The sequence below is a fragment of the Mesoplodon bidens genome (assembly GCF_964165515.1).
Source record: "Mesoplodon bidens genome assembly, contig: HAP1_SCAFFOLD_179, whole genome shotgun sequence".
NCBI lineage: Eukaryota > Metazoa > Chordata > Mammalia > Artiodactyla > Ziphiidae > Mesoplodon > Mesoplodon bidens.
This window is the reverse complement of record NW_027671490.1, coordinates 894,099-1,025,000: the sequence shown is the minus strand read 5'-3', so window position 1 is coordinate 1,025,000 and position 130,902 is coordinate 894,099. Positions and strand designations below refer to the sequence as shown.

The window sequence follows — 130,902 nt, the reverse complement described above, 5'->3', positions numbered from 1 at the left end:
CTAATATCCCAAGGGTTTCCCATAAGGGGACTCCTTTATTATCCCTATGCTTCTACCTTCATTACATATAACCCACTCTCCTGGTTTCTCAGGTTGGAGATGTCACCAGACAGAAACAGAGGAGAAAACGCAGCTGATTTCTATTCTGAAAAGGTGACTCTTTCCCCTTCTTTCCTGATCCCCCCTTAGCATGTTCTATGCAATTCCAGGGATTCAGTGCAACCTGCTGTAGTCATGGCAGGGGGTAGCATAGGAATGAGTATGTGATGAAGGCCTTGAGGTGAGGGCTACTGAGCATGTTGTGAACTCATGGATGTGGAGCAATGTGAAGGGGCAGCAGGCTTCCAGTGACCCCACCCCTGCCAGGCCAGCAGGTCCCCCTTTCCTTGTTCTGGTCCTGGTTGCACCTTTGTACTTCCTGTCTTCTGCAGCACCCTGGGCCGGCACGATGACACCACCCGCTTGCGTCAACTCTTATGTCCAGACCCCTTCTGTGAGGTGTGTAATAATGCAACTGCTGAGGTCAGTCGGCTGCTACTCCCAGAGGCCCTGGAAGATTCTACTTCCTCTGTGTCCCCGTTGGCTTCCACAGCTTCTGTGACTGAGTCATCGTTTACTCTGTCCCCTGCCTTCTCAACAGTCCCTCCAAGGGACCTAACACCAGCCTCTCTGCTTGAGCCTACCACACTGCCCACCTCCGTTCTCTCCCCTAACCCAATGACCCCCTTAGCTGACTCTTTTTCACCCTCCGCATTGGGTCATTCTCTGGCACCAGAGCCTTTTCCTTCCTTGGATTCCAAATTCCCTGTGGACTACTCCCCACCCCAACCCCTTGCCTTTCCCCGTCTCCTACCACGTGACACTCAGACAGCAGGTCCTGTTCTCCCACGAGAGGCCACTTTGTCTCCGGATACAGTTTTTTCTCTTGACCCCACCCTTTCCCAAGATATCAACCCCTTATCAGATTTGTCCCAGGCAATGAATCACCCCGATTCTTTTGCTTGTCATCATGCACCACCAGCTCTGTCTGTTTCACCACAGCCAGACTGCACTTTATCTGTCACTCAATCTAAATCAATTGCCATCTTACTGAAGCCTGTTGCTGAGAACTCACTTCCAAAAAGCCCTGGTGTAATGTTCCAGCTAGAGGAAGATGTGGGGAAAGATCTGGGACACAGCCTAGAGAATGGCCCAAAAGATCACCTGTTGAATGACCCAAAGAGCTCTTTAGGTAAGGATCTGGTGTATGACTCTGAGAAAGACCTAAACAGTCAGATGGTGAGTCTCTCAGAGAAAAATTCAAGGGTGTCAGCAAAGAGTCTAAGTCGGAGACAACTTGAAAATGTCCTAAAAGTACATTTGAGCAAGAAGTTGGAGGACATACATGAGGGTCGGCTCCCTGAGACTGTGCGTAATTCATGGCATGCTATCAAGCAAAGATTGCTTCTTTCTGTGAAATCCCACACCCGAACAAAACAGAGAAGTTTGCCATCATCAGTGGGTGAGGCCTACCCCCTGAATACCTTCCAGGACCTGACTTTTGTTGATTCCAGTCCACAACAGATGCTGGAAGCCCATATTAAAAGGTTTCATATGAGGATGTTGTGGGCCCTTCCCCGCAAGGTCCTTGAATCCATACAGATCTTTAAATTGAAAGATGCCTCATGCCAGTCCTTGTCTCAAGCCAACTTGCCCTCCTCAACCAATGTGATTTCTGAGGCAGACTCCAAATCTGGGAGCTTCAAGTCCTTGAGAGGAAGCTCTGCATCTCTCCATGGAGACAAAGTGGGAACAACAAATTCAGCCCCTGACCTGGATCGTTCTCTCCCTGCCACCTCACCTGTGGGCAAAGGAGGACAGAGGGTCCTGAGACAACCACGCTCTGATGTCAACCGTGGGCTGGCAGAGGGTGTTCAGAGAATTAAGGATGCCAGACAGACTCGTCTCCCTGTCTCCCTCTGCATCACAGGGAAAGCAGGTCATAGACAGACTCAACTAGCCAACAGATATCCCCAAAAGCTGCTTGCAAAGCAAGCTGGGGCCAGATATGAGCGGAAGCATAAGAGTGTGCGTTCCAGTGATAAAGGAGAAATGCAACGGGGCAAAAAGGTGGAGAAGTCAGAACCTGTTTCAATGCCCAGATGGTCTAGCGAGGTATTCACGGCTGAGGAGCTTGATACTCTTCAATTAAAAACTAGTGACATGTTGGCAACTAGCAATCCAGGGAGCTCCCAAATGATAAATGTGAATGAGAATAAAGTAGAAACTACCGTGACCACTGGAAGCCCCCCACCCAAATTACCAGTTCCCCAAGATCCTAAATCATTAGACCTTAAAGAACAACTGTTCAGTGAGTTGAACTTTAAACTGGAGAACAGGGAGCATAGCCAGGCTCAAGGCCAACCCACTGACACATCCCTTGCTTCAGATAACTTGACTTACGAGGCCTCACTGACTCATGCCCAGGGCGTCTCAGGTGGGGACATGGGAGCTTCCCAGGTGCTGCATGTCCATTTGGAGGACAGAGGAATCAGGATGCAGCAGCAGCAGGAACCTTGGGTCCCTAAGCATGCCTTAAGGAGGTGCCAGGATAAGAATTTCCCACCAACTGCAAAGAGAGTGAGCCCTCTGGAGCCCAAGGCAGAAGAGCTTGATCGAAGGGATGAAGGGTTCGGGACATCCCAACTTAGGAGGAAGAGTTTCCCTACTCAGGAGATGGTACTAGAGAAGACACTTGCGAGCAAGTCTTCCCAGATCCTATCACAGAAGGGACAGCCTCTTCCTGAAGGCCATATCAGAAAAAGAATGAAGCACTTCTTGCAATGGCTTTTTTCTGGGATAAAATACAAAAGGCAAGAAGATGCCCAGGAAAAGGGCAGCCCCATATCAACTGTGCAGAACAGAGGCCTAGTTAAAAGTAGAGCTGCCTTGACTGGGACAACTGAAGCTCAGAAAATCGCGACAGGCATCAGGAAGTTCCTAGATGAGAAACCGGGGTGTCAGTATGCAATGGATGTCACCTACTCTCAAGAGCCCCTTCCTTCCCCAGTGCAGATTAGGAAAACTCAGCAAAAGGTGCAAGTGCAGGTCTGGACAGAGCCTGTCCAGGGGCATCCTTTCAACCACAGGGCTCCCTCCTGTAAACTGACAAATATCAAGTCCTGCCATCAAGAAGCTATCTTTGCTGGCCAGAGTTATCCTCCAAGTAGTACAAGACAGATCAGAGATAAGAAGAGACACCCCCAGAAAGTTGTGGCATTCAAGGACCAGCGACTGTGTCACAAACATCCCCCACCAGTGTCCCACAGGGAGCCTGTGCCCCATCCAAGCCCCACCCGCAGGCGTCAAGCTGGCCAGGCACCCACCACTGCGCTCAGCACTGCTGAAGGCCCTGTGTTCAGACATCTGTCTCTACTGTCTAGACAGAAAACACTGCCCCAGAATTTCCAGGGATGAAGACTTCCCATCCAGAAATAACTCCTTCCTTGTAGAGATGATTGATTCTCCCCAATAAATATTTATCTAATAATAGTGTATCTTTTCTGTGTACTGTGTACTGTGTTGGGGGCATGGGTTTTGGGTAACTCAGGGCTTATGTGTAAGGGAAAGGAAGGAGATAGTTCAGCTCTTACTGACTGCTTCCTTTGGCTTTGGCTAAAAGGTGACCAGTCCTCTGGAGTTCTTGCTAAGAAATAGATATTGTGCCCCTTCCACCCCGGCCACCACCCCCGCCCCACCCCAAAGCCCATTTCCTCCCTGATGCAATTTGAGGAGGTGGGCTTTGTCTTCTGCCGCTTAGCTTAGCCTTACTGAAAATGTATAGCAGCCCACATATCCCCCCTCACTGAATGTTTTATATCCTTTAGAGAAGTAGGGGAGATAGGTCTTTTATACCTGAGGAGCGTTAAGTACAGGTATACTTTCTGAAAATAATGCTGAAGAAGAAATAACAGCTTAATCATTATTTAGAACTCAGTGACCAGAGGCTCCTAGAGGGGGCTGAACCCTGAATGGCACTATTTGGGCGGAGGTGCTGCTCTACTGGACCCTGGGCTACTTGCCGTAGGGTCCAGGAACAGCACAGCAGCTGCTTAAGAATCTGTTATGTGGGTCATGTTAATGTATCTGGAGAGCATACTTTAAACTTGACATGGAGGTTTCCTTACTAGAAAGGCACCCTGGGGAAGTGGTTCCCCTCCCGGGATATTTTTTCAGGCTGCTCAGTTGATGACTGGTTTTTTTTTGCAGAGGAAAAACACCACTCAGCTGTCAGTGGTAGGAATGTTGACCAGGCAGCCACCTACCTCCCAGGGTAAAATACAGCTGAGAGTAAGCAAAAGATGTCTTAAAGTGAGTGGGAAAGAAAGAAAAAGTGAAGGGAAAGAATGTCCTTACTGGTGGAACAAAGTTCATGCCTCATCATTCCCATATTCTGACCCTGTCCTGCTCCCCCATTCCTCAATCTGATCCAAGCACCATGTCCTTGAGGCTGACCAGAGAACTGCACGGCACACTGATGCCTTATATCAAAAAGGCATGGGGGTGTCTTTGAGTACTAAAACAGTATCTCCAAGGATGTCATCAAGATGGCATCCCCCTCTTTGGGGAAGGTGATCATGGTGCTTTCCTTCCATCTATGCTTGATGGGAATATACAAGATATTGCCCTTAGTGTGTACAGTTCACCAATCAAGATGAAGGTGCCACCACTGATATTAGTAGCCTTGGTGGAGCCGTGGTACACCTCCCCAGGATACCTGCAGCTCAGGAACCAGAGGTGAGTCCTAGACTATGCACTGGGGTTATCAGACATTTGGGGGCTTACCATGGACCTCCTGTTTTTGGCCAAGGCTGCACACATACCCACCGTTACAGTGAGGTCTAGAGGGAAGGCAACTCTACTTGTACAGACTGGGACTCAAAAATAGGGTGAGTATCCTAGAGAGCACCTGAGGTAGTTTTTTCCAGAAAGACTTATGGATACTGGGTGTTAAAACAAAAAAAGAAAAATAGATGTCCACTACAGCCTTCTCTCACTACTTTTATTTTCTTATCCAGAGTTATGACATTGATCCTACAATATCTGAAGCTTATGGTCACACAGAGAAGGCAGATTCCGTGGAGCCCCCGGGAGAGGGACAAAAGGTGGGAGGGGGCCCAGGGTGGGGAACATGAAGAGGTGAGGAGTGGTGGAGGGCTCTAACCTCCATGTGGATAGACCTATCAGTAACCCAGCTTCCCTGTTCCTACATCATCTCATTTTTACTTCCATTCCAGTGCAGTCACTGCCACACTGTAGAGCTTATTACCAGGAACACTTCTGCCATCTGGAATAATACAGTCTGACATTCCACCCTTTGGCCTCATCCTCCATCCTCCCAGCTTATATACTACTTGTTAATTTTTCAACTTTAGGTCGTTTTTCCACTTACTCTTCCTCTATCCACCAAGCTCTTGTTTTCTTTTTCTCTCTCTCCAAGGTAGGCTTGGTGGTCTATCAGGTAAGCAACATTTAAAAAGCTCCACTACAAATAGGTCCCATCCAATCACCTTTAATCCTTCCCGTCTGGCAAAATCCCCTATCTCTGCCTTTTCCAGAAATACCTTCCCATAAGTAGCTGATGACTATTGGATTAAATCTCACAATCAAGTCTACTGATGCCATGATAAATTCAGCCCTCATGCTACCTGGAAATAATGCAGCCATTCCACAAATTCTTATTCCATGCTTACTAACATGTGAACAAAACAAATGGAACTTAGGTCACTGTTTCCTTAGTCCATTTTCTCTCCAGTGCTACTCAAATCTATTTCAAATCTCCTTCACTTTTCTCAAATTTAGGCCATCTCCACTTGCTCAGCAGATGTGCCAAACCACCATTCACAGAGGAACTAGAAGTCATGAGATGGGAAATTTTCATCAAAATCCTTAAAAAAAAATTTCCCATTCCTCCTTTCCTTCTTCCTTCCTGTTATATGGAAAGAAGTTTCTTTCCCAACGTCAAAGGAATTACACTTCCTGAAATTTCCTTATTGAGAGATAGCTAAACTCTAGTCTTGATGGACTGATCACCCTGGCCAGGTATCCTTTTGCTCCCTCCCTCTCCTTATGAGTCACTCTACATCTTTTATTATTTTTAAAGCTTTTTAGTAAAAAATGTTTAAACATGCACGAAAGCAGACAGAACAATGTAACCTCCCATACACCCCTCACCCAGCTTTCACAGGTATCATTTGGCATGTGTGATACATCCCATCTTTTACACTATGATTAAAGTGCAAAAGCCCATTTAAACACCTTGTCATCTATCTCTTAAGACATATGCTATGTGCCCATGTCAGAGCTCTCACATTTCTTTGATACTTATCACCTGTGGTACACAGTTATTCACAACAGATGTACACAGCATTGGTGACAAAAAAGCATTGTGCTTTAGAGGCTCTGGCAATCAGTTCTGCTCTGCCTTTTAGTCAACCCTAAGGAGTCATTTGAATGAATTCCTCCCTCAACCCCATATAAGAAGTAATCTTACAGGTCAAATTCAGTGCACAATATTGCTTTCCCTTAATCACACAGTAACTATAACATGCAGAGAGCATAGAAGTAGTAAACTGGGCATGTTGATAAAGACTTGACATTACTATATGTGTTTTCAAATATTTACAAGAAAATATTTTTCCTGTCACATAGTTAAAATGAGCTATTGTGTTCCGAGTTAAACACAGTAGATAAAACACACTTGTTTATCTTCTCTCTTTCCCCAAATGCCATTAAAAGCAAGAGTAGATGAAAAAAAAAAAAGTAAGAGTAGGTGAAAAGAGGTTCAACATCTCTAGCCATCAGGGAAATGAAAACCAAAGCCACTATGATATAACACTTCACACACACAAGAATGACGAGAAACACAAAGTCAGATTAAAACAAGTGTTGGTGAGAATGCGGAGAAACTGGAACCCTGATACACTGCTTGTGGGAATGAAAAATGGTGCAGCTGTTTTGGAAAACAGTCTGGCAGCGCTTCAAAATGTTCAACATAGAATTACTATGTGACCCAGCAACTCCACTTCTAGGTATGTACTCAAGAGAAATGAAAACATATGTCCACACAAAAACTTGTAAACAAATGTTCAAAGCAGTATTATTCATGAGTTAAAAGGCAGAAACAACCCAAATGTCCATCAACTGATGAATGGGTAAATAAAATATGGTATATCCATGCAGTGTAATACTTTTGGCGTTAAAAAGCACTGATACATGCTACAACATGGCTGAACCTTGAAAACATGCTAAGTGAAAGAAGCCAGTCACAAATAACCACGTATGATTCCATTCATGTGAAATATTCAGAATAGGGAAGCCAAGAGAGGACAGAAAGTAGATTAATGGTTGCTTAGAGCTGGGAGATGAAGGGTGGCGGGTAATAGCTAAAGGTTACGGGGTTCTTTCTGAAATCATGAAAATGTTTTTAAAATTGTGATGCACATATCTGTGAGTATACTAAAAATCCTGGAATTACAGACTTTAAATGAGTAAATTGCATGGTATGTGAACTATATCTCAATAAAACTATTCAAACAAAGGATTTAAAAAGAATAAGTGCTTAAGGATGACTAGAAGGAGAGAGGATACAACAAAAGATGTCAACACATTTTTGGAAGATGGAAATCTGGTGGAGGAATGGTAACTGGTGAGCAGAGCAGACGAAGTGCTGGCAAACCAATTCACACCACAAAACGCCAGAAGACGGATGACCTGGTGGCACCAGATCAGAAAAGCTAGGGGTTCCATGCTGTAAACACGTTGATTTTTTTCCTTCTTTTTTTTTTTTTGTATTGTGTTTAATTTAAAAACATTTGTTGGTGGGGAGGGTGTGGTGCTCTTCTTCAGCATTTTGTAAAATCCTGTTGAAATGTGCAGAGGGTCCCAGGTTTCTTGCCTGGGACAGAATGTGAGAAAACTTTTGAAGCTGGCATTACACATTTCTGGGGTTTGGGTATGGTGATGGTGGTAGCTGCAAGAATCAAAGGCAGAAATCCCAAAGTTTAGGTAAAATCCAGGACAGCAGGCAATGGTCCATTTTTTAAATGTATTTATTTGAAAATAACTAAACTTGTGGAAAAGATGCATGGATGGTAAAAACTATGTACCCTTTATCCAGACTTACCTACTAACATTTTGACCCATTTGAGATCTCTCTCCTCTCTCTGTCTCTGTTTCTGTCTCCTTCCCTTCCTGCCTCCACTCTCTCTATATATGAATACACACACACACACACACATATATGAAAAATATGCATACATTTCTGAATATTTGAAAATACATTTCATGCACCATGCACCTTCTCCTTGAATATTTCATTGTGTATTTAAGAAAAAGAAGATTCTCTTACATACAGTACAGTTAGTTTTCCCCTTCAGTAAATTTAACAATGACATAAAACTTTTAACTAATCTCCCATTCATATTCCATTTTTGTCAATTTATTGAGTAATGTCCTTTGTGGCTTTTTTTCAAAACCTCCATTACAGGATTCAGAATCACAGACTGCATTTAGTTGCCATGTGTTTTTAGTCTCCTTTAATCTGGATCAGTGTTTCTCAGTCTTTCCTTTTTTATGACAAGGCCACTTTTTGAAGAATATATTTGATGTGTCATTTTTATGACCCCTTCTATCCTGGAAATTCTTTTGGTGGAGCTTATATTGCTCAGACTTTAGAGGATGTTTTTACAGTTGTGAATCCTAGGGACCTCAGGGACAGTCAGGACCAAACTTTCTATAAAAAAAAACAATACCAGAGATACAAAGATATGTGGAGGGGTTTTTCTGAACAGATACACCTCCTGCAGTCAAGGGAGGAAGGTATGTGAGATGGAGTGGGCTTGAAATGGACCCTCCTTTTGGGTACAGACAACAGTGGAGCTGTGGATGCAGGAGAAGACAGGTAAAGAAAGGAGCTGTCATTACTAGTATCCTCCTCATAGGGGAGGGAGAGAATTAGGTATCTGGGGTCAAGACTGATTCATCAGACTCAACGAGGGAATACAGGCAAGCAAAGTAAGGAAATGACACAGCTTAATTTCAGCAGTTTATAATCTAAATAATGAAGGCACAAGGGCTACAACTATTAAATGACTAGCATGGGGAGATGAAATAAATACATATACACATCGACAAAAATGACATCATTGTTTAAAAAGGTATGGAGATGCCAACAGGAATTTTGGTGGCAAGTAAGAAAGTAGATGGGGAAAAAAATCATAAAACTTTTCATAGAAGAAGTAACCATGAGTGTGATTCCAAAAAGCTAAAACGTATTGCTAAATATTGTGCTCATTAGAAGTTATGTTAAAGAGAAGCCCACTCCTTAAATCAGGGTGTGTTTGGTCCTTCGGGTTGTGTTCTGTAAAAAAAAGAAAAAAATTTTAAATGTTTTGAGAGGGATTTTTCAGAAGAGGGAGCAAGCAGCAGGATGAGACACTGTATGGCTGGAGGAGGCTAGATTTGAGAACCTTAGGGGGCTAAATAGCCGAAGAGGGATTTTAGGAAAAAAAGAACTACTAAAGCTTTTTAAGTTGTTTGCCATAGGTTCATGGGTGTGCCATGCCCTTGTTTCCCTTTTTGTCATGCTTCCTGTTCACTGGTACAGGCTACTCTGCACTCTTACACTTTTTGGTGAATGTGAATTCTTTTGAGGAGATATGGGGGCGTATATTTCTTCTGACTATGTTTCTGGCTTCATACAGGTGAGAACACATTATGTATGAGGGGAAGCTGTAGTTGAAGGCTTGGAGGTAAAAATCCCTTGGCATAGAAGAGTTTTAAATATTATGTGGGGTCCAAAGGTAGATCACCAAGCAGTAAAAGAGTCTCAGGTAATATCTGGGTAACGTGTGGAATAAATAGAAATTTTCACTAAGGTAATATATGGTATGTAAATGTGTGGGTTGGAAGGTGGGTTAGAGGTATCTAAAGGGCCCTGGAGGGATGGATAGATCTGCTGGGTTGGATGGTGGGGGAAGGATTGTGGGTTTCTCTCTCTTGTGTTGTCCCCTCCCTCACCCTCAAGAACCTTTGGTGTTTACGCTTAACCTCTGTAATGTGGGCCTAGAACTCTAGTCTAGAATGTGCACTTTCAATGCCCAGATGCTTGAGGCAGCAACGCACTTCTGATGATCTGGACCATCTTCTTTGTCTGAGGAGCCTTACTGCACCATGGCTGAGCTCCAGCTCAACTTCCTAGGTTTTCCCATCCTTGCCTTTGTGTATTGGGTGGGGCTCCTTCTTCTGGCACTGTGCTACCTAAGGAGGAATTCATGTTTCCCAATATTTTGGAAACAGGGAGAAATCGATCAGGTCAGCAAACCAGAGTCCCTCAAAGATATTAAATCTTTTCAAATAGATGCATTCAATGGTATCAGTTTCCCTCTAAGTACTGCTTTTTCTGCAGCTCACAAATTTTGACAAGTTGTATTTTAATTTTCATTTAGTTTAAAATATTTTTCTCTTGATATTTCTTCCTTGACCCATGTTTTAGTAGCATGTTGTTTACTCTCCAAACATTTTGGCATTGCCAGCTATTTTTCTGTAATTGATTTCTAGTTTAAGTCCATTATGGTCTGAAAATATACTTTGTATGATTTCTATTTTATATTTGTTAAGGTGTGTTTTGTGGCCCAAGATGTGGTTTATTTTGGTCAGTGCTCCATGTGTGCTTGAGAAGAATGCATATTCTGTTGTTGGATGAAGTATTCTACAAATGTCAATTAGATCAAGTTGATTGATGGTGCTGTTTAGGTCAACTATATCCTTACTGATTTTCCACCTGCTGAACTTGTCCATTTCTCATAGAGGGGTGTTGAAGTCTCCAAAAATAACAGTGGATTCACCTAATTCTCCTTGCAGTTGGACCAGTTTTTGCCTCACATATTTTGACAGTCTGTTGTTAGACTGTACACGTTAAGGATTGTTGTGTCTTCTTGGAGAGTTGACCCCTTTGTTGTTATGTACTGCCCCGCTTTATCCCTCATAACTTTCCTTGTTCTGAAGCCTGCTTTGTCTGAAATTAATATAGTTCCTCCTGCTTTCTTTCATCTGTGTTACCATGGTACAGTTTTCTCTTTCCCTTTACTTTTAATCATCTGTGTCTTTATATTTAAAGTGGGTGTTTTGTAGACAACAAATAATTGGATCTTGGTTTATCCACTGACAGTCTGTCTTTTAATTGGTGAATTTAGAACACTTACATTTAGTGATTTTTTTTATATAGTTGGATTAATATCTGCCATATCTGTAACTGTTTAGTATTTATTATGTGTATTCTTTTTTTCTTCTTCTCTTTTTCTGCCTTTTCTGATTTTAAACAAGCACTTTATATGATTCCATTTCTCTCTTCTCTTAGCATGTCAAGTATTCTTCTTTAAAAATATTTTCATGGTTGCCCATGAATTTGTAATATACATTTACAACTAATCTAAGGCCACTTTTATATAGAACATTATACCACTTCATAGGTAGTGCAGGTTCCATTATAACAGAGTTCCCAATTCCTCCCTCCTGTCCCTTGTAACACTGATGTCATTTATTTCACTTATCCATATACTATAATCACCCCATACACTATCATTAGTATTATTAGGTCAACTGAGAATAAGAAAAATAAAAGTTTTGTTTTACCTTCATTTATTCCTTCTTTGCCCTTCCTTTATGTAGATCTGAGTTGTCCTTTTCCTTCTCCTTGAAGAACTTTTTAAACATTTATTCCAGGGCAAATCTGCTGCTGATGAGTAACTCAGTTTTTGTTTGAGAAAGTTTTTATTTCTCCTTCACTTTTGAAGGATAATTTCACTAGACACAAAGTTCTAGGGTGATTTTTTTTTCTTGCAACACTTTAAATATTTCACTCAATTCTCTTCTTGCTTGCATGGTTTGTGATAAGCCCATAATTCTTATCCTTGTTCCTTTAGAGGCAGGATATTACTTTCTTCTGTATTCTTTCAAGATTTTATCTTTCAGCTTCCTACAGTTTAAATAAAATATGTCCAGGTATAGACGTTCTTCGTATTTATATGCTTGGTGTTCTCTGAGCTCCCACAATCTATGGTTAATCCGTCATTAATTTTGGAAAATCCTGGGCTGTTATTTCTTCAAATATTTCTTATTCTCTCTTCTCTCTTTCTTCTCCTTTTGGTATTTCAAATACATGTATATTACACATTTTGAAACTGTCTCACAGTTCTTGGATATTCTGAGTTAAAGGTTTTTTTAAAAATTCTTTTTCTCTTTGCATTTCAGTTTGCAAAGTTTCTACTGACAGACATATTTTCAAACTCACTTACTCTTTCCCTGGCCATAGGCAATATACAGATGAGCCAATTAAAAGCATTCTTCATTTCTGTTATAGTGTTTTTGGTTTCCAACATTTCCTTTTGATTTTTTCTTAGAGTTTCCCTCTCTCTGCTTATTGCTCATCTGTTCTTGCATGTTTCTGCTTTTTCCATTAGAGCCCTTAACATGAAACGATGGTTATTTTGGATTCCATGTATGACAATTCAAAAATCTCTGTCATATCTAAATGTGGATCTGATGCTTGCTTTATCTATTCAGACTGTTTTTTCTTGCCTTTTTATCATACCTTGTAATTTTTTGTTGAAAAGCCAGACATAATGTATTGGGTAATAGGAACTGAAGTAAATAGACCTTAGTGTGAAGTTTTATGTTAATCCAGGTAGGTGTTGGTTGTGTTTAATATTTACTGTAGCTGTATATGTCAGAGACTTCAATTTCCTATAGTGTCCTTGTTTTCATCTCCCTTGGTGTCTTCAGATTCCCCTAAGTCTCCTCCTTATATAGAGCCTATGCCTTGCAGCTCTTTCGGCTATGATCCTCTGTTACCATACTGGAGCCCTGTTGATGTGGTACTAAGGTGCTGGGGGGGAGGGGATATGATTAAATCTGTCGTTTAGTGGTCCTGTGTCCCTGGGTTATTCACAGATGTTTCTAACTCTTTTCTCTCTTTCTTTCTTTTCACTTTTTAGAAGAGATAAGAAAGCTAGAGGGAACTGGAGTTGGATAACTTCCCTTCTCCCATGTGGGATAAGTCTCTGGTAGTCTTTTCCTCTGCGGAGTAAGCTTCTGTTATGGAGAACATTCAGGGGATATTTCAGAATGTTTTCAAAATTGTTACTTTTCTTCCCATTCCCACACTCCTCCACCAGAAACATCAGAATTTTTCATGGCTCTTCACCGTGAGAACCTGGTGGGGTTCCCATAGGCGAAACCCATGAATAGGTGGAGGCCCCCCTAACATAATGACCCTAGGAGTTTCTCGCTCTCATGTTAGCCCATGTGCATCCTCTAGCAATTTGTCAAAGTGTCCTTTTAAGTGTTCCTATCAATTTATGGCTCCAGTGGCCTCTGCTTGAGGTAAGCTGACCTCAACTATGATTCTCTGCATTCACCCTCTATGAAGATTTTGGAGTGATTTGCCCTGTGACCTTAATTCTCTAATGCTACAAGAAAAGTCACTGACTTTCAATTGGTTCAGATTTCGCTTCTTCTAAAGACTGGAGTAATGACCCTCAAGCTCTTTAAGTGTTGGAGCTGGAACCAAAAGTTGCCTCTCAAAGAATGATTCTTTATTTTCTTGTTCCCCTGCTCACATTTCTCAGTGAGATTGGTTGGGTCAGAGAGACACCTAAGATAGGAAGTTCAAGGAGAGGATAGAACATCATAGGCCAGGCAGGGCCACTCGTTCTGGGGGGACTAAGGCTTCCAGTTGAAGCCCATGGCCCATCTGAGTGTTTGGAGATTCCAGGATAAAATCCAAAGCATAACTTTGCGGCCCTGGGTTGGGTTATTTAGAGAGTTTGGGATCTCTGCAGGAGGACAGAGTTCTCCATTGCTTGATCATGCCTCACGTTCTCACGTCAGGCCTCACTCGACAGAGCCTTCCTTTATGCTGGGCTGATCAGAGCAGCAATGCTGAGCCTCTGAGAGCCTCTGAGCAGAGCCTGGAGCCTGAGCTCCAGGATACAGGGTCCTATCTGAGGGACATGGATGTGACTGTTGGCCTCAGATGCTAGGCCCTCCTTGGGCAGATGACTTCTGACTGAGAATATCAAGTGTGGACGTCATAGATAAAAGTCCTTCTTTGAGTTTGTCAAAGAAGAAAAAAATCGAAAGCATTTTAAACCTTTAAAATTGATAAAAGGAAGGAACATAAAGTTCTATTGGTTCCGGAAGATCCCACATACCGCGGAGCAACTAAGCCCGTGTGCCGCAACTACTGAGCCTACGCTCTAGAGCCTGTGTGCCACAACTACTGAAGGTCGCGCACCTAGAGCCCATGCTCCGCAATGAGAAGCCACCGCGATGAGAAGCCCGCACACTGCAACAAAGAGTAGCCCCCACTCTCCGCAACTAGATAAAGCTCGCGCGCAGCAACAAAGACCCAACACAGAGCCAAAAATAATAAATAAATAAAAATTTTTTAAAAAGTAAGCAGTTATTAGCTGCTATAAACCTACTGTTTCTTTACTTGATTTAAATGAATTTAATTCTTTAAATAACTGAGCAGGTAGAGAATTTAGACTCAGCCATTATTAGAGGTACCTTATACAACCAAAGTGGTATAAAAACCCTGTAACATGAAAGTGTTGTGGAGGTCCTTCTGGTCTTCTGAGACCAGGACACCTGTACCTTTATGTCCCATTTATAAATGTTCCTGTATAATGTCTGGGATGCTGAAATATTCGATGAGATAGATACACCATGCCTATTACATGCCTTCCCTATATCTCTCTCAACTACATCCCTCTAATGAGTTGGTGCAGCTCCAAGGCTCTATCCAGTAACAAGGTAGTGTCAGGCAGTGCTTGTTGTACTCACTGGCTTTTAATCCTCCAACTGCCTTGTAATCTCCTCCTTCACACCTTGATGCTTAGAAATGGCATATTTCCTGAGGAAGAGGTTTCTAGGGAGTCCTGGATACTTGCTTGAAATGGGGACAGGAGGATGGAGGAACAGAAGGGAAGATATAGGGAAGATGAACGGATTTTTTTTATATAAATTTTTCTGCCATAAAAACTATAGGTACCAAGCAAAGCAATCAGGGAAATTTATATTCATGCATTAATTGACCACTTACAACGATGAGTAGATAGAGAACATTAGATAGATTAAGGAAGTATCTATGAGGTAAAATGGATAAGATGGATAATGGATAGGATATAGTGGCTGATGTGAGAGGCTGAACTCAAGGATTATTGTTAGGTGCCTGGTTTATACAACTGGGTGAATGGTGTCACTACACACTAAGACAAATGGAAATGAAGGAGGAGAGATTCGGCAGTTTAGGGAGACCATGAGTATTTAGCTTTGTGTATATTTTAAATGAACAGATTTAGATGTTAAATAGGCAACTGGATTTACAGAATTCAGATTAGAGGGCTCAGGTACACAAATGTCCAAACTTTATGGAGTTGGTAACTGAAGCTGTGTGTTTCTGTGAAATCATATTATGAGTTCTAGAGTGAGAGGACATAATGGCCTAGAACTGAATTTTGAAGAATTTCAACATTTAATGTCTGAGGAGAAGGATACGTACCTGCAAAGAAGATAGAGAATGAACTGCCGCAGAGATTAAAGGAAAACCAGAGGAGTTTTTGGGTCAAGGAAAATCAAGTCTCAAAGACAGAAGCAAATCCTACTTAAAGGTCAAGTAAGTAGGAGATAAAATTTTCACATCGCATCCATGGATTTGGAAATAACTTATGAAGTACCTTTTTATTGGAGTAATAAAAGATGGATTCTATTGGGAGTGGGTTGAAGCATGAGAAGGAAGTAATAAAGTGAAGGTATCAAATATAGATAAACATTTTTAAACAGCTTTATGGAGGCACAACTGATGCACAAAAAATGGCACATGTTTAATGTATACTATTTGATGAGTTTGGACATATGCATAAACCCATGAGACAATTAACACAATCAAGGTAATAGACATATCTGTCCCCTCCAAAAGCTTGTGTCCCATTTTTTCTGTGTGTGGTAAGAACACTTAACATGAAACTGACCCTCTTAACTAATTTTAAGTGCTTAACACTATTGTTAACTACAGACACTATTTGTACAGCAGATTTCTCGAATTTATTCATCTTGTATAACTGAAAATTCATACCTGCTGCACAACAGCTCCCCATTTCTCCCTTTCCCCAGCCCCTGGCAACCAACATTCTATTCTCTGCTTCCATGAAGTCTGATTATTTTAGGTACCTCATATAAATGGAATTATGCAGTATGTGTCCTTCTGTGACTGGCTTGTTTACTTAGCTTATTGTCCTCCAGGTTCATCCCTGTTGCCACAATGGTAGAACCTCCTTCTTCTTTTAAAGTTGAAAATATTCCATTGTAAATATATACTACATGTTTTGAACCATTCATCTGTCGATGGACAGTTTGGGAAAAGCTTCTTGACATTGATCTTGGCAATGATTTATTGGCTATGACACCAAAAGCACAGACCACAGAAGCAAAAATAGACAAGTAGAACTACATCAAAATAAAAAGCTCCTGCACAACAAAGGAAACAACCAACAGAATGGAAAGGTAACCAATGGAATGGGAGAAAATATTTGAAAATCATATATCTGGTAAGAGGTAAATATCCAAAATTTATAAGGAATTCCCACAACTAAGTAGCAAATAAACCAAATAACTCGATTAAGAAATGGGCCAAGAACTTGAATATACATTTTCCAAAGAACACATATGAATGGCCAAAATGTATATGAAAAGGTACTCAGCATCGCTAATCATCAGGGCAATGCAAATCAAAATCACAAAGAGATATCACCTCACACCTGTTAGGATGCTTAGTTTCAAAAATACAAAGGTAACAAGCACCGGAGAGAATATGGAGAAATTGGATCTCTTGTACACTGTTGGTGGGAATACAAAATGGTATATAGTCACTATGGAAAACAGTATGGAGGCTTCTCGAAAAATTAAAAATAGAACTATCATATGATTTAGCAATCCCACTTCTGAATGGATATATGTATATATATATGTATATATATGTGTGTGTGTGTGTGTGTGTGTGTATATGTATAAGAGAACTGAAATCAGGATCTCAAAAAGATTGCACTCTCATGTTCATTGAAGCATTATTCACAATTGCCAAGATATAGAAAAACATTTTCAAGAATTATTTTAAAAACTGTGCCTTTGAAGAAGAGATAGTGTGGTAATTAGTAATAGAAGTCAGGTGGAGAAAGGTGACTTTGGTTTTGCTTTTCTTTTTTGCTTTACTCTTCTTTATTATTTTTCCCAATTTGGAAGATTTTAGAATGTTTAAAAAAGATAGTGGAAAAGATCCAGATTAGAGAAGGTAGTGAACAAAATAAGGATCCTTAGAGAGTGCAAGGTGATGCAATCCAAATCAGGAGTAAGGGAATTGGGTTTAGTAGGAATAGAGCTTCTGTTCTGTTAAATTACCAAAGGAGATAAAGATGGCAGCAGATGTAGTAACTCTATTATGTTAATGAACAGGAAAGTTCTCCTAATGTTTTTTCTTTTCTTTTCTGTGAATTAAAAGAGATTATTTCCTGATATTATAGCAAATGGTGGGGACATGCCATTTAAGAAGAGTGCAATAGCTGAATCACTTTGTTATACAGCAGAAACTAACACAACATTGTAAAGCAATTATACTCCAATAAAGATTTTTAAAAAAAAAAAAAGAATAGTGCAGAAAGAGAGAACAAACTGTAAAGAGTGGGAAATGATGGGTCCAGATTAATGTAGCAGAATTAAAGGGCAATATTAAAGGACCTTTTAGGTTACTGATCATGAATTTATAAAGGAAACCATCTAAACTATTATACACTTTACTTGGGAAGACTTTGAAAGCTGGAGATCAAGAAAAGAGAAAGCAATGGTTTGGGTTGATCCAGCATAACTAAAAGACACTGGAACAGGGCTAGGGACAAACACACTATTAGATAATGGACACTGGAATGTAAGAGAGTAAGGAGAGATACAAAGGCAGTATCAGGAGAAAGCAAGGGAGTAAACAGACTTTGCGTCAAAGTACTATCATAGTGGTGGGGTATTTGAACAAGTGAACTGGAATGTGAGAAGTTATTGTAAAGGGATGGCATATATGTGTGAATAATTTTTAAAGACTATTTCTCTTTTTCCAGCTCTGATTTTTATTTTAGAGGACGGACTCCTGAAAACTCGGTTTCCCAGGATTCACTGGCAACTAGCTTCCAATTAATTTTGAGTAAAGGAAGGACTGGTGAGAGTTTGGAAGAAGGGGATAGGGGAGAACCCAGAATGCCCTCTTTCTTTGAGTTGTACGTACAACTGAGGCTTCGTCTCCCTCATGCGTCCAATTCCTGCTCAAGGGCTTCTCCCTCCATGTTCCCAGCACCCACCAGCAGTCTCTACATTCATGACCGTTCTGCTTACGGGATTCAGTCTTTCCAAACTCTAGGTTGCCTTCCTATTTCATTTGACTCCAGCTTTTATAACTTTTGAAACAAGCTCCTTTTATTAAAATCTACTTTCTAAACTTCCTGAAGCAGATTTCCTGTCCTGCATGAGTAATCCCAGGAAAAAGATGCTCAAGATGGGACTCTGGAATAAGGTTTTGAGCTTGAATGTAGTAGTGACTCCACTGCCAATGCAAAGACAAGTGTTTCTTCCGAGTAGTGGAAGCAATAAATAAATTACCAGCAATATTTGCTTTGAACATACTGCCAGTTGAAGACAATACTTTTACATCTCAAGCGGCAGCTGATTTTGTCTATTACAGCAGTAGTAACTACAAGCTCCACGGGGACCATTAGCTGCTTCTTATAGCACCAGAGAGCTTACAAAATGAAAATGTTTACACTTAATGTTAAAAGGTGTTAGGTGTTTAAACTCTCAGATCGAGGCATGGGAAGACACAGAGAGCCACACTGAGGGCCTTAAAATTTTCTCATGTCTTATAGCCACACAGCAGACATGGCTGAGGATCAAGTTTCAAATCTAAAAGTGTGAGTTGCAGAATTAAAATCCAAGTTCAACGTACATCTGTGCTAAGTCTCACAGATTAATATCAGGACATTGATCAGGAAGAGCTGGGTATTAAGATAAGGATATATTGAGTATTTAGGATAAGTGCAGGTAGGCAGACTCAGATTAATATGAAAATTTTTAACCCAAATCTTCCTGTGGTTTCCTCGCCAATGGAAGCCACCCTTCTTCCTCCCCATTTGAGGAAACTAACCTTCCCTTACTTAACATATCTCTAAAGACCTCATCTAAATAGGTTAGTTTTCAAGGAAATTTCTACTTTTCTCAAGACCCATCCACATCAGCACTTACTGCATCCTAATAACTACAGTCAGATTCCACCAGGCCCCAGGAGGCAAGTATAATGTCCACCCTGGTAGGAGTTAGCATATACATCAAAAGAAATGCTATATCCTGCTAATGTGTATCAGCAGAAACCTGTAGAATGTGTGTGTGGCATATGGTTTTTTGGGTTTTTTTGTTTGTTGTTTTGCAGTACGCGGGGCTCTCACTGTTGTGGCCTCTCCCGTTGCGGAGCACAGGCTCTGGACGCGCAGGCTCAGTGGCCATGGCTCACGGGCCCAGCCACTCCGTGGCATGTGGGATCCTCCTGGACCGGGGCACGAACCCGTGTCCCCTGCATCGGCAGGTGGACTCTCAACCACTGTGCCACCAGGGAAGCCCTGGCTTATGTTTTATAAGTGCTAGACTGAGAAAGATGGAATATAAAGTTGGAAGGGGTTGAATTTATTATAAAGAACTTACCTGAGATTCAAAGTATTAGCTCTAGCTGATGGAATTGGCTCTAATCGTTGGCTTGTTTGGCTGACTGAAACATAGATTCAATAGTCAGCAACGTTCAAAGAGGGCAAGATGCCATAATTTATCTGACAGAATGTAGACAAAGGAATCCATGTACTTAAAATGAGAATGTTGGAGTGGATTAAGTATGTGAAACCCACTCAACTATCCCACAGTTATGCCCCCACAGAGGTCATCGATAACATTCTTCTTCAAGACATTAAGACATTCATTGATGAGAGAAATACAAGCATCCTTGAAAACCTCTGTGGCATCTGTCTTCTGGGGGCTAAAGATGACAATGCGGGATAGCACCAATGAAATGGCCCCCGTGCTTTTTTTTTTTTTTTTTTTTTTTTTTTTTTTTGCGGTACGCGGGCCTCTCCCTGCTGTGGCCTCTCCCGTTGTGGAGCACAGGCTCCGGACACGCAGGCCCAGCGGCCATGGCCCACGGGCTCAAGCCACTCCGCGGCATGTGGGATCCTCCCAGACCGGGGCACGAACCCGTGTCCCCTCCATCGGCAGGCGGACTCTCAAACACTGCGCCACCAGGGAAGCCCCGCCCCCGTGCTTTTAACAGGAATATGGGGTTACACAGTAGCAGAGGTTAAGTGGTAGCATTTAATATGAGAAACAAGGTGAGTGCAATTATCATAAAGGTCAGCAGGGCAGAGTGGCAGTATTTTGACCCAAAGTGACTTCCAGCAGTAACAGATTAATCACATTTACACTGGGAATTACATTGATGAGCAGGCTTGAACTGTATGAATGAAAATAAAATTCAAGCACAATGAGCAGAAACCTGCATTGATTTTCCAGGAATGAAAATTACAGCCTCGCCCAGACCTAAACCAGAGATCAGGTGGCTACAACAGCTTCAGAAACTTTGCTGCAACACTGTCAAAAGTATAGAGTGTGATTTTTTCTTTCTCCAGGTCTACCTCAAAGGGGTTTACAATTTTCCAGGGGGAATGTTTAGAAAGAAAAGTGGAAAACTCAGAATTTTTCAGAGATTATTAAGATAAATTTACACACCTGAGGTTCCAAAACATCACTGTGGTCTTCAGGTCATAATAGGGCTTATGGAAGCCATGTGATAATTGGAATTTTGACACAAGTTCACCTCACTAGAAATCCTGTGCAGTGACCTACACTATATTTCCCCATATCTGAATATATTTTTGGAGTACACATACTTGGAAAATGACAGAACTCTCAAACAACGTAAGTGCTATTAAGAACGGCTACTGCCTGACATCCATTAGGATAGCTATTATTAAAAACAATAATAAATAACAAGTATTGGCATGGATGTGTAGAAATCTGAACCCTTCTCCATTGCAGTTCCTCAAAAAATTAAACAGAATTACCATACGATCTAGCTATTCTACTTCAGAGTATATATCCAAAGGAATTAAAAGCAGGGACTTGAACAGATGTTTGTAATTTCATGTTCTTAGCAGCATTATTCACAATAGCCAAAAGATGGAAACAACCTAAATGTCCATCAACAGAGGAATGGATAAACAAAATGTAGTATATACATACAATGGAATATTAAATGACCTTTAAAAGGTAAAAATTCTGACACACACTACGATACGGATGAACTTTGAAGACATTATGCTAAATGAAATAAGCCAGAACCGAAAACACAAATACTGTGATTCCAGTCCTATGAGGTACTAGAGTAATCAAATTTATATAGACAGATAATAGAATGGTGATTGCCAGGGTCTGGGTGCAGTGATGAATGGAGAGGTGTTGTTTAATGGGTAGAGAGTTTCAGTTTGGGAAGATGAACAAAGTCCTGGAGATGAATGGTAATGATGGTTGCACAACAACGTGAATGTACTTGATGCCACTAAATGGTACACCTAAACATGGTTAAGATGGTAACTTTTATGTCATGCATATTTTGCCACAACTGGAAAAAAATACATAGGAAGGGCCAAGTGGAAGCTCCTGGAACTGTCCCTACATGCAAACAATACCAAAAAAATAGCAATAGCACATATCTGGGGAATTTGCAGAGACTAAAATAACCATGCAGATGGTAATCTCCATCACCTGCCCCATTTAAATAATCTGTTTGGCCTGGAAAAAAGGCAAATAAGTCATGGACAATGATTGTTGATTATCATAAGATAGTGAGGTACTAATTCTAATCAAAGCTGCTGGATTTTATGGGCCTTTTTTTCCTGGAACAAATCAAAACATCTCTAACTCCTGATATACAGCTATTGATCTGGCGAATAGTTGTCTCCACATCAAACAGCAAAGATAATGGAGCAGTTTACTTCTATCTGACAGAGACAGAAGTACACTCAAACTCTGTCTTACTTGAGTGCTATGCCAAGTCTCCCGATGTCTATAAGATTATAGCCCATAGGGAGATTAGTCATCTGGATATCACAAAAGCATTATGATAGTCCCTTGTATTGATGAGTTTATGGTGATTGGACATGAGAAAAAGTAGGAAGTACTCAAGTTGTGTCAGTAAGATACACAGATGTCAAAGAGTGGGAAATAAACTCCATGAAAATTTAGGATGTCAAATATATCACAGCCTAGGTATGATAATGCACACAAACGGAAACCAACCTCCAGAAAGCACTGAACATCGTGTTGATTTGTTTTAAAGATGGAGGCAGCACACAGCTAGGATTCCGAACGATTTATTACACACTCCCTTTCCTAAATCCCATTCCTGATAGTGACTGCTCTTTCCTTTTACCCCTTCTCTCCTGTCCTCACCCTTCCTTTATTGTTCCCTATCCTTCTTCCCCTCTGCCCTCTTTCATTCTTCCTCATAGAGAATAACCTGGGCTATTATTTGTATTCTTTACATTCTTTATATCTCTCTCCCGTCCACCCCCCACCTCAACAAAGGCCTTGTACCAACTAAGAAAGGAAACATTTCAAGTCCTCAGAGTATTGAGAGGAAAAAGTTATGGGGAAATAGCAAATCCTGACAATTTAAATATTCTCTATGTATCACAGAAGTATATTTATCGTAAATAAATTCATACATGCAATAATAGCACAAATAGAAAATATTCACAAGCTACCAGACTGCCAAATTCTGCGTGAGATACAAAATCACATACCCATACTATCTGCTTTCCAATTTATAATTAAAACCATGTTACTGCAGAATTTTAAAAATAGCATTTTGATCATTATAAAAGAAAAAATTATAACTACATCAAAATTGTAAATTTCTGCACTTTTAAAGACACCATTAGAAAATGAAAGGGAAAGCCAAAGATTGGAGAAAATATTCATGAGATATAGATATAGATATAGATATAGATATATACATAACATAGACTGGCATCCAGGATATGTAAGATGATCTTACAACTCAATAGTGAAGTAGTATTTGGGGGAAATACGACTTCAGAATTATAAGAAACAAATATTTGTGTTTAAGCCACCCAGCCTATAGTATTTTTTCTTGAGATATAGTTGAAATATAACATTATGTAAGTGCAAGGTGTACACTTGTTGGTTTGATACATTTGTATATTGCAGTATGATTACCACCAGTAGCATTAGCTAACACCTCTATCATGTCCCGCAATTATCATTTTTTTGTGGTGAGAATAATTATGATCTAGTCTCTTAGCAACTTTGAAGTTTATAGTACAGTACTGTTGACTGTAATCACCATGCTGTGCATTAAATCTCCAGGGCTTATTTACCTATCAATACCAGTTGCAAGTTTATATCATTTGACCAACATTTTTCCAATTTCCCCACCCCCAGTCCTGGAAACCACCATTCTACTCTTTGCTTTTATGATTTTGGCTTTTTTAGATTCCATATATAAGTGATATAAGACAGAAAAAGACAGTCTATGGTATTTTTGTCATAGCAGACCAAACAAAGGAGTATTTGGGAGATGCCATATCATGTAAGCTTTTTAGTCAATGGTGAGAAATCTTGATTTTATTCAATTACAATAGGATAGTGCAATGCAGAGCTGGGTTTGGAGGCTTAAACATGGGAGAAAAATGACCTAATTTATTTTTTAAAGATTATCTGCGGGGGGGGCTTCCCTGGTGGCACAGTGGTTGAGAGTCCGCCTGCCGATGCAGGGTTCACAGGTTCGTGCCCCGGTCCGGGAAGATCCCACATGCTGCGCAGCGGCTGGGCCCGCGAGCCATGGCTGCTGAGCCTGCGGGTCCAGAGCCTGTGCTCAGCAATGGGAGAGGCCACAGCAGTGAGAGGCCTGCATACCACAAAAAAAAAAAAAAAAAAAAAAAAAAAGATTATCTATGGGGAGTTTCCTATAGACAAATAAACAAGGATTCAAGAAGAAACTTTAGAAGGCCCTTTTTAAGAGTCCAGGTAAAGGATAGCAGATTAAGGTGGTAAAAAGAGAAAAACATTAACTAGCAATTAACTGAGAAATAGATTTTCAGGAACTAACCCCACACATTTAGATAATTCATCTGAAATACGCTATTTGAAAATATAGTTTCTTAGGATGCATCATATCTCTGAAGGAAATGCTAAAATACCAATGGATTGATAGTCCAAGCAATGAAGATTTACTGAGTGGTGTGTGTGTGTGTGTGTGTGTGTGTGTGTGTGTGTGTCGTCCTCAACTGTCCTAGGCTCAAGGAAAGGCAAATAGAAATAAAACCTTCATGTTGGAATACTGTCCCACAGTGAGTAAAGGTATCATGTACTTTTAAAATTATATTTATTTAAACAAAGCCTAATATAATGGGAAAAATAAACTAGACCTGGAATCAAAAGACCTGAGTTTGAATCGCAGCTTGTTTAATTACCAGAATATTAAGTTCGGGCAAGTTGTCCACATTTGATCAATTTCAGGTTCCTTATTTACAAAATGGTTGGCTGGATGGAGTGATCTCTAGGCTCCCTTCTTGCATGAGATTTTGTTATTCTACAACACCATATTGGTATTCTCATTAAAGTGAATTTCAAGTGTTTGGTCAAGAAGAGGCTCATTTATTTACTTCTTTTATTTCAAATTTAATAATAATGTAAGCCCTCATCCCATCAGGCAAAGAAGAAACTCTACCAGTTTTGTCATCATTCAAGAATCCATTTCTTTCATTAGGTCACATGAACATTCTAGAGGCTTAAAATAACCCTAGAAAGTGTGGTAGAGGCTCTGTATTTGGGCCTTAAACAAAAGATATATCTTGTTGAACTTTCATGGTGGCTTTAAATCTGCTGACTCTACTGCTTCCCTGATAAACTGGAATAACAGGAAAGTTGGTGCCTGAACCCATATTACTTGCATGAAGTGCATAACCACTGTTTCTGAAATCTTTCTCTATCTCTGGAGACATGCCCTATTTTCACACTGCCATAGTGAATGTTTAAGTCTTCTGCTACATGAAGATATGTCCCTCTCTCCAGCCTCAGGGACATCTATCCCTCTTCCTTTGGAGTCTCAATGGCTCTCCTCTTTTTCCTCTCTCTCTCTCTCTCACCTAACATTATTCTTTCAAAGTATTTGTGCTTTTCAAAGAACAAAGGAAATTCTGTCAATTCCAGGAATCACCAGCTTTTCACCCTAACACAAATCTCCCCTGAAGTAATTAACAGCAAATGTTGACTACCATCTTGAAGTGGTGGTAATAGAGTTGTTGGGGAAAACAAACACAAATTAAAGTTTCAATAAATTATACTGCCATAACTACAAATAATTAGCTCTTCAAGAAAGCAGATTTATATATCGACAAAATCCTTGCTTTGGAACCTCCTCACCTTAGTCCTTAGGGGAACAATCAATGATCTGAAATCTATCCCTTACCAAGCATACTTTGAAAAGTTCATTCTACTATACAGCTCATTAGATAGAACTTGCAATAAATCTTAACAGACTCAGAGAAGAAAATGTTTATTTAAAGTGGTAAATTTTTCAAAACTTCATATGGAGCCTGACCGTATTTCCTAAGATCTGATTCCTGCATTTCACTTCAGATTATCCCCAATCATTAGAGAGATCTCTATCCAAAAGCTATGTGAATCTTCTATGTTCATGTTGCCATATCTGACTACATATATATTCTTATTTAACACACACAAAAACTCATGCACACACTGTCTCTCGCTCTCTCTCTCACATACATACACAAACACACACACACCCATCCCTTCAGTTCATATATTTGTAAACCTACATACTCTTTTTGTAACTGCAATTTATTTTTTAAATCCACATTATGTTATTATGATCCACCCATGTTAATACAGACAAAAACATTTCATTCAATTTACCTACTGTATAATATTACTTTTGAGAACAAACCATAATTTATCAATTACCTTTAAGAAGGGAATTTAGGTAACATCCACCTTATTATAAACAGCACTACATTAAGATTCCAATGCACATAGCTTCTAATGTAGATAAATAAGAATTTCCTTAATGATAGAGAGGCTGACCTTTCTTTTCTAAGTTTCGTGGCCACCCAGATTTATTCTTTTGTGTTTTTATTTGTCCATTTGTCTATACTGCTGTGGAAATGTTTCAATATTAATGTCAAATAATCTGTTCAGCTTTTCTTCATACTTTGTGATTGTTTAAATGTTGTGTTTAAGACACCTTTCCCTAACCTGATTTCATAAAGCTATATCCATATTTTGCTTTTAAAGTATTAATGTTTTTTCTTTCATATTTAATGTTTGATTTGAACTGGAATTTATTTTCTCATTTCTTTAAGATAGGGGTCTAACCCTTTGTCCATATGAATTCCCAATAATCTCAACACCATTTATTAAAAGGTTCATCCTTTCTCCACAAATCTGTAATGTTACCACATTAGTCTTTTTTTTAATCTATCTATGTTCCTGGGCCCTATATTCTGTTCAATTTTGTTTGTCTTATACCTTTGCTGTGCCAGTACCACACTGTTTTAATTAATATGACTTTAAGTGTTTATATCAGGTAGCATAGGTTGCCCTTTCTTCATGTTTCTTAATGTTTTCATATCTTCTTCAAAAATTTTTGGCTACTTTCAACTCCCTACTTATACCTAATGGTCACCTTGGCTAAGACATGGTAACCAGACATTTGGTCGAACAGGATTCATGATATTTGTGTGAAGAATTTTTTTTAGATGAGATTAACATTTAACCCAATCAATTGAAAGTCTTAATAGAAAGAAGACTGACGTCCCCTCAAAAAGAGGGAATTCTGCCAGCAGACTGCCTTTGGACTCACACTGCAATATCAGCTCTTCTCTGGGTCTCCAGCCTGTTGCCCTGCCCTGCAGAGTTTTTGCACATACACATGTCCTATTGGCTCTGCTTCCGTTTCTCTGGAGAACTCTGCCTAATACACTTCTCTCCCATATAAACTTTAGATTTAGCTTGTCATGGCTTATGAAAATATCTATTGCAATTTTCATTGTAATAGCAATGCATACACAAGTTAGTGGCATGGTCAATTATAAGATATTGATTCATGTTTTCAAAGAATATTATAAAGTGTTCCATTTAATTTTTTACATCCTTTAAGAAAGCATCATTTTCTCCATGAATATTTGACTCACATTATTATATTTATTCTCAAATACCTGATATTTATTATTTTATTGTGAATGATATTTTTACTTAATAGTAAACGTATTAATGGAATAGTATTTAGTAATAGTAGTACATTTTCTTACTGGTTGTTGCTAATATTTTAAATTCTTATTGGTTTTTGTACATCAGTCTTGTATCCATCAAGTTCAGAGATTACAGATTTTCTTGTATTTTGTACGCAGACATTTTCCACTTCTTTTTTTGTTTTCAAATGTATTTTCCACTGGCTTTTGCTTCTGTACATATAAATTAATCTTGTGTTAATATTTTATTTGGAATAGTTTTATTGATCTCTATAAACGGATGTGTTGTATATTTAATTTATTTATTTTGGTTTGGCTATTGTATACTGAAAAAGTGAGTATACCCTCTTGTTTCACTCTCTGAAAAATTTTATAAAAGATAAAGGTTAATTTGACTCCTGAAGGATTTGCAAAGTCACTTTTAAAATGTCTGGTCCTGGTGTTTTTGTTTGCTGATTTGTAGACATTTGACCAGACTATCCTATTCATGTAAAAGTTGTTAGTATACTATGTTTCTCTATTTCCTCTTAAGACAATGGTGCTAATTTTACTTTTTAATTCAATTTTTTATAAATTTTCATATTAATGGCATAATACTCTTTACTTTATTCCTATAATTAGTAAAACTCCAAATATATGTAAATAAAACCCCTTTTCTTTCATAGTTTTGTTTGTGCCTTCCTCTTCTATGAACATAAAAAAATACCATTCTTTATATTTTCAAAGAAACAATTTGAAGTTTACTGATCCTCTCTACTGTCTATTTAGATCCCATTTTTTACTGACATATAATTCACATACCATAGAATTCACCTATTTATAGATTTCAGTGATTTTGAGTATATTCTCATATAAGTGCAACCATCATTACAGTCAATTTTGAACATTTTTATCACTTCAAAAAACAAATCTAATATTCTTTAGGCATCACCTCCCTATATTCCCACGCTACTTCTCACAAGCTCTAAGCAACCACTAATCTATTTTCTGTCTCTGTAGATTTCACTATTCTGGACATTGCATAGAAAGAGAATCATACAATATAAGGTCTTTTGTGACTGACTTTTTTACTTAGCATAATATTTTGAAGGTTCATCTAGGTGATAGCATGCATCAGTATTTCATTCCTTTTTATAGCCAAGTAATATTTCATTGTATGGATATACCAATTCTGTTCATCCATTCCTCAGTGGATGGACATTTTGACTGTTTCCACTTGTTTGCTACTATGAAAAATGTTGCTATAAACATTCTTGTTCAGTTGGTGTGAACATATGTTTTCATTTCTCTTGGGTATACATCTAGGAGTAGAATTGCTGGGTCATATGGTAAGTTCATGTTTAATTGTTGGAGGAACTGCTTAGATGGTTTTCAATTGAGTGATGCCATTTTGCTGTCCTACCACTATTTTTTTAAATAGTGTGAAGTGTGAGTCCTCCTACAAGTTGGTGATTATTGATACCCTCTATAGTTTGTTTTCTGTTTGTCCTACTTGTTTTATTAATTATCTCTTCTTCTATGGCACAATCTATTTAATTCTTATGTTGCAAACTTAGCTAATTAATTTCTAATAAGTTTCCTTTCAAATATGTGTGTGTGTGTGTGTGTGACACAGATTACAAGTATTGATTTACAGGTTCCCAGCAAGGGTTTTTTTTTTTCAGTTCTAAATATTTAGTAAATTCTGACAGAAATTGTCATTAAATAATAAAATAGAGCTTACAGTTTCAAACTTAATAGAGTAAAAGTAGACTGCTATAAATATTTCATGATTCCAGAAGAAAAAGAAAAATATGAACGAATTTAGACAAGTAGGAAAAAAAGGAAGATTTAAACCAAATTAGTAACTACATTTAATGCAAATGGATTGGCTGCTCCAAATGAAAAGAAAATAAGTGTCAGATTGTATAAAATTACATGTAACTATGTGCTATCTTCAAGAGACATACCCAAAGAAAGTGGAAGAAGTAAATAATAAATGCAAGAGCAGAAATTAATGACATAGAAAATAAACAATACAAATTCAAAAGCTAACATTTGGCTGTTGAAAATACTAATAAAAATGGCTATCTACTTGAGGGACTTCTCAAGACCAAAAAAGAAAAAAAAAAAAGATAGAAAGCACAAGAAACCAATATCAGAAAGGTAAAAGGGTCATATATCACATACATGTTACAGACTTTACAAAGGAAAAAGTGAACAAAGAGTTTTCAAATAAATTTTAAATTTTATAAAAATCACAGTCCTCTAGAAAAATATAACATCAAAATAGATTCAAACACAAATAGAAATTTATACATATGTTTATACATTACAGACATTGAATCAGCACTCACTACTCTCACCATGAAGAGAGCTGAAATCCAAGATTTTTCACTAGTGTGTTCTAAAGAAAGGAAGAATTCCAGTAGTACACAAACTCTTTGAGAATAGAAAGAGGGAACACTATTCAACTACTTTTTAATATTTTCTTCATTTCAAGACAGGAAAGGACAGGATAAGAAAGGATAATTAGAGGTGACCTTACCCAGGAAAACAGATGATAAATATAATATAAGCAAACTGAGTCCAACATAAAAGGCTAATTTCATGACAGACAACCAAAATTATTTTAGACAACAAAATTAATAATAAAATTAAACATACAAAAAAATTAAATCAAAAGTTTCTTATAATTTCAGCAGTCGTGTGTGATTTTACAAAAACCCGCAGCTAATCTTATCAAAGTAGAAACAGAAACTTTCTTAAATGAAAATTAGCTATCTACCATAGAGTAACATTATAGATACAGGTGAGATGATGAAAGATTTAAAGATCAGGAACAAGACAAGAATGCCCCCTGTCACCACTCTATTCAGTATTGTACTTGAGAGTTTAGCCAGTGGAGAAAGTCAAGAAAAAGAACTAAGATGTCTAAGGATTAGAAAAGAAAACACACAACTTGTTCTATTTATATATGATATTGTTGTGTACAGAGAAAACACAAAATAATGTACAGGAAATTGCTAGGATTTGTAAGAGAGTTTCATAAGATTTCTAGATAAAAATCAATAAAAATAAATTGTATTTTTATATAATAGCATCAAACAGAAAGTGATATTAAAAAATCCTTTTAGATAGCACCAAAAAGCTGAAGTAGCAATAAATCCAATAAGATATACAAAACCTTTACAGACAACATTATAATACTTTTTCAAAGACCTTGAAGAAATCAGAAATGAATAGAGATACATTTTGTGTTTATAAGTTGGATATCTTAATAGTGAAAAGATGTTAAGTCTCTAAAGATTAAGTTATAGAGTAAGCAAAATCTAAGTGAAAATGCCAAAGATTTTGTTTTGTACCTGAAAAACTTCTTTAAAAATTTATACGGATTACAAAAGCCCACCACACACTTGAAGAATAATATAAATGTGGGAAAACTTGTTCTACTGAATATTTAGTGTTCTTATAAAGCTATAGTAACAAAGAGAGTGCAGTTTTGATATAGAGACAAACAAATGAACCAAAAGAAGACTTAATAGAGACACAGAAAAACAAACCAAAACATGTATTATTAAAACAAAACCATATATATATGTATATGTACACACACACACACACACACACACACATGGCAACTCTGCATAACAGAGGTATCACAGCACCTCAACAAAGACATAACAAACTTTTCGATTAAAAAATGCTGAGCACTAGGGTATCCATGAAGAAAAAATAATTAAAATTGTTTCATATTGTAAACAAAATTATTTCCAGATGGATTAATGACCTAAATGTGAAACGGTACCAAATATATTTTAAAAGACAATATAGGAGGCTATCTTTAAGCCACAAAGTAGAAAGATGGAAAAAAGTATAAGCTTTAAAGGAAAAGATTGATGTATTTACCCACATTAAATTAAGAAATATTTTCCAACAAAAGAAAACACAAAGATAGTTAAAAGAAAGGTCATGCCACAGAGTTTGAAAAGATCACTGCAACATATAAAACCAATAGAGAGACTACTATTCCAAACGTGAAAAGAACTTAAAAAGAATAAAGCTGGAGGTATCTCACACCCTGACTTCAGACTATAGTACAAACCTACAGTAATCAAAACAGTATGGTACTGACACCAAAACAGACATATGGAACAGAATAGAGAGACCAGAAATAAACCTATACACTTATGGTCCATTAATCTAAGACAAAGGAGGCAAGAATGTTCAATAGGAAAAAGGTCTCTTCAATAAGTGGTGATGGGAAAACTGGACAGCTACTTGTGAAACAATTAAATTAGAACACTTTCTCACATCATATACAAAAATAAATTCAAAGTGGATTAAAGACCTAAATACAAGATCAGAAACCATAAAACTCCTTGAAGAAAACATAGGCAAAACACTCTGACATAAATAATAGCAATATTTTTTTGGATCTGTCTCCTAAGACAAAGGAAACCAAAACAAAAGTAAACAAATGGGACCTAAATAAACTTAAAAGCTTTCGCACTGAAAAGGAAACCATTGACAAAATGAAAAGACAACCTACTAAATGGCAGAAAATATTTGCAAATGATATGACCTATAAGGGGTTAATATCTAAAATATATAAACAGCTCATAAAACTCAATATTAAAAAAAAAACAATTAAAAATGGGCAGAAGACCTGAATAGACATGTTTCCAAAGAATACATACAGGTGGCCAATAGGCACATGAAAAGATGCACATCACTAATCAACAAAGAAATGCAAATCAAAACCACAATGAGACATCACTTCATACCTGTCAGAATGGCTATCATCAAAAAGACTACAAATAACAAATGTTGGCAAGGATGTGGAGAAGAGGGAACCCTAGTACACTGCTGGTAGGAATATGAATTGGTGCAGCCACTATGGAAAACAGTATGAAGGTTTCTCAAAAACTAAAATTAGAACTACCATAAGATCCAGCAATTCCACTCCTGGGTATATATACAAAGAAAACGAAAATACTAATCCAAAAAGATGAATGCACCCAATGTTCACAGCAGCATTATGTACATTACTTACAATAGCCAAGATATGGAAGAAACCTAAGTGCCTGCTACCAGCCAAATGAATAAATAACATGTGGTATGATACACACACACACACACACACACACACACAAATATTACTCAGCCATGAAAAAGAAAGAAATCCTGCCATTTGCAACAATGTGGGTGGACATGGAGGGTATTATGATTAGTGAAATAAGTCAGACACAGAAAGACAAATACTGTATGTTATCATTTCTATGTGGAATCTAAAAAATAAAATGAATGAATATAACAAAACTGAAATAGACTCACAGTTATAGAGAACAGACTCGTGCTTACCAGTGGGGAAAGAGAAGGAGGAAGGGGCAAGATAGGGGTAGGGGATAAAGAGGTATAAAATGTGTAAAATAAATTAGCTACAAAGATATATTTACAGTTCAGGAAATATGGCCAATATTTTATAATAACTTTAAATAGAGTATAATCTATAAAAATATTGAATCACTATGTTCTACACCTGAACATAATATAATATTGTAAATCAACTATACTTCAATTACAAAAATGAAATAAACTCTTAAAAGCAAGAATACAAAAGCAAATAACCCAATAGAAAAATAGGCCAAAAATTCAATAGACCCTTCAAAAAACAGCAAATCCCAAAAGCCAATAACTATATTTAAAATTGTAAAATATTTATATTTTCACTAGTAATCATGAAAACTAAAATTCACACCATAATGAGGTACCACTACACACAGATTAGATAGGAAATATTAAAATGAATGATAACAACTAATGTCAAGGAATTTAAATATGAATCACCACCACTGTTGGAAGTGTAAGTTGATTTGACCACTTGTCATTATCTTGTGGTTTAAGGACATATTTTCTCTGTGACTCAGCATCTCATTCCTGAAACTTCCCTGTAACCCAGTATTTCACTCCCTAGAGAAATGTGTTCTCCTGTGTACTAGGATACATATATAAACATGTATCTTGTTCAGCACTGCTCATGACAGCCATAAATAGAAAACAACACAAATATCTATCAACAGTATTATAGGAATGTGCACATAAGTAATAAATCTACAAAGAAAAACAATGAATGGGTTAACATAAAAGTTAGGTAAGTGGTTATTGTTTGTGCTATGGGAGGAGGGTTTTGTGATGATGCAAGGCATGGAGGGGATTCTTGGTTGTTGCCAATGTTCCATTTCTTGACCTGTGTGATTGTAACAATTGTTATTGCTTCATAATTGTCATTAAATGTACATAGAGTCTATACATTTTCCATCTAAACTCACAAAGAAAAGCAGCTATTGTGCTTACCACCTACGGAGTTAAGTACACAGGAATGATGCTACAGATGAATACTTATGTCTCCATAGAGATGCTTGCTGGCCACAAAAGTTAAAGCACCAGGATAACTGCCTTTCCTTATTTTCAAATTCCAAGTCTCACATAAATGCACTGAGTTTGTGGAATTTCTTTTACATAAAGATCCCAAGCTGAAAGAGGGTCTCGGATATTTTTTTCTTAACTTCTAACCTCTGCCTTAGGAAGGTACACTAGAAAATGCAGTAGCCCCCTTATCCTCAGGGTATACGTTCCAAGACCCCAGTGGTTGCATGAAACAGCAGAAAGCATCGAATCCTATATGTACTGTGTTTTTTTCCTATACTTACATACCTATGATAAAATTTATAAGATAGGCACAGTAAGAGGTTAACAACAACTAATAATAAAATGTAAAAATTATAGCAATATACTATAATAAAAGTTATGTGAATGTGGTCCCTTCCTCTCTCAAAATAGCTTATTGTACAAATTTAATGCCTCTTCCATCTTAACTAAGCACTTATCATGCACTGTGGCCATAACTTTTGCAATTTGAGGTGTGACCGCAAACCTAGCATGAATTTATTTTTCCTTCTTCACAATTTCACATACAGAAGATTCATTCTTACCATAGATCTTAGCAACCTCAGCATGTGATTTTTTCTTTCCTTATTAAACCAAGAACTTTCACCTTTTCACCTAAAGAAAGTACTTTACAGCTTCTCTTTGGCATATCCAAATTGCCAGCATCACTCCTCTTTTCTTTGGGGCCATTATTAAATAAAATAAGGGTGACTTGGACACAAGCACTGTGATACGGAGACAGTCAGTTCTATAATCAAGATGGCTACTAGGTGACTAAGGAGTGAGATACACCAGAGAAAGGGATGGTCCATACCCCGGTGGGTGGATGGATGATACAAGATTTCATCACACTACTCAGAAATTTATGAATTGTTTATTTCTGGGAGTTTCCATTTAATATTTTTGGACTTCGGTTGACCGTGGGTAACTGAAACAGCAGAAAATGAAACCTCGAATAAAGGGAAATGACTATAGATCAAATAGATACTGAATGCCAATCCACTTATTTCACTCTAGGAGTAACCTTGGATGAACCAATTATAATACCATCTGAACTCTCCAAATATCTTTAGTTCTTTAAGATTGGTAAGAAGTGGTCTTGTTAATGACATAAGTAATTCTTTTTCCCCTTGTCAATAAACAACATGGTGCACATATTCACTGAAGTGTCTCAAAACTCACACCTGTTAAATGACATTTTCAAATTAACTTCCTTAAGGTGATCTTGCCCTTAGAGAAGTAACTTTTCTTGCTTTTTCAGAGTCCTTAACTCCAAGAATCAAGTTTATTATTTAACTATACCTACACTTCCAAATACTCTCACCAGTAGCCACTGTCCCCAAAGAGTTTAGACTCTAGTGTTGCCCTGAAGCATTTTTTCAAAGGAAAAAAAAATCTCACTAGAAAAAAGTATTTATATTCTCTTTAGGTTTAGTCTTCCTATGGGTATCAAATAATATTCACTCCTTCCTTAAATCTAACACAGACAAAAAAATTCCTGAATCTATACCATGCCAACTTCTGAATTCTGAATTTGGGATAGAGTAAATTAATGATTAATAGTTTCTTCTTCAACTTCCTTTAGTACAAACACACACACATCCTAACTTTCTTAGTCTTTTACAGTACCATCACAATTGAATAAGATTACTAACTTCGATACTAAGATATCATAATATAGGATTTCCTACTATGGTACCATAAAACATTGATCTCTGATGGCTCAATCACACTGAAAAGCTCTACAAACTCTAGGGTTCTACAGCTGTAGTTCTCCTTTTGCACTGCTTATTGAGAGGAAAAATTTGTATTCATACCTTATAACTTCTCTTTAAACTTGCCTTCCATTCTTAGGTTACTTAACATTTTGTATATTCAAATCTGTCCATAAATTGGAGTCAAATATTACTCTGATATTTGATTAGGTGCTAAAATCAGTGGAAAATATTGTTTAAGGGAGTAAAGTCAAAATTACCCTTGAAAATCTCTTAAATCCATCATAATATACACTGACCACTAAATAATTTATATCAGTTCCTCTAAAGCTTATTTAATCAATTTCCCTTACCCATCCTCTCAATTAACTATTCAATGAATTATTTGATTATGGCAGAGAATCATGAATTCCTAAATAATGCATTCTTCTTCTCACGTACCTACTGGCTGTCTTTTCACTAGTTTCAAGCCCTGTTTCAAATGTAGCTGGAGCCAAATACTGTATCAACTGCATTGCCCCCATCAATATTGCCATATCATTCAGGGACTTTTCCTCTGTCTTCAGAAACGATCTAATTTCCCTTCTATCATCCATTTTGGATGATGCAGATACACAAATGACCTTCCCCAGACTTCTTCCCTCTCTTCAGAGCCTGATAACAGCTTGTGAATTTTTCCTATGGGAAACTAATAAACTCACTAGAAAGTATTAACCTAGGCATTCATGTTAAACCATGCATTCTCAAACTTGACACTCAGCCAGTGCTTCCAGGCCAAGATTACTACTTTTCTCAAGTTACTCCCCTGCTGAAAGAGCATTCATTACATCAATATACAAAAGCTGTGAGCACTCCCCTTCCTCAGCAACAATCTGGTAGTTTAGATAAACGGTGGAGTATTTCTTGGCTAATTTCTATGGTAGTCTTAGATGGAGGCACAGCCATATGTTATGTCACAGTACAGTAATCTCAGACAAGACCACAAGTATATAAATCCTTATTTATGTAGACTTGAATATCTGGAAGAGCATGAAAGTGGGTCTGTTACTAGAAGAAAAGCCTACTTTACAATACAAAACACATAGAGAACAGTGGAGAGCATGGATAGTGTTTTCCTCTTCCATTTAAAGTCTATACAGGTTTCAGCTTAAAGCTGCATCTCTGTAGGTTCTCCCTAACTTTTCTCCTCTTCACCATGACCTTGGTTTTTTTTAGCTTTCTTCTTACTCTGCAAGGCTTGATTAGCAGTCAATAGGCTCCTTTCATCTTCTCAGCAAGATAGGCTGTGGGAGAGGTCAGGTACCTTGAAGGTCCTACGGAAATATGTTTTAATCTTTCAGTTAAACATCTACAATCAAAATTTCTCTTTCAAATGTTGATAGCCTTTATTTGGTGTTATGATAATAGAAACTTTCTTTTCTCATCTAAGCTAAGGCTCTCTTCTAGTAGGGGGAAATGACCAAAAAAAGGGAGGGGGGACTTGGAGAAAACAGATCTTGTCTTACTGCGTAACACTGAAGACAGAGAACACAATTATATGGCACTTTTTCTTGAGGAGATAATGACATTGCACTGTGGTATTCTTTTTTTCTTCTTTAATTAATTAATTTTTATTTATTTTTGGCTGCGTTGGATCTTTATTGCTGCACGTGGGCTTTCTCCAGTTGCGGCGAGTCGGGGTTACTCTTCATTGCGGTGTGTGGGTTTCTCACTGCGGTGTCTTCGCTTGCTGCGGAGCACGGGCTCTAGGCACGTGGGCTTCAGTAGTTGTGCCATGCAGGCTCAGTAGTTATGGCACACGGGCTTAGTTGCTCTGGGCATGTGGGATCTTCCTGGACCAGGGCTCGAACCCATGTCCTCTGCCTTGGCAGGCGGATTCTTAACCACTGCGCCACCACGGAAGTTCTGCACTGTGGTATTCTAATGAGAGAAGTGGAATTTTTTAAAATTGTTTTGCATAGAGGGAATTTACCACCATAGTGGTGATATCTGACTTCTCTTGTGTCTTAACTTCTGAGACCTAAAGCCATTCAGCAGTGTTTTCTTGGTAGCTCTTGAAATACCAGACTGTAGTAGAAGAAATTACAGACCTTTCTCCAATGTCTAAAGCCAGTTTATTAACCAGAAGCACAATTTAAGGACTCTGTACTTCAAATAAATCAAATCCTTATAGTCTCTAATTTATACATAATCTTTCAGTTCCATTATTTTTCATTTCCAAAGATCATTTTTTTTTAAATCCACTAGGCTATATTTTCTACCTAAACTATATGTTCCATTAAAATAAAAGTATGGGGGTTGCTAAATGGGCCAAGATCCTCTCGTGTTCTATCATGTATGTCATTAAAAATAATTTAGAAGGGCTTCCCTGGTGGTGCAGTGGTTAAGAATCCGCCTGCCAATGCAGTGAACATGGGTTCGAGCCCTGGTCCGGGAAGATCCCATATGCCATGGAGCAACTAGGCCCGTGTGCCACAACTACTGAGCCTGCGCTCTAGATCCCGCAAGCCACAACTACTGAAGCCCGCGCTCCTAGAGCCCGTGCTCTGCAGCAAGAGAAGCCACCACAATGAGAAACCCGTGCACTGCAATTAAGAGTAGCCCCCACTCGCCGCAACCAGAGAAAGCCCGCGTGCAGCAACGAAGACCCAACGCAGCCAAAAATAAATAAATTAATTTAAAAAAATTTAGAAAACAATGCCATGTTTATTATCAGATTATGTGTCTGTTATAAAAGATACATTGGAAAACCAGGTTAATCATATGTGGTTTGATTGAGAAATTCAATCTTGATGAAGTAAAAAAATTTAAATGTTTAATTTTTTTTCAGTAACTACTACAAGGGAAATTTAATGCTTTTGCAGTCTAGACCAAAAATTACATCTAATTTTAAAGAATTCATTTAAGTAAATATATGGACATTTCATGTACTACTATTATTATGTTATTATTTTTATTGGGGGGATATTTGTTCAAAGCAACAACTCCAAATAGCCAAAAAGCTTCCCACATGCTCTTCTCTAAATTCCTGTTTTGTTTAATTATAACCCTGAGTTTAGAATTAAAAAGAAAAAGGGGAAAAGAGGGAGACCCTCCTCTGACTACAAGCACAATTAGCTGCCCATTAGCAATTACGATCCTGGTCTTCTGCCTCTGATATCAGTGGCCTCTAATAACATGGGATGGGTTCACTCTGTGGCTTCAGCATGGGAAGAGTTTATGGTTCATCCTCATTCTTGCCTCTTTTACAACGGAAGACACCCCAAAGTGGAAGCCATGTCTTATTTTTGTCACTTCCAGCAATAACCCCCTCCAACTTATTCTCTGGGCTACTGTTTGACCACACTGAGTTCTCTTTTAAGCTCTCTGAGAGTGACAGTGAACTAACTGGAGGACTGGTATTTTCACCATCTCTTACCCAGAAACACTGTTTCTTCTACCAGGTCTGACTGGTAGAACAAATGAAACAAATTTTCAAACAACAAAGTTTCAAACTCACAAAACCTATCAAATGATTTGTTTGTTGCTTTGTTTTAATCTCAATAACTGCACCTTTCATCTCTAGATGTTAAATTTGGTTCTTTTATATATCTTCTATATTTCGACATAATTTTTTTTAACATGTGTGGTACAATTATAAAAGCTATTTTGACTTCCTTATCTTCTCATTCTAACATCTGTGCCAGTTTTGGGTCACTTTCAAGTGATTATTCTTATTATAGTTCATCTTTTCCTGTCCTTTTGTATGCCTGGTAATCTTTGGTTGGATGCCATACTTATTAATTTTGCCTTGTAGTAGTGATGAATATTTTTGTATTTCTATAAATATTATTGAGTTTTGCTCTGGAACATAGTCAAGTTACTTGGAAAGGTTTTCACCTTTTTGTGTCTTGCCTTTAAGATTTGTTCTGCTCTCAAAAACTTCATTAGTTCAATGTTTTAGATCTATTGTTTAGATGATGAAAATGATATTCCTAGAGAAAATGTAAAAGCCATGTACCTGGCTGTGGTAGGATCTCAAAAATTATCATTGAATAATTTGAATTCATATCCCTCGGATTCTAAAAACACCATGGTGCCACTCTTCACAACGTTCCTCTGTTTTTAATTAACTCACTTATTAGCTAGATGAAAAGTCCCTCAAAAGTTTCTTAAATATCAAATGTAAATACTGTGCTAAAAAACAATATAATAATTTTCTTACCACTGGCTGTAACAATTTACTCATCTAATTCAGGTTTTTCAATTAACAGTAATTATATATGGTTATAATATGTGAGAATATGCAATGAGAACTTACGTTGGAAAAATATCTATTCTTACATTTCATATTATAAAAATGTTTTCACTGTACAGGAAAAGCCAGACATATTCTAAAATATTTATTTGCAGTAATGTCTTGGATATATATTTTCCTTTAATAAGTAATAAAACTAAGAACTGACAATAGCATTGATTGAGAAGGAGTATAATTTTGAGGTTCCTGCCTCAGAGATGATGTTAATCTTCATGTTCACATTTCATGTAGTTTAGTTCAGAAAAAAGTTTTCATTTTCCTCTCTGTAACTAAAAGGATCCTCATTCTGCATTCAGAACAGTAACAGTAAAAAACAAAGGCCTACTTTATATAAAGTCAGGATTTATAAAGACACACACACCCATATATACATATATGGATGTGTGTGTGTGTGTGTGTGTGTGTATAGATAGATAGATAGATAGATAGATAACTTCCTTATTCTTGTTTCCAAAATATTATTGTAAAGAAAATTATGACTTCTGTGGTATTTATTCATGAATAAACTCTAATGGAGAGTTCTACTCCTCGTTTTTGTCCAGTGTGTGAACCCATGTATAAGTTATGGAAATCCCCATCTTATGAGGAAGAATCTGTCTCTCGTTATAGAGATTGAAAATGCCAGCTACTTAATCTCTCAGTATCCTTTAAACCCATAGGCTAGCATATGACCTTAGCTCTGACAATCAGTTATATCCATTCTGGAGACTGGACTAGAAGCTACTGACAAGAAGAAAAGACTGCTTAGAATATATTCTGGAAGTGGAAAGCACACACTGTTTTCAGTATCCAGAACAAATGTATCAGTGATTCATATTACTGTATTTAGCATCCCCTATCATTGATATTTGTAGTTCTAGCTGAAGTGTCTCTGCCCAGTGACTCTTGCACTAGGTTGTTCCCTGGACCAATTCTACAGCATGATTCCTAGGCATAAGTTTAAACTTCCAAACACCAAACCTGGTTGTTGAATCTTTTATTTAGAGATTCCATAAACTGTCCAATATCTTTTTAATAGTTTATTTTCTACGTAATTAACCCAGAGTAAGTCACCGATTGCTCTAACATAAAAATTGATACCAGGAGAGATCACAGACAACAGATCATTGAGGATATAGGGGAAATTGTCATCACTTATCTAGCCTGGTTGGCACTGAAGACAGTAAATCTCTAGTTGGCAATAAGAAACAAATTGAGAAAAAATTATCCTTCGAGTCTCCTGCAACTGAAAGCCTACTAGTGACCTAACTAGGGAAAATCAAGTAATAACTCACATATAAAAGTATGAAGGTCCTGGGACTTCCCTGGTGGTGCAGTGGTTAGGAATCCACCTGACAGTGCAAGGGACATGGGTTCGAGCCCTGGTCTGGGAAGCAACTAAGCCCACGAGCCACAACTACTGAGCCCGTGTGCCACAACTACTGAAGCCTATGAGCCTAGAGCCTGTGCTCTGCAACAAGAGAAGCCACGGCAATGAGAAGCCCACACACTGCAATGAAGAGTAGCCCTCACTCGCCACAACTAGAGAAACCCTGTGCACAGCAATGAAGACCCAATGGAGCCAAAAATAAATACATAAATTTATCTTTTAAAAAAGTATGAAGGCCCTGGGTATTCGAAATCTGTAGGGTGTCATGGTTACTTCTAAGGGCACTGGGAGAGCATCCTTTCCCAATTGTGTATTCTTAGCTCCCTTGTCAATGATCAGTTGGCTGTATATGCATATGTTTATTTCTAGTCTCTTTATTCTGTTCCATTAGTCTGTCTCTTTGCCAGTACCATGCTCTTTTGAGTACTGTAGGTTTGTAATTTATTTTTTGAAATCAGAAACTGTTATGCCTCCAAATTTGCACTTTCTCAGAACTGACAAATGGTGTTGGTGAAATTGGATATCCACATGCAAAAGAATGAAACTGGACTCTTGTATCATACACAAAAATCAACTCTAAATGGATTAAAGACTTAAACATAAGATCTGAAACTGTAAAACTCCTAGAAGAAAACATAGGGGAAAAGATCCTTGACACTAATTTTGGCAATGATGTCCTATCTATATGACACCAGAAGCACAGGCAACAAAGCAAAAATGGACAAGTAGAACTACATCAAACTAAAAACCTTCTGAACAGCAAAGGAAACAATCAACAAAATGAAAAGGCAGCCTATGGAATAGAAGAAAACATTTGCAAACCCTGTGCTCGACATCACTAATCATCAGAAAAATGTAAATCAAAACCACAATGAGGGAATTCCCTGGTGGTCCAGTGGTTAAGACTCTGTGCTTTCACTGCTGAGGGTGCAGGTTCAAGCTCTGGTCAGGGAACTAAGATCCCACATACCGCACAGTGCAGACCAAAAAATCCCCCAAAAAACAAACAAACAAAAAAACCCCACACAATGAGATATCATCCTGAACCTGTTAGGATGGCTATTATAAAAATAAAAAAAAAAATAAAGTATTGGTAAGGATGTGGAGAAATTGGAACTACAGTATACTGTTGGTAAGAACGTAACATGGTACAGTTGCTACGGAAAATAGTATGGAGGGTCTTCAAAACCTTAAAAATAGAATTATCACATGACCCAGCAATGCCACTTCTGTGTAGATAGCCTAAAGATTTGAAACCAAGATCTAGAAGATATTTCTGCCCTACCATGCTCACTGCAGCATTATTCATGATAGCCAAGATATGGACAAAACCTAAATTTCCATTGATGGATGAATACATTTTAAAAATGTAATATATACATACAATAGAATATTGTCCAGCCTTAAAAAAGAAGGAAAATCTGCCATGTGCAGTAATGTAGATATATCTGAAGACGTTATGCTAAGTGAAATATGCCAGTCACAGAAGAACAAATACTGCATATTTCCACTTACATGAGATATCTAAGATAGTCAAACTTATAGAAACAAAGAATAGAATGATAGTTGCCAGAGGCTGTATTATACACTTAAAAATTTGAGAGTAGATCGCATATTGCTTTCTTACCACAATAAAGTTTTTCATAAATTAATAAAATAAATTAAAAATAAAGACAACAGGATACACCAATGTAATAAGAATGTAATGTTCCAGTCTTAAATTCCCAGCTCAAGGTAATGCCAAAATATCATTAACTTTCTGTGAATGTGATAAAAGTCTTACTTCTTGCATCCACAGGTTGAGATAGAATAACAGTAAACATTTAATTCTGATGACTGCTTTATTATGAGAGTTTAATTGGCATCTTGGAATGGGGCATTGACTGAAAAAGAAGTGGACTTCTTTGTAGTGGGATGAGGATATAATGGTAGCTTCCAATAAAGAAAGGACTCTCCAACCCTCACTTGCCATCTTTCTAAGGAGAAGTCAAGTTTACAATATATAGTAACATTTTTTTCGCCATGATTGGAGACATGTAATGACTTAGCCAAGAAGAGTTACCTAGAAAATGGAAGTCAATTTTTCCCATCCCAACCTCTTTAGCCTTCACTGTATTGATTCTTGGTACTTGCAATACCACTATTCTCCACTAGTCAGGGTGGAGACATGAAGATGAAATGATAAATGCAAGTTAGACTTAAGTCTGCCTCCCAGTAGGACTAGTAGGATGCCCCAAATGTCCATAAATATTTCATTAGTTTCTTAGTATATCATTAAAGTAGTACACTCAGCCACAAGCAGAATCACCATCTTGGCTGCATGTCTCAGGGAATAATATTTTTATTAGGAAGCCCACTAAAAGCCCCAAGAGCTTCCTCTATTTATTATAATAATATATCAAAAGCATGATTAAATCCCTAAGAGAATCACAGTGATTAGTTTCACTACTAAAGATTTTACAAATTCAGGGTTGGTGATTTCTATCATATTCCCTTTTAAAATTTCAATTTGTCTAGTGTAGAAGTCAGAGTATTCAGGAGTAAAACAGAAGACTGTTATAAATTTGATCAGCTAGAGACAGCAAATTGAGGCCGTTATTCTATATGTGGTCTCTTCACTAGAACAAATCAATAAGGTTCTAAGGAAACTGCTTTGCTTTCTAAGTAATCGATAGCTATTGATTAGGCACATGCTTTTATTCCTTTACTCTAAAAAGCTGAGAACATCAGAACAATTTGCTTGCAAATCACAAGGCAGCAGTATTAATTTCACTGTATTGTCTCAACTTTTTCATTCTATATCACAGCTTAGCTCATAGGGACCTTGACCTTCTGGCATCACACTTATCCTCTATTTTATTGACATCATGCTCAGAGAACCTACAGATCAGTAAATAGACTATCCAAAGTGTCTTGGCAAGACCCATGTCTGCCTGAAAGTCAGAGATAAATTGCATGAACCTTGTCCATTCCCTATGTTTTAGGAATCTCCCTCTTTATGAGGCAAATCCACCTTTCACCATAGAAGCTAAAGATCTCAAGTACTTGTTTTCTCAGCCTCCTTTGAAACTAGGGCATTAGCACAAAAACGGAATTCTATCAGTTGGATGCATATGTCCCAGATTTGCAATTAAAAGCTGCCAGTGAGTGAGTGGAAAACAGCAATTGTAGAGTCTATACTGGTCACACAAAAGAACCCTAGTGGAAGCAATATCCTCTTTCCAGCAGCATCTAACGTTCTGTGTTTGTGAGCTCAGCATTACAATCTTCAGGGTAATCAAGTAATCCAGCAGTAGTGGCAATCTCATCTTCACCACATCAGACCATGAAATAAGTTGAGACATTTATCCTGGCTGATAGTTTACACCCACGGTTCTCTGACTCTCCAAACCATTCTGTGAGCTACTCTATATCATTGTAATAAATTCATTTTCTTAAAGTTATCTAAGTTATATCATGTTGCTTAAAACCAAGAGTTCTGCTGATACACCAATTAGCATTTAGTAAGCATCTTCAACTGGCCTTATCAGACCCTAAAGGAAACTAGATAAATAGGATACAAACTCTGTTAGTGCATATGCTTGTGGGGGAAACTGTGATGGTGTTAGAGTACACACATATATAATAAACCATGGGAGTATACCTAAAATTTTGCTTTTCTTATGCTAATTGTGATTTCTACTTTGTGGATTATTTAAGTAAAATGTTTAATTCCTGAACATTTGGATCTATTTTTAAATAATTTTGGTTACTGATTTCTAATTCAACATCTCAATGGTCAGAAAGCATATTTTATTGTATTTCAGTCTTTGAAATATGTTGAGACTTGCTTTATGTACAACCATATAATTAATTTTGTAATATAGTCTATATATACTTGATAAAAGTGTGATTTCCATCATTGTTGCGTAGAGCGTTTTATATATTTCAAATTGATCAAGTTTGGTATTTGTGTTAAAAATCTTCCATGGACTTTTGGCTGGTTGTTCTACCTACTACTGAGAGAGTTGTGTTAAAATCTCCCACGATGATTGTGGATTTACATATTTATTCTTCTTTTCCTGTCAATTTTTGCTGTATGAATTTTTAAAAACATTATTGTTTGTATGAAATCTTAGATTTATTACATTGTTTTAGAGAATTGATCTTTTAATCATTATGGTATTTGAAACAAATTCTACAGGTAAGCCATTTGAATAAGATAATTTAACAAGGTTGCTGAATCCAAGGTCAGTATTTTTAAAAATCAATTGTATTTGTACAGACCAACAACAAATAGGATATTCAGAAAACGATGCTCTTGATGGTAATATCTAAAAAGCGAAACACATAAAAATAAATCTAATGAGAGATATGGAGATTTCTATATGCAAAATTATGAAACACTACTGAGAAAAATTAAAGAATACCTAAATAAAGGGATATAGCATGTTCATGGACTGAGGGAATCAACTTATTAGAGAAATCAATACTTCACATATTAATCTCAGTTTCAACATAGTCAAGTCCCATTAATTTGGGTTTTTTTATTTTTGCTTTTGTGTTTGGCTGTTATATTTGTTGCATATTTGTTTGTTTGGCTTTTGTTTCTTTGTGGAGATTAACAATGGTTTTAAAATCACTGGGAAGTGTGTTCTTCTACAATTTAATACTGCTACTCTCTTCCTCATTGATGCTTAAAATTTCATATTTAGATATATATTCTATAACTTTACCTTTCTTTGCCCCTCTTAAATCTCACTCCTCACACTTCCCTGGGAGAGGCAGCACCTTAAGGCTTGTAAGCCATTTACATTTCAGTACAAGTTTGGTATAAGTTTCCTAGAAGAAGTTTTGGTAGGAGGAGGAGAGAACAGAGATAAGAGGCACCTAAAAGGGCAAAGAAAAAAGAAAAGGAGTTCAATAAAGACAACCACAGATTGGAGAAAGACCAGCCTTTCGCTATTTCTCAATCCTTCTTAGAACAGCTCTGTTTATTGACATTCAGAAAAACAGATGACTGCAGTATTTCTGCTTATTGATTTACTTTATATTCCACTATAAGCCACTACCAATCAAGCAGTCATCATCTGCTTAATCCAAAGTTTTATTTTAAAATTGTTTTTTATGTTGCTTTTTAAGTTGATATGACATCTGGGTTCTAAAACATGACATTCTGTTCTCTTTTGGATACAGGAAAAAATATTTTGATGTTTGAGACTGTATGATTAATTTTCCAAATGGTGGAAAGAGTATTGGATTGAGAACAGAGATTTTAATACTTCTTAATATTTAATATGCAATCATCTATCTTTGGTAAATTGCTTAGCTAAGCAGGCTCATAGTTTTCTCATTTGTAAAATGAAGGGACTAAAATATCTCATGAACAACGTGTCCTCAACCTCTTTAAGGGTACATGACTCTTAGTCACATGTTCATTGGATTACTCCGGAAATTCTTTGTAAGAATAAGACAGTATAATTTTAGATGACACCTTTCTTTTAATAACATCAATTAATTTTTTTCTCAAAAATTTCCAGTTAAGCAGTAGAGATAAATATCTTTTAGATATGGGGATATCAATAAAGTCTGAAGTTTTACTAAGCTTACAGAGTTGAAAGTAAAAGGATAAGTATTGTTAATATCAATATTATCATTTAGAAAATGGTTTTTACATCTTATAGGCTTACTTCAGAAACAAATAATGTTTTAAGTCATCTCCAAATGCTCAAAGGGCAAATAATCTATTCTATATATGACAACCATCATAACACAATACTTTGATTCCTTAAATATGATTTCTAATTCAAACTTACCCCTCATTTATTATTAAAAAAGTTTATTCCTTTGATCTAAATTAATTTACTAAAATAGATATAAATTCTCTGTGCTAGATAATATTTTCAAATGTAACTTCCTTGTCTTACAATAACCTCATTTGAGACAGGAATATAATAGATGCATTATTAAAATGCCTGCTCTTTCTACAATCTAATGGTTTTCAAAATGACTTAGTCAATCAGTAAATACTTATATCAAAAGTTACTGAGACCAGGGACTTCCCTGCTGGTCCAGTGGGTAACATTCTGTGCTCCCCATGCAGGGGGTCCGGGTTCAATACCTGGTCAGGGAACTAGATCCTGCATGCATGCTGCAACTAAGAGTCCACATGCTGCAACTAAGATTCCGCATGCCACAACTAAGTAGTCTGCATGCCACAACTAAGACCCAGTGCAGCCAAATAAATAAATATTAACAAAAAAGTTACTGAGACCAGTGGTTTTTAAATTGTAGTTCTTGGAGTTTGGGGATTTTGTCAAGGACACTTAGAGTTTATGAAAGAGCGGAGGATACAAATAATCAAAGCCACACTTATTTTGTATTTCATAAAGTTATTGGGATTACATGTAAAATTTTGTTTGAAAGATGGGATATGTTCTATTAAACATCTGGATGTCACTGACTATACAGACGCTTTTCAAATGTAGAGGTTAATAATAATAGTAATAATGCACATTGAGCATTCATTAAATACCAGGCACTGTTTGAGTGCTTAAGAGGAACTAAGTTATTTCATCCTAACATCAATCCAATGATCATTATCTCAATTTTACAGACGTAGAAATCAAGGCACAGAAACATTAAATATCTGTCCCAGTTAGTAAATGAAAGAACAATAATCAAACTCAGGCTGTTTAACTCCAGTACGTTCACTCTTACCCACAACACTAATTCACTTTCTTAGGACCTCCTTAGAATAGAAAAATGGACAATCTTAAAAGTCAGAAAAAAAGAGACAAAATAGACTAAATGAAGTTTCTGATCAGAAAAGCAGCAATACAAAAGTGGTATTAAAAATATTCATCTGGTAATTAAAGTAAAATAAATAACAGGAGATAACTTTGGGTATTTGGAATCATTCATTTATTAATGAATATTAATTGAGCTAGTTATCATCCTTTGTGATTAGGCTACATTAATGAACAAAGCATAAAGAAAATTCTGCCCCCTTGGACTTTCTAATGGATCCAGAGACTAGTTACCTTGGCCCAAAGACCTGGCCTAGGAGGATAGCAAGGAGCCTACAGAGTGTTAGTTGAAAAAACATTCAAATTTTTTTGTATCTAAAGGCTATGGCAGAGATAGAAGAATGAGAAAATCAGAAAGCGGGACTAGGTTTGGAGAGAAAAATGATTTTGAATAGCTATCTTTCAAGGAATAGCAAGACATCCATTTATGAATATTTAGAAGGCAATTAGCAATACAAAGTTGGGGCTTTAGTGAGAGTACATTACATGGATACCATAGCCATTTCCCACTGAGGTAATAGCCAATCCAATGGTAGGTTTTAGCTGGAACCATAAAATTGAATCAATAGTCTGATAGAGGAGAACCAGCACACAAAATACAGAAGTATGGTGAATTCCCAAAATAATGGAATGGGAAAAATCAAAAAGAAGCACTCAAAGTAACAAACTGATTTGCTAAATATGTAAAAAGAGTAACAGGTAGTACGTAGTCAACACAATTACAGCAAAAAGATAAGAGTCATCTGTGAGGAGCAAAAAATCAAAAGCAATTGAGATTTTAAAGTAAATGAGACAAGAAAAACCTTTGAATTTGGAAATTATAAAGCCACTACTGATGTGGAAAATAAAATCTTGGTGCAATGTGGAATGAAAGCAGGGTGAAAAGAGAACATAAAGAGTTCGTATATGTCATTTGTTTTGCACATATAGTACAAGGAAGGGGAGGAGTAGACCATTAGGAAGAAGGGCATGCTTCATTTTGGTGGTAACTGCATCAAGAACACTACAGGATTTTGAAACCACAAATCAGCTGATGATTAGAGAAAACTTTACTTAGCTTTGGAAAAGCTGTGCTTCAAATAGCTTACGGATAGCCCAACTAATTCCTTAGTCTTTCCACTACTATATGCTACTTCCAATAGAGTAATACAAACCTGTCACTTGTTTTTAATAATGCTTGCTCATTTCCCCAGCAGTTTTCTCTTAATCTTCTATCTTTGACTTCCTTGCCTTAGCTTACAGTAACATTATTTATTTATTTATTTATTTTTTTTGCGGTACACGGGCCTCTCACTGTTGTGGCCTCTCCCGTTGCGGGGCACAGGCTCCGGACGCGCAGGCTCAGCTGCCGTGGCTCACAGGCCCAGCCACTCCGCGGCATGTGGGATCCTCCCGGACCGGGGCACGAACCCACGTCCTCTGCATCAGCAGGCGGACTCTCAACCACTGCGCCTCCAGGGAAGCCCCGAAAATAAAGTTTTATATAGTCTAATTGTGTCCTTCGATACTGAAAACTATTATTAGTGACAATGTTGAATTTTACCTGAGCCCTCGAATCCTGGAAAACAGCAAAAGTTAAGATATCTCTCTGCCCTTTGTTTGTGGAAAACAGCTTATTCCTAAGAACCACCACAGATGCCTCCTCTTGTTTACCTATGGCAATGCTAGACAAAGATATTCCAAATTGCCATTTTTTTTGTCTCATAAATTATCATCTGAAGTGTTTATTCCTACTAATCAATTGGAACAAACTGCTTATTAATCAAACTGTAAAGTTTCACTCCTTCCTCCAGGCTCCAGAACTCTGACTCACTGTCAGACTGAGTCAACATATAATCTCTCCTAAGAACAGGCTGACCTCAGGGTAAAATATTCTCTGATCTACCATCCACTCAAGCTACTCTTTTATCCCATTTTCCCTCACCCTACCCTTAATACCCCTGTTACTTCCTCTCAAGAGAAGAAAAACCCCTTTTGATTAACCACTGAGAGGCTTGCAGATCGTAGGGTCACAGCATTCTCCCTAATGCAATAGTTCTCCTCCCCCAATTGCAATACACCCCTCCTCACACTTACCCTTTAGAGTAAAGTTTCTCCTTATTATGCTGGTATTGTTTGGTTTTTTTTTAGTTCACATTGGCAACTGAGAGAAGAAGTAAATATTGCTGCATCTGGATATATGTGATAATGGGGGATTGAAAACTCTAAAATTTTTAATTGATTTTTATTGGAGTATAGTTCTTTTACAATGTTGTGTTAGTTTCTTGCTGTACAGCAAAGTGAATCAGTCATACATATACATATATCTGCTCTTTTTTAGATTTCCTTCCCATTTAGGTCACCACAGAGCACTGAGTAGAGTTCCCTGTGATATACAGTAGGTTCTCATTAGTTACCTATTTTATACATAGTAGTTATATATGTCAGTCCCAATCTCCCAATTCATCCCACCCACCCCTTCCCCCCTTGGTAACCGTAAGGTTGTTCTCTACATCTGTGACTCTATTTCTGCTTTGCAAATAAGTTAATCTCTACCATTTTTCTAGATTCCACACATAAATGGTACTATATACAATATTTGTTTTTCTCTGTCTGACTTACTTCACTCTGTATGACAATCTCTAGCTCCAACCACATCTCTGCAAATGGCACTATTTCATTCCTTTTTATGGCTGAGTAATATTCCATTGTATATATGTACCACATCTTCTTTATCCATTCTTCTGCTGATGGACATTTAGGTTCCTTCCATGTGCTGGCTATTATAAAGAGTGCTGCAGTGAACACTGGGGTGCATCCATCCTTTAGAATTATGGTTTTCTCCGGATATATGCCTAGGAGTGGGATTGCTAGGTCATATGGTAGCTCTATCTTTAGTTTTTTAAGGAACCTCCATACTGTTCTCCATAGTGGCTATACCAATTTACAGTTCCACCAGCAGTGTAGGAGGGTTCCCTTTTCTCCACACCCTCTCCAGCATTTATTGTCTGTAGATTTTTTGATGATGGCCATTCTGACTGGTATGAGGTGATACCTCACTGTCATTTTGATTTGCATTTCTCTAATGCTTAGTGATGTTGAGCATCTTTTCATGTGTTTGTTGGCCACCTGTATGTCTTCTTTGGAGAAATGTCTATTTAGGTCTTCCACCCATTTTTTGATTGGGTTGTTTGACTTTTTGATATTGAGCTGAATGAGCTGTTTGTATATTTTGGAGATTAATCCCTTGTCAGTTGCTTTGTTTGCAAATATTTTCTCCCATTCCGAGGGTTGTCTTTTCATTTTGTTTATGGTTTCCTTTGCTGTGCAAAAGCTTTTAAGTTTCATTAGGTCCCATTTATTTATTTTTGTTTTTATTTTCATTACTTTAGGTGGTGGGTCGAAAAAGATCTTGCTGTGGAAAACTGTAAATATTAAATGATTTGGTTCATTCAGTGAATTGTGAGTGTTAATGAATACATTAAACAGTCCACAAAGAGAGAGTCCTTTAAGCATCTGCTGTGTGCTAGGGTTTCCTCTACTAGGCCACAATTAGAAAAATCTGTTTGCTCAAAAAGCACATAGGTCAGTACAGAAGACTAACATAAAACCATCATGAGATGCACTGATAGAAATGTACACAAAGTGCTATGTTTACATTTGATAAAGTCATTTACTATGAGTGCCTAGGGCCTATGGCAGGAAAATGATATGACCAGAAAAGTTTTATAGTAAAGGTGGTATCTGAGAAGAGCATCAAAGAATAAACACGACTTTGTCAGACGAACAAACTGTGAAGAATCTGTATTTGGCATTGGGAACAAAGTGATCACAAAAAGCCCAAGTAATACCATGGTTCCTCTGGAGAGCAAAAGTAGTTGGAACTGACTCAACTGTAGCTCACATATGTAAGACAACTGAAGGGGAGCTGGAAAGATGAGCAGATACAAAGCAGCACAGCCTTTTACAACTATGAAGGTTGGGGGCTGCACAATTCCAGGGGGTACCATTCATAATAATGTCAATGTGAATGACACATGCTGGAGTTGTGTACAGCCCTGAGCAAGACCTCTGAGCAGGTACCAAATTAGTAGAGTATTTTTATGCCAAGTGTGTAAGTTAGGATGCTTTTGGTAGCAAAAAATGGAAACCAAATCTGTCTGTCCTCAACTTTAAGAGGATTTTGGAAAAAACATCAGGGCTCATGTAACAGAGGAGAACCCTATGGGGCCTTCCTAGGATAGACCCCTCCCCCATATCCTCTACTTTAGCTCCTCTCTGAAGTACATAGATCACAGTATTTGATGCACATTTCCTGCTTTACAGATGCTAAAACCCCCACCAAATGGAAGGTTAACTACTTACTGACCATGAGCACATAGCCCCCAGGCCTACTGGAGCCAAAGAATTGATGACCTTAACCCCTGGGACACTGTCCTGTAACCTCACCATCAACCAGAGAACTGTGCACTAACTGATCACATACCTTGGGACTCCCATCCCTCACCTTGCCTTTAAAAACACTTTGCTGAAACCCATCAGGAAAATGAGGCTTTTTGAGTACTAGCTGTCCTGGACTCTTTGTATGGCGCCTTACAATAAAACACTGCACTTTCTTTCACCACAACCCAGTGTCAGTAGATTGGGTTTACTGCATGTGGATAAGTGGACCCAAGTTTGCTTCAGTGACACTCACGGTACTGCTATGGGGCTTTTGCACAGCAATGGAAACCATAAACAAGACGAAAAGACAACCCTCAGAATGGGAGAAAATATTTGCAAATGAAGCAACTGACAAAGGATTCATCTCCAAAATTTGCAAGTAGCTCACGCAGCTCAATATCAAAGAAACAAACAACCCAATCCAAAAATGGGCAGAAGACCTAAATAGACGTTTCTCCAAAGAAGACATACAGATTGCCAACAAACACATGAAAGGATGTTCAGCATGACTAATCATTAGAGAAATGCAAATCAAAACCACAGTGAGGTATCACCTCACACCGGTCAGAATGGCCATCATCAAAAAATCTACAGACAATAAATGCTGGAGAGGGTGTGGAGAAAAGGGAACCTCCTACACTGTTGGTGGGACTGTAAATTGGTATAGCCACTATGGAGAACAGTATGGAGGTTCCTTAAAAAACTAAAAAAGAGAACTACCATACGACCCAGCAATCCCACTACTGGACATATACACTGAGAAAGCCATAATTCAAAAAGAATCACGGACCACAATGTTCATTGCAGCTGTATTTACAATAGCCAGGACATGGAAGCAACCTAAATGTCCATCAACAGATGAAATGGATAAAGAAGATGTGGCACATATATACAATGGAATATTACTCAGCCATAAAAAGAAACGAAATTGAGTTATTTGTAGTGAGGTGGATGGACCTAGAGTCTGTCATACAGAGTGAAGTAAGTCAGAAAGAGAAAAACAAATACTGTATGCTAACACATATACATGGAATCTAAAAAAAAAAAAAGGTTCTGATGAACCTAGGAGCAGGACAGGAATACACACAAAGACATAGAGAATGGACTTGAGGACACAAGGAAGGGGGAAGGTTAGGCTGGGACGATGTGAGAGAGTAGCATGGACATATATACACTACCAAATATAAAAAAATAGAGAGCTAGTGGGAAGCAGCCGCATAGCACAGGGAGATCAGCTGGGTGCTTTGTGACCACCTAGAGGCGTGGAATAGGGAGGGTGGGAGGGAGATGCAAGAGGGAGGGGATATGGGGATATATGTATACATATAGCTGATTCACTTTGTTATACAGCAGAAACTAACACACCATTGTAAAGCAATTATACGCCAATAAAGATGTTTAAAAAAAAGAAAAAGAAAAGAATGGAGGGTTTGTAAAGAAAAGGGAAAAGCCAGAAAGTGCTGGATATAATTGAGGATTTCTGCATTAGAGATTCTGCAGCACTGAAGTACAAGAAAATTGAGTAGGGGGATGAAGATTTAAGAATGTTCAACTTTTTATGAATTTAATTCCTTTCACCTTTTTTTTAATGAGTAACGGTTACAATTTGAATTCCTTTATAAATTACTTTTGGGTGATTAACTGTGTTTTTTAAAATGCATCTCTGTACAAAGACTCTCTCTGAAATTTATTACGGTGGCCTAAATAAATTAATACATCTTGAAGGTCTTAGTGGTAAATCACCATGTTTAATTCCAAGAGAATTTCAAAGGTAAAGAAAATTAGTTTCAAAAATGTTTTCAACAAGTTGAAATTTATGAAAAAAATTGAAAGATGAGCAGCTATGGGCATACCACCTTATTTTAGCTGATGAACTAATGAATATAGACTTCACACATTTTCAAAGTACTGAACTGCCTTTTCTTCTGTAGCAATCCTCAACCTATACCAGGTTAAAAAACCTAATAATCTTAAATCATGATTTCTTCCCTAAAATCCCCTTTCTACTCATTTATAAATCCTCCTTAACATTGTTTTTTTCCTATTGTATTTCTTAGCATTGATTACTTCATGTATTTGATGTACAAATGTACTGAACACTTACAATATGTACAAGATACTTTTTTTTAAAGCTACATGTTAGTTGACTCTTTTGTGCTTGGCACTGGAAGATACACTGTTGGAAGATTCAGCCCCTGCACTCAATTTTCTCACAGGTTAAAGAAGATTCAGACAAGTAAATCCACAATTCAACACTCTGTTATAAAAGGTATGAGAAAGGGTTGCCCAGGGGGTTTTGATTGTAAAGAGCAGGAGAAACTATCTTTTCCTGGGTATGGGAGGATTCCTAGAGGAGATGTTACCTGAGAAAAGGAAGATGAAAAGAAATTGCCAGGTGAATAAGGGATATTTTTTAGCTTTTATTTCTATTCAATTCTCACACAAAAAGAAAAACTCAAAAAATAAATGAAGGTATATGACTCTCAGAGCTCCTTAGGCTCTTTGGTATCTATATTTGTAGCTGGAGATACATGTGCCACAATTATGTTCTAAGTTAAGGGAGTCTGCGTGTGTCATGCATCAAGCATGTAGCGCAAGCTCATGTTAATAAAAATAGCCAGTCAGGCATAATCAAGGTAGAAAAGCAACAACTCACTACATATTCACTGATAACTTTCCTCTAGTCCCCTCTCCTGTGTTCCTTTCACCCACCCAAATGTTTTGGTGTGTAAGCTTTCCTCTCAAGACAATGGAGTCCACAGCATAGCCATCACAAGTTTGAGTGTTGAACAATAAGTGAGATCCCTAGTGAATAATTATACCCAGTTGGAGAAGACTAAACAGTGCTTCGAGCCAGGTGAGAGAAATAGCATTTGGCTTATCTGCTCTGAAATAATATCTGAAAGACTCAATCCATAAAGTTTCCATATGGTTGAAAGCAAGTTGAAGAGTGAACCCTGGGTCTTAACAGTGTGTGTGTGTGTGTGTGTGTGTCTGTGTGTGTGTGTGTGTGTGTGTTTTGATTCATCAAATGTTAGGGAGAAACATTTTATGATAGAAAGAGCATTGGCCTCAGAGGCATGGGTTTAAAGTTCTATATCTGTCACTCTCTTGCCAGGAGGCTTTTTTAAAAGCTCATTTAATGACTCAGTTAATGCTTTTTTACATTTGAAAAAGAATGAGCCTTTTTCAAACTTTAAAGTTTGATGATTTTATGGTCACTTTTAGTTGCGGCTTTTTAAGACTCCCCATCTAAATAAACTCTTAGGCTCCATGACGTGTGCCCAACCTAGACATCCCGAAGGGCCTTTGAAATCCTGGCCTGCTTTCAGCCAACTTTATCATTTATATCAGCTGATTTGTTACTTGATAAAAATGTTCAGGATAATACAGTCACTTTTTTAAATGCTGTAGAAAAGAACACTTCAGAAACAGATTAGAACAGCCATGATAATGGACCAGAGTCCTGAGCCATTGAGCTGAGAATTCTATCTCCCCCTGCATGAGAGGCAGGTCGTTACCCTCTACAGCATCTGAAGTTGGGGATTTGCTTCCTACCCCCCTAACTCTGGTAACAGCTTCCCATCAGCTTACCATCTGTGAATGAATCTGGACCTGCAGATTTATAGTCTCAGTTGGTACCGTGTCTTAGGATGTGGAGGACAGCTTGCTTTATTTTTCCCTAATGCTGCTTCTTCTCAATCTTAAGAGCTAACTCAAGATTTAGTGAATAATCTATACACACGTTACATGAGCTACTCAGATTCCCTCCCACATCGTGTCTTCCAGACTGAGGAGTTCTTCCAACTGCCTATTCTCAAACCCCTAACCTCACCCTCACCCTCAGCTGAGGACCTGCTTCCTCAGTTGCAATGGAAGGGGGAGGCTTCTGGAAGCCTTCCAGTGCCAAAGGATGCAGGGGAGACGGGTTTGTGCTCTGGTCCAGGAGGATCCCACATGCCGTGGATCGGCTGGGCCCTTGAGCCATGGCTGCTGAGCCTGCACGTCTGGAGCCTGTGCTCCGCGGCGGGAGAGGCCACAACAGTGAGAGGCCCGCGTACAGCAGAAAACAAAAACAAAAAGAAAAACAAAAACAAGAAAGTATTGGGGCAGTAAGACAGGCAGTGGACATGAACAGGCCCTTCATATAAAAACAGAAAGACACCAGTCTGAAAAGACCACAGAATGAAGGACTCCCAATTACGTGACATTCTGGAAAGGGCAAAAATACACAGACAGTAACAAGACCAGCAGCTGTCGGGGGCTTGGGGACACTCGGCGGGTGAACAGGTGGCCCCCAGGGATGTTTCGGGCAGTGAAATGGTCCTGGGTGGCACTGCAGTGGTGGCTGCAGGTCATCACGCCTGTCCAAACCTGAACAGTAGGACACAGAGAGTGAGCCTTAATATAAACTACAGACTCCAGGGGAGAATTAGGTGTCAGTGCGGATCCATCACTGAGATGACGCGCCACACAGGCGAGACATGTTACCAAGGGAGGGAACCCAGAGGGACGGGCGTAGGGAACTGCTGTCTGCTCGACTCTCCTGGAACCCTAAAAGTGCTCTAAACACTGTCTACCAATTAAAAAGAAGAAACAGCTTCTAAGCACGTGAAAATACTCTCAACCTCATTCACGAGTCAGAAAGCCCCAAGGGAACGTCCATACTGCTTACCGGGGCCTAGGATGAGCGGGAACACGCCGCGGCCTCACCCCTTCCTGTCGGGCATCGCGCTGGAGCCCAGAGTCCCCCTGACTTGACCCACCGCACCCCACCCCACGTTTCATGCCGTCCACAGTCTCTACACATGACATCTTTTGATCAGATGACTCACTGTCCCAATTACAAGGTTTCAGTTTCTCCACAGGAAGAAACCAAAACCAGCACAGAGGGGAGGCTCTTCAGTCAACCTCAGGGTCTGCCTGCCTTCACGTCCCGCTCTTCCTGACGGGAGGCCCACATCCTAAGGAGGGAGGTCCTTACCAGCACCTCAGGAGCCTCATCCAGTCCACCTCACGCTGCTCTGAGAGCCTCGCCAACCTCTGCAGCTACCCAAGTCCTGGTCACTTCAGGGCCGTCCCCCTTCCCCGAGTCACTGAGCCACGTGCTCTGACAATGCATTTAAAACCAGGCTCTCGGACTTCCCTGGTGGCACACTGGTTAAGAATCCGCCTGCCAATGGTGGGCACACGGGTTGGAACCCTGGTCCGGGAAGATCCCACGTGCTGCGGAGCAACTAAGCTCGTGCGCCACAACTACTGAGCCTGCGCTCTAGAGCCCGCGCGCCACAACTACTGAGGCCGGGACCCGCAACTACTGAAGCCCGCATGCCTAGAAGCCATGCTCCGCAATAAGAGAAGCCACCGCAATGAGAAGCCCGCTCACCGCCACGAAGAGTAGCGCCTGCTCGCCGCAACTAGAGAACAAAGCCCGCACGCAGCAACAGAGACCCAACACAGCCAAAACTGAATAAGTTAAATGTAAACAAATAAAAAAATTAAATGAATAAATAAATAAATAAATAAATAAAAGCAGGCTCTGCTTTGTCAGCACTCTGGAGTTCCCTACGTATCGACGGGCAGGATTCCCGTCCTCTCCTGTAATTACGTCTGTGAAGTGCCCTTCCCGAGGAGAACAGAAGCTCCTGGAAGCAGGGAATTGCTTCTTAAGATCACATGCACAACCTGAAGACATTTGATGTTTATGTCAAAGATAAAAGACAGAACACTAGATGGTGTGAAGGGTCCTCGAGGCCAAGAGCCAGGCAAGCAGGACACTTCCTCTGGGGACCCTTCCATCAGCAGAGCAGAAAATGTCCGTGGCCAGAACTGGCACTCAATTCGCTTTGAACTGAGAAGCACCCATGTAATTACATAGGCTCCCCAAAGAGTAATTACTCCCACATTTAAGAAAGGAGATGGCTTTTCAGGCAGGGAAGGCAAGTACAGTCTTCCCAGCTGGCTGGACTGTGTGTGCTGATGGTCACGATGGAGCTGGGCCCCAGAGCTCTGCTCTCCCCTCAAACCCCCAACCTCACCCTCACCCTCAGCTGAGGAGCTGCTTCCCTGAGAACAGAGAAGCCATCGGAGGGCTTCCCCACCTGCAACCCAGCTCTGCCATCCCCCCCCCACTCCAGGACCCTGGCCCGCAGCTCTCCCCTCCCCCACACGCATCTACTGGATCATTCCCACTGTTATTTCTCCTATCACAACACAACACAACACAACACAACATCCTCCCCGGACCTCAGCTCCTACCCCAGCTACTGTGCAGTTTCTATTTTCCCCATCACAGCAAAATGTCTTGAAAAAGTTGGGACCAGAACAAACCCAGTTCTCCCACTCCTCTCTCCTAAGCCTCTCCGATCAGGATTTCACCTCACAGATCCATCCAAACGCATCATCGGCGAGGTACGACCTCCCCCCAGTGCTGGGCTCGATGGTTAATGGCTCCGCGGAACGGCAACCTCGTTTGTCCAGTCACCCAGGGAACCTCTAAAGTGCTTCCCACATGCAGACAAAACGCTGTGATTAATATTTTAGGAGAAATACTCAGCGTGGAGAATACACTTGAGCTGCTGGAGGAAAGAGGTAGCGGCACAGAAAAAAAGTTTCTGTAACTACAGGAATGAACAGATAAGCTGTTTTAATGGTAGCAAGTATGGGATGAAGGAGAACGAATAAAAACCATTTAGAAGACGACATTAACAAGCCTCACACTACAACGTGGTAACAGAGGATGGAGAAGGACTTTAGAAGGAACTCATTTTTCTGGGTAGGTGACAGGCTGGATGATGCAACCATGAGCCGCCAGGGACAACAGCTCAAGGCAAGGGGCAGGGGAGCTGTAAATAATCATTTCTGGATCTACTGGATCTAGTCATCCGAGGTGCCCTTTGGACAAACTCCATAGAGATGCTGGCAAGTGGCTGGACAGAGGCATCTGTCTGGTCCAGGTGGGAGAACTGACAGAGTTGGAGGTGAAAAGCGCCAGAGGGTGAGATCAGACGGGGTGGAGAGTCATGGACCAAGGGTGAAAAGACAACACACACAGAGGGCGGAGGAAAGAATCAGTCAGGAAGACAGCAAGGAGAGATCTGTCACAGAAACCCACAGAGCAGACTCTGCAGATGGCAAGGCGACAGTGGTCTGAGGTGACGACTGGCAAATCTCCACTGCTTTGTATGCTGGATGCCAGGTCACCTCAACCGGATCAGGTTCCGTGGAGGGGCAGAACCAAGACCGCAGGCTGCACGATACAATTCAGCTGGGAAACAAGGAATCTTTGCCAGAGACCTCACTGCATGGTGTGTAACGCGAACCTCTGAGATTGTAAGAGACACAGAGCGAAATTTACTGGAAGGGTGACAAGGCTGTTCTTCCAGATGATCCTCATTGCATCCCTCGACTGAGCACTGAAAACAATGTACCTATGTGACAACGGTGTTCTACTGAACCGACAAGTTATATGCACTGAGTGCTCCCTGGACAGCACGCTCTCGGCTTACAGGAAGCACAAGGAAGGCACCAATGTCAACACGTTAGGGGCTGTCGCTCAGGAAGGCTCACGGCCTACAGCGGGATCCTCAGGGAAACCTTTTAACGCCCGAGAACAAAAGTGCTTCGGCAGGACCATGTAAGTCGAGCAAGGGATGGTGTTTTGCCACCAATGTCAAGAACACGAGGCTTGTACTGTGGCTCTAAGAGGATCGTGGGATCTACACGTAGGACTTGCCAGAAACACTTGGTGCTGACCTGCTCCTCTACGCTTTGTCTAACCACATCTTTTACCTACTCCTACTTTCCCATTTTAACTTTTGAACTATTCGCCTCCCAAGGTGTTATCACAAAGGAACAGCAGCAGATAAATACGAAAACAGCAAAACTCACCAGAGGCTGATTCATTTTCCGCTGCTCTTGGAACAACGTGCAGGACTGTGACAGTGGAGGCGGACCTGGAGAAGGAAAACGCAGGCAGTGAAGCTACGACTGAAGCGGCTCGGGGTGCACAAGCACCCGCCCCGCGCTCCACAGGAGACACCTGTGGGAGACCCGTCCTTTCACCTTCAGAAGGGCCTGTGAGAATAAGGAGGGAGCAACCACCCTCAGGTCTGTAACTCCCACGTGACTGTAGTACCTAAGGGGATACTTTATTTTTCCGTAGCGAGTGTACATTGAATCCTATTAAAATAAACCTCCCTCATTAAATATGAAATTTAAAAACGCTTATAGTTTATCTCTTCCAAGTCTGTTAACAACTTAGATCAGAACATCCACAGGATACCCAGAATAAAGGGACACACTCAGGTGCCTTTCAGTCTTGCAATGATTTGTACAAACTTTACAAACTTACGTGCGACGCTCAAAAACATCTTTTATTAAAACTGACTTTAAGTGGACAGAACACCTGCCCTAGGAGTCTGGAGTCCTGTGAGCGACCCCACGTGCACACCCGGTGAGGATCTAGGACAAGTCATCTCCCTCCTCAGGCCCCATCGCTTCCTTCCTCACCCGAGGCAGCAGGACAGCAGCCCTGCAGACTCATCCTGCACCGATTACACTGGGCGACTCCACAGGGCACAACCCAGGGGGGCGGCGGACGCTTACATTAGACAGCCAAGGTGCTGACGCGCCTTGAGACACACGCGCGAGATGCCGAGACGGCGACAGGAGGGGGAGGAGGTGGATCGGGGTTGGACGGAGGGGAGGACGCGGCACGTCCCGGCCGAGCCTGTGGACCCTGCTCCCCCAGGACACCCGGAGCTCACAAGTCCCAGGGGAGCCCCATCCGGAGCAGCCAGCCCTGTCCTCCAGCCTGGCCCCTCCACCTCCGGGAAGCGGTCAAACCCTCCCAGTGGCTCTACTGCGGGCCCTGGGGCGGGCAAAGCCAAGCCCCGCTCTCCCAAGCCCCGCTCTCCCAAGCCCTGCTCTCCAAGGGCCGCAGGCTCCACAACCGCCTGCAGGCCTGCAGACGCAACACCTACCCCGTGGGCACTCGCTCACCGGCCCCGGGCTCCCGAGGCTCCAGTCCGGGGGCTGCTCCTCGGGCGCGCTCCTCTCTCGGGGTCTCTATTTTTAAAATATTTATAAGTAACCCATTTTGTAGAAAACACCTATCTTTCATCATCAGAATTATGACACTTTATACTTTCATTCCAGCCTAACTTTTATACTCTATTTTCTACCATTTGGCAACTTATACCCTACGCTCTAGTCAAACAAAAATCTCCTTTACAATCACTGAAATATACTGTGTTGGTTCTCAAGTCCAGGATGTTCCTTCTGCCTGGTATGCCCCTGACCTTCTCTCCACGTGGAACATACCTACTGACATTCAAAACCTAATTCCAAGACCCCCTCATTGTTGGCATTCTCTTTAATATCCCCTAGAAGGGTTACTGACTCCGAGTTCTATTTTACAAATTTATATTTTTATGATTTATTTAATAGCCTATCTCTATTCGATTGTAATGAGTTGTTCATGCATCTCTCACACTCTCTTTTGAGTTCCTCTGGCCTTTATTTTTTCTTTTATCTCTTACCCATAAGCACAGTGCTTGCCCCATAGTACGTGCTCAACGTGTTGGCTGAGTGAAAAAAGACACCTTTTAGCTCTAATCATTTGTGAAATTTCATTTAAAATGACAGCAGATCACCCTTTGTTTCCTAACTTAATTTCTAGTACTATAGAATGTACACTCAGAACACGGTCAGTGGCCTACAGGAACAGTGTTCTCACTGGACTGCATGCATATAGTCAACCCCCTTATAACTTTCTCTGGCATACAACTGCCAGACATGTTATTAAGAAAAAAAAAACAAAAAAAGATGTACCAACCCCTCACCTATTAGAAAACTTCCAGAAGCTCTCCATTCCTTATGGTATCTTTTCTACTTGATTTTTCAAATACCTCTGTCTTACTTAATCTATTCAGAACTGCCTTTTCTACCTTTGGCTTTCATTTTCAATTTCATTCATATCATTATCTGCACTTACCCATAGAACCTAAGCATATTTCAGTGTCTTATGCAAGTTTCCTCACTAGAGGTCAAAGGGGCAAGGACTATTGTGATAAAATATTAAATAAATAGACGATAGAACTTTGTTCTATTCGTCTGGGAAAATTACTACCTGAAACAAAATAATTCTGGAAACTGAAGGGATCAGACCAGTCAGCTTTGTTTACTTCAGACTCAAATCAATGTCTTGTCCTTACCTGAGCTCTGGTTACATTTAGAAAAAAGTACTGTAAATACAGTGAATGAGCAAGGCCACTATCTGAGACATGTCTGGGTCCTCAGTATAGTAACTGGGGGAATGGTAAGCGTTGGTCAATGTTTGCTGATTGATGACTCAATAGATCTGGTTAAGCCTCACCATCAGAATTCCAGATTTTTTAACAAGCTTCTCAGTCTTTTCAACCCAAAGAAAAAACTAAAGAAAACCAGATGACAAGCATTTCAAATTGTAAAATATCCTGGTTGTCAAATTTAAATAGGGATATCCTGTGCAATGGAGAGGCTGGCTGGTGCCAATTTCACATTTTGTTCTCTAGTGTCCGGACGAAGCCTGCTCTGCCAGTGAGCTGACAGGTCGAGAGCACTCCAGCTTCCACAGACACCCGAGAACTTTCTATTTTTCATGGTGTTCCTGCCTTACCTAAGGGAAGGACTGTATTCACAGTGAAAAGAGTTATGATTAATCACCAATAGAGAGATTCTTCCACTTTCTGGGTGCCCACGTTAAAAGCCTGGTATAGTCAACACTCCCTCTAACATAGGTCGTGTATTGAAATGAGAAAACTATCACCTAATATGGCCAGAGAGATGAAGGGACTTGGCCCAGCTGAGCCCAGGAGACACCTCTAATTCAAAACCTCAACCATTAACACAGTGATTGTGATCAAGGAGACTTGCAGCACATAAGAGATTCAAAAAGCATATTAATCCACCTCCGGCAACACTGCCAGTTTAAAAGAACGATTAACCTTCTCTCCCACTTGATTCAACCTGGCTGTGTATTATACCACTCTAAATGCTAGCAGACTCTATGCTTATGGCTTCCATTAGGTAGCACTTAGTATACACGAAAACTTTCTTCAAGAAGTAATTACTTTTGAAACCATAAACATTTCAGTTGGGAAAAGAGAAAAAGAAAGGAGGTGCAAGTAAAAGGAACTAGGAAAAAATAAGAAAATACCCTCAAATATAAACATGTTGATTCAAAAAATAATTTAAAGGGGATTTAAATGATACTAGGTGAGCATTTATTCTGTTTCTGCTTTAAATAAAGCATTCTGTTTTATTTGTTAGGTGTTGTACTTGTTTAGTATCTAACGTCTGTTAAAAACCTCTCGAAAGAGATGTATTCATTCTGGTATCCTAAGCACCTATCTGGATGAAGAGCACAAGCAATGGGAAGTCATGGGGCATAATGGACCTTGCAAAGGCTCTGGAATCCATCTCTTACTTATGGTCTTTGAGACTCAGGCTCCTCCTCTATGTAGTGTGCATAAAACTTAGTGGAGATAGAACACTAGGGACACAGAAGGTCAAAGCAGGTATTTACTACGACTTTTCAAATATCTTCCTTTAGGAAAACAAATATATTTTATTTGCAATGAGGCTTTCTTGTGAATTTTATTCTTCTAAAGAAAAATATTTTTAGTGAACAATTCATTCGTTTGCCTCCCTGTGCTACTTTATTGACAATACTCAGGTAGGGGTGGTTTTCTCTCAAGCAGTTAACTCCATGTGATTTGTATTTCAGACCTTCCTAAAAGCATGTTTTCCTGCTCTTTCTTTCCACCCCATCCCAGCTCTACTTAAAATATTGTGATCCTCTATTAAAATGCACAGAACCCTGGGAAAATAAGGAGAAGCAAAATGTTTGTCACTGCCAGCTCTGGTATGCATATATCAGAGAATAAATTATAACTGATGAAGACAGAAATGGGACCCATATCTGTCTGACTTCAGAAACCAGAAGTGTAGCTACTACAAGCTGATGAATTGGAACTCAGATCAAGGCCTAGAGTGGAGAGGAGTCTTCTGATCAGAAGTGGAAAGTAAACAAAGGGCAGCGTTTAATTATTTAATAATAAGTAAGAGAATGACTATGGTGTTTTTACAGAACAGGATATAATATTGAAATAAAACCCCCCAAAGTGACACAGAAACATAATGCAATCCTCTTAAGCTACAACCCTTCCTAAACCAAACCATACCATTCTCTTCACACAGCCTGGAAAGTCAAAAGAAAGGGGATACTGATCTGCATCACACTGGCATTAGAAGATCTACTTTTAATGAAGTTTTACTTCATGGACTGAAGTTTCCCCCCCAAAAGGGTAAGCTTTCTTCTCAAGAAACATCACTGTGTAATAATCAAGGAGCCAGGGATGCTGATATTAATTGTTCTAAGTACAGGGATTTGTTTTGCAGAAAAAAGTACCAATCAGAAAGAGAACTGACCAATAATTACTTAACAAAACTGCTTCAGAAGTAGATTTCTAAATCTACTTTTAGATTAATTGATAGTTAGGAAAATCTTACTAAGTTTATTCATTTAGAGGAAATCTGTGCAAGCCTCTGAAACCAAGAGGTATCGTATCAAAAGAGATAAGGTCACTAGACACTTATGTAAGAGCTACTTCTTCCTCAAATGGCCACCATATAGTCATTTCTATTACATTACCAAGAAGTAACAATGCACCTTTAGGAAACTAGTATGAAAGAAAAACATAATAAAATTTTTTGCAGGTGACTCTCTGATCTCATAGGTGTGTGTTAATTTTCCAAAGTTGGGACTGGATCCCGTCTTTACAAAATGCTCCTTGAAATATCACATTGAAAATCTTCTCTTTTACTCCTTACTGTAAACACTGTATATGTTTTTAAGAAGACCAATAAAAAATATGGACTATGGGGCCTCCCTGGTGGCGCAGTGGTTGAGAGTCCGCCTGCCGATGCAGGGGACACGGGTTCGTGCCCCGGTCCAGGAAGATCCCACATGCCACGGAGCGGCTGGGCCCGTGAGCCAGGGCCGCTGAGCCTGCGCGTGCAGAGCCTGTGCTCTGCAACAGGAAGTGCTACAGCAGTGACAGGCACGCGTACCGCAAAAAAAAAAAAATATATATATATATATGTATATATATGTATATATATGTATATACATATACATATATATATGTACTATGAAATTATTTTTCCAGTAGTGAAATTATGGAGAATACGACTTGCATTTCTACTGTATTCCTGCAAAAAGAGGAAGTCCTTTTCCACAAAGACTGTCATCAATGTTAACTCTGGGAGAGAAGTATTTGTAGTTGTCTCATGTTTTGTGGTGACAGACTCTCACTTTTCCCCGTCTCTATTGTGGGTAACAGGGCACACTTTGGGCTGAGAATTCACGCTGTGGTCAGAAAAGAAAGAAACGAAAAATACCCTCATTAACACTGCTCTTTAACAAGTTCATCAAATGGGCCTCAGGCATTCTAAACAGCAGCAATTAAAAAATAACTTTAGATTTCATACATTTCTTCCAGTAGGATGAAAAGCTGAGGTATGTTAACTTTAATTTTATGGTTTGGGTGAATACAGAGTTCGATTACTCCCTGTCAAAGCAGAAATCAGCCTTTTACAGGGAATAAGTGCTAATTAAGCAAAACAGAGTAAGCATGTTATATGAAGTATATTTGTTTCTTTCCTGTGCACTTTGGCTGCACAAGCTCTAACCACAGTTTCCGGAGCGACCATCAGTGCTCCCTAAGAATGCCAATGCAGTGTTCCGTACAGGTAGTGGGGTGCAGAGACCAGTCAGAATGCTGATGCTTTCCACAAAGGAGATGGGGCTAGGCAGGCAAATGCAATCAGGGAGTATTATCTCTGTCTTGTGTGCCTGCTACAAAACAGTGTCCTCTCAAGACTACTCTATCCCTTCTTTGCTTTATACGTGTATGTGTAAGTTTGTATATGTAAGCTTTACAAGTCTCTCATAAGAGAAAACTAAAAATGCCCAGGAAAAAGACAAAACTGCTTCAACAGAGAAAGGTCTCTCTGTTCCAGTTGAAGAGGATATAGAGTTAATAACAGGAAATATCCATCCCCTGAAACTGTATGAAACATGGATGCTTCCACAATTTACTCAAGGTCTCACTGACCAGGCTGTAATTTTAATTATTATTTCTTATGATTATGGTAGATAAAAAGTCTCAGTAGTATGCTAAAACTCTTTAACACCTGTTGACCTTTTTTCTTGATAGCTTTCCTCCTGCCAGGCTCCAGCCAACAGTAGCAGTAACAGATATCCAGATCTTAAGAGGATAGAAGTATAATGGTGCACTGAATATGGAAAGGAAGAACCAGTAATGGTTCCTATACATTCATAACGCGAATCAGCATCAAACTAAGGGAAAAAGCTTCCCCAAGAAGAAGTTGACAGCAAATAGTTTCGCCTCTTAATGCATTGAGGAAACAACTTTGAAGTTATCCGTAGCCACCGCTTCTGAAGCGACCAGTAGCTTTGCAACTATTAGTTTACTTGTATTAGATTAATTTATATTAGAGTTTATTGAATGTAATTGCTCACAAATTTTAAACCATTTTGTAGAGTAGTGTTCTGTATCTGTTTAAATGAAATGCTTTCCTAAGCTCAAGATCAGTGTTTTTATGTTGTGTAAATTATGAAATTACTGTGGAATATCTGGTAAACTTGATAGGAAACCCCAGATGTCAGCACTTTGCTGGGCAAGATTTAAAGTGGCCCACACCATTAACCCTCATCAGGAGCAGTAGCAGTGGGCTAAGTCATAAGGGCACGCCCATCCATTACATTCACCCAGGATACTGTGAGTGAGAATCAAAGGGCAGTCAGACAGAGACCTCTATGCTCAGATTCCACTGCCAAGAAATGGCCTAAGTCAGCTCTTGTTGTTGAAGAAAATAACCCTTTAGGAATCAGACTGAATCCTATTTTAAGTTTTAGAGGAGGAAGGATACTATTTAAACATTGATGAAATGTGCCTCTCTTTTTTTATCAGCATAGAAATTTATTTGAATTCAAAATAATATGGTTATATTTAGCATAGTGTAATAATTATCTAAAGCACATATCATTGCTGGCTCTGAAACAGTTCTAAAGATGTCATTCTTTTGAAGTAAAAATATGCAGTAAAAATGTACAAGGAAGCAAAAATATGAAAAAAACAGTTTGCTGAGTATGGGAAGTTGTTACAAGATGGGCACACCAAGATAATTGTAACAGAGTCCAAATTACATAACATGCAGCAAGGAGTTCTCTTGCTTTAACAACTCCTAGAAAATAAACCAGTAATCTCAATGCAAGAATATCACCACTGGGATAACAGGACACATTTTCTGAGGCACACAGGTAGTAATTCACTATACTTCCCCTTTCTCTAATACCTTTTCTCACACCAATTTCTTTTCTTTCCTCGAGGATAGATTTTATCCTGTTGAAAACAATTTTAGTTTTATTTGTAAAGTGGAGTAAATAATATCCTGAGTGAAGTAGGCAGCGTTTTAGCTGAAGATGCTCAGGAATCAAACTTTTGAAAAAGGCCAATCAGCTAGCTAGCTAGCAGTTACCATCAGTGGCTTGCAGAAAAAAAAAATTACAGATGATATGTTTGTTAAATAGATAAAAAGAATAAGCAGTTTAAAATGGGTGAAAAATCCCAGGATCTATTGTGACCTAGACCAGAGGTCCCTAACCTTTTTGGAACTAGGGACCGGTCTCCTGGAAGCAAATTTTTCCGGGGAGGTGGGGCGGGGTGTGTGGGGTTCAGGCGGTAATGTGAGCCATAGGGAGCGGCAGATGAAGCTTATAGCTGGCTTGCTTGCGACTCACCTCCTGCTGTGCAGCCCAGTTCCTAAGAGGCTGCGGACTGGTACCCATCCGAGGCCAAGGGGTTGGGGACCCCTGACCTAGACACTCAAAAGCAGACAGTTGACCTTTGATTAAGCCCATTTTCCTGTGGAGTGAGCCATAAGGGGCTCCAAGACACAGTTTGGTTTCAATGGTTCAGTGTTCACAGCCAGAGGGCAAACTCAGAATGTCTCCTCCTCTTGCAAAAACTGGGCCACGAATGAGAAGTCTTTTTTTGAGTAGCCCTTCACGCACGACATCCCTGCAGATCTGATGGGCTTGACTGCCCAGAAGGATTGGACTCTTCGTGCTGGTAGCAGAGCCTCATGCTAATCCCAGATCCTTAGCCATGAGTGTTGCTCCAAATCCGCCCTGATAGTAACCAGCCAGGTGAACTCCATCCATCACCCCAGGTGCAGGATTGTAAGTGTCACTTGACCAACATCGTCCTAAGCTCGTATTTAGGATTTTAGCCAAGAGTTTTGGGTCAAGCCCTAACCTGAGTCCCAGATTCACAGCTTCAGCAGCTCCAATCCTACGAACACCCAACAGCAAGTGTTTGCAGATCTGCGAAGCCTGGCCAGTCCCAACAGCTCCACGATGCACCACATGGGAGCCCATGCACCACAGCAGCTCAACCCCTCCCATCCTAAATGTGAGGTTGCCAGACCGAGCCGTTCCCACACCACCAGAAACAGGGGCATCTGAGAAAACTGCTCCCATTGTCTCAACTTCTTTGGCCAATTCTCTCAAAACCATAGGATCAACAGTACTGGAATCTATTAATAGTCTTTCTTCACTTTTTTTTGAATTCCATTTGCTAGAGTATAAGCTTCTAGCGCATTGATGCACTGTAATAATTCTGTCACCTTTTTCGGCTACATCCGCTGCAGAAGACACTACCGGGTTCACTTGCATCTAGAAGCTCTTTGCATGCATCAGGGAACACATCAGCAATAGTGAGTGGCTAGCCATGTTTCAAGAGCTCTTTTGCCATTGGATTCCCCACATTGCCTACTCCAGTGAATCCAACTGGAGTCTTGGAAGCTACTGACCTAGAACACAGCGCTGCAAGGCTGGCCACCGACGGCTGCCGCAGACGACTCACTGTACCAGAGGCCGGAGGTGGCTCCACGGAGACGGAAGGAGGCTGACACGTTGCCCGCGCCCCTCCTTCCCACGGTGACCTCCTCGACTCCCGGCTCACCCACTGGCTGCTATAGGGTGCGTGGTGCGGAGGGCCGGCTCGGCTGTGGCGATTCTTAATACCTCTTTGTTACTAGGTTACACATACAATTTCACCTAGTGAGCAACTTAACAGAAGGAATTCTTTTCTATGGCATTTTTGTGGCACAGCAGATAGAAGCGAGGTCACTATTTCTTTGAAAAACTGAACTAAAAATTTATAGAAAGTCATGATTCATTCTACAAATATGCTGAGTCAAAGAAATGTGGAAATTGATGCGATGGAGGAAGAGCGCTAGACTTCCCTGAGGCTCAACTGGGACCTTTCTTCTGGTGTCAGAACATGGTTGTCTAACTCCTTTAATCCCAGTGGATTTTCCAAAAATTCCAGAATCTTCGGATTTTGGTAGCCCCTGTTTACTGCCTTTGCCCCCCCATGCCAAACCCCCACCCCACCCCGCACGCATTTATTTTTTACCAGTTGTCCTCCGGGGTGCTTTTCTTTATATAGCTATTGCAGCAGTTTGTTAGACTACTGACCCCCAGCGCAAATGCCCCTCCCCCCCCGTTTTCTCACCCTGTGTAGTTTTGTTCCACCTTGACCTGGGTTTGGTCACATAACTTGCTTTGGCCCAATGGCATATCAAGAGCTGAAGCTTGGAGAGTACTCGTGCTTTAGGGCTCATCCTCATGGAAACCTGACATGTTAGGAAGCCTGGCTAACCTAGTGGAGCCAGCACCAATGGCCAGACATGTGAAAGCAACCAGCCCCAGACCAGCAACCAGATGATGGCAGCCTCACTAGTCACCTCAGGTGAAAGCAAGATAGATCCACCCAGGGGATCCCAGCCCATTCTGCTGATTCACAAATTGTGAGGAGATAAAGTGCCTGCTGTTTTAAACCACCAAGCATAGCAGTAGTTCATCACACAGGAAGAGATATAACTATCTTCACTGTTAGATTCTCTTCCCATTTTATACCATGTTTCCCCTCAAACGACTGTTCCTTTTTCTAAGATTCTAGAAAATAACAACCGATGAGGCTGATAGAGCCTTAACATTTTTTAAAAGCTTTATAAACTTTTAAAATAACTATGTTAATAAAATCAATATTTATTTGATCACAAAATTATTTTCTTCAGTTGCCTTAAGAAGTAATGCAGAATTGTACTAAGTTTATAAATCTGGAGGCTCTAAAAATGTGTTATTCCTTGGATTCAAGTCCTAGTGTACTTTATGTGGGCATTCACGTTTGCAAAATGATTCCAGGAAATTTGCGATTTCATTTTACAACTTTGGCCTAAGGAGTCTTATGATATTTTACCTGAGAAAAATAATATATTAATTCCACTTACAGCTATTAAACCCATTGCTTCCTGTATTTTCTAAATTCCCTATCAGTAAAGAAGACTACGTATAGCGTACAAGACTGTCATGATTAGGAGGAAGGTAGTACAGAAAGAACCTGTCAAATTAGGCGTTGCCCAGTCATGTCAGTATACTAACGTGGGGAGCCACAGGCAGCTTGAAGCCTGGAAAAAAGACAGATACAGTGTAATGATTATCCTAAGGATCCGGATAATGATTCCTATGATTTTGTTTTAAATATTAATGGCAGAGGATTCTGGGGAAATGATGGATTTGAAGATTTTTATCCCTGAATATGCCACCCCTCCCCTAAATACACAAGCCCCCACCCCCACAAAGAAGAAAGAAAAGCATCTAGGATAGCAAGATCAAAAACCCACAGACAACATCTACAACAAGGTGTCCACATTAACTGCAACATACAGCCAGGTAGGAACAAATCAACAACAGGAAAAAGACCTACATATGTGTATCCCAAGGTGTGTGGGAGGAAGACGAGGGAAGGACTCTCTCTCTCTTTCAGGAGAGCCAAAGGTTACTATGGTTCACGAACTCACTGAGATTGAAAAACTCACTGAGAACAGCGGCAGAAACCGGGAGTGAACGTTGCAGGCTCCACTTTGCAGCTGAGTGCAAGAACTTTGAAATGTTCTGAGGATGCCAAGTGTTCTGGGGTCTGTGAAACCTTGACACCTATCAAACCAAAGCACCATTCCAGAACAAATCCCCATACTCAACAAGGACAAGAAAGAGGAGCCCTGGGTAAATGGGCAGAGGAGGGCCGAGGAGGAAGATTTTAGAAATTTTAAGGTCATTTTTTTAAATTATGTTGTGAAAATAATAGAAGATAGTGAGCCCTGGAGTTCTGAAGCTAGAAATTATATTCTGATCTATGATTCCCTCCTAAAGTGGAAACTTATTTCATTTAAAAATGAGTGACAGAAGAGTATTCCACTCACATCCTGTAGAAAATCAGTGAGAAAGAAAAAAGAAAAAAGAAGGGGGAAAAGAAAGTTCCAGCAAATCCTGAAAACGTGACAGAAAGACACGTCCACAGAACAAATGAAATTTATTGCCTGATATTGCGGAAAAAGTAAAAGAAATTTTAAAAGGAATAGAAACTGGTTTTAAGAAAAACATAAAAGAAATCAGAAAAATTCAGAAATGAAGTGATTGGAGAATAGCAAGATTTGAAAAGGTGAAAAAATTCAGTAAGTAATTTGTTTAAAAAAAATCATGTCCCGAGAGAAGGTTAAACTAGAAGCAACACAAGTTTGAATAAACACAGTGGATAATGCCTCCTTGGAGAAATAGCTGATTTCAAATCCAGCATAAGAAACGAACAAGATGTTCCTGTTACACCTTGTCATACAAGAGAGCTGGGAAGACTTCAAAGACTACTGTGGTTGTGTGGAAAGGACTCAGGAGCCAACTTGAACAGGATCCGTGAACCTAAGAGGGGACAATCTCTGCATCGATATTTATAACCACCTCACTGAAAACAACAACAAAGAAAGAAAATACCTCATTAGTCATCTTCGGAAGCTACTTTGGAGTCAACCTTTCTCTCTCCTGTTTTTTCTTTTTTTGTAAAACTGGTAAATAAAATAAAAGAAACATTTATTCTTCCTTTCCTAATTAAACTGTAACTCAGGGCAACCAAGTAGTTGATGAAATCATCTTCTAGCTAGTAAATGAATAATAATCTAATTAGTAGAATATCACCATTTGGTACCCTTAAGAAATTAATGGATCTAGACATTGATCATTAATGGCCGCAACGTCACAGTAAGACAGACACTTTATAGTTCCTTTTGGAATTCATCAATATTATCTATGAAGTAAACTTGACAAAAAATCACACCTGAATTATGTCAGTGCTCTAGATCTAACTACCAACTGACAGTAAATACATGGGCCAAAGGAGCATGATAAATATATAAGCATAAAGGGGATGCAATCCGCATAATCCAGACAGTTGGGAACCCTACTGGATGAATGCTTTGAATTCAATGACAAATACTTGCAAGAAAAATGAGCAAATTGAGTTCTTTTAAACCTATACTTTGAAAGAAATTGTGTTTGGATCAGCAATCAAATAAATAATGGTTATTAAAATGAAAATACATTTATAGGACAATCAAGGAAACATGAACTGACTGGCTATTTGGTGATATTAAGGAATTATTATTATTTGCGGATGTGTGATAATGACATAGTTGAGCTTAAAAAGGGCAGTTCTTGCATTTTAGAAATATGTATACTGACGTTTTCACTGAGAAAAAGAAACCTGGGATTTGCTTTAAAATTGCTGGGGATTATGGTGGTAGTAGTTAGAGAGGATACAGAGAAAATGTATTGGCCTGAAATGGACATGTGATGAGAACAATTGAGGAACGTTTCTACTTCTTTCTTTTTACTTCTGTAGATGTTTGAAATTTCCCATACTAAAACATGTTTTATAAATATAGATGGCTTGCAATTTGCTCTTCTGAGCTCTCAGGAGGCAAAAAGCCATTCTTAAATTAGGAGCTTTCTTCTCTAGCCAAGAATTCTAATGATAATTGTGTCCCAACTGGCCAGTGCACTCAGATTGCTCTGAGATCTGTTGGTGGAAAAAAATAAAGAGGCTCTTTAGTCTTAGAAGAAAACAACAAAGAGTAAAGGCTGCTGCTAGGTCTAGGGCAATAGTGTAGTATAAGACAAAATATTAGTTTCTTCCAAAATCCACTTGTTACTACTGTGTATACTTTTGCAGCAAAATATCTTTTCTACATTGTCAGCATTAAAGTAAATTTACTATTTAGGGGGCATTTAAATTATCATATACTCAAAGCCTAGAAAGAATCCCCTAGGCTGAAATGACATTAAATCTTATTTTGGCCATTGTAGTGTATTCTCCAGTCCTACCTGCTTTGTCTATAACTGTCCTAAAAAGGTGTGAGGAGATCTGCCAATATTAATGCCAGGATTCAAAATGAGTTCTTTGCAGCTTGCTTCCTTCAGGATCTTCTGCCCTCAGACCCATGTATTTATTTAATGCCTCAGATTATTGTATATGTCACATCTTTCCAACTAGAAGACAAGCTCCTTTAAGGGCAGTGACTAGTCTCATCAACATCGAATTTACTCCAACACCAGTGCTTTCAAAATGTGTGTTGCTTAGTATCTGTCTGACCGTAAGAAGTTACAGAAACAAATCTACTCTAACTAAATAATAATGATACTACTACTACTATTTCTACTACTGCTGCTAATAAAATGTATGAAATAGAGTATAAATGGGAAAATAAAGATAACACTGGAAATCCCAGACTATAAAATGAATGATCCCAAAGCCACTTGCCAATCCATTGACGGTAAACAGTTACTTGTGAATTGGTCAACATTTAAATGCATAATTGAGAGAAGGGTTAAAACAAATTTTATTACCAAAAAACACAATTTTTATACCTACAATTTTTGAGCTCAACTAACCTGTAGTTTTAACAGAAATAGATGAGATTCCAAGTATTCATTCAGGTTCCTAAATGATCCATTCCCTATCTTTCCTTATGAAACAATCAGTTATAACTCTAATCATTTGTCAAGGATTCACCAATCTCTACTTCCTTTATTTTCCAAGGTTTGGTATCATTACAAAATTAAGTCCTTTGGCGGAATTTAATAGTTTCAAAATCCCTCATCAATATTATTCACTGGGATAAAATCATATGAAAATTTTAAAAACACTGACTATGTGCTGAGAAATGATCCTTCAGTGATTCACTCCAGGTGGAGACTAGCATTCAGGCTACATCTGAGGTAGAACTTGAATTCCAAAGTGGACCTTTAAACCACAGCTCATCTTCTCTTTTTAAAACCATCAGAAATAAGCCTGTTGCCTGACCTTTGAGATTCTGCAAAGAGACCATATTTACATCTTTTGTCTCTTTTAACTTCCCTAGTCCCCTTCTCTACTTTCAGAATAGTGATTCCCAGATAAGTACAATGAGTTCAAACAGTGTGGTTAAAGGGGTAATTAGTCTGCTCTGCAGCCAAGTTACTCACAGAATAAATAAGTTGGCTTTCACAGTTGTTAGTTTCTTCCTGGGCTTTGTTTAGAGGGGTCTCAGCTCAAGCAAGCAGCCTGTCAGCAGCCTGAAATAACTCTGTGGAAATCTAATGGCATATATGTAAAATAGGTCTATGAAACCTTTTATTCAATCTTAGATGCATAATTTTACTACTTCTTTAGGCCTGGAAAAGGATATTCAGCTACAAAAGGACAGAAAAGAAAATGTGTATAATACCTCATGCCTGCCTCACACCCTAGAACCTTATTTTACCCGTTTCATCAGAAAATGATGTATACTGTAAGAAACATTTTTAAAATTATTTGATCAAATATTTAAGTGCACTAAGTCTCTGTATTTCTTAAAGCAAATATAGTTACCTTTCTGTCCCTTTCTAAAAGAAAGCAAAAGATACAGTTCTTTTTTCTTAAGACTCAGGGTTTATGGATATTAATTATTACACTATATTGACACCCAGACATGTTTATAGGAGGCTTTTGAGACATACAGAGCTATTTATTCCCATACCAAATGGCACTTCTTTTTCCTCTGCCTTCTGCTTGTATTTCTTCTGTGGTGATTATATCCTACTGAGGCTGCTACATGTCTTTGTTTGATTTGAGGTTCTAAAGGTAAGACTGTATAGTCTCCTTTTTACAGAAGAATAATGGGTTTTATGACTGTTTGCCTTCAGAAGCCTCCTTTTCCACTCATTCTCATTTCATATCTATGGTGAGGTGTCTAAAACAGATGAGTTAGTTCTGAACTGGTGACATATAAATCAATTATTATTTGATTCATATTCAAAGCAGCTCCTCCTAAAATAGTGGCCTTCCTGTCTGTGGGATGTAGTCTAACCTACTGCCTGGATCTACACCCACCAACATCCATATTTTGTCTATTGTTACCTTGGACACTTGTAGGAACTGAGTGGGTTTCTGTTTCTATAGTGTCCATTGACAGACAAATGAATAAAGAAAATATGGCACATATGTAGAATGGAATGTTATTCAGCCTTAAAAAATAAGGGAATCTTGCCATTTGCAACAACTTAGATGAACCTTGAGGGCATTATGCTAAGTGAAATACGTCAGAGAAAGACAAACACTGCATAATCTCACTTTTACATGTAATCTAAAAAAGCTGCTCTCACAGAAACCGAGTAGAATGGTGGCCATCAAGGGCTGGGGAGTGGAGGAAATGGGGAGTTGTTGGTCAAAGGGTATAACCTTCCAGTTATAAGATGAATAAATCCTGGGAGTCTGATGTACAGCATGGTGACTATAGTTAACAACACTCTATTGCATACTCAAAAGTTTCTGAGATAGTAGACCTTACATGTTCTCATCACACACACACACACACACAAAACGTAATTAATTGTGTAAGGTCATGGATGTGTTAACTAACCTTATTGTGGTAATCATTTTGCAATATATACATGTATCAAATTATGATGCTGTACACCTTAAACTTATACAGTGTTATATGTCAATTACATCTCAATAAAACTGGAAAGAAGAAAAAGATTCAAATGGAGAAGGGTGAGGCTGGTAGAAAAAAGCCACTGCCTTGAGCAGTACCGAGGTGGGCGGAAAGCCATGGGGCTCTATTAGCACTGCTGGGGAGGCTCTGTTCCCACGTGTGGGGAGGGGGTAGGACAGCACAGCTGTGATCATTATTGCAGACCCTAGGCAGCCTCAGGCAACTTTTCAAAGTTAGATGCTGAAAACCAATAAATGAAATTATAAGGAAGAATTACATAAATGTCTTTATTCTACTTCTGGTCCTCTTGGCAACTTTTTCCACCTAAAAGCTGCGCCCTGCAGTTCTCAAAGCAGGAACATTAACATGGATCAGAAGTTTCCAAACTTTTCATCATCAACCCCTACACCAAAAGAAAAGTTGAAATTTTATGACCCCTAGTATATGAAGTATCTTGTGTGTTTTTAATATTTATCAAGAGAACATTTAACGGTTAGCTACTATGTGCCAAGAGAAAATAAAAATAAGACACAGACTTTAAATGCAGACTTTGTTCCGGTATTCTTCTTCCTTTTAACTTCAGTATAAGAACTATTGAGCTATTTGCTGTCCCAGTAAGGGGATAAGCAGACGATTACAGAATCCTGTGATCTCTTCCCAAGTTTGCAACTATAGGGTTGGTCCTAGAATTGCTCAATAACTTTGTATTTTGATTTAAGGGGAAACTAAAAGAACTTCCTGTCCCAAAGTAACTCTGCTTTGCGGAGACTGGAGGTGCCGTGCAACTGACTTAAGATACTGTTTATTTGTTTAAACAGTTAAATAAGTAGTTTCTATTTAACAAGTGAGCACAAATTTTCACAACAGTACCTACCCCATGACATAACTCAAATGAAAACTCTGAGGGAAAAGAAAACTAGATGGGCAAAAAGTCCAGGTTCCATCCACTGTACATGGGATATTGATAGGCTTGTAAAACTTACAGAGGTACCTGGGGGTACCCAGGAACCCTGGGTATTTAGTATACAGATCAGCAAAGGATGGTGGAAAATAAGATGACACCAGGTCAGGGGACAAATTAAGCAGGTGAAGCTGGTCCTTTATATTCTTTTCCCTTCTGATACACCACTGCTCGTTCATGTCCAGAATATGTTCTGTATCCTCAGTAGACCTACACACACACACACACACACACACACACGTGTGTAGCACACAAACATGCACGCATGCATGCATGTACACATACATGGAGTCCCCAGTCTTCTCAGTTAAAATTCAGCTTGTAGTAACTAAAGAAAATTTATAATGCCCTATATTTTATAGATTTTAAAAATACTTGCACTTTAATAGAAAACTTTTAATGTCTGAAAATCCCTTCTGACGAAGGAAGTTATTTCTGATATTGGAGGTTGACAGTTTCACAGAGAAAACTTCAGGAGCACAGAGACATGCCTGACCCTCTCCCCACGCACCACCTGGGGAGAATTCACCAACACAGAGGCTCAATCCCTCTGCTAAGTCAAAATCAAGTATACCAACATCATTATTTCACAGAGAATACCCTACCTCACGTTAGGCATTCATATGTATTTTACTTGTTGAAGAGAGGAAGAAGATATAAAGGAGGGAATCATCCAAAATTACAGAGTACACCATTTAAGTCAATATAGATATTTAAATTTAAGGTAAAATTAAATGATAATTTGAAATTATATGTGGAGTTTTATTTACTAAAGAATATTTTGCAAAGTTCAACTCCTATTTGAACTTATATTTTCAGAGAAGGTACTTGGTCCAAATGAAGAATACCTTCAATTATTGTTCTTTTATTGCAAGCAAAAAAGGATTTATACTTCTTTTCATGAAATATGGTTGTTTGACAACAGAAGGATAAATATTTTATATTTTTAGAAACAACAGTCAGGCTACTGATATTCTTAGTTAGTTTTAATAAATCTGAATGCTTCTTATCATCTACTCTTTAGCTTGTACCTGAGGAGTTGAATACCTCCAGGAAGATATGTGCAACAGACCCGTAAATATGCAGTTCACAGAGCCCACCACCAGAGGGCAATAAAGAAGTCAAATCTTGAAACCATGGAGTGAAAATAGTGGGAGTTTAAATAAAAGCAACATTTCACAGTATGCTTTTCTGACCAACGTTGTATCTAATAACTTAATGGATTGTATGTACATGGATTCTGACACTTCACTGGTCAATTTCTATGAAAAGGGGAACGTAATTGGAGTGTAGAAAAACAGTATACTTACATCTTAAAATTCCACCCCTACAGAATCTACTACTCACTATTGAAAAATGGTAAGAATAGCTTTCTGTGTCTCAGTCACCAGTTAACATTTTCAAGAGTAGAATTTATCTTCCTATGATGCTCAAATACACAGGAAAAATGCATATCTAGGACAATGGATAAACTCTATATGACATGTGAAAATAATTCTTCAAATGGAAAAAGTAAAAGATCTAAAAGGAACAGTTTTATATGCATTAGTGTGGATATATACATAAAGAGGCTCTAAGAAACATAAAAATCACTTCCAGGAAGTAATTTTAGGTAGAAGAGAATTAACATGGATGAGGAAGGAAAGAGAGTTGGTTTTAAGATAGTTTCATTTACTTGGTTTTTTTGTGTGTTTATTTATTTGTTTTATTTATTTGGTCTTTGGAATATAAGGAAACACTGGCTTTCACATCCGTATCCCAGTGGAACAAAGGGACTGAGGTCTATACTGGAGCCCAGCCATTGTTTGACTATCTTGTAATAATACTGGTGAAATACAGCCAAATCATTTGAACTACAAGCATCCTCTCTGACAATAATCTTAAGACATCAACATTATAAATTAAAGAAAGGAAAGAGAGAATACTGTTTTCTTTAGAGAGAAAATACAGATTCTGGATCAAATCAATAATGTCAGCAAACCTCATGGGTATAAAATATTCTGCTGCCTATCTTTTAGATCATGCCTCTAGAAGAGGGAAACTGGGTGATAATTTCCCCAGATTTTATATTTAATTCAAATATTTTAGGTAAGAGACATCTCTAGTAAAACAATGTATCATTGATTTTTTCCAATAGGATAGCTCACAGGAGTTCCTCTTTCCTTCTCAAATACATATGGGGAAATGGAGGTGGGTGTGGGTTAGAGGAACTATCTAAATAGAGCATAGTAATCAACAGTTTGTTTTTTAAAAATAGAAATTTCTATTTAAATTGTTTCCAGAGACAGGAACACACAGAGACAATTCCATGTGACAACAGTGGAAGAGACCAGAGTGATGCAGCTGCAAATCAAAAAATGCCAACACCAGTGATTGATGGCCACCACCAGAATCTGGTTAAGACAAAGAAGGATCCTCCCCTTGAGGCAGAAAGAACATGGCCCTCTCAACACTCTGAGTTTGATCTTCTGGCTTCTAGAGCTGTGATAAAATACATTTCTGTTCTTTTAAGCTAACAAGTTTGTGGTATCTTGCTATGGTAGCCCTAGAGATAACAGTATTTGATTCCTGAGATGGCAACTGTATTCTGACTATGTAATGACTATTCCAAGATGATCAACAGACACAAAGATAAAGAAAGGCAAAACTGAGACTAAGCCCAGTTCTTTTTATTCCCAGAATAATAAATGATTTTGTAATTAATTTAGATCTCTTTGTCTAACCCCTCTGCTTTTCAAAAGACTATGTGTGACCAATCAAGTATTAATATGTTATACTTTCATTTTAATTCATCTCAAATTATTTCTAATTCCCCTTGTGCATTTGAAAAGAATGTATATTCTGATGCTGTTGGGTGGAATGTTTTATAGATGGCTGTTAGGTCTAGTTGATTGATAATGTTGTGCAAGTTTTTTATTTTCTTGTTGATTTTCTGTCTGTTCTGCTATTGAAAGAAAGGTATTAAAGTATCCAACTACTATTGTAGAACTGTCTGTTTCTCTTTTCCATTGTGTCGATTTTGCTTCATTGTATTTTGAAGTTCTGTTGTTAGGTGCATATAAGTTTATAATTATTATACATTCTAGATGGTATAATCATTTTATGAGTTTAAAATATCTTTGTCTCTAGTAAAAATTTTCGTCTTAAAATATATTTTTTTCTGATATTTTCTTAGCTGCTCCAGTTTTGTTGTTGTTGTCTTGGTTTGTTTTGTTGTTACTGTTATGGTATATCTATTCCAACCCTTTTACACTTCACCTATATGTTTTCTTGACTCTAAAGTGGGTCACTTTCTTGTTGATGTTATATACATATGTAACTGTATATTACATTCAAAAATTACATATATAATAACAAATTATGGCAGACTTTGAACAGGACCTTTTTTTTTTTTTTTTTGGTACACGGGCCTCTCACTGTTGTGGCCTCTCCTGTTGCGGAGCACAGGCTCCGGACGCGCAGGCTCAGCGGCCATGGCTCACGGGCCTAGCCGCTCTGCGGCATGTGGGATCTTCCCAAACCGGGGCACGAACCTGTGTCCTCTGCATCGGCAGGCGGACTCTCAGCCACTGCACCACCAGGGAAGCCCTGAACTTCACCTTTAAATGAGTATGATTTAGACAGTAGAGCTTCCCTACCAAATGCAAATAACTCACTTGAACTCTCTTTTTTGTAAAGGACAGACCAATTCTTCCAAGGGGAATTCTTGAACTCATTAGATATGTGATATTCATTATAATTAGTTGCATTTAACACCACAGAAAGGACTTGGTCAAAGGCTATTTTACTCTTTTCTTCCTCACTGGATGATTAGCTAGGTTCATTTTTAAATGGAAGATATACTCTAGATATTTAAATGTAGGGGATCTCTTCCTTTCAAATCTCAGAAAGAAAGGTGTGCTTCAGTTTCCCTGCAGAAAGCTCTAGTATCTTGCCCCCCTTTTGGAAGAGGAACAAATCCTTCTTTCTCTATTCTTCTGTCTTCTTCCCTTCATCAGCAATGAGCCTCTTTATCATTTTTGTCAGCCCAAAGAATAATTTTTCTCTTTCCAGGCCATTCAAAAATTGTACACTAAAAAGTAAACGGAAAGAGCTTTATTTATAAAAATAAAACAGCTATGGCATTAGTTCTTAAAGAGTATAAAACTTTGATCCCTCATTCCAACAAAAAGTCTTGTTAGCATTTAGGGTTCAATGAGAGGCAATACACAAAAATGTTTTGGTGACTCATTTGACATCTTTACTCATAGGTTTGAATTCATAATGGTGAATATCAGACATATTTGTGTTAGGCAATTAAAATTAAATTATATCTAGACATATTTTAAATTACCACATTAACATTAGCAAGTAATCTTAGAACTCATCTTGAAAGTAAAAGGTACTTTTATACTTTATAATGAAAAAATCAATAAAATGTGCCTTGATGCAGAGAAAATGTAATTATAATACCAATTAATGTTAACTGGTCACTTTTTTATTGAAGTAGAGTTGACATACAATATTATGTTAGTTTCAAGTGTTCAACATAGTGATCCAACATCTAAATACATTTGAATTGGTCACCATGATAAGTCTAGTAACCATATATCACCATACAAAATTATTTCAGTATTATTGACTAGATTCCTTATGCGGTAGATTGCATCCCCAAGACATTTATTTTATAACTGGAAATTTGTACCCCTTAATCCCCTTCACCTATTTCTCTCAGTCCCCTATCCCCCTTCCCCTCTAGTAATCACCAGTTTGTTCTCTGTATCTACAAGTTTGTTTCTCTTTGGTTTTCTTTGTTTTATTTTTTAGATTTCACATATAAGTGAAATCATACAGTATATGTTCTTATCTGTCTGACTTATTTCACTTAGCACACCTAGTACTCTAGGTCAATCCATGTTGTTGCAAGTGAAGATATTTCATTCTTTTTTAGGACTAAGTAATATTTCATTATATATATGTGTATATATACACCACATCTTCTTTATCCATTCATCTATTTATGGACACTAGTTTCTTCCATATCTTGGCTATTATAAGTAACGCTCAAATGAACAGAGGGGTGCATACATCCTTTCTTATTAGTGTTTTTCTTTTCTTTGGATAGATACTCAGAAGTTGAATTGTTGGATCATATGGTAATTCTATTTTTAACATTTGGGGGAACCTCTGTACTGTTTTCCATAGTGGCTGCACCAATTTACATTCCCACTAACAGTGCACAAGGGTTCCCTTTTTGATCATGGCCATTCTGACAGGTGTAAGGTGATATCTCACTGTGGTTTTGATTTGCATTTCCCAGATGATTAGTGATATTGAGCATCTTTTCATGTGTCTTTTGGTCATTTGTATGTATTCCCAAAGCAATGTAACCCCTATCAAAATACCAATGGCATTTTTCACAGAATTAGAACAAATAATCCTAAAATTTGTATAGAATCATCCAAACAAACAAACAAACAACCTCTAATAACCAAAGCTATATTGAGAAAGGAAAACAAAGCTGGTGGTATGACATGCACTGATCTCAGACTATACTACAAAGCTATAGTAATCAAAACGTTATGGTATTAGCATAACAACAGACACAGGTCAGTGGAATAGAATAGGGAGCCCAGAAATGAACCCACAGTTATGTGATCAATTAATCTACAACAAAGGAGGCAAGAACATACAATGAAATAAAGACAATAAATGGTGTTAGGAAAATTGGACAACTACTTGTAAAAGAGTGAAACTGAATTATTTCCTTATACCATACATAAAAATAAATTTAAAATGGATTAAAGACTCACATTTAAGACCTGAAACCACAAAACCCCTAGGAAAAATACATTGACATCGATCTTAGCAATATTTTTGGGGGGTCTATCTCCTCAGGCATGGCCAACAGAAGTAAAATTAAACAAGTGTTATTATATCAAACTGAAAAGCTTTTGCAGAGAGGAGAAAACCATCACAAAATGAAAAGGTAACTTACTGAATGGAAGATTTTTTCAAATGATATATCTGATAAAGAGTTAATATCCAAATTATCTAAAGAAATCATACAATTTAATATCAAAACCCCCCAGATATTCCAATTTAAAAATGGGCAGAGAACCTGAACTGGTTACTTTTTAAAGTGTTTGATACAGTACTCAGATGCATTCTTTTTTCATTAGCCTTGAATATCAATACTCTTAACATCTCCGTTTATAAATGAAGAAATTAAGGAATGGAGAGGTAAATGACTTGTCTAAGGTACAAAGCTTATTACAAAAAAGATTATACTAAACCAGACCTCTGATTCAGATTCCTATACTTTAATCATTATGGCTTACTGCAGAAGGTTAGAGACAGAATTTGACATTGAAAGCTTAGATTCCAGTTTTTAATGAGACTTCTTCACCATGCCTTTATGTCTAAGGGAAAAAATTCTGGTCTGTACTGCCATTAATGGTAATACTGCTTTAGAGAATTGTTCTGGAGGGAAAGGATATTATTCAAATTTATTTTTAAAGTTTTTTTTTTTTGGTTTGACTTTGTTTCTTAATTTTCTCATGCTAGGATGGGAGGGCAAACAAAACCTAAACTAACAATACCAACAATACATGTGTGTGAGTGTGCCTGCACTTATAAGTATGAAAATACAACTTACAAGAAAAGGCAAGGCCAGAATCTATAAGGCTAAGGATTTTGACTTTATCTTAGATGCAAGAGAAAGCAATTAAATGAAAAGATAGTTGTGTAGACACTAGGCTGTTCAAGTAGAGCAAAGGAGAAATGGTAGTGGCTAAGATGGTGGCAATGAAGATGAAGAGAAACATTATAAATGTGATGAGAGAGAGAGAGATGAGATTCCAGAGGACCTAATGATGCAGTCTATGCAGAAAGTGAAGAAAAGGAAGGAATTGAGGACCATTCCCAGGTTTTTGCATTGAGTTACTTTTTGTGTGAATCATGGCACCATTCACTGAGCAAGAAAAGATTTGCAGGATGGGACAGTTTGGAAGAAGGAATAACTGAAGTTTCATTTTAGACATCTTAGCTGTAGAGACGTCAAGCAGTGTTCCTCATATTTCTCCAATGAAAAGAATCACCTGGGGATCTTAGTGCACATATGGATTATCACCTTTTCTGCTAGAACTTCTGGTTTGGTAGTCTGAGTTGAACACAAAGTACTGGATTTTCTCACACTGCAGAAGATAAAAAAACACACTGAAGGAGGTGGGAAAGAGCTAACCTAAGTAACTTTGGAAAATAGTATTTTAATATACTGTAATTAACCATGCACAATATATACTGAAAAGCTAAAGACAAAAAGAAATGTACACAAATATTGAACTTGTTAGTAAACTTATTTTTCACACATGTACAGGTTAATGATTTTTAAATATTTTATGTGTATTCCAGAATTGAGCAAATGAATAAATAGACTGCAAATAATGAGAATCAGGTTTCTAATTGTTAAAGAAAAGAGCTACAAATAAGGAAAGGGTAAGGGAGGCTAGAATAAACCCTGTGGTGTTAGATTGGAATCAAGGTATCAATTTGAATTCATATATCAATTTGAAGTTATATATATATATATATATGTAGATAGACAGATGATAATGTGTGTGTATACACACACACCCAGATAGATAATATGAAAATAGAGATACTTGTATATTTTTATGTATTCATATATATATTTTTAGCTCTCTCTGCTGAAAACACAATGAGGTAGCTTGGACAGCGATAAATCCACCTCATACCAAGATTCTGGTTTCTGAATACCATTATTAATGCAAGAAACAAGAACTCCATGGAGGAACGACTGATTCAAGGCTGAGACAGAGGAAAGTACAAGATGGGTCTGGAGCATTTTGTGGTGTCAGAAAGTAAGATATTACTCCAAAAATTGTATGGCCATGTAGGAAAAATATAGGAGACAGCTGGAAGGAGTACCAGTGACCAAATATGGAACACTTTGAGAAACAAAACTATTAATGATAGTAATAAATTTTAACCCGTAGAATAAAATAAATATCCACAAGTTCACACTGATGTATGTATATATATAAACAAATAACCAGATAAATACATAAATGAAGAAGAAGAACAGCTCTTTCTTATACTCAAATTATAGTTAATAAATGTAGAGGGAATGATGGGAATAGAAAATGAACAATCATCAAACACCACAGTAAAGGATGGAGTCAAAAATTATTGATGGATGCTAAGATTAGTATGGGACAATTAAACAAGAAGCAGAATATGTGAACAATCTCAAATAATTACAAAGGGAAAAATAGTGATTTTGCAGCTATCATTATAACTAAGTCATCAACGTTAGCATCCCCAGTAGTGAGACATACAGATTTGTTTGCACCTCTAATATGTACTGAAAATGGCATATCTCTCCTGAAGTGTTCTTGTCAAGAAATACATATCCTCAGTCTAACCATGAGAAAATATCAAACAAATCCTATTTGAGAAAAATTCTACAAAATGACTGGCTAGGATTTTCCATTAGTTCAAGGTCATAACAGACAAAAAAAGACTGAGGAACTATCCTAGATTAGAGAAGAATGGGGAGATATGACAAGCAAATGCAATAAGGGATCCTAGATTTGAATCTGGACCACAAGACAATAGGCAATATTTGAATACGAGTCTATAAATCGTTAGTAGCATTGTGACAATGTAAACTTTCTGCTTTCAATAATTATACTCTAGTAATATAAAATGTTAACATTTGGGGAAGCTGAGTAAAGGGTATATGGGAACTCATACTGCTATGTTTGAAGTTTTTTGATAAATAAGATTTGATAACACAGTTTTATAAAACCTTTGTTTGGACATTTCTGAACCTCTTTTTTGTTTCCTTATGGAAGAAAGTTGCTTGTTTACGGTTAATACTAATTCAGTGGGGGTAAGATTTACACAGGACCAACCCTAACAATAATAGTGTGTGGCACAGGAAACAACTTTGAATGGCCATTTCAAGGAACAATATACTTAAGTGTATTCAATGAGTAAAATGGATGAACTACACAAATTAATGAGTTGAAAAACCATAGAATCATAGAATTTTCTCACTGTAAAGGCTCTTACTTTCATAACTTTTCAGAACTTTTCCGTTCCTATGGGTAAATACCAAAGAGCAGGATTACTCGGTCACTGTATGGTAAAAGTACGTTTATTTTGTAAGAAACTGCTAAGTATCCCGCTAGCCACAAATGAGAATTCCAATTGTTCTGCATCATCACCAACTTCAGTATTTCGGTTTTGGGATTTCAGCCATTTAAATAGGTGTGTAGTGGTATCTCATTATTGTTCTAATTCAAAATTCACTGATGACATGGAATGTGTAGCATCTTTTCATATGCTTATTTGCCATGTGTCTATTTTCTTTGTTTAACCATAGTAGTTTTGTTGTTTTTTTTTTAACCAAGGCCTGCTAACTCTTGTCCTCCTGTGTCTATTTATGTTGTCTTTTTTCTCTCTTTCTTCTTTTTTTTGAACTTTTGATCATTTAGTCTTTTTCCTGGTTATGTCCAATTATTTTTCATACTAAAATTGGGCTTAACTTATTTTAGGAAACTATAAAGATACCTCCACATTCTGGATGTTGTTATCTTTCTCTTGAAAAGATTTACTTTGGCCCATGGCAGACAGTTACTATAGGGACTGGTAACCTTAGTCCATTCTCAGTTTGAGCTCATTCAAAGCCATTTTTCAGGCTGTGTGAAGGTTGGTCTATTTCTGTCTTGTCCTTCCCTACGGGTGTTGCCCTTTGGGATTACCATGTGAAAGTTTGGATTCTCCCTATTCCCAACTACCCTTGTATTTGTTACGCTTTAAATGTGATGGTTCCCACAGCCCTGTGAGACTAAAGATACACTTAGCTTGTCATTCCATTAGTTGTTGCCTTTAGCTTGAGCTGTTGCCCTTTGGCTTCTGTGGTTAGAGTCTTTTGAACTCTTTGGCTTTTCAGCTCCTAGGCTGTATGAGCTGAATCAGCAAATGCCCAGAGGAGAAAAGCTGCACCAAATGTCAAGCTTGCGTCTGTGTTTCCCTTCTCTCCACAACTTGGCCCACACGTCTTGGTGTCTCCCTGACGTTCAGATGCCAGCGAACAGATGTTTCCTTGCTTTGTCCAGCTTTGCTACAATTCCTGTAGACGTCGCCTGACCTTATGCGATTACTGAACTGTCGTCTCAACTACCCCCAGGAAGAAAATGTACAATTTTACGTTTTATTTTCTATATTACCTCAGTTTCTGTAGAGACCTTTTACCTCACTGCTCGGTCTAGTTCCTGTGTTAGCAGTAAGATGGAGATAAGGTGGAGGCTAAGAATACTGGGGGGAAATCACTGATGAATGATACGTCTCGTTCTTTTTGTTTTTCCTCTCCTTACTTATTACTCTGGCAGCCTACACCTGCCTTTCTTCATTTGACCCAGTTGCCCAAATAAGAAACCCACTCTGGTAAAGACCTGACTTTACTCTCATAAATGTCTGCATGTTAGGATTAGCTAGATGATGAACACCATGCCAGAGTTCTTTGTGTGAGACTTTTGCAGACTTTTGTGAGCCCTTTAGTTTGCCTCTTGCCAACGCTGCTCAGATTGTTGAGGTTTTCTAAGATTCTGTAGGTCAAACCTCTCTACCTGCATACCAGATGAGCCCTTCTCTCTTTCCTGACCTCACTTGTGGGAGGTTAGCCCACGGTTCTTCTTTTTCCCCATCCAATCATAATTGTTCATGAATTCCAAAAGGCCCTCAAAGTATCTGCCGTCCCTTTCTCTCTTCTCTTTTCTATCAACACTGGTAAATATTAACCATATATTTGCATACCTCTTTCTTACTTACAGTGGAATATTGGAAGGCTCGATCATTAAGTGTGAGTCCCACCAAACTAGGACTCATACAACACTCTCCTCCAGGCCAAAACTTTTGATATCCACTGGCTTTTTCTTATACTATCTTATATGGAGCTAAATTTGTAATGATTTAGTTAATTCCTGAGTTATGTGACAATAAGAAATCAGTCAAATTAGCACTACAGAAGTGCAGCTTAGACCTAGGGACCAGAAACAAGGACCACAAAAACCTGTTAACCAATAAGTTTCACTTGTACTTCATGTTTAACAACTGCTGAGGGTGAATGGGAAGTGAGGGAAAAAGAGTTTAACTTCATATCACAGAAACTTGCGCTAAAATGAAGAGGAAAATGACCCAGTTCCTGGTTCAAGTCACTGTAATCTGCTTCAATAAATAATAACAGCACACAAGGAAAACAAACACTATATGATAGGAACAAGGGATAATTAAATACCAGATCAGGGAGGACAGATTACACTTGCTATGGGATTTCATTAAAGAAGGATTCCAAAAAGTACTGGCTTCTTCTGAGAAGACTTCTCAGAACAGGTAGCATTTAAACTGAGTCTTGAACAAGTATATAGAGGGTAGGGAACAGGCCTTCCGGGCAGGGAACAGGCACAGTGTCAGGAATGGCACAAAGGGCTTATGGAATAGGGGACAAAACTGGCTGAACACAGGAGTGCTACGTGTTGGGGAATATGGGGGAAGGCTGGCTGAGGTTGGTTAAATGAAACATAATTAGACGGAAGAGAAAGGAGGTGGAAAGACACATGGAAGACTGTGGAAAGCCCCTGAAGATGGAGGTCAGCATAATAATATGAAGAACTCAGTGGTACTTTGACACTGTATGAATGTCTAGGTTTAAAAAATCAGGAAAACACAATAAAACAATAAACTACTGATAGAATGATATGTACCCAGAGGCCAGATACCAAAGAATACACACTGTGTCTTTCCATGTATGTCATATATGGTGATAGAGGTCAGCTTAGGTGTTGCCCTGGGAGAGTATGGAACACAAAGAAGTAACAGAGAACCGTGTAGGGTGTTAGAAATATTTTATAATATCTTGATCTGGTGTTGCATACATGGGTGCATAGAGATGTAAAAATTCAGTTATTAGCAATGCAGTTAACCTACTAGATTTTTTTTAATGTATGCGTACATTAAAAAAAAAATCTAGTAGGTTAATTAGGCTGTCAGTTGTGTGAAGTAAATTTTGGTCAAGGAATAGCCAAGGTAGTAATGCAGTAATAAGTTATAAATGTACTCACTGTGCTCTAGAATGTCACAATTGGAATACAAGAAATATGTGTAAGAAAAAAGACAAATATTCAACATTGATGGTTGGATGAGCTGAATAAGTTAGATCACTCTACTTTCAATTTAAGAACTTGGCCAGTGTTTGGATACCTCTGAACAAAGAAAAAAAAGAAATACAATTTTTATTATGCATATGCTATGTATCAATCCCTGACATATATTTTGACACATATAAACATGGGAAATATTACACCTTGTAACTGAGACAATGAAGATGAGTGAGGTAGCTGGTTTTGACACTAGAGGCTGAGAAAACCATCAGCTCATAATCGTAAGAAGTCTGAAGCCGGAGGAAAAGAATCAAGAGAAAATAGTGGTAAGTGCCAGGAGCCTCTGGAAACTACATCAGAGATGAAGACTCCAGGACTGTTGAGCTTTCTAAGAGTCCCAATAACTCAGGTAAAAACAGAGGGCTTAAAACTGAATCCTGGGGATATATGTATGCATATAGCTGATTCACTTTGTTATACAGCAAAAACTAACACAACACTGTAAAGCAATTAAACTCCAATAAAGATGTAAAAAAAAAAACAAAACCTGAGTCCTGCAAAGTAACAATTGTTACGACAAACAGTAAAGAATTATAAGAAAAATAATCACATGCCTGTCCCAACAGAGAAATATCCTAAGCTCCATCTCACCATTTCTCCGATTGGCCTTTCACAAAATACAGTCCCATCAGCTGAATATAGGTTTGTCAAGTAACTGTGAGTAAGACTGAATTAAACAAAAATAAATCAATTCCTTCCTCCAAAACTTTTCAGAGTATGTAATGTAACAAAGTGAAACTTGAATTTCATGTCGGGATGTAGAGTACAGCTCTTCTCAAATGCTTCTGTCTTGTAACTACATTAACATCATCTAAAACCAGTGTTCTGCAGGACAGAGATTGTGAAACACTGCTCTCATCATGTAAGATATCAAGTCTTTCTGAAAATCCATTCTTCCTTCTGCCCTTTCTCGTGTTGTCCCTGTCACCTGGAATGTCTGTCCTAAGCTCCATCTGCCAAAACCCTACCCAGTTTTAGGATCCAAGAGATAATAAAAGGCTTACATTACTGAAAGGCAGAGAAAGAAATCCCTTCCTAGGGATCTACATTTCCTTACTAGGGAAAAGAAAAATTGTAAAGTATACCACAGTGACCTGAAGTCTATGAATGTAACTATGTTGTGTTACTTTGAGTTCTGTAAAAGTCAATGTGCTACAATATACATCTATATGAATGTTTGATCTCTTACAAGTAGAACTTGCTGATAACTTTCATCATGAGCAAGGTTAATGATTAAGGGAGCCATTGTATTTGGCTCAGCCCTTATAACTAGGGAATATTAAAATTGGAAAGGTCTCTAGATATCAGCAAATCTATCCACCTCATATTCTAAGTAAGGGAACTGAGACCTTCATAGATTGGATATTTATATTAACAAAGGAAAAGGATATAAGATTGGCAGAACTACCTTTTAGATTAAGAATTTTGAGATTTTTATACACTACTAGGACATAATGTCCACTGATACTGAGACAATGTGTTTCTTAGTCATCATTTTCTATTGCACTGACCAAGCGAGGTGGCAGTCAGTAGTTGTACAAAGGGAAAACGAAAACTTTAGAAACTCCCCATTTATATACACAGGGAAATTCATCATTCATGTTATTTAAGCTAACTGGATGCAGTTTATCAGCTACATTGAGGAATGGTGAAGTGAAGTGTCTATACAATTAACATGTTAGTTTGTGTCATGACCTCCCTGTTGTTCAAGTGAGTTAACGGTTAGCACTCAACTAGGCACTTAAGAGTCCACTATAAATCTGGACTAAACGTTTATTTGTGGCGTCTTTATTCTTCTTTGGTGCCCTTAGGCAGAATTAGCCCTCTTATGTTTTGATAAATTCAAGTATTAAACAGGGCTAAGGTTTCACAAGTTCTTTGGCCTAAACATGGGGGTAAGGGAGACCAATGAGCTGGAGTACTTCTAGATTTAAGAATGGTCAGATTGAGGAAGAAGAGTCTTATGCCAGAGGTGAAAGAAGACTGATTATAATTACCTATTTTTAAAAATTCCAACACTTTTCAATGTTCTAAAGTGACCAGGAAGTACATGGGTTTGCTAGGAAGTAACGGAGTCAAGCAAGAATATTCTGTAAGAGTTTGTGGATGGCAAAGAAGAGGAAAGGAAGATAGAGACAATCCTAGAAAAGGTTTTGGTTGGCCGTAATAATGAAGTCAGAAGGAGGAGAAGAAGAAGAAGAAGAATGACACATGCAATGGGAAAGAGAAAGCAAGAATAGAGAAGCAAAAGGGAGAGTAGAAAAATGAGACAAATTTGGAGAAAGAAATGAGGAAGAAAACTGGGTGAAAGAAGGAAGCACTGATGGTAGACCACTTGACACTCAAACATTAACACGATGCACATTTAAGATGTGCCATCAATGGCCATGGTCATTACCCTCAAATAGTTTACAGTATGTGTTTCAGAGACATTTATAAATTGAAAATGCCATTAAAATAAGTGCCAGGGTATAAGTATTCATGGAATTGTATGGGAGAATAAAAAGTCCCCCGTCAAAGAGCCTTCTGAGACATCAGAAAAAAAGGAAAAACCTAAAAAGCATAAGACTCTTCCTATTTTCATTTCCAATGATACATCCCAATCTTGATGATCAATCAGTGATTTAAATATCAACTATAAACCCAGTATTTTATGAGCTGCTATGCAGTACACTATACTAGAGCAATAGAACAGAGAGGACCTCAAACCCTCTGTTCCCTCAAATTGAAAGACACGCTTCCTGACCCCTCCAGACCACTACTGGACACAGGGAACACACACTAATGTTTCAGGACCCCAACCAGCAGTCACCTGCTTTGTGATTACTTCCATGACACACCCCCACTAACACCACTGACTTTCCTGCTCCTACGGGACATGACACAGATTTCCTATTTTAACACATACCACAGTGCATTATGATTGCAGGTAGATGTTCTAACAACTTAAAAGAGAATGATGACTTTTTTCTCTTTACATCTTGTTATTTCCCTACTCATAATATTTCTTGAAGAGAAACCATAAAAATATAAACAAACACAAAAAACACATAATATACAAAACGTGTGCTTTGCACCTTAACACAAACTTAAGTAAAATTAGTTCTGACAGTATCCGGCATGACAAACTTCCATGGTACAAATGAGAATGGACCAAGGTTTGAGCAGGTACAGGAGACAATCCAGGCATGAACACCACCAAGGAAAGGTAGACAGGAAGTAACATGGTGTGTAGGAAATCACGAGACCAGTCTGATGGGAAGAGACTTAAACAAGACTAAAATTCACTTTCTAAACCTCCATCTCCAATTGGACAATTCACAAGACACAGGTGCACCAAAGTGGCCAAATATTCAATCCCTTTAAAGGGGAGGAACAGTTTAAAATTTTATAAATTTAGTTTGCCCAAAAGCAACTGTCAAATGTTGGCAGGACACAATGGAGGCTTACCTTTGTTAACATAGTTAAGTCTCTCTCACAACTAGAACACTTGGCTCCACGTTCCTTAGCGCACCTGACGCACTTACACAGCATTGATGAGCTTTACACAACTGGAAGGTCACATCTTTATTTCTTATTGCAGGAACACAACATCTGGAAACTTTATTTCTAACAGAAGCTAAAGCAAAATTACTGTAAAATGAGTCATTTAAACCATACATTTTATCACCTTTAAAAAGCATCTGCTCTGTGCTAAGGATTAGAAATGACTCCTGTCCTTAAAGCCTCATTAAGGAGGAAGATCTATAAAGTCAAAATTTCAATCACATGACATAAAGCACAGAAGTGCCTATGGAGGCCAAAAGTTATATCTAAGTGACGGCTTCATGATAACCCTGGAGTACAGTCTAGAAAGATGAGGCTATGCAGAGTTGGAGTAGGAGGTGCATTAACTGCACAGGGAGCACCTGTGCAAATACACTCAAGCCTGACACCTGCTGGGCACTGTAAATACTGCAGGTGGGGATGACTAAAGACCAGCGGTCCAAGTGTGAGAAGAGACAGAAATAAAAATAGAGATGTTGGCCCAAGCAAGCCTGGGAGAGAGCATGGCTTGTATCCCACAAGTGATGAGGCCTGGGGCTACCACTGGCTGAGTAAGGGTGCCTCCGCTGATGAGAAAAAGGCGCCCCGCAGCTGAAGAACCAATTAGATAAAGAGAGTGATCACAAAAAGCTCCCCTTCCTCAGGGCAAAGAGCCCCAGGAGGCTTGGCAAAGCACAGTTCAGACTACAGGCCTCTGTGCAGAGCACACGCTGGGCGGCTAGTATGCACTGACTCTGTGTGGGCAAGCCATTAGCAGCATTATTTTAGGCATATCTTGTCATGTTAGAAGATCACTCAACCCGGGTAGGCAGATGAACTTAGAGGAACTGAGACCAGGGGCCGCGAAACCACCCAGGAGTTTCTACCATAGTCGGGGCAAAATGTAATGTGGATGAAGAAGCAAATTTAGGAGGAGGCCAAAATTTACAAGCTAGACCCACTGGATGAAAGTCATAAAGAAAGTTCAGTGAAGGAATTCTGAAGAGAATGGGCTCTGCATTTTTCTTACAATCAATGTAAAATATTAGGCAAAATTAAGTACAGTGGCTTTTAAGGTCCCTTCCAGCTCTAATTTCTTTTGATTTCTAACTTATTACTCTCGTTAAGTAAAGTCCCTTCAGAGGTACAGAACAGTTCCTACACCTGAATGGGATGCAAAGAATAATCTGACTTCTCTTCACCAGGGAATGAGTTGAACTGTCCTTGAAGAAGAGGTAACACATGGTGAGAACCCCAGATCCTAGAAAAGGGCCAGGCACACGATAAGTATTCAGCTTTTTGAAAACAAATGAACAATCATTTCCTCTCCTAGATCTTCACACCCTTTCTCTGCTGGCTGCTTTCTTTCAGCTTATAAACTTCCTCAGTATACCCACTTAAAAAGCCCTCAGACCTATGATTCTTTGGATCTTCTTGTGGGTAACCTAAGTCTCTCCCATGCCTTCAAACACCTCTCCTCCCCAAAAGCCCAGATCTGAACCTTGGGCCCAGACCTGTCCACCAGGCCCCTCTAAAGCACTGAAGATGAAGTAAGATCCTCTCCCAACCCCCAATACCTTCCTACTGTGCTCTATATCTCTCAAAAAGATGCAGCTGTAAACTGTCACCCACGCTTGCTGCCCTCCCTTTTCTAACTGGTCACCAGGCCCCACCCATTCTCTCTCAGATCTGCAAAATCCAGTCCAACCTTTTATAACTTAAGTGGAAACCTTAGATTACAATTCACCCTGCACCCAATCAAGTGCCTTGCACATGGAGGTCCAAGTGAGTCTCTAAACCAGAAGTCCATCTCACCGTTCTTTAGGGTTTCCCACAGCCTTCAGGATAAACACCTAAACTTCTGACAGGACAAACAAGGCCCCGTTCTGTTGGGCCCCACTAGGTTTCCAGTATCAACTCTCATTTCTTTCCCAAACCCTGAGTTCTAGTCCTATACCTTAGTTTTGCCATATTTTCTTATATTTCTCAAACTTTGACACACACTGCTCCCTCCTGCCACCCCAGGAGCTTCTACATATCCTTAGAAAGGATGGCACCTCCTCCAAGAAGCCTACCCTGAACTTTCCCTTCCAAGATTCTGTGCTCTGCAAAGGGGAAAGGTGGGGGGGTGGGGTGGGGAGGGATGCATTAGGAGTTTGGGATTAACATAGACACACGACTCTGTATAAAACAGATAATCAACAAGGACCTACCGCATAGCACAGGGAAGTCTACTCCATAGCCTGGAACAAACTGTACGGGATAAGAATCTGAAAAGGAATGGATATATGAATAACTAAACCACTTTGCTGTACACCTGAAACTAACACAACATTGTACATCAACTAACCTCCAATATAAAATAATAATTAAATTTAAAAAAAGATTCTGTGCTCTGTAGCACCAGAACTCACTTCTTCCAGAGCACTGACTACTGTGCTTGTGTCTACCTGCCGCCCAGTAGGAGGGGAGATTACCTAGGGCGGAAGCATCGTCTCCAGCAGCCCTTGGTTCTGACAACTCATTCAAGTGCCAGGATACTTGACACACATAACCTGCTTAATTAATTCTAAGAACCCACAGAAAGAGTGGTTTTTAATGTCATTTTACAAGCGTGGGGATTGCAGTTCAAAAGTAACCTGCCCAGGCCACAGACAGCATAAGCCCTGGAATTCAAATCCTAAGCTGCCTTCACACCCCTGCCCTTTCCACTATATGATACGACTACTGAAAAACAGATTTTTTTTTCCTGAGCCCTCTTTTAATGGAAAGGAAATGAAGCTGGGATATACCAGTTTCCTAATCGCTTTGGCGTGTACCAGGCAAAGTCGTTCAACAGACCAGGTAATATCTGTGGAACAATTAACGATGCTCCAAACTGTCCTAAGTGTCCTACATTGTAGGGTCTACAAGCATTAACACAGTGCGACCTTGTAACCTCCAGAGAGAGTGAGTCCTGTTCAGCCCATGCTACAGATGAGAACACTGAGACCTAGAAGCCTTAGAGCACTCGGCCGGGGTCACCGAGCCGGCAGGAGTCCGAGGCCGCACGCCCCATCTAGCGCACGCACACCCGGGCACTGGGCACCGGTTCTAGTGCCCACCCTCCACCTTGCACCATCTAAAACCCCGCTTCGCAGCGCCCACACGAGAGCCCCTGGAAGCGGGAAGTACAAAGCTGTCTCAGCTGTCTCAAACAGATGAACCAGTTTGCAGGGCAGAAGCTGAGACACAGATGTAGAGAACAAACGTATGGACACCAAGGGAGGAAAGCCGCAGGGGGGTAGGGATGGTGGTGTGCTGAACTGAGCGACTCGGATTGACGTGTATACACTGATGTGTATAAAATTGATGACTAATAAGAACATGCTGTATAAAAAAATAAAATAAAATTCAAAAATCAAAAAAAAAAAAGAATACTGTCTACTGTCCTCCGCGCCCCCTGGAACACTCACTGTACATATCCAGGAGGTGCCTGCAGAATGAATGAATCCATGAACAAACAAGCTCACTCGTTTCAAACGTGCAGTCACATGCGAAATCTGACCTTCTGAGAAGTTAAGCTTCTGGAAGGAGCCCATTTTCTTAATGTATTCAGCATCGAGTCATCACAAAATAGGAACTCTTATAAAGTACTGGCCCCTCACTTCCCCTGAGAAAGCAAAATTCCTCAGCAGGGAAATGGGAGGGTAGCAGACATTACCCGCAAAGCTTTAGGAAGGCTGCGGCTCGCTGAGCACGTCACTAGGGCCCCTGACCGCCTGCCTGGTAGTAGGACAGACACACCAGGAACGGCTGCTGACCGGCAGAAAGAGCGCCCGGCCAGGCAGGCAGCACACCCCGCACCCTGCCAAGCGAGGTCTGGCCAGCAAGGGAAAGACGCTCTCCACTTCAGAACCGCCCACCACCAGAAAGCCAGGTCCTGCCAGGACCTGGACACACGAGGCCTTCCTTACAAGGGTTACACATCTGTGGCCTCGCTCTGCCTCGAATAAAAGACAGTGACGGGGACAACGTGACCATCTCCAGCGGAACTTTCAACTTCGTTTCAAGTGCCTGGGTGCTGGGTCACAGTGGATTTCTAAACTCTTCCAATATTCAAAAATACCAATTCCTAAGATGCAAAAGAGTTGTTAAACATACACTTAGCACAGACCCCAGTCCCACTCCTGAGTATTTTCTCAAGTGAGGTAAAAACCCAAGTTCACATGGAAACCTGCCCTGGGATGTTTACAGCAGCTTTATTCCTGATCCCCTCAAAACTGGAAACATCCCACAAGTCCTGCCACCCGCAGGCGAATGGACAAACGGAAAATGGAATACAACACAGCCAGAAAAAGGAGTGGCTTCTCATACCCGTAACAACAGGGATGACGGACTTCCCTGGTGGTCCAGTGGCTAAGACTCCACACTCCCAATTCAGGGGGGCCGGGGTCCATCCCTGCTCAGGGAACTAGATGCCCCACGCCGCAACTAAAACATACTGCACACGGCAATGAAGATCCCATGTGCCGCAACTAAGACCCAGCACAGCCAAGTAAATAACTAACTAAATAAATAGTTAAAACAACAACAACAAAAAAAAACAAACCCGGGAGGAATCTCGCATAGCTTTTGCTGAGCCAAAGCAGCCAGAATCAAAAAGCTACATGCTGTTGTTCCGTTTATCTGACTTTCTGGAAAAGCCAAAACCTTAGGGACGGAGAGGAGATTAGTGGCCAAGAGGCTAGAGGCACCCTGGCGCCAAAGGGCAGCAAATGGGATGACAGGATTGCTCTGCCGCCTGATGGCGATCAAAACTCCTACAACTGTGCACTACAAGTGAACTATGCTTCACGGCTACTAAGGAGACACAAATTATTACAGTTTGAAAAATGTGCCGGCCAGCCATCCCCTGCATGACAAATGCAGTAAGAGGGGCGGGGAGGCGAGGCAAGTGGATCAGCTGGAGTTCTGAAGGTTCTCCCCACTTTCAGTTTCCCTCGCCTGGCATGTCTCCCCGCCCGGCCCACTGCTGCTCAGGCCGCCCACCCGGGCCGCCGGGAGTTACCCAACCGGAAAAGCCAGAGCCCAGGCTCAGCCGCGCCTCCAGGCACAGGAAGGGCAAAAATAGAAAGCGCCAGTGCGCAGTGGAGGGCTGGAAACCCTCGGACCTCAGATAACTGCGGAGAACCTGGGCTCGGAGTCAACATCGGCTCCAGGCGGTCCCAGCGTCCCGACCCCGGCCGCGACACACTTTCCACAAAACTGACACACACGCGCGGGTCGCGCGGGCTTCCCCGCCGGGTCGCCTGGAGGCCGGTCCCCCGCAAGCTGAGCGCACGAAAGGGCGCCCCCTGCGCTTTCCCTCCGGAAGGTGGGCTGCGGGGCCCAAGCGTAAACCCTGAGACAAGGTACACGCGCACCACGCCGCCACAGGGGACGAGAGGCCGGACGCCCACCTGGCCGGACACCCTGCATTTCTGGAATCACCGGACTTGTGTGTAAATTTCCCTTTGGCGTGTCATTTTCCAAAGGCCACTCAAGATCAGGGGACAGCACGCCTCCTCTCCAAGTGTCCTGCCAGCCCACCCACTCAAGATCAGAGGGACAAAATGCCTAACTAAAACAAAACAAAACAGAAACACAAAAAACTGGAGAGAGGGAGGAAAGGGTGCCCTCAAAAAAAAAAAAAAAAAAAAAAAACCTAAGCACGTTGACAGCGCTAAGAATAAACTACCAGGCAAAAGAAACCCTACATGTCAAATCCTAAAGTACAGAAGGGCAAGCCCGCCGGCAGTCCAGGCCCGGGGAGACCGGGGTCCCCAGCCCTGCAGAGCCAACCGCAGACCGGCTCGGGCGCCCCTCAGAAGCGCGGGGTCCCCGCGGCCGAGTCTGCGCCCCCGGCCGGCGCCGGCTCCCCTCTGCCCACCCTGCGCGCGGGGGCTGGAAACGGCCGCGGAGAACCACGGCGGGGCCGGAAGGGGGGCTCCAAAGGAGGTCTGGCGACTCGAGTCGCTCCGTTTCTCGGTGGGTTCAGCGCGCGCCGTGGGGGAAGAGAGGCGGGGGTCCGGGAGGAGGGGACGTGTGGCACTTACGTAGACCGGCAGCGGCCACGGGCAGACGGCGGGCTCGGCCCCCACGAGCGATTCCAGCCTCAGCTCCAGCTTCTCCCCCATGTCTTCGCGCGCCGCCCCTGCACCGTGCTAGTCTAGCGGTTGGGGGAAGGGCGCGGCGCCGCCGGCGGGGGCGGGGCAAACAGGCAGGCGGGCGGTGAGGGGAGGGGGCCTGGCCTGGGCCTCAGCCGCCGCCGCCACGCTCCCGTCCGGCCCCCGGCTCCCTCTTTGTGGTCACAGGCCCCGGGCCTCCAGCGCTGCTGCGAACTCAGGCCTGCGTCAGGCGAGCACAATGAGCCGGGGACCGGGCCGAACCGCTCGCGGCGCGCGCGGCCCACCCTGTGGACACGCCCGCTCTCACGCACGCACGCACGCACGCACGCACGCATGTCTTCGGCTGCCCCCAGCCACACCCACCTGCCCGAAGTGGGGACCCGAGGAGACCCCTCGGGGCCTGGGGTGGCGGGTTCGACTCCCGCCCTTGACGTACCGTGACACGCTCCCCCTCCCCCCCAATAAGAAGACTATAATTCCTCATTAAATATGACAGCTGGAATCTCGGCTTCTGTTCACAAAAATGCCGTGTATTTAGCCTATGCTAGGCACCAGACCGCGGACGCTCAGTACTGGCAAAAAAGGAAATGCCCTGCCCTCATGGCACTGCCATTTTAATTGGAATAGTAGGGACAATGTTCAAGGGAGAAAATAAAGTGTCATCATCGCCACGGGGATGGTTAATCTCATGTGCGCACTGCGTGGGGCCCCGGCAACCACAAACATTATTCCAGATGTGGCCAGGAAGGTATTTTTCAGAAGAGATTAACACTGAAATTGGTCCACTTTGCGTAAAGGAGACTGTCAAGGCCGCGGCGTGGGTGGGCCTCGTCCATCAGTTGAAGGACTGGAGAGAAAAATGAGGTTCCCTAGAAAGAGGGAACTGTTCCTCCAATGGCCTTGGGACATCAGCTCTTCCCTGTGTCTCCAGCCCAGAGTCCTGCCCGGACTTGCTTGCCTCACAGTCACATGAGTCAACTCCTTAAAACAAAACTATATATGTAAAAATACTGAATATATACAAGCCTATTAATTCGTATATGTGTGTATACATATTATATATATGTATACACGTTTATATGTGCGTGCGTTTGTATTATATGTGTAAGTACTATATACAGTATACATACAAGCCTATATATTTGTGTGTACATATTGTATACATGTATGTATGTGTATATATATAGTATACATATTATAAATGTGAACATGCTGTATATATACACACACCCATATATTGATATATGGGTGTGTGTATATATACAGTATATGTACACTGTACATATGTATGTATACAGTGTATATTTATATATAGGTGTGTATATATGTTGTATACCTGTATGTGTATATGTTGCATAGGTATTATATGTATATATGTATATACTATATATAGACACACTTGCATATGTATTTAGATGTGTATGTACATGCGCATATTTACATATAGGTGTGTATGTGTGTGTATACATTGTGTATATGTATGTGTATATATCTTATATATATGATATATATGTATATATGCGATGAATTTATATGTGCAGTACATATATATTTTTATGCTACATGCTTTTAGATGTAGGTGTATATATGTCTATATGTATGTACGTGTATTGCATATATTATATATGTATGTATACTGTATATATACACATCTAAATATCTTTGTATGTGTGTATATATGTATGATATATATGTACCTAGGTGTGTCTATTGCATATGTTATATGTATGTGTACATACTGTATATATACAAACTATGCATTTGATATGTGTGTATGTATAGTGTATATGTATACGTGTATTGTATGTGTGTATACATACTGTATATATACAAACGATGCATTTTATATACGTGTGTATATATGTATGTGTGTATTGCATATACTATATGTGTATATGTCTGTATGCATACTGCATATATACACAGCTGTATATTTTTGTATGCGTGTACATATGTATGTGTGTGTGTGTGTATACACACACACACCCTATGGATTCTGTTTGTCTGGAGAAGCCTCACTGATACGGACACTTATGACAATTGAGCACCTGCTCTTTGCCAGCCAGGGAGCCAAACGCTTGTCTTTTCGGTGTCTCCCTTAAGTGTCACAAGTCCCGGGAGGGAAGGTGATGCCGCTCCTACCAGTTGAGGTGCCTCAGGGTCAGAGAGGCGCACAGGGCGGGGGGCTGGAGCCTGGTGGAGCCCAGGTGGAGTTCTAGCAGCAGTACAGCCTAGCAGTGCCACTTCCCCACGTGCTTCTCACAAAGACGCCGAGGGAGAGACGGGGTCTGAAGGAGGGGATGAGGAAGCTTCCGTGGGTCCGCAAGCCCAGACCAAGGCTGACTCGTCAAGGGTGTTAGAGGTCAGGACTGTGGTTACCCTGGGGGTGGGGTTACACAGAGCCATTCCCATTCCGAAAAAGTATGCATTCTGCTCTTGTTTGTATGTTTACCCCCCCACCCCCAAATCTTTTAAAAACAGACTCTCTTGGCTGCTGGGAGCACACACGGGGAAGTTGTGTGTGAGGGGGTGTGATCCAGTGGACAGGGAGGATAAGCCCGCCACTCGTAGGGCCAGGAGTGGCTCAGCTTTGTGAGCTAAGGATGGCCCGCGAGGTCCCAGAGAGAAGGGTCCCTACTCCGTCCCTGCTCCGTGCACCCCATTCCCAGCCTGAGAAACCCAGAGCTACCCACACACACACACACCAGGGAGGAGAGCCAGTCACCCTGGCTCACAGGCTGCGGCTCCAAGGCTCCGGGCACTAGGAGCTATTTTCAGTTTTCATGCCCTAGGACATGGCCAGAGCTATTGTCTCCGGAAACTCTCTGTCTGTCTCTCGCCCGCCCTCCCTCCCTCCCTCTTCTGCCTCTTCCCCTCCCGCTCCAGCTGTCCTGCTCTCCACCCTTCATTTCTACACAGGATGGCTCACAGACAGCTGCTCCCTGTGTCCACCCGCCACCATTCGATGGATGTCAAAGCAAGCCCTGGGGACTTCCTTGGAGGTCCAGCGATTAAGACTCCGAATTTCCACTGCAGGGGGCGCGGGTTCGATCCCTGGTCAGGGAAATAAAATCCCACATGCCGCACGGCACGGCCATAAAAATAAATAAATAAAAAATAAAGTTAGAGTGATGAAACAGCCCTAGTGGTGCAAGAATGGGACGTAAAGCTCTATGGTATAGAATAAAGGTCCGGAAAGAGATATATGAGAACTTGATATGACAGAAAGTGGGGAAATTAAGGAGTTTTCAATAAATGGCATTTGGACAATTGCATACCCATGTGGGTAAAAGTAAACTAGGAAAAAAAAAAAAAAGCAAGCCCTGGTCAGGTGTGACCTTGGGCCCAGGGCCATTGGCACACATTGTCGTGTGGGATGTTCTGCCTTAGACTCCTCCCTCCCTCCTGTGTCACTTTCCCTGCCAGGTAAAGAACTCTGCCTGGTCAGTAAGACCCTAGAGGTCCTTGGCCATTGTTATTGCAGTTGGAATTGTTACTGTTTACATAGGGTGACCAACACCCGCCCCCAGTTTGCCCAGGACCGCTCAGGTTTGAGCGCTGGAACTGTGGGGAAACCCTCATTCCTGGGGAACCCCAGAAGGCTGGTCAGCCTATTTTGGACGGATCTTTCACTTGATCTCCCAACCCCCGAGAGCCAGAAAGGGAATCTCCCCCCTCCTTCCATGGTAACCATCATTCATTCATCCACTCATCCCTTATTCAACTCCTTTATTCAGCAAGTATTTATGAAGCATCTACTACACATCAGACACTCCTCTAGGTGCTGGGGACAGTAAACTGAGAAGGTGTGATTGATTACATGGGGATGATGTCTCGGAGACCACTGCAGGGCAGGGGAGGTGGGAGAGGGAAGGGGCAGTTCTAAATGCAGGCTCTGACGGGATTGGGGCAGACCTTGCCCTGGGCCAGGCTGGTTGCTTCAACACAGCTGTCCTCACCCAGGGCCATCCTGCCCCCGCCTCCCCCAGTTTTTTGGTGATGTCTGGGAAAATCTGTGGTGGTCACAACTGGGGTGGAGAGGCACCTGGAATCAAATGAGTGGGGCCAGGGATGCTGCTGAACCCCACACAGTGCCCAGGAGGGGCCCCCAGCAGAGGATGACCCGCCCCAAATAACCCCAGTGCCGTGGGGGAGACCCTGCACTAATATTATTCAGACCCGCTGGTGCCCCTAGATTCCTGCACAGGCAGGGACTCTAACCGGGTCACCTCTGTATCCCGAGGTGACCTAGAGTGGAGCAGCCAGGAGGGCTGAGTATCAGGGGTGAAATGACGAATCTCTGTGCCCACTCTCCCCGCCACACCCCAGGGTCGATGGCCTCTATCTCCTCCCTGTGCAGGTAGCTTTTCCCTGAGCCATTTCTTCTTGTCAAGGTCCCTGTCACAGGTTGGGTTCCCCGAAGATGACATTGAGAGCAAGGATTGTAGTGCAGGTGGTTGATGTGAGACGTGTAGAGAACAGATACAGCTGCCATAGGGTCCCGCAATTCCACTCCTGGGCATAGACCCGGAGAAAACTCTAATTCAAAAATATACATACAACCCTGGGATTTCCCTAGTGGTCCAGTAGTTAAGACTCCATGCTTCCAGTGCAGGGAGCGTGGGTTCCATCTCTGGCCAGGGAACTAAGATCCCACATGCCGTGTGACAAAAAAAAAAAAAGAAAGAAAGAGAGAAAGAAAGAAAGAAAAAGAAAGAAAGAAAAGATGCATGCACCCCAATGTTCATTGCAGCACTATTTACAATAGCCAAGACGTGGAAACTACCTAAATGTCCACTGATGGATGAATGGATAAAGAAGATGTGGTACATATATACAATGGAATATTATTCAGCCATAAAAAGAATGAAATAATGCTATTTGCAGCAACGTCGTGGATGGACCTAGAGATTATCACACTAAGTGAAGTAAGTCAGAAGAGAAAGACAAATATATGATCTCACTTATATGTGAAATCTAAAATACGGCACAAATGAACTTGTCTATGAAACAAAAAGACTCACAGACACAGAGAACAGACTGATACGGGTTTGGGTCTCTCAGGGCCTTGGCTGTTTTATCAGTTTATCAAGCCTCTCATGAACCATGCTGGGTCTGAAGAGTTACTACGATACAATTTGATTTTACAGCACTATCCCCAAAATTTAAAAACAATCTCAAAAGCAAGCCAATCCCCCACTCCTAGAAGAGTGAAACTAGGCACATTTTTGTTCCCAGAATCCAGTACAGAATTTGACCAAAGAACATAGCAGAAACTCAATGGCATTTGAGAGAAAGAGAAAGTCTCTTTGGTTTTAGCCTCACTAGGATGTCCATTAGTCTATGCCATTTCTTTGAAATTTCTGACCTGCGAACTTCGAACCAGGAGGAATCTTTTAGCCTGACGTTGATTTGTCACTATGAATTCGCCATGTGCAGTGCACAGCCCTGAGCATCTATCACACGTGGACTCTTGAGCTATCCTTCCTGTTTGATGACCTTGTGGTTCATACTGCAGTAAACTAATGGGTTCTGTCTAGTGACATTACACCTCCAGTTCTGAGGCGTAGATTTGACAGTCCTATGCCGCCATGGCCATGTTCACTGCCTTCTGCTATGGAACTGCCTAGACCAAAGGCAGCTGCCTTTAAGAGAACATTTCTTTCTCCAACATAATTGACAAATCCAGTGTCAGCTTGGGTCCACATGTAAGGGGAGTCACTTGAGCCTACGGTAGACCATATGTGTCAATGCCGACAAGTTCTATAAAACATGTTTTCCTTACAATTGAGTCTTTGTCTCAGTCAAGCCTGCTTGGGAAAAACTGTACCTGAAGGGTACAGTTGGCTGTGGCTGCTATTGCAGCAGCTGGCTGATGGACAGCTGCCTGAGACTTTTCTGCCCTGTAAACTCCTGCACACTCTCAAGTCAAGTGCCAGGTATACTAAAGACCCTCCAGGTGCCTTATTCACTCCACTCCAGGTATTGCTCAGTCACCTGCAACTCCCTAATGCCCCTTTTCTTTATGTCAGACCTTTACTTAAGTGGCTCTAAAGAAACAGCCACTTTCCCACACCATAAGCTGCAGCCATCAGCCAAAATCAAAGTATCTTACGGCTGGTATAGTGGGTTGGATGGTGGCCCCCAAAAGGATATATCCATGTCCTCATCCTTGACGGTTACCTCATTTGAAAAGAAATGTTTTTGCAAATGTCATTAAGGATCTTGAGATGGGATTTCCATCCTATATTATCTGGATGGGTCCTAAATACAATGACAATTGTCCTTATTATATAAGAAGGGCAGAGGGACATTTGAGACACACCAAAGAGAAGATACAGACACCAAAAGGGGGTGATGTGAAGACAGAGACAAAAACTGAGTGATGTGGCCTCAAGCCAAGGAAGCTGGCAACCACCAGAAGCTGAAAGAGGCAAGGGATAGAATCTCCCCTAAAGCATCTGTAGGGAGAGCAGCCTTGCTGACACCTTGATATCAGACTTCTGACCTCTACAACTGTGAGATAGTGAATTTCTATTGTGTTAAGCGTCCAAGTTTGTGGTAGTCTGTTACAATAAGCACGGGAGAATAATACAGCATGTCTTAAACCTTTTCTAGGCTTCAGCAGTTTACTGCACAAACTTAAATATTTTCAAACAGTCAAAGGTCCCAACATCCCACCATACATTAAAGACCAAGGCACTGGAATACCTTCCTTGGCAGTACCAAAATATTTTCCACATGGACATTTTCCTCTCCAAAATGTCTGCTCCTTTTTATTTCTCAGTGTTCCCAGCTAATGCACCAAATGTTAGGGTCTTTTAATTACCTTTCATCAGCTACAATGCCTTAATTCCATTTGGTTTGGCATAACTTAGAAAATAAGAGAAAAGATGGAGGGCCGAATATTCCTGTTACTGTTGATAACCCTGGCTTGAGAATCCAGTTTGAATGAAATGATCACATAACTGAACCCCAGAATGGGGCAGATTTACTAACTAGTAATACACAGAATGAGAGAAACAGAAGACACTTACTCACACTCTCAAGGGAGAGAACAGAATTAGTCAAGGCAAGCATGCACGCTTAATTCTTTTCAAGCTTTCAATATAAGTCACTTGATCATCCTGGGGCAGAGTCAGTAAAGAAGCAGCGCTAATAGGACCCTACGAGCTCTCTTGACAGGACTAAAACATCAGGAGCAGGAAAGGAACATTCCCTCACTCCCCACCACCACCACCCCCAGCAGTAAAAAATGATCATCCACATTGACAAGGTAAAAGAAATCAGAAGCTACGTTAACTCTGATTTATTCTTAGTATACCAAAAGCTTATCAGGAGCCTTGTGCAAAAGCATCTTGATTGGGCTTCTCTGGTGGCGCAGTGGTCCAGGAAGATCCTACATGCCTCGGAGCGGCTGGGCCCGTGAGCCATGGTTGCTAAGCCTGCACGTCCGGAGCCTGTGCTCCGCAATGGGAGAGGCCACAACAGTGAGAGGTCCATGTACCACAAAAAAAAAAAAAAAACCAAAAAACCCATCTTGATTAGTTGCTAATAAAAGTCTTTAGAAGCAGAACCCTCCACATGCAGCAAAGGGAAGATGCAGACCTGTATGCTTCAGGATTTTCTCACCAAAACCCCCACACAATTTGTTTACTATTCCAGCCAAGTATGGCCTAGCCCTACCCTTATCCCTGTTTTTCTTGGTGTAGTAATAAAGAAACATAGATGGAAATAAAGAAGACATATCAGGTAGAAAGATATAAAATAGTGGGGAAAATAATATGTGAAGTCAAGTACCACCACCATTTACTAGCAGTGAACTTTCAGCACCAACATTAATATTTTTTCCTGTTATATCTGTAAATGATAATAACTAATATGTACATAACAATTTTCAATTTAATCAAATCTCATTTTTATAACTAACTACTTCACAACAAGTAACATGCTAAGGCAACATCAATAGATGAAAAAAGGTAGTCCCTGGCCCCAAGGAATGTTGCCCAGGAGAAGACAGAGATATGTAAAAAATACAATTATAATACAGTGTAGCGAGTGCAGCAATCAGGCACACAGAAGTGCAAGGGTAGCAAAAAGGAGCGTGTGATCACAACACTAAAAAGAAGACTGCACAAAAGACATAATATGTAAACTGAGGTTTGAAAACCGAAGTGGGTTTCCCAGGTGCCCCATAGGGAGAAAGGAATTCTTGGAGGAGGGAAAAGCATAAAAGAAGACAGTGAATTGTTCATATAATCCAGAAGTGAAGTAGGCAATGGCAGGAGAAATGATTGGACACAGGCGTCATGAAGACTTGCAGGTCTGCATTTTAGCAAGTCCATTCTAAAGGAAACTTTGAGGATCAACTCGGGGGCGGGGGACAGTGGGGGGACAGAGCTAGTCATTCCTACCAGAAACACTGGAACCAGTTTCTACCAACCCACCAATAGAATGACTTCAAAGGCATCATGGTATCACAGAAAGGGCTTGTTCTTTTGTTTGTTTGTTTTTAGTTCATTAGGCCTCACTTAAAATTCTGATTCCACAATGCCCTTGCTTTGGGATCTTGAACAATGCTCATAGCCTCTGCAAGTTTCAGTATAGTAAGTTTATGTGATTACCTTCATCTGTAATATCCCTGCGTTCCAATCTTAATGGAAACTCAAGTTCAGGTCAAAGACAAGTTTCTCTGTGACTTCTCCTCTGAATTGATTCAAAAGCCGTCTCTCCCATCCTCATATGGCTTCTCTTATGGAATCTCATAAAAACTTCTAAGACCTCTTTGGTTTTTTGTTGTTGTTGTTGTCTCTTTGTTTTTTAATTTAAGTATAGTTGATTTACAATGTTGTGTTACTTTCAGGTGTACAGCACAGTGATTCCTTTTTCACATTCTTTTCCCTTATAAGTTATTACAAAATATTGAGTAGAGTTCCCTGTGCCATAGAGGAGATCCTTGTTGTATCTATTCTATGCCTTCTTTGAAGGACCGTAGCACTTGTTGTCTGTATCATTTTTATATCTCTGGTTTCTTTGTGACTGAAAATGAAAAATTTCTATTTGTTCATGTCCTGGCCCTTCCTTAAAAATGTGTTCATTTATGTATTTCATATTTATTGACTACATCTTAGACACCTTGTTAACTGCTGGTTCTAGATGTTAGTAAAATATAGACCTTCCTGCTCAAAAGGTCACAGTATTTGTGGGAAAACAAAAAAATGAACAACCTATGTCTCAAAGAGCTTTGTACTTCCCAAAGAGAACACACCTAGTAGGTACAATAAATACATGTATCATACATAAATGTATAAATAGTTAATGGGATTGAAAACTAGAGATAACTGCTTTTCGATTCTGAGGAAATGATGATTATATTTCACCAGGAGCTCAATACCACTCTGAGAATGAGGGCTTAACCCCCGTCCTGACTCACTGCATCGCTTTTCTGTATAAAAATACACAAGTCTGTATATACGCTCTAGAAAAAGGCTTATCTGGCATGAATTTCAGATAACAAGAAGAAAACTTCAAGAGGTTCAGAGAAGCATCCAGAAGCTCAGATGATTGGCACTAATACAACTTGCTTGACAGGAAAATAGAGCTGTAAATCTCACAAAATTAGATGATCTTTGAAGAATTTCAAAACCTCCTGCTATTAATTGGAAATCCCAGAAGAACCACTTCTTTTAAAGCATACTGATAATATGCTTTACAGCTTAATATTCAGAAGCCTATGTTTTGGCTAAGTGAGCTTCAGGAAAGAAGGAAACTTGTGGTTCAGTTCCATCTACTCTGGAACCTCTGGTCAAAACATTTACTTCTGTGCTCAGCCATCTTATCATCTGTAAAATGGAGGCAACTCTAAGAACACATAGTTACACAGATGTTGCACAGTTTCATGTGTCATTGTCTTCATTTGTTTCAGAAAACCAATAACATCTAAGCTACTACTGCAAAGAGTGCAATGTTACTTGGGGTCATCTAGTGCAGCTCTGTCAAAGGAAAGAAAAGGAAAAGGGCCTAGAATAACTATAATTTTCCCAAGAGGACACTATTATTTTATGGTAAATCTGAGTCAAGAATCCTGATCTCTTTGATGACATTCCATTGTTCTTTCGTTGGGTTCTGAACAACCCAGAGAAAGAAAGAGAAATAAAACTCGTATGTGCTGTGTCACTGGTACAGGATGTGGCAAGATTGGAATTGGAGAACTACATATTAACAGGTATTTGGGAAATTCTTCAAACTAATTAAGATATATACCAGGTCCATAAAAAACAGTATGTTTTCTCAAGATGATTCTGTGGAATGAATGGAACTGGTAACTGAAGGTGTCTGTGTGCTGCAGTTCCAAACAGGATGGGTGAATGCTTGTTTTCTGGCACCTTGAAGACTCCACCCCAACATACACATTAAAATAAAATTAACATTTCAACTGGGTCATAGTTAATTCTGCATGCTCTTGTAAGTCAGCAAAATATTCCATATATCATTTAAGTTGTCACTCACTTTTTTTTTTTTTTTTTTGTGGTACGCGGGCCTCTCCATGTTGTGGCCTCTCCCGTTGCGGATCACAGGCTCTGGATGCGCAGGCTCAGCGGCCATGGCTCATGGGTCTAGCCACTCCACGGCATGTGGGATCTTCCCGGACCGGGGCACGAACCTGTGTCCCCTACATCGGAAGGCGGACTCTCAACCACTGCGCCGCCAGGGAAGCCCCATATCTGATTTTTGTATTAGGACTCTTCTAATTTTTTATATACATTGGAAAATAACTCATGTCTTTCTAAGGTGTATATCTTTGATTATATTTTCTATTTTCATAAAGCTTCTTGTATTCTCTACTCAAAACAGTTGTAAATAATGGCTGCATGTAACTAATCAATAATCAGCCATTTTGTCCAGATTTTCAAATGTGTTGGTATAAAGCTACCATAGTATTCTTTTGTAATTAAAAAAAAATTACTCTGTTTTATAGCTAGTCCCATCTCTATCATATTTGCCAAATATTGCTTATTTTATTGGTCTTTCTAAAGAACAAGCTTTTGGTTTTATTTGTCAAGTTTACTGCTTTTCTTCTCTATTTTTGACTTTTCTCTTGATTAATTTTGTCCTTCCACTCTTTGGGATTTACCTTGTTCTTTTTCTATGTCTACTGTCCATTTCCTATAGCTTCAAGAGCCATTTTCAACAACTCAACGAGTTCTGCTGGCTATGTCATGGCCACTTCATCATATGCCATTAAAACTTAATCTCATACACTGGGTGAAGACTCGGCAGTCTTATTTTGCTTTCAAAATTGTTCTATAGCCTTGGATCCTTCTTCTTCTCCTAAATTAGCACTATCATCAGGGAAAATTCTAGTGGGCCTAGAATTCTAGGCTTGCCTCTCCTGTAGTTTCATAATCAAAGAAAAAACATTTCCACCCTTTTTTTGATGTTGATCGAAAATTTAGCAACACTTCTTTGCACTGTATTCAAATCCCAAAATATAAGCAAGCCTTCATGCACACAGGCTCACTGAAATGTCCTAATTTTAAACTTTATATGACCTGGAACAATGACCTTTCCAAATACTCCACACTCTTCCTAGGTGTTCAGACTTTTTCATTCCTACAACATCTTTTACACATGGTCGATTTGTGTCATAAGTTCTTCCTCACTCCCACTTCTGAGTATATATCCAAAGGAAACATCATCATGATTTGAAGAGATATCTGTACTCCCATGTTCATTGTAGCATTATGCACAAGAGCCAAGGTATGGAAACAACCTAAGTGTCCATAGTAGATTAATGGATAAAGGAAATATGGTATATATATACAATAGAATATTATTCAACCTTAGAAAAGAAGAAAATCCTATCATTTAAGTCAACATGGATAAAACTGGAGGACACTATGCTAAGTGAAATAAGACAAAGACAAATAGTGCATGATGTCACTTATATGTGGACTCTAAAAAAATAATGAAATAAATCAACTCTTCCCTCCCTGGACATTTTCCTCAGCAGAATCTAGCAGCCTCTACTATGAGTCTTATCTTTTTTTTTTATTGTTGTACCAGATCACAACCCCAGGGAACCTATGTATTTACCGATGTATATCTACATTATAGTTTACCATTGTTATATTTCTTTGTAATTCATTCCTTCCACTTCTGGCATCAGAACCTCATTTTTACTTTGGAGAAGTTCTTGTGATTCAGGTAGGCTGTGTGTCTCCTTCCTAGGCTGTGTGACTTGGGGCTGGCTAGACACAGTGTTTTACATATACTCTATATGTCTTAAGTACTTATTTCTCTGTTTTCCATCATTTTCCCTCCAAATTTTTGTGTAGTTATTTTTTAATTGACATTTGTAATCCTTTCTTTTGTTTGACTAAGGTACTGTTCAACCGATCTTCTGAGTGTTTAATTTCAGCTTTTTTAATTCTAGAAGTTTCTTTTGGTTGCATTTCACAGATAATTTTTGCTTAAATTGTACATGTTGTCCTTTTCTTAATACATTAATCATAATTTTAAATAATAGTTTCATTGAGATATAATTTACTTTCCATATTATTTAAAGTGTACAATTTAATGTGTTATGCATCCACCACCACAATCAATTTTAGAACTTTCATCCACCCCCCAAAAGAAAAAGAATCTATTATAGGTCACTCACTCCCCCATTTCTCCAAACCCTAGGCAGCCACTAATATACTTTGTCTCTACAGATTTGTCTAGACTGGACATTGCATACAAATGGAATCATACAATTACTTAGCATGTTTTCAAGGTTCATCCATGTTGTAGCATGCATCAGTACTTGATGTCTTTTTATGGCTGAATAATATTCCATGGTGTGGATATTACTATGTTTCATTTACCCATTCACAGTAAATGGCCATTTGGGTTATTTCCACTTTGGGGCTCTTATGAATAATGCTGCTGTGGTTGGATTTACATGCAAGTTTTGTATGCAGGTCTAGATTTGTTTTTTCAGTTAACAGACTATTTCAGAGCAGTTTCTGGTTTACAGAAAAATTAAACAGAAAGGACAGAGTTCTCATACCTCCTTACCTCTCTACCCAGTTTCTCCTATTATTAACATCTTACACTAGCGTAAGACATTTGTTATAGTTAATGAACCCATATTGATACATTATTACTAACTAATGTCCATGGTTTACTTTAAACTTCATTCTTTGTTTTGTACATTATATGATTTTTTGACAAATGTGCAATAACCTGTATCCACCATTGTAGAACCATACACAGGAGTTTCTTTGCCTTTAAAATTCTGTGCTTCACCCATCCTTTTCTCCCTCCCCACAACCTCTGGCAACCACTGATCTTTTGACTGTCTCCACACTTTGGCCTTTTCCTAAAAGTTCATATAGCTGCAATCATATAATATGCATGTAGCCTTTGCAGATTGGCTTTTTTTCACTTAGCAATATGCATTTAAGCTTCTTCCATGTCTTTTCATGGCTTCATAGCCTTTTCTCTTTATTGCTCAATGCTATTCCTTTGGACCGATATACCATAGTTTGTTTATCCATTCCCCTATTGAAAAACATTTGGTTGATTTCAAGTTTTGGCAATTATGAAAGAAACTGTTATAAATATCCATGTGCAGGTTTTATGCGGACATAACTTTTCAGTTCCTATGGGTAAATACCAAAGAGCATGATTACTAGATCACTGTATGGTAAAAGTATGTTTAGTTTTGTAAGAAACTGCCAAGTATCCTGCTAGCAGCAAATGAGAATTTCAGTTGTTCTGCATCGTCAACAACTTTGGTATTTCAGTATTTGGATTTTAGCCATTTGAATAGGTGTGTAGTGGTATCTCATTATTGTTCTAATTTAAAATTCCCTGATGACATGGAATGTGTAGCATCTTTTCATATGCATATTTGCCGTGTGTCTATTTTCTTTGTTTAATCATAGTTTTTTGTTTTTTAACCAAAGCCTACTAACTCTTGTCCTCCTTGTCTATTTATATTGTCTTTTTTCTTTCTTTCTTTTATTTTTTTTTTGAGCTTTTGATCATTTAGTCTTTTTCCTGGTATGTCCAATTATTTTGTATATTAAAATTGGGCTTAACTTATTTTAGGAAACTATAAAGATACCTCCACATTCTGGATGTTGTTATTGTTCTCTTGAAAAGATTTCCTTTTGCCCATGGCAGACAGTTACTATAGGGACTGGAAACCTTAGTCCATTCTCAGTTTGAGCTCATTCAAAGCTGTTTTTCAGTCTGTGTGAAGGGTGCTCTATTTCTGTCTTGTCCTTCCTCTACGGTGTTGCTCTTTGGGATTACCATGTGAAAGTTTGTATTCTCCCTATTCCCAACTACCCTTGTATTTGTTACGCTTTAAATGTAATGGTTCCCCCAGCCCCGTGAGACTAAGGATACGTGTAGCTTGTCATTCCATTAGTTGTTGCTTTTAGCTTGAGCTCTTGCCGTTTGGCTTCTGTGGGTACAGTCTTTTGAACTCCTTGGCTTTTCAGCTCCTAGGCTGTATGAGTTGAATCAGCAAATGCCCCAAGGAGAAAAGCTGCACCAAATGTCAAGCTTGCATCTGTGTTTCCCTTCTCTCCAGAACTTGGCCCACATGTCTTGGTGTCTCTCAAACATTCGGATGCTGGTGAACAGATGTTTTCTTACTTTATCCAAGTTTTCTAAAATTTCTTGAGACTTCCCCTGATCTTATGTTATTATTGAAGTATCATCTCAATTATCCTTAGGAAGAAAATTTACAATTTTATATTTTATTTTTTTATTTTCTATATTACCTCAGTTTCTGTAGAGACCTTTTACCTGATAGTTCAGTCTAGTTCCTGTTTACCAGTAAGATGGAGATAGGTGGAGGCTAAGAATATTGGGGGGGAAATCACTGATGAATGATATGTCTCGTTCTTTTTGTTTTTCCTCTCCTTATTTACTCTGGCAGCCTACATTTGTCCTTCTTGATTGGACCCAGTTGCCCAAATAAGCAACCCACTCTGGCAAAGACCTGACTTTACTCTCAGAAATGTCTGCATGTTAGGATAAGCTAGATGATGAACACCATGCCAAAGTTCTTTGTGTGACCAGTCAGAATGGCCATCATCAAAAAATCTACAAACAATAAATGCTGGAGAGGCTGTGGAGAAAAGGGAACCCTCTTGCACTGTTGGTGGGAATGTACATTGATACAGCCACTATGGAGTACAGTATGGAGGTTCCCTAAAAAACTAAAAATAGAACTACTGTACGACCCAGCAATCCCACTACTGGGCATATACCCTTAAAAAAACGTAATTAGAAGAGACATGTACCACCATGTTCATTGCGGCAGTATTTACAATCGCCAGAACATGGAAACAACCTAAGTGTCCATCGACAGATGAATGCTAAAGATGTGGCACATATATACAATGGAATATTACTCAGCCATAAAAAGAAATGAAATTGAGTTATTTGCAGTGAGGTGGTTGGACCTAGAGACTGTCATACAGAATGAAGTAAGTCAGAAAGAGAAAAACAAATATCATATGCTAACACAGATATATAGAATCTAAGAAAAAATAATTGTTCTGAAGAACCTAGGGGCAGGACCGGAATAAAGACGCAGACGTAGACAATGGACTTAAGGACATGGGGAGGGGAAAGGGTAAGCTGGGGTGAAGTAACAGAGTGGCTTGGACATATATGTAAATGTAAAATAGATACCAGTGGGAAGCAGCTGCATAGCACAGGGGGATCAACTCGGTGCTTGGTGACCACCTAGAGGGGTGGGGTACGGAGGGTGGGAGGGAGACACAAGAGGGAGGAGATATGGGGATATATGTATATGTATAGCTGATTCACTTTGTTACAAAGCAGAAACTAACACAGCATTGTAAAGCAATTATACTCCAATAAAGATGTTAAAAAAACAATAAGTTAGAGAGTAAAAAAATTCAAAAGAATTGGCCACACTCCTCCAACAGATTCTCTAACCTTTAGCAGAACAGAATTCACACTGAATCTGGTTTATGAGTAAAAGACAAGTCAACTTTAAAGTGGATCAGGGCTGACAACATTTCTTTCCATGTGCCTGCTTTGGAGCCATATTTATGCTGACCACTCAGAACCTTCCTCTTGAGTATTCTGTGATATATTAGAATCAGGAATAAGGGGTGTTAGTGCTGGAAGGGTCAGCCAGTTGTCTGCGATTTAACTCACATATCCTTTCTGCACCAGACTCTTTAAGATCATTGAGTTAGCCTAAGAATTTTGAAGCTGTAGAATTCAAGACAGTACATTACAATAGGCCAATATTACTATTCTCCTGCTCTGACATTCTCCACTGATGGACAGATGAAGGAGAAGGAAGGGCAGTCACCAGTAACTGAGAGTAAATGAAACTGGAATATTATAATTCAGTATCATTTGAGTGACTGAATTGGCTGGCAGAGTGTTCTCCAGTTAAGGGTGAGGGAAGATTAATTCTGCACATGACACCACTACTGTATTTATACAAGTCTACTGGGACAGTTGTTTGCCTTGAATTGGTTTCTTCGTTCATTTCAGTCAGACAGTTGTGTTGACTGATTTTCCTTTTTGATGTATGAAATGACAGTTTGACTGAATTTACCATTTAATTTACACTAATGCACTGTAAAAACGATACATTAGTCAAATTGGATTGGCAGGTATGGAAATGTTTACCCCAGAACTAGACAGAAATATAATATTGCCTTCTACAGAAATGTAAGTCACATGCCCTGGATTCTGGGGAAATGTTCCAATTTTAATGATTTTACCACGTTTCAAAAATGTAGGGTCACTGATCCCATAGTAAAAATAAGAAGATCTGTGAAGTCCAGAAAAACACAGTTTTGTGTGACTCTGACAGTCACATAACACAAAAGAAAAAACTATGATGAGATAAATTTTACTGAGTTTCATACTTATCAAGAGGTGTTTCTATGTTAAACTTCTGAGTCTTATTCTAGAAGTTCTTTAGGAACAAACACTTCAAATATATTCATAGAAAACCCTCTTTATTTGTAATTTCATTCTTCCAATATTTATAGTTACTATGACAGGCCATTTCTCCACGTCCCATCCCATGATTCTCTGCTCCTATTGAACATTTGGAAATTCGTGGCGTGAGCAGGAAAGTGAAGCAGTTTTTGAGATTATTGAATAATGCTGATTTTATAAAGACTGCTTTATTCCATAGTTGACAAACTTATAATGGTACCGATGGTTGGATACTACTCTTAGAGATGAGAAAGCTCTTAAGGAACCTTCCGTATTCCATTCACCAATCTGTGTTCTTGTTCAAAGCAAAATTAATTCCTTTCAAAATTATCATATTACCTTAATTTTTAATCTTAAAATAAGATTAAAAATTAAAATAATTAAAAATTAAAAATCTTAATTTTTAATCTTAAAATAATCTATCGGTGAGAATGGGAAGTTTGGGTAGGAAAAAGTGACAGAAGATGGGACAAAAAGAGAATTCATAGAAAGACAAAACAGAATTTTTAAAATGGTGGGTACAAACTTCTGTTTCCAACTATATCAGTTTACCTTAGGAAAACGTACTAGAAAGGCCAAATAAATCATAAGCAACATTGGACTGTGAGCATTAGAAAGCTACTGAGGTAGCCATGACCTAGAAAAGTAAAATAGAGAAAGAAACTCACTGAAGTGAGAACAATATTCTGCACATGCTTTTCTAGCCCAGTCATTTAGAAACTACTGATGAAGAGCAAAAGTCTGAGAAACCAAATGTGGCTCCTAAGAGGTAGAAAAGCCAGTAGATCTTAGGACAATGTCATAGGACTAAGGAAACCAGAGTTGGAATTGAGAAATAACAAGGCAGCTAGAATTTTAAGGACCAAAATCACAGAGAGAGTAAAGATTCAGAGAACAGAGCTGGATTCAGCAACAGTGTTCCCTTGCAGTATTTTCCATGTATAATAGGTAGATAAGGCAAGATGCTAAGAAGTCAAACAAAAGCTAACTGAAGTCAAAGCAAAGACTTAGTTGGCTCATAATGCTGAAGAGACAAAATTGGGGTTCAGAACCTATGAAAGATTTGTGGCCCAATGGAAAACGAATGATATGAATTAGGACATTGAAAGTCTCTACATATGTGTGTGTGTGTGTGTGTGTGTGTCTCTGTTTGTCTCTGTGTGTGTGTGTGTGTGTCTGTGTGTTAGGAAGGTTGATGCAACATCTACACTGAACCTTATAAAGAAGGAAAATGAGTATGAAGTTGGTCCAGTGACTGAGGTGATCTTCCCCTCTGCTCCCTACCTAAGAATAGGAAATTCTCTCCTCAAGAAAATATAGTTGACACGTGAACAAGGTAAGGGTTAGAGACACTGACTCCCTGTACAGTCAAAAATCCACATATAACTTTATGGTCGGCCCTTCTTATCTGTGGTTCTGAATCTGAGGATTCAACCAACCACAGATCATGTAGTACTGTATTACTTATTGAAAAAAAATCCATGTATAAGTGGATCTGTGCAGTTCAAACCCAGGTTGTTCAAAGGGCAACTGTAACGTCATTCAGGTTCCCTACAACTTGTCATATCCCAAGTCTGGTATTCACTGAAGAACCACCAAGACTACCAAGAAAAGGAGAATTAGAATAAAAAACAAAACAGAATCAGAATCATAGATGACCTAAACATTAAAGTTCATACATATTTTGGTAAATATTATCAAGTTCAAGAAAATAGATGACAAGGTGGAGAACTTAACTTGACAACTAGAAACTATAAACTGATTGAAGTTGAACTGATAGAATTAAAAATTATACGAAATTTAAAACTCGGTAGTGGATTGGACACAGGTAAAGAGAGGTAAGTGAACTGGAAGATAGCGTAGTAACAATATTAAGACTAAAACATGGGAAACGAAAAGAATAAAAAGTACACAAAAGTGCATTTGAGACATATGGGCCACAGTAAACATTTTTATCATATGTGTAAACTGGAGTCCAAAGAAAAAGGAGAGAGAGATTGGGATGAAAACAATATTTCAGAAATATTAACAGCTGAGAGTTCTCTAAAACTAAAAAGAATATGTGGAGCCATAAATTCAATAAGCACTAAAGAATGCAACAAGAACAAATACAAAGAAAAGCACACCTAAGATCACCACAGTACAATTCATGAATAGTAAAGAAAATCATGACATCTTAAAAGCAGCCCGAGGAAAAAGAGAGAGATTACTTTCAAAGGAACAATAGGATTAAGATTACAGCTTTCTTCTCAATGAAACTGGATACTAGAAAATAATGGAATAACACTTTTAAGTGCTAAAGAAAAGAACTGCCCATTGGGAATTCTAGAGGCAGAGAAAATGTTGTTTGGAAGGAAAGATGAAATAAGAAATTTGCAGACAAACAAAATTTAGAAAATATGTTCTCATCAGAACTGACTGAATTAAATTATAAAGGGAGACCTGCAGGTAGAAGGAAGATTATCACAGACGAAAATAAGGAATTTATAAAGAATTATGTATAACAGAAAGGATAAATAAGTGGATAAACCTAACTAAAATCTAACAGCACAAAAGAGTAATAATAAAATATATCAAAAATTAGAATGCATTAAAACAAATGGAAGAGGAAAAGTAGTAAAAGAAATTTAAGATCTCAGCATTGCTTGAGAAGCAGTAAAAGAGCTAATAAGTCATGGTACATGTGTAACTGCTACTTAGGTAAAAATAACAAGCTAATACAAAGGAAAATGGAATTTGAAGAAATCTAAAAGGAAGAAAGAAGAGCAAAAAGAACATAACAAGGTGGGACAAATAGTAAACGAGGAGTAAACGGTCTATAAGAAAATACATTAACTGTAAATACTCAAATTAAAGGACAAGGATTATTGAAACAAACAAAAAACCTAACTCTATGCCACCTACAAGAGACAAGAGTCAGATTGAAAATTAAAGGATTCAAAACTTATGTCCTAACAACAATAAGTAAAATTGAAGAAGATTTTTTAATGTTAACATAGATTTGAAAGCAAAAAGTATCACTGGTGATAAGGCAGGATAATAAAACCCACTGTTACTTTACAAGGAATATATTATAAATCAAAACTTCAATGCAATAGATGAAGGGAAATTCCAAAAATCTAAGTAGAAATAGAAAAATCTAAATTACCTAGATCAGTAACGTAGAACCACAAGAACAAATCAGCAGATTAGAGAAGATCTGAATACCATCATTAAAAACTTTGGCCTACATTTACATAAAACACTGCACCAACAATGATGGAATATATATATTACGCAGAAATTTTTAGGTGCACATGGCACATTTATAAAATTGACTATATTCCAGTTATAAAACAAGACTCCGAATAAGCAAGAAATTTTAAAATATATAACCAATATTTTACCAAATAGTTGGATATTAAAAACATACTTCTGATCATTATGTACGTCAAAGATAAAGTCGCAATGGGAGTTAGAATTTTATTAATTGAATGATAATGAAAATATGCCATAACAAAACCTGTGGGTTGCAAATAAAGCTGTGGTCACAGAGAAGTTTATGTATTCAAATTATATTCTCTAAATGTAAAAGGGACAGGAATAAAGCAACTAGAAGGTAACCTATCACCCTGAGGTAGGCAGCTCCTGAACTGTACCTGGTGGGGAAGGCAGGGCAGAACTTCAGGAGGCCAGCTGAGAGCACGGTGAACACCACGTCAGGAGCAGTCTCCAAGAAAGAGCACTTAATGTACAAAGGAATGACTAAAATATATTTAAGAGTTAGCACCTGACTCCTCTTAAGGATGACTTAACGTTGCTGGGGAAAAAATAAGAAGTGCTCGGTGTAGAAGGTGAATAGCTTTATAATTCCCAGGAGATTCTTGGTACCGGGACCACACAGTGAAGAACTTGGAGTCCCCGTGGCTAATCCAGCAGAGAGAAAAGGAGAAACAGAGATGCGAGAGAAACTAAAGGGAACTCTTGGTGCAATTTGGTGCTGCTGCAGGCCCAAGTCCAGGTATGTGCTCTCTAGCTCGCCATCTTAAATAAAAGCCACCATGTTCCTTAGTCTTTCAGGTACTTAGAATTTCTCTTTAGAACCTGAAAATGGGGTCAGGTTTCCTGTCTGCATTGCTACAGTCCAAAATAGAGGCAGGATGGTTGAAATAGTTCTCTAGCTGGCAGAGGAGGCCTTGAAGCTGTGAGCCACTCACTGCAAACCAGCAGGACATGAAGGATTCTTGAGCAGATCTGAAGCTACTGGGAGGCCTTTCAGGAGTTAAATCCCATAGTAAATACTGTACCTTCATTGGCCCCTTCTCCCTCTCTGTCCAGTCTTCCTCCACTCCCATGGGGGCCCTTTGGGGTTAAATGAGCACTCTTTGACTTGTACTTGGTGGTCCCAGAACTTGACTTGGGCCTGGAGACTTCCATGAAAAGTCTGCCTTCCACCTACTGGCTTGGGTTTCTTGGTCTCTGTGCTCCAGGCTAATCCCTTCAATCTGCTTTTTCCATTTCTGCCAATAATCCCCCTCTCCAGACCTTCCTAATGCTCTTCTGGGGTGGGAGGAGACTTACTGAGGGCAATGTTTATTTCTAGAGGGAGAGGTGACCACACGACTTCACAGTGGTCGTCCCCTTGATTATTCAGTTTCTGTCTAGATTAGTTGTGGGTGTCTGTGCACCCCAGCCTCACCCCAGGAGGCTGTAGAACACTGTCCTTATCTCAGCCCTGAGCCACTCTCTATCCTCCTTCCCTCTCTCTCTTTACCCATCTTTACCCGCAGACTCGCAGGCTTTCTGGACCTCTGAGGAAGATAAGCGCTTCACCGAACCTCTGCTACAGAACCAAACATACTGAAATGACTCTTTACAAAGCTATTGAAACAACAGAAAAAGAATACATGAGGATTGTTTCTCCTGAGCGTTCAATTACCTAGGGGGCCTTTAGCAAACTTTGACTGATAAATCTAACCTTTCTTTCCTTGGCAATAGTTGATCACACTGTGAGGAAAACAAGTTAGGGAATGGAAAAATACTATTTGGATTTCAAGGAAATAATAAAGATGCAGGGACTATCTTTGACTTTTGCAAGGTGAGAAGAGAGTTTACATTTTGATTATTTGATGGCAGGAATCCCTTTAAAAACAGGGCCAGTCTGCATGATGCATTTAAAAATCAACCTTTTCAAATATAGACATAGCCCCCACAAGATTTCTTGATTTCTCTGGGGTCAGATAAACCATCACATTTCACACTGGTGCCCTGTATATGAAAGTGATAGACATAATCTGGAAGCACAGCAGTGGCTAAAAATATGGAGCTGGCAGCCACACGTTGAAATGATTTTTTGCTTTTAATTCATTGCATAAAATGCTAATGTCCAAATTCAGGCAAGTAGATCTTACCAACCATCAAGAGCTTCAACCCTGCTAACAGCTAAGTATGCACTTTTAAGCCCTACTTTGACTGCTCCAGAAACTTACTGGGTTTCTTTAATGCCTCTGTTACTATTTCCTTTGTGTCATTTTGTTTTTCTTTAAAAACATAGCTGTGTGACTTTGGGGAAGTTATATTATTTCCTTGAGACTTGGTTGCCTTCTCTGTGAATATCTGGGTATAATTTTAGTATTGCTCAATAGAATTTTTAGTGATAATGAAAATATTCTATACCTGGACTATGCAAAGCAGTATGCAATAGCTACATGGAGCCAATAAACATCTTTGAAATATGGCAAATGCAACTGAGGAATTGAATTTTTAATCTTATTTTAAAATTTGTTTACATATAAATAATGCCACGTAGCTAGCATCTGTTGACAGTACAGATCTACATAATATTTTAAGGACACTCCACTCAAAAACTCTACCATTCATTTACTCAATCTAAATATTTTTGCCCTCTGACAAACAGAAAATAATTTATGCTTCCCTTGAAATTATCTGTCAAGACCTTTATCAGTTTGGGGACATTATATTCTTAAAATTGACTTTGCTTTATGATACTTTAATAATGTTGGAGTTCCCTGCCCTTGGTATCACCTTTGTGATGATGGGAAATATTGTGGATGATCAAGGACCATTTCAAGAGATCATGGAGAGAAACCTCCTTCTGGATTTAATTTCATTATGAGGATGTCAAAATGCTTAACTACTTAAAATAAAACCCATACCGTTTTTATGCTGTTATATTCTATATGTAGCTGGAAAAATGTTAAAAATATTTTTAAAGAACTGCACAACTATTTTTGAAGCTGATTTGGCTGTTCAAGGCTTGCTAGCACTTTATCCATCTTAGTACTATTTCACGTAGTAAACAAATGCAGTTGCCATAATTGCTGCATATGTGCCTGTGTTCCTTTCTAGGTTATATGTTTTTGAAGTTAGAAACTATATTTATATCACAGCCCCTATGTATAGCACAATATCCATTGCTAATTCAGATTGTGTTTTAAGATATGAGACAAAATTTAAGACTTTTATTATAGTCATAAACATCTAGCAAACCAACCAGAAAATAAAAGCTAATTTTCAATTGGTTGGCCAAGAACAAAAAAGAGAGGAATACCTAGTGCAAAACCATATCTGTAATAACTACTGTTGGATTTAGAGCACACACATGCTAAACTTATTTTAAAATATCTTCTTATCAAAGATTTGAGGTTGGACCTGAAAAAATTATATCAGAAGTGAAAATAATCATGTGGTCTGACCAGCCTGGATCACACAAAGTAAGTGTATACTATATATAAAGTAGATAAACTATGATGTCCTACTGTATAGCACAGGCAACTATGTTCAATACCTTGTAATAAGTTATAATGGAAAAGGATCTGAAAAAGAAATATATATATCTGAATCACTTGGCTGTACACCTGAAACACAACATTGTCAATCAACTATACTTCAAGTAAAACAAAACAAAACAAAACAAAGTAAGTGTAAAGGGAAGTATAGTTTTATAAATTCACCTCTGATATCCAATGGACCAACTTAAAGACAACAGAAACTACAACTTTCTAAGAGACAGGACATGGCCAGCAAACCAGGCCGTTACCCACGGTAACGGTCATACCTGCCAAAAAATATACAGACTAGCCTGCATTCATGAATACATAGGAATTCTTCATTTATCTGGCATTATTAGGCAACGAGGTATTGTATGTTAGGAGAAGTTTTTTTTTAATGACAAATTTAAGAGGAGTTATTTTAACCTTCACTTGGTAATTTTTTTCTAAAATTAAGAAATGTATCCACTGGTGTATCTAATGTTTCCATAATAACTCGGGGTCATCAGTTCAATCAACGTTTGCATGAATAATGCAAATGGAAAATGCTTACTGAAACTGAAAATGACATAGCACTGGCTGGAATAACTGATGAGAGAGCAAGAAAAAAACAAAAATGAAAACAAACCGTGATCAAGAAAGAATCAGTCAAGTTCTGACTTTCTGTACTTAGTTTCAATAAGAGATACCACAAATCCCAGCGAGAGACTCCAGCATCATTAGCTGTCTTTCTCCTTTGTTTCCACCTTCCTTTCCTTTTCCTTCTACCCTAGATTGTTCCAGGAAATGTTTATAGCTGTTTCCAAGACAAATTCTAATACTTTCTCTCCCATAAACTTCACAATATGTCCATGTGATAAATAGTGTGGAGGTAAAAGACAATTCATCACAGGGACATCTCCTATGAAAATAAAATTAGAAACTAGCTTCTAAACATGCAGAGAGAAGGGCGTGGTGTCAGGCACTAATTTCCTTGTGAATTCCTCTCCATTTCTAATAGACGCATTTATTTACCAAGATCCCTTTTTATTGGTGTCCTATTCCAGACTGCTCCACTCCGCCCATCCTCATCCTGTAAAATACATTCGCACTCTTTTGTGACTCTACTTATTTGCCAATTAAATAATCAATCATAGAACTGTCAGAATTAAATATAGAGTGAAATTAAAATACTGGAGTCACTTGGAGGGTTTAAGCAGCTCCACCAGAAAATACTGGGCATGGATTTAAAAAGGCCGTGCAGGACTTGCTCTTGTCCAAGTTCTTTCTCAACAAGTATGTGAAATAAGCCTAAATTCAGAGTTAATCAGATTGGCCTGCTTTCTCAGGTGGACTGGAATTCACTGCTCTTTCCCCTCAACTCCCTGATGTCAGTGGCACTTTCCGGAGATGAGGTGGACTTCTCTGCCTACTGCAGAAGCTCAGTTCCCCCCGGGCCCACTCCCTGTCTGAATCCCACACTTGAGGCCAGATGCCAGCCTTCCCGGAACATTCGTGGTCTCATTTCAGTTTTTGACCTGCTCAGATTGAGTCCCTGTAGACTCTTTCTCAGCTTGAAACCTGATCTTCAACCCCTTTCCCTGACCTCCATGGTTACCTTCCTACTTTAGGCCTCAGGTGCTTTAGCTATAAAATGATATAGTTGCCCTTAATTCTAAAGTCTTCTTTCTAAAGCTCTACAATGTGCTGGCTCCTTGAAAATGTTTCTCTTTGCTGGTTTTAATTTTGTAGAGAATTAAAAGCACAGCTACTCTAAGAGACAGTAAGTTACATTGGATAAGGAAAGTGTGCTTTTGTAGTTAGATTAACAGGGATGGAAGACGACTTAGTGTGTTTTAAGATACGCATGATCCATTCACGTGAGAGTCAGGGAATGAAGGGGAAGAGAGTTAATAAAATACCAAACGATTGTGACAAATTAAGTTAACCAAAATGTAACTGATTAGTTACTACTTGAATAAGCCACACATATCCAATTCAAGTTTTCCTTTATTTTTCTAAGAAGGGATCCCAGTGAACTGAGTCCCATGTTCAGGAACTCCACATTCAATGGCTTAGTCTTTAAAAACTGTTATGTTGCTGGAAGGTGAAATATTGCCCATCAGTCCTAATTGATATTTAGCTATCACGCACATTTGAAATAAATTTATTACTTTGCCTGATCCCAATGTAATACATTCCAAAGGGTGCAAAGAGCACACAAAAATTTATGGAGTCTCCATCTTCTACACTAAAGTGTGCAATAAATTACATATTATTGGTCCGTGAAATACACAAGCCATAGAAACCACACCATTAGGAATGTATACAGTGGTAAACAGCAGGTAATGATAATGATATAAAACAAAATAGACACTGTGTAGGTTGGCACTGCTGCCAATAAAGCAATCATTAAATGCATTCATATGCATCTACGCTAGGTAAGCTCTTTGAGGGCAATTGCTATGAATTCTACATACCTGTCAGGATATTATATATAGCCCAGTTTCTATGGCCTTTATTCAGAGACGCTGAGAATGGGTTACTGTGGGTAAATTCAGACCTTTTCTCAGTATAGAATTTGGTCAACATGCATTCTGAACAGCAAAATTTCACACTGCTTTCAATTTTCCTACACTAATTGCCACCTCAACAAATGCAGGATTAAGTATAATGGATTATAAGAAGTTAGAAGGGAAAGATGGAAGAAAAGAAGGAAGGTAGAAAAAAGGTGGGTATGGAGTACTTCAACATTTATGTAAAGAGTGGACCTAAAACTAACCTGAGGTTACCCTAAACTATTAGCATATGCTATAGAAACTTAAATGAAAAAAAAACAAAAACAAAAAACAAACCCAGCAAGGGAAACTCAAAGATTCTTTGTTTTTTCACTTTACTGCATATACACGTCCATCTTAAACAATCTACATGCTCATATCCAATAAGAGAGCATTGTTTTGCAAGGCTATTTGGGTTCTATCGGCATGTAAAGGTCGGACAACTCAACTTTAGCAGAGTTAGCCTTCAGGTGAATAATTGCTTCTTTCAGGTTGTAAGCATTTGAATTTTCCAGAAATGTTTCCCAAAAAATGAAAACTAAAAGAGTCCTAGGACAGTGCCCTTTAGAAGTTTTATAGTATCAAGGTTTTTGGAGGAAGAGTATCCTTGTTGATTATCAACACAATGATTCCAAGCAGGTCAATTTATGCTGAGGATATTATATAACAGAACCCACTTCACCTCCATTATACTGACAATGATCTTCCTTACTTCAACCTTGTGCTTCTCAGTAAAGTTGAAAATACTGAGCCAAGAACAGACAGTGACAATGCCAGAGACTCAGATGTACCTATAGGTGCCTTCAGACAACATGAGCCACCCAGGCTAACATCCTGGTTTAAAACATCCCTACATGAATGAATCTCAAAAAACATATGCTGAGCAAGTGAAGCCAGATCAAAAGGGCACCTACTGTATTATTCAACTTACATGAAATTCTAAACTGGGCAAAATTCATCTCTAAAGATAAAAACCAGATCCGTCCTTGCCTTGGGGTGGGAGATGGGGATACTTTTGCAAAAGCCTAGGAGGAAACTCTCTAGGGTTTTAGAATTGTTACCGATCTTTATGGGGGTGGTAGTTATACAAATGTACACATTAATTAAAAGTCACTGGACCGTTGACTAAAAATGTCTGCATTTTATTGTATGTAAATGATACCTTAATAAGGTTGATTACAAAATGAACCAAAAACAAAACAAAGCAGAAGAAAAACCTCTCAAGACCTCAAAGGAAATACACTCTTTTCTTCCAGGTTACCAGATTGGAAATGAGGCACTGGTCTATTCTACCCTCAGATTATCCCGAGGATTATCTAGTCTATTTTAAAGCACTAGAGTCCCCTATCAGAAAAACTCACCCCATGTTTAATTCCTTTGATTTCTTCTCTGCCTCTTCTGCCAACACGGTGAACTCATTTACGGAAGAAAAACCAGCTTTTTCCAACTTTGCATCATCACATATTCTTTCCAAAGCTATTATTTATGGAACAAAATTTGGCTACAATTTGTAAAAATCTAGCTTTTTGAGTCTTACAAATCTTAACAGTTAACCTATTGCCTCCATTTGAATTTGGAAAAAACATCATTCTGAAAATGAATAGCTGAGATTTGACATTTTTGTCTTTTGTGATTTAATCTTCCCCTAAGAGAGAAGTGAGTAGGAAAGAGAAACACGTACATAAAGAAAAAACAAATTATCTTGCTGCCTTTGCATGGTTATAATTTATAGGAGGCCCTTTTCAACAATAATCTATTATCAGAATCAATAAAATATAATCTCCATGAAGTCCAGGCCAGGATATTTGTCTCTTTCTCAGCAGATTGCAATACAAACCACATTCATGGATATGCTTCTTGATGATCTTTGTAATACTGTAACAGTTGACCGTTTCCTCATGCCTCTTCACCTTAACGTAAACCTGGTTTTTCACTAATGACCTCACATTTCCTTCTCTATCACTGGGTTGTCGGCCTCTTTTCCAACTCCAACTCCAACTCGCATTTCACCCTGGAACCAAAGGAAGAGTCACACCTTCCTGCTTTTTAGTGATACCTCAAGGTCATTACCATATTGTGATCACCCTGAAGAATAGCCAGGCAATTGTTATTTCGGAGCCTTCTGACAGTTTGTAGCTCTAAAAATTAACTAAGGACCACATTTGTCTAAAATATAGTTTAAGATTTTGGTAATACAGCAACAGTAATTCCAAAGTCATTTATGACAATCAGTGTGGGAAGCACCCTCCTTCGGGAAGACCCTTTGCCATACAATACTCTTTCCCTGTAAGTAATGAGGAAGCACGGCCGTGGAAAGTAACCTTTTGTGGAAAGAAATACTTGGCTTCGAGAAGACTTGAAGTTCATACATTTTTCTTGAATTAGATTCCCCATTAATTACTTTATCCACAAAGAGGTCATTATCAGAATTATGTAAGCAATTAAGGAGATGCTACTCCACATTCTTTCAGCTTGTTGACCTTTCTCACTTTATTTCATGTGGCTATCTGAAACATCACTGATTTACACATCCTTCTTTTTTTTTTAACAGATTGCTTTGTGTGTGTGTCCCTATGATGAAAACATCATTAAAATAAAATATCATGAATAAACTCTTAAGAAGCAGAGTCTACTTAAAGTCCTGGAAAATATGAAAGCACTAATATTCATGGACAATACTACACTCTGAAAGTTCCAAATTTTCTTGATCTCTATTTTGTCTAGGAGTTTTCAAATTTCCTACCATGATCATTTGTTAGTTTTATAATTACATAATAAAGGCATTACATCATAGAATCTTTTGTTATCCATTGCAGTTTTAAAACTATTCCTTGTCCTCAGCAGATATGTCATAGATTATTAGTACAGAAGCAAAGACTTTCAACATAACAGTACTTTATAGTGAGAAGAACTATACTGAGCTATCTCTATCCTAAGACAATGCACTAGAAAAGCACTAGGAATTCTGAAGCACTAGGAATACAGAGACGATCAAGGGGCAAGTTCCTTGCCTTCGAGTATACATAATCATTATAGCAAATGCTTAAATAGCACTTAGTATATAACTCACCACAGCAGACTTATTATACTCCCTCTTAATAGGTGAGCAGAGGAAGCCACAGGAAAGTCATAGGGTAAAGCCAGAATTTGAACCTAGGTAGACTAGTACACTCTCCATGGCTTTAACTACTATGTTAAAATATATATATATAAAAGTTATATATATATAACTCGAAATATTCCAAAGTTACAAAACACTTATCTACCAAAACTCAAAAAGGAGCACACAAACTTGAATAGAAAATAAACATGTAAAAGTTCATAAATAAACTACAATATAACCTGTTCCACATAATATACTGACTGCAGTGTCCTGGGCCTCTCCCATCCTTAGGTAGCTGGAAATTACAACAAAATAATACTTTTCACCTTTGGAAGCCACACCATCTCTCATGCCAACCAACCAATTACTTCCTTAGAGATATATATATATATATATATATATATATATATATATATATATAGCATTACTGATGTAGAATCTTTGTTCAAAGACAAAAACATCAATAATAGCAGAGGGAACTTTACCATTGCAGGCTTCAGATAACCTCTATATTTCTCGGATTTTATGCTAAATCATAAAATGCCATATTGTGTCTGAAGCTATTTTTTCAATAGTCCATTTTCTTAAATGGACTAGCAAAGCAGTAAATACTGAGGAACATTTTGGCTCTCAAATCCTAAAGCCATTCTGGTTATGCCTGGGTCATCATGGGGACATCATCGGAACTACCAGAGGACTGGCTGAAATACCAGTGTTCTGGCCAGCTTATAAATTAGAAATTATACAGAATCCAATTTTCTTTTTTTGTTAAGTAATTCCTATGAGGCTTTTGGGATGTCAATGTAAAGTCCTTTGATGTGTAATCTTTATCCATTAGATAGGGAACAATACCAATCCCCGTCATAAATACTTTCACAATCTGACACTGAAAATCCACTGTAGGGCATAGGACCTGCAAATAGGATATGAATCACACACATCCATCCACTCATTCAGACAATCCACAAATATTCATTTTTAAGTCTACTATATGCCAATAATGTACCGGGCTCGAAGATGCTAAACCATGCTAAATGCTGAAACAGACATACTCAGTTCTGGCCCTCCTGCAACTTATTACCTACAGAAGTGCCTTCATTCTAAATGGTCAGGTCTCAGCCAATGCTATTATCATCAGCAGGTGACCAAATGATAGAGCTTGCTTTCTAAACAAGCTCCACACTCTTTGCTTTCAACATTTTTGCTTTCCTTCAAGGCACATAATCCAGTGGTCAGTTTCTCCCAGTTAGTGAGGTTTGGGGAAAATGTACCCAGTGAACAATTCCTTGTGGCCTCACTCTTTCCTCACACTCTCCTCTGTGCTCTTGAGCTAAAGAGACCTGGATTCAAGTCACTTGCTCTAACCTGATTATTTTAAAATAGGGCTGCTCCTGCTTTGAGGATTTCCACTGGACCAACACAGTAGCAAAGCAGCACTGAATCAGAAGCAGGTAAATTTCAAAATGACAGCTCTAAAAATATCCACTCTCCTTTTGTTCTCCTCCTATCCCTTTGCTCTGAACACCTCTGCCCTGAGGCTTTGCCTTTACCCTTCTCTGATTACTGCTCCAAAAGGGTTTCCAAGAGCGGGGAGCATTTATGGTTTCATTTGCTCCCAAGTCCTTGGTGGAAAAGGATGCTTGCTTCCTGATTCCTACTAATTCCACACTCACATCGTTAACACAAAAATCATCATTTAAAAAAAAATTTCCTCAGCTTCATATTTCTTCTGGGCCAACACTGAAAGAATATTTTCAAAGAAACAATATCCTCTCTCCTTTGCTCTTCTGAGTTTCACGTTCTTACCTCCAGTCTCATTTTCAACCCTTATTATGGGATGCATCACAAAAACAGAAGAAAGTTCTTTGTGCTTTCCCTGTACCAGCCAATTACTCTAATTTCCTCCATCTCTAACGAACAGAATGCGAAATCAGCACGAAGCCTGATTATGTGACCTCTTCCAAGGGAAAGGTCTGAGAGTTGTCTATTTACTAATGAAGCTCAGTGTGTATTAAGGGTTGACTGAAGCAATCATCAGGAATTTTCATCCCTTAAATTAGTGTTTTCCACCAGATGCACATCTTTCATTTTGGATAATATAACTTTTAAGTTCAGGATACAACTGGACAAAATAAAAGAAAAAAAGGTCACCAACACAAC

The 130,902-nt window shown here is 39.2% G+C and overlaps 1 long non-coding RNA gene across 5 annotated transcripts; it reads right to left on the bottom strand.

The window, feature by feature from the left end:
* Window positions 1–9,215: 9,215 nt before the first annotated feature.
* On the bottom strand, window positions 9,216–99,545 carry LOC308611301. 5 transcript variants are annotated; one of them, XR_014014835.1, is made up of 3 exons: window positions 99,260–99,544; window positions 60,378–60,442; window positions 9,216–9,400 (listed from the first exon to the last, which is right to left on the bottom strand). It is a non-coding gene; the product is annotated as an uncharacterized lncRNA (long non-coding RNA). The 5 variants fall into 5 exon arrangements; XR_014014832.1 differs by lacking the exon at window positions 9,216–9,400 and adding an exon at window positions 19,871–19,894 and having other exon boundaries at window positions 99,260–99,545; XR_014014836.1 differs by lacking the exon at window positions 9,216–9,400 and adding an exon at window positions 36,765–36,924.
* Window positions 99,546–130,902: the final 31,357 nt, after the last annotated feature.